At 33.6% G+C, this 134,450-nt stretch overlaps 25 protein-coding genes and 4 long non-coding RNA genes across 40 annotated transcripts in view; 16 read left to right on the top strand and 13 right to left on the bottom strand.

The window, feature by feature from the left end:
• LOC106447770 (cytochrome P450 76C2-like) overlaps nucleotides 1-2,609 on the bottom strand; it is an 8,560-nt gene extending 5,951 nt beyond the window's left edge. The window contains exon 1 of the mRNA XM_013889738.3: nucleotides 1,207-2,609. Within this exon, the coding sequence (XP_013745192.3) occupies nucleotides 1,207-1,658 (452 nt within the window). The 5' untranslated portion in view covers nucleotides 1,659-2,609. The remainder of the gene's footprint in view (nucleotides 1-1,206) is intronic.
• Nucleotides 2,610-3,173: 564 nt separating this feature from the next.
• On the top strand, nucleotides 3,174-6,234 carry LOC106445041 (calcium-dependent lipid-binding protein). Of its 2 annotated transcripts, none has more exons than XM_013886522.3 (12): nucleotides 3,174-3,386; nucleotides 3,467-3,575; nucleotides 3,708-3,809; nucleotides 3,925-3,975; nucleotides 4,158-4,278; nucleotides 4,373-4,491; nucleotides 4,592-4,690; nucleotides 4,764-4,844; nucleotides 4,918-5,003; nucleotides 5,155-5,380; nucleotides 5,465-5,629; nucleotides 5,701-6,234. In XM_013886522.3, exons 2-12 carry the CDS (start codon nucleotides 3,471-3,473, stop codon nucleotides 6,061-6,063), a joined length of 1,518 nt encoding a protein of 505 aa, XP_013741976.2. In that variant the 5' UTR covers nucleotides 3,174-3,386; nucleotides 3,467-3,470; the 3' UTR covers nucleotides 6,064-6,234. The 2 variants fall into 2 exon arrangements, with proteins under 2 accessions (XP_013741976.2, XP_022573573.2); XM_022717852.2 differs by having other exon boundaries at nucleotides 3,247-3,346.
• A 3,185-nt stretch (nucleotides 6,235-9,419) lies between these two features.
• Nucleotides 9,420-11,431, top strand: LOC106445039 (F-box protein PP2-A13). Its single transcript, XM_013886521.3, has 3 exons — nucleotides 9,420-10,018; nucleotides 10,138-10,256; nucleotides 10,825-11,431. Exons 1-3 carry the CDS (start codon nucleotides 9,704-9,706, stop codon nucleotides 11,249-11,251), a joined length of 861 nt encoding a protein of 286 aa, XP_013741975.1. The 5' UTR covers nucleotides 9,420-9,703; the 3' UTR covers nucleotides 11,252-11,431.
• On the bottom strand, nucleotides 11,297-13,132 carry LOC106449077 (peroxisomal membrane protein 11E-like). Of its 2 annotated transcripts, none has more exons than XM_022717850.2 (7): nucleotides 12,997-13,132; nucleotides 12,595-12,793; nucleotides 12,414-12,488; nucleotides 12,208-12,282; nucleotides 12,057-12,137; nucleotides 11,711-11,962; nucleotides 11,297-11,624 (listed from the first exon to the last, which is right to left on the bottom strand). In XM_022717850.2, exons 2-7 carry the CDS (start codon nucleotides 12,784-12,786, stop codon nucleotides 11,589-11,591), a joined length of 711 nt encoding a protein of 236 aa, XP_022573571.2. In that variant the 5' UTR covers nucleotides 12,787-12,793; nucleotides 12,997-13,132; the 3' UTR covers nucleotides 11,297-11,588. The 2 variants fall into 2 exon arrangements, with proteins under 2 accessions (XP_022573571.2, XP_013746340.2); XM_013890886.3 differs by having other exon boundaries at nucleotides 12,884-13,001.
• Nucleotides 13,133-13,838: 706 nt separating this feature from the next.
• On the bottom strand, nucleotides 13,839-16,235 carry LOC106449062 (agamous-like MADS-box protein AGL13). Its single transcript, XM_013890872.3, has 8 exons — nucleotides 15,882-16,235; nucleotides 15,213-15,291; nucleotides 15,018-15,079; nucleotides 14,809-14,908; nucleotides 14,638-14,679; nucleotides 14,462-14,497; nucleotides 14,207-14,349; nucleotides 13,839-14,123 (listed from the first exon to the last, which is right to left on the bottom strand). Exons 1-8 carry the CDS (start codon nucleotides 16,061-16,063, stop codon nucleotides 14,033-14,035), a joined length of 735 nt encoding a protein of 244 aa, XP_013746326.2. The 5' UTR covers nucleotides 16,064-16,235; the 3' UTR covers nucleotides 13,839-14,032.
• A 963-nt stretch (nucleotides 16,236-17,198) lies between these two features.
• Nucleotides 17,199-20,786, top strand: LOC106445013 (polygalacturonate 4-alpha-galacturonosyltransferase). 4 transcript variants are annotated; one of them, XM_048778300.1, is made up of 11 exons: nucleotides 17,199-17,390; nucleotides 17,466-17,627; nucleotides 17,726-17,751; nucleotides 17,821-17,880; nucleotides 17,966-18,091; nucleotides 18,196-18,232; nucleotides 18,315-18,361; nucleotides 18,450-18,787; nucleotides 18,865-19,222; nucleotides 19,693-20,271; nucleotides 20,347-20,786. In XM_048778300.1, the coding sequence occupies exons 2-11, from the start codon at nucleotides 17,468-17,470 to the stop codon at nucleotides 20,620-20,622; spliced, it is 2,007 nt and encodes a 668-aa protein (XP_048634257.1). In that variant the 5' UTR covers nucleotides 17,199-17,390; nucleotides 17,466-17,467; the 3' UTR covers nucleotides 20,623-20,786. The 4 variants fall into 4 exon arrangements, with proteins under 4 accessions (XP_048634257.1, XP_048634256.1, XP_022573557.2 ...); XM_048778299.1 differs by having other exon boundaries at nucleotides 18,193-18,232; XM_022717836.2 differs by having other exon boundaries at nucleotides 17,302-17,399; nucleotides 18,193-18,232.
• A 220-nt stretch (nucleotides 20,787-21,006) lies between these two features.
• LOC106449061 lies at nucleotides 21,007-22,575 on the bottom strand. Its single transcript, XR_001289053.3, has 2 exons — nucleotides 21,425-22,575; nucleotides 21,007-21,282 (listed from the first exon to the last, which is right to left on the bottom strand). It is a non-coding gene; the product is annotated as an uncharacterized LOC106449061 (long non-coding RNA).
• Nucleotides 22,576-26,350: 3,775 nt separating this feature from the next.
• Nucleotides 26,351-26,944, bottom strand: LOC111215307. The gene is made up of 2 exons (XR_002664306.2): nucleotides 26,820-26,944; nucleotides 26,351-26,587 (listed from the first exon to the last, which is right to left on the bottom strand). It is a non-coding gene; the product is annotated as an uncharacterized LOC111215307 (long non-coding RNA).
• Nucleotides 26,945-28,422: 1,478 nt separating this feature from the next.
• Nucleotides 28,423-29,456, top strand: LOC125608252. The gene is made up of 2 exons (XR_007339228.1): nucleotides 28,423-28,972; nucleotides 29,053-29,456. It is a non-coding gene; the product is annotated as an uncharacterized LOC125608252 (long non-coding RNA).
• Nucleotides 29,457-33,885: 4,429 nt separating this feature from the next.
• On the bottom strand, nucleotides 33,886-35,002 carry LOC106449060 (BON1-associated protein 1). The gene has a single exon (XM_013890871.3). The coding sequence runs from the start codon at nucleotides 34,871-34,873 to the stop codon at nucleotides 34,319-34,321; it is 555 nt and encodes a 184-aa protein (XP_013746325.1). The 5' UTR covers nucleotides 34,874-35,002; the 3' UTR covers nucleotides 33,886-34,318.
• Nucleotides 35,003-36,762: 1,760 nt separating this feature from the next.
• On the bottom strand, nucleotides 36,763-38,511 carry LOC125608406. Its single transcript, XM_048778881.1, has one exon. It carries the CDS (start codon nucleotides 38,509-38,511, stop codon nucleotides 36,763-36,765), a length of 1,749 nt encoding a protein of 582 aa, XP_048634838.1.
• A 459-nt stretch (nucleotides 38,512-38,970) lies between these two features.
• LOC106447757 lies at nucleotides 38,971-39,894 on the bottom strand. The gene has a single exon (XM_022718931.2). It carries the CDS (start codon nucleotides 39,892-39,894, stop codon nucleotides 38,971-38,973), a length of 924 nt encoding a protein of 307 aa, XP_022574652.2.
• Nucleotides 39,895-63,487: 23,593 nt separating this feature from the next.
• On the top strand, nucleotides 63,488-66,075 carry LOC106445012. Its single transcript, XR_001288376.3, has 3 exons — nucleotides 63,488-64,003; nucleotides 64,314-64,456; nucleotides 65,637-66,075. It is a non-coding gene; the product is annotated as an uncharacterized LOC106445012 (long non-coding RNA).
• LOC106445011 (acyl-coenzyme A thioesterase 13) lies at nucleotides 65,922-66,923 on the bottom strand. Its single transcript, XM_013886490.3, has 3 exons — nucleotides 66,579-66,923; nucleotides 66,321-66,467; nucleotides 65,922-66,236 (listed from the first exon to the last, which is right to left on the bottom strand). Exons 1-3 carry the CDS (start codon nucleotides 66,822-66,824, stop codon nucleotides 66,093-66,095), a joined length of 537 nt encoding a protein of 178 aa, XP_013741944.1. The 5' UTR covers nucleotides 66,825-66,923; the 3' UTR covers nucleotides 65,922-66,092.
• Nucleotides 66,924-67,463: 540 nt separating this feature from the next.
• Nucleotides 67,464-69,528, top strand: LOC106445008 ((+)-neomenthol dehydrogenase). Of its 2 annotated transcripts, none has more exons than XM_013886484.3 (5): nucleotides 67,464-67,953; nucleotides 68,029-68,281; nucleotides 68,617-68,682; nucleotides 68,762-68,935; nucleotides 69,023-69,528. In XM_013886484.3, the coding sequence occupies exons 1-5, from the start codon at nucleotides 67,934-67,936 to the stop codon at nucleotides 69,401-69,403; spliced, it is 894 nt and encodes a 297-aa protein (XP_013741938.1). In that variant the 5' UTR covers nucleotides 67,464-67,933; the 3' UTR covers nucleotides 69,404-69,528. The 2 variants fall into 2 exon arrangements, with proteins under 2 accessions (XP_013741938.1, XP_013741937.1); XM_013886483.3 differs by having other exon boundaries at nucleotides 67,662-67,953; nucleotides 68,759-68,935.
• LOC106445010 (LIM domain-containing protein PLIM2c) lies at nucleotides 69,461-70,637 on the bottom strand. The gene is made up of 4 exons (XM_048778297.1): nucleotides 70,339-70,637; nucleotides 70,149-70,248; nucleotides 70,042-70,070; nucleotides 69,461-69,957 (listed from the first exon to the last, which is right to left on the bottom strand). Exons 1-4 carry the CDS (start codon nucleotides 70,471-70,473, stop codon nucleotides 69,586-69,588), a joined length of 636 nt encoding a protein of 211 aa, XP_048634254.1. The 5' UTR covers nucleotides 70,474-70,637; the 3' UTR covers nucleotides 69,461-69,585.
• A 1,830-nt stretch (nucleotides 70,638-72,467) lies between these two features.
• On the top strand, nucleotides 72,468-73,992 carry LOC106445009 (transcription factor MYB17). 2 transcript variants are annotated; one of them, XM_013886486.3, is made up of 3 exons: nucleotides 72,468-72,974; nucleotides 73,039-73,186; nucleotides 73,255-73,992. In XM_013886486.3, exons 1-3 carry the CDS (start codon nucleotides 72,842-72,844, stop codon nucleotides 73,844-73,846), a joined length of 873 nt encoding a protein of 290 aa, XP_013741940.1. In that variant the 5' UTR covers nucleotides 72,468-72,841; the 3' UTR covers nucleotides 73,847-73,992. The 2 variants fall into 2 exon arrangements, with proteins under 2 accessions (XP_013741940.1, XP_013741941.1); XM_013886487.3 differs by having other exon boundaries at nucleotides 72,475-72,974; nucleotides 73,057-73,186.
• Nucleotides 73,993-74,495: 503 nt separating this feature from the next.
• On the top strand, nucleotides 74,496-77,445 carry LOC106445007 (O-glucosyltransferase rumi homolog). The gene is made up of 6 exons (XM_013886482.3): nucleotides 74,496-74,828; nucleotides 75,362-75,909; nucleotides 75,978-76,170; nucleotides 76,431-76,495; nucleotides 76,609-76,819; nucleotides 76,966-77,445. The coding sequence occupies exons 1-6, from the start codon at nucleotides 74,724-74,726 to the stop codon at nucleotides 77,350-77,352; spliced, it is 1,509 nt and encodes a 502-aa protein (XP_013741936.1). The 5' UTR covers nucleotides 74,496-74,723; the 3' UTR covers nucleotides 77,353-77,445.
• Nucleotides 77,446-79,701: 2,256 nt separating this feature from the next.
• On the top strand, nucleotides 79,702-83,052 carry LOC106445004 (FT-interacting protein 7-like). Its single transcript, XM_013886478.3, has one exon. It carries the CDS (start codon nucleotides 80,014-80,016, stop codon nucleotides 83,050-83,052), a length of 3,039 nt encoding a protein of 1,012 aa, XP_013741932.2. The 5' UTR covers nucleotides 79,702-80,013.
• On the bottom strand, nucleotides 83,045-85,166 carry LOC106445006 (AT-hook motif nuclear-localized protein 11-like). The gene is made up of 6 exons (XM_013886481.3): nucleotides 84,965-85,166; nucleotides 84,331-84,923; nucleotides 84,005-84,072; nucleotides 83,782-83,913; nucleotides 83,535-83,696; nucleotides 83,045-83,454 (listed from the first exon to the last, which is right to left on the bottom strand). Exons 2-6 carry the CDS (start codon nucleotides 84,743-84,745, stop codon nucleotides 83,224-83,226), a joined length of 1,008 nt encoding a protein of 335 aa, XP_013741935.2. The 5' UTR covers nucleotides 84,746-84,923; nucleotides 84,965-85,166; the 3' UTR covers nucleotides 83,045-83,223.
• A 1,573-nt stretch (nucleotides 85,167-86,739) lies between these two features.
• Nucleotides 86,740-88,880, top strand: LOC106445002 (UPF0187 protein At3g61320, chloroplastic). The gene is made up of 4 exons (XM_013886475.2): nucleotides 86,740-87,500; nucleotides 87,988-88,155; nucleotides 88,236-88,442; nucleotides 88,510-88,880. Exons 1-4 carry the CDS (start codon nucleotides 86,853-86,855, stop codon nucleotides 88,684-88,686), a joined length of 1,200 nt encoding a protein of 399 aa, XP_013741929.1. The 5' UTR covers nucleotides 86,740-86,852; the 3' UTR covers nucleotides 88,687-88,880.
• Nucleotides 88,881-89,814: 934 nt separating this feature from the next.
• BNAA04G00750D lies at nucleotides 89,815-91,280 on the top strand. 2 transcript variants are annotated; one of them, XM_013886476.3, is made up of 5 exons: nucleotides 89,815-89,918; nucleotides 90,035-90,134; nucleotides 90,595-90,706; nucleotides 90,794-90,858; nucleotides 90,933-91,280. In XM_013886476.3, the coding sequence occupies exons 1-5, from the start codon at nucleotides 89,912-89,914 to the stop codon at nucleotides 91,168-91,170; spliced, it is 522 nt and encodes a 173-aa protein (XP_013741930.1). In that variant the 5' UTR covers nucleotides 89,815-89,911; the 3' UTR covers nucleotides 91,171-91,280. The 2 variants fall into 2 exon arrangements, with proteins under 2 accessions (XP_013741930.1, XP_013741931.1); XM_013886477.3 differs by having other exon boundaries at nucleotides 89,815-90,134; nucleotides 90,587-90,706.
• On the bottom strand, nucleotides 91,225-94,959 carry LOC106445001. Of its 4 annotated transcripts, none has more exons than XM_022717833.2 (5): nucleotides 94,353-94,959; nucleotides 93,993-94,135; nucleotides 92,956-93,888; nucleotides 92,251-92,435; nucleotides 91,225-92,171 (listed from the first exon to the last, which is right to left on the bottom strand). In XM_022717833.2, exons 2-5 carry the CDS (start codon nucleotides 94,120-94,122, stop codon nucleotides 91,404-91,406), a joined length of 2,016 nt encoding a protein of 671 aa, XP_022573554.1. In that variant the 5' UTR covers nucleotides 94,123-94,135; nucleotides 94,353-94,959; the 3' UTR covers nucleotides 91,225-91,403. The 4 variants fall into 4 exon arrangements, with proteins under 4 accessions (XP_022573554.1, XP_022573555.1, XP_048634251.1 ...); XM_022717834.2 differs by having other exon boundaries at nucleotides 92,251-92,393; nucleotides 94,353-94,953; XM_048778294.1 differs by lacking the exon at nucleotides 94,353-94,959 and adding an exon at nucleotides 94,217-94,331.
• A 3,740-nt stretch (nucleotides 94,960-98,699) lies between these two features.
• On the top strand, nucleotides 98,700-103,779 carry LOC106449059 (U-box domain-containing protein 33-like). The gene is made up of 9 exons (XM_013890869.3): nucleotides 98,700-101,280; nucleotides 101,345-101,539; nucleotides 101,984-102,105; nucleotides 102,177-102,298; nucleotides 102,378-102,482; nucleotides 102,574-102,796; nucleotides 102,915-103,030; nucleotides 103,176-103,251; nucleotides 103,611-103,779. Exons 1-7 carry the CDS (start codon nucleotides 101,220-101,222, stop codon nucleotides 103,008-103,010), a joined length of 924 nt encoding a protein of 307 aa, XP_013746323.3. The 5' UTR covers nucleotides 98,700-101,219; the 3' UTR covers nucleotides 103,011-103,030; nucleotides 103,176-103,251; nucleotides 103,611-103,779.
• On the top strand, nucleotides 99,236-100,775 carry LOC106447756 (U-box domain-containing protein 36-like). Its single transcript, XM_048778880.1, has 5 exons — nucleotides 99,236-99,520; nucleotides 99,601-99,722; nucleotides 100,001-100,151; nucleotides 100,240-100,497; nucleotides 100,587-100,775. Exons 1-5 carry the CDS (start codon nucleotides 99,236-99,238, stop codon nucleotides 100,773-100,775), a joined length of 1,005 nt encoding a protein of 334 aa, XP_048634837.1.
• A 3,730-nt stretch (nucleotides 103,780-107,509) lies between the features above and the next one.
• LOC106445000 (aquaporin PIP1-1) lies at nucleotides 107,510-109,155 on the top strand. The gene is made up of 4 exons (XM_013886468.3): nucleotides 107,510-107,945; nucleotides 108,215-108,510; nucleotides 108,620-108,760; nucleotides 108,862-109,155. The coding sequence occupies exons 1-4, from the start codon at nucleotides 107,834-107,836 to the stop codon at nucleotides 108,955-108,957; spliced, it is 645 nt and encodes a 214-aa protein (XP_013741922.2). The 5' UTR covers nucleotides 107,510-107,833; the 3' UTR covers nucleotides 108,958-109,155.
• A 1,964-nt stretch (nucleotides 109,156-111,119) lies between these two features.
• Nucleotides 111,120-113,415, top strand: LOC106444997 (bifunctional L-3-cyanoalanine synthase/cysteine synthase C1, mitochondrial). Its single transcript, XM_013886467.3, has 10 exons — nucleotides 111,120-111,476; nucleotides 111,582-111,691; nucleotides 111,782-111,839; nucleotides 111,921-112,184; nucleotides 112,264-112,401; nucleotides 112,490-112,541; nucleotides 112,657-112,736; nucleotides 112,807-112,866; nucleotides 112,943-113,023; nucleotides 113,121-113,415. The coding sequence occupies exons 1-10, from the start codon at nucleotides 111,312-111,314 to the stop codon at nucleotides 113,217-113,219; spliced, it is 1,107 nt and encodes a 368-aa protein (XP_013741921.1). The 5' UTR covers nucleotides 111,120-111,311; the 3' UTR covers nucleotides 113,220-113,415.
• A 2,908-nt stretch (nucleotides 113,416-116,323) lies between these two features.
• On the top strand, nucleotides 116,324-117,116 carry LOC125608251 (bifunctional L-3-cyanoalanine synthase/cysteine synthase C1, mitochondrial-like). The gene is made up of 4 exons (XM_048778293.1): nucleotides 116,324-116,437; nucleotides 116,508-116,567; nucleotides 116,644-116,724; nucleotides 116,822-117,116. Exons 1-4 carry the CDS (start codon nucleotides 116,330-116,332, stop codon nucleotides 116,918-116,920), a joined length of 348 nt encoding a protein of 115 aa, XP_048634250.1. The 5' UTR covers nucleotides 116,324-116,329; the 3' UTR covers nucleotides 116,921-117,116.
• A 16,225-nt stretch (nucleotides 117,117-133,341) lies between these two features.
• LOC106444996 (brassinosteroid-responsive RING protein 1) lies at nucleotides 133,342-134,219 on the bottom strand. The gene has a single exon (XM_013886466.3). The coding sequence runs from the start codon at nucleotides 134,127-134,129 to the stop codon at nucleotides 133,605-133,607; it is 525 nt and encodes a 174-aa protein (XP_013741920.1). The 5' UTR covers nucleotides 134,130-134,219; the 3' UTR covers nucleotides 133,342-133,604.
• Between the last annotated feature and the right edge of the window lie 231 nt (nucleotides 134,220-134,450).

Raw genomic sequence — 134,450 nt, 5'->3', positions numbered from 1 at the left:
AAAGCATTTGTGTAGGTAGAGACATGTTCAAAGAGAGATCGGTCGACATACTTGCGTATTACGGCAACCGCTTTTCTATTAAGAATCTCCCATGCTTTATCATCCTTTCCTTCTGGCTTATCCTTCATGATGATGGGCTCATGCAAATCTTTGCAATAAAGATGATCTTCCATCATCGGTTTCCAATAAGAGAAGTTGTCTGTCGTGAGCTTGAACATATCACCTTCAAAGGTAACGGTGGCCTCCATCTTCACTTCTTCAAAGATAACCGGTAACTCGGCTCTGATACCAGTTGTTGAGAAAGTTAGCGGATAATATTTTCTTCGAGAGGTTAAGATGGAATGTAGACGGTTTATGTTCGAGATAACCTTCTTCTTTTTAGGAAAGGGATTTTCTAGTAAGGCTTGTGTTTGGAGATTTCTTAAAGACTTTTGGAACCTTTTATGAAATGTTTTCTTTCTATTGCTTTTCTTGATTCTGGATGATTACAAATGGTGCTAAGCACCCCTATTTATACAAGTGAAGGAGTACACTCTAACATGTTCTAGATTTCTCTAAATTATTATTTTATCTAACTCCATAACTTTCTCTCTTCTTCTCCATAATTCTAGATAGTTCTTCTTCTTGGGCCCTTGGATCATAACTTGATTAGTTATTATTCTTGGGCTAATGAGGGAAAACCCAACACACATTTTATTCAATGTGAGTGCGAATTTTAAAATAAACATACTTTCAAATAACATGAAATCAAGTTTTTATTTAAAACATAACACACATAAAGAGAAACATCCTCAAAATAACATTCATTCAAAGATAAAAATAAAATATTTATATATTTGGATTTTGGATTTAATATTTAGAAGATAAGATTAGAGTCAGTGTTTCGAATATAGAGTAATATAGTCTTTTATTAATTAATATAAGCTATTTTAAAGATTATTTTAATGTTATTTCTGATAAAAATTAAAAATATTACTTGTGAGATTTATCCATTATAAAATTGTATACTATCCTATTGTTATCATTATCTATGTGCTTTGAAACAAGATGCGACCTGGACAGTGAACCAGACTACATTCCTAGTGGATTATTGGGCTGGCCGTGGTTGAACTACATGTCAATAGATTAATAAATTCTAGTATATACAAGTCTACCATAGTCAAAACCAAACTATGTGAAATTTTAATTAACTAATTTATAGTTTACCTCCAATGGGGCGACATGGAAGGTAGCCGTGGAGTGGAGACATCTTCCTGGTGACCAATGGTTCTAACGGTCTCGCTGAAGGCTTGTGCAGAGAAGACATGGTCGAGTGTTCTCAAAACCTCTCGTGCTGCCTCTGGTGAAGAAATGACCACTGTGGTCAAACTTCCAAGTCTAAGACTCATGATTGGTCCATAAACTCTTGAGAGAGTGGCAAGTGAAAGGTGAGGAGCTTTTCCGATTATATGAAGAAGTCCGATGATCGGCCATCCCAGACATCTCGGCGGTCCGGGAGGTCTTGAAGGTACCAGACGCAGTGGGGCTGATGACCTCCGTCGTGATGTAACGGCGGCAAGGAGAAGATATGTTAAAAGGAAGCTAAACATCAAGAGCACAGCCGGAGCTATAGTGTTTTTCATCGTCAGTTCGTGGCGTTTTCTTCTAACCACAATCATATACTTATTTATAGAAATTATATTATGTAGTAACTATATTAGTACTATAATTATTATCATTATGGGCTTAGTATGAGGACTAGCTTCAATCTAAATAATGCATTGATGACAAAATGAAATTTATGCTTAGGACACAAAAGTCAAAGGTACACAATATGTCCATCGCTTTAAAAGTTAAAGAAACGAATATGTGGTATGTTTTGTGTTTTGTCAAACAACAGTACGTGATATGTTAAGTTTTCGATGATAAAAGAATAATTTATTAGATAGATTTTCTACCATATACGATTATATATCTTAATTTTTAATTTGTGAAAATTTGTGTAGATGATATATTTTTTTTTTTTCATTTTTGTGCTTTAAAACTACCTATATTATTTAACCGAAGGAGTTCAATTTTGTAGAAGATCGTAAAATCTTATTCCAGTTAACAAAGTAATAATTAAGATTACTTGATTTGTCAATGGTCAACGTCGCTTGAGTAGGGAGATGTGATTTTGTGGTAAAGCACGTCTTCACTCTGAGATGTTTATTTTACCAAGTCACATGGAACGTATCATCAAAACGCTCGTTGCCTCGTTATCGAGGCAGAATCTTTCGTTGCTCAAACTGGCCCATGTACTTCTCACGTTCTAGTTTCGACCACGTATTCTTCTGACGCTCTAATCATACCCTATTATCAATTTTAAAGACAACATCATCAAAAAATTCAGAAAATGGGACACATCCTCATGATTTGTATTGGATGTAGCAAGATACTGCACATATACGGAGAACTGAAAATTAAAAGATAAGACAAGTTTTTAGAGTTTGAAGAAACTCTAAGTGTTACAAGTTATACCATTAATCAAAATATTTAAGTAGATTTTGAATTCCTAATGTTTTTAACAAATTCATATGAGAATAAACTTGTTTTGAAAGTATTAAATATTCACGTCTCATTCCTATTATATAATCATCAATTTCGTAAAAATACTTATGTATTTCTATTAAAAATAAGATACAAAATACAGTAATTTAAATTTATTAATTAGTATGTTAACTATTTTACATTTTATCTTCAGAAAAAAATCTATAGTCCATTTTCTTTATTTTACTATTTTCTGTTCAATTTTGTTTCAACAGAAAAAACATTGATCAAAGTATTTAAACAAATTTTCGATTTTATACATACATAGATATATAGATATTTTAAATAAAAAGATATTAAAAGATATTATGATTAAAGTAGTTTAAAATTTTTATTTTTATTAGTATTATTAAAATACATTTAATAAAAATTTTAAGGGAAGTCCAACTAATCAGACATGAAATAAAGTTGCCGCTTCTATTTTAATAGAATAGATTATTTGATCACTGAAGTATAGTCCATGTAAGAGATTTTGAATACAACAATTCACTTGACTAAAGTAAATCATTGTAATCTGTCGAAAAAAAAAGAAGTAAATCATTGTAATCTTGATGGTATAAGAATAGTAAGGGAAAACTAAAGGGGCAGATTTGAGAAGATAGAAAAATATGAGGGAGCAATAGTGAGATGTTGGGGGAAGATATATATAAATAATTAATTAAATTCAGCATCAATTCGAAATGAACCGTTTCTATCTCACTCTCTCTCTCTCTCTCTCTGCCCTACCAAGATTACTTGAATGCGCTCTGATTCTCCACACTTGACCCATCCCGTGAAGGTAAACTACAAGCCGACGATTACGCAAACCGTTGCTCCTGGTGAGGATCCGATTGCGTTTTCAATCGTTTTGTGACTCCGTTTCTTGATCGATCGCCTGATATTTTGATTGTAATTGCAGGAAGATGGGGTTGATATCTGGGATTCTGTTCGGGATCATCTTCGGCGTAGCTCTGATGGCTGGCTGGAGTCGTATGATGTCGCACCGCTCATCCAAGCGAGTCGCCAAGGTTCGATTCGATTGAGGATCCTAATATTGAATCTGGAATTTTAGAATCGTTTGTGGTTGTTGTGCTAAAGGTAGATTAGGATTAGGTGATGATGTGTGTTCATGGTTTCTGATACACTGTGTAATCGAACAGGCAGTTGATATGAAACTTCTAGGATCTCTTAGCAGAGAAGATTTGATGAAAATTTGTGGTGATAACTTTCCTCAGTGGATATCCTTTCCAGCCTTTGAGCAGGTACTTCTCTTCATTTTTGCATAGTCAAGGTTCAACAAGTGTTGAATCCAAGAGTGCTTGAACACGTGGTGTACCGGTTTATTAGAAAACGAGCCAATATACCTTTACTTTTCAGGTAAAATGGCTGAATAAACTACTTGGCAAGATGTGGCCGTTTATTGCAGAGGTGAGATTCTTATTTTCTTTTTATACTTTACTAAATGCATTCTGTTCTACTGTAGATGGTTGGAAGTTGGCTATGAAATTACTATTACTAGCATGAATAATGGTAACTGAAGTTGTCATTGGGAAGAAGAGAGTCTTTGTTAAAGAATCTAAGTATCCGTTGTTCTGATGACTAATTTCCAGGCGGCAACTATGGTAATAAGAGATTCTGTTGAACCGCTGCTAGAAGATTACAGACCACCAGGAATTACTTCCCTCAAGTTCAGCAAACTGACTCTGGGTAACGTAGCACCAAAGATTGAAGGTAAATTATGGTGGACTACATTTTTCGTTTGTGATTGTTACCTCTCTTCCACTTGTTCAAGCCTTAGCACATGCATTATTATTTATTGCTGCAGGTATTCGTGTTCAAAGTTTCAAGGAAGGTCAAATCACAATGGACGTTGATCTTCGATGGGGTGGTGATCCAAATATCGTTTTAGGTGTTACAGCACTTGTCGCTTCCATACCCATCCAGGTTACTAGAGATATATTTTAGTACTTACGTCAGCACCTTGAGTATTGCTTCCCAACATGGATTGATTATCTCTACCATCACTTGTTTCTGGCTGGAACAGTTGAAGGATCTTCAAGTTTTCACAGTTGCACGTGTTATTTTTCAACTTGCGGATGAGATTCCTTGTATATCTGCTGTTGTTGTAGCTCTACTTGCTGAGGTACAGTTTCCCCCATTTTTATTTATCCTTTTCTTATCTGTCATTCACCAACTTGCTAAATGATCTCAACCAGCCAAAACCGAGAATCGATTACACTCTGAAGGCTGTTGGTGGAAGCTTGACGGCAATCCCTGGACTATCTGATATGATTGATGTAAGTTCTTCTCTTGGTATGTCAAGCAGTTTCCAGGTGTCCACGCAGATATTTATCCTTGTCTTTCTGTTAGGACACCGTTGATTCTATTGTCAAAGACATGCTTCAGTGGCCTCATAGAATAGTTGTTCCCATTGGTGGTATACCTGTTGATATCAGGTACTTTCCTCTGTTTCATTTTGGATCTTTTCTTCTTGCCACTGCCTATCTTTTGCCTTCTCTCCTCTGTATAGCCATATACTTGGTCATGATAGGTACTATGAAAGCATTTTACATTTAACAATTCTCTCTATTTTTAACTCTTTCACAGTGAATTGGAACTTAAGCCACAGGGAAAGCTTATAGTAACAGTAGTGAAAGCAACTAACCTGAAGAATAAGGAATTGATAGGAAAATCTGACCCTTATGCAACCATCCACATTCGTCCTGTCTTCAAGTATAAAACAAAGGCAATCGAGAACAACCTGAATCCTGTTTGGGACCAAACATTTGAACTGATCGCAGAGGACAAAGAAACACAGTCGCTCACTGTAGAGGTTTGCAATCTAAGACAGTTATGCTTCGTATTTGGTCAAGGCAAATTTTAATTATCCTTCTCGTCTTTGTTAAACTCTTGACAGGTATTTGACAAAGACGTTGGGCAAGACGAGCGTCTAGGACTTGTGAAACTTCCTTTAAGCAGTTTGGAAGCCGGGGTTACAAAAGAAATGGAGCTGAATCTGTTGTCTTCACTTGATACTCTGAAAGTAAAAGACAAGAAAGATAGAGGAAGTATAACACTTAAGGTAGATCTTCTTCCCTTAATTAACCGCAAAAAACTTTTTCCTTCTTCCTGAATTGACTTCTTTGTTTGAAGGTACATTATCATGAGTTCAACAAAGAGGAGCAAATGGCTGCGTTAGAAGAAGAGAAGAAAATAATGGAAGAGAGGAAGAGGTTGAAGGATGCAGGAATGATAGGTAGCACAATGGATGCAGTTGGAAGTGGGCTCGGTGCTGGTGTAGGAATGGTTGGGACAGGGATTGGTGCAGGAGTCGGCCTGGTTGGAACCGGTGTGAGCTCGGGTGTTGGGATGGTTGGTAGCGGTTTTGGAGCAGTGGGTAGTGGTTTGAGCAAAGCAGGGAGGTTCATGGGTAGAACTATTACAGGTCAGACCAGTAAACGTAGTGGCTCCTCCACACCTGTGAATAGCGAGACCGATGGTTCGAAACAACAGTAAGTAAAACTTTGGGGTTTAAACAAAGATTTGTGATATTTATAACTTCGTTTTATTCTCTAGTCTTGAGATGCTGTTTTTTTTTTCTTATTACCACTCAAATTGGTGTCTGGATTAATTTGTTTTAATTGTGAATTTCAACTTTAAATCTTGTACAAGAATCGTTTGGTTTAATCGTCCCATACGCATTAAGTTTCATATAAAAAGACATGGTAAACATGCTAACATCATCTGCTAAGAACAGGGAATTATTATCAAGAACATAGGCAACATTATAAACAGAAAAGAATTATCCATTGTATTATTAAAGCCACTTGATTAAATATCTTTATGAAAAGCTGGTTTGTATTTATAATGGTAAACTAGTACAAAAAGTGATGTGTCGACTGGGTATAGTTTAAACATGCCAACATCATCTGCTACGTTTACTAATTTTAAAACTCATGATTGATTGAAAGTAAATTACTCGGTTAAGAGTAGAAATAAATAATAGGCAGCGTCTTTCACTATCACTTCTTCAGATATAACGTCGTTCTCAAAACTCTCTTTGTCACATATTAATTTCAGTACTATAAATCATAATTGGAAGAAAAAACAGAAGCTCTGCTCAACAAACAAACACAGTCGAGATCTTTCTTATCCATTTTGGACCGGTTTTTCAAAGATCCATTATTGGTTTTATATAATGGTTAAAAATATGTTGCTTCCAATCGATTAGCCTATCATCCTCCACCTCTTATATTTTATTTTTGGTAAAATTCCACCCGTTTATATAGTAGTTGTAAACATAAAAATGCTAAAAAAACCTTCATGGAAACTTATTTTACAGGAAAGTGCTCTATTCATGAGTAGATATACAAAATATTTATATTGCGAAGCTTTGATTGATTTGATTATTATATAATGTATTAAAAACCGTAGATTTGTAGCCAAATATGTGTGGTTTTTTAAATCAGATTCAAAACTAAATAATTGAGATTGGATACGAGAAAATGTGGATGACATATTAACACGATCCTATGACTTGGATCCACGTCAGCCTAAACTGTGGGAAGTTTGTACTAACTGGTCCATACGTAAGCCAAGTGGATAATGTGTCCCGACCACAAAGATCGACACCATGATTTTACTTACTTTATTCCTAAATAATTGCATCAAGAAGGTGGCCACATTGTGAAAAATATTGTGAATATAAGAAAGATGATTATTTAAGGGAAAGTGCTTTTGTTGATTGGCAAACTTAGGTCAAAATAGGGACATGAAAAATAGATATAACAAAACTAATGCATCTCGAGAGTTTTCTTCTTTTAATATGACTCTCTAGTTACTTTTTCTTCCAACTAATCTTGTAATATGAAAGTATATCTCAAGGGTCCATCATCATGAAACAGACCTTCAGTTCACAACAATGACTTCAATAGTTTGATATGAATAGTGTATTCATTTCACCATGCATCTTTGCAGCACATAACACTGTATTTACATAATAAATTTATAATATTTGTAACGGCCAGGTCTCGCTTTGTTGCTCTAGACGTATGAATGTTTATTATTGACACGTACAACTGTTATCATATTCTGTTTATAACCATAAGAGTCGAGACATGATAATTATTTTCCACTACTCGACGACCGTCATGCTTATCCTGGCTAACTAATGCAATGGCCAAACGTCAATAAAACATTTTATTTATTTTGTATAATGCAAATCGTTTGTAGTACTAGATTAGTTATTGACTTCTAAAATGTATACTATCACTTTGCTAATTACAATAATTCATTTTTTGTAACACTTTTGATCCACTGATCATGTGTATCAGTTCTAGTATACCATTGTAACATGCTCGATCGTCGCAACCAAACGCACTATATCCATAACATTTTTTTTTAACAAGAAAAATGGATAAAGTGGGATCGCCGTTGTTTTGAATCAGAATCATTAAAATAAATATTTAATTCTATTCAACCTCAAACACAAAAAAAAAAAACTGAAATTATTATACATTAATTAAAAAAATTCCACCTCAAATTAGACCTTCGCCAGGTGTTTTACTTGTCGTTAAATATGCCCCTAACCCCACCAGAACGCGTAGGGGTGTCAAAATGGGTCAAATGGGTCAACCCAACCCAAAACCCAAATGGGTTTACTGTTAATGGGTCATGGATCAACCCAAACCATTTAATAAATGGGTTAGATTGATCCATGACCCATTAAATTAAATAGGTTAGATGGGTTAATGGTTGACCCATCAACCCAATATCTTTATAATGAATTATTTTTAAGTTAAGACCAAGTTGATCAAAATGACAAAATGTTTTTTGTGGTTTAGGCGGAAAATAGTATTTTTGCGGGAAAGTGAGTTTTTCCAGTTTTGGCGTGAAAAACGTGTTTTTGCGGTTTTGGCAGAAAACGCGTTTTTGCGGGAAAACGAGTTTTTGCGGTTTTGGTGGAAAACACGATTTTGCGGGAAAACTGATTTTTACAGTTTTGGCGGGAAATTACGTTTTTGCGGTTTTGGCGGAAAAATGTGTTTTTGCGGTTTTGGCGGGAAAACACGTTTTTTGCGGTTTGGCGGGAAAATGCGTTTTTGCGGTTTTGGCGGGAAAATGTGTTTTTTGCGGTTTTGGCGGGAAAATGCGTTTTTGTGGTTTTGGCGGGAAAATGTGTTTTTGCGGGTTTGGCGGGAAAACACGTTTTTTGCGGTTTGGCGGGAAAATGCGTTTTTGCGGTTTTGGCGGGAAAATATGTTTTTGCGGTTTTGGCGGGAAAATGCGTTTTGCGATTTTGGCGGGAAAATGGGTTTTTGCGGTTTTGGCGGGAAAATGCGTTTTTTGTGGTTTTGGCGGGAAAATGCGTTTTTGCGGTTTTGGCGGGAAAATGAGTTTTTGCGGTTTTGGCGGAAAAATACGTTTTTGCAGTTTTGGCGGAAAAATGATTTTCCAATTTTATCAAACCTTAGAATTGAGTTTACTCATGGTTTTTTTTAATTGAAAACAAAATGGGTCATGAGTTGACCCAACCCAATAAACCCATTAACTTGTTAACCCATTAACCTGTTAACCCATTAACCTGTTAACTCATTAACCTGTTAACCCATTAACCTGTTAACCCATTAACCTTTTAATCCATTAACCCATTGGATCCAAAATAAACAGTTCATTTGGGTTAAAGGGTCAAATTGGGTTGGGTCAACCCATGGGTCATGACCCATTTTGACACTCCTAAGAACGCGTGTAATGCACTTTTAACCCAAACTATTAGGCCAAGTGGCCGACTTCTAATCACCCCTTATCCGGATCCGACCCGACCCGGACCACAAAACGTATACATCCGCAGATAAAAAAGATACGTATAGTACACTTCTACGAAATTATATATGATATGAATTTGGCTCAGGAGAATTGACCTTTGAATCATTTCTTCTTCTTCTTCTATATAAACTTGCTTTGCGTATTTGTATTCTCTCTCATCTTCAAAACCGTATAAAGAAAAATAATAACAATAATAATTTGAAGAAAAAGAAAGAAAATAAAAAAAGCTTCCTTTCTTCAGTTTCTATCGATCGATTCTCCGCGGCCATGCTTCTTGGGTTCTTCGTTTGATACGTAAAGGCTCTCTCTTTTACATCTCTTGGTGTGATCCATGGGCGCGAATATCTCAGGCGTTACGCCGGAGTTTGACCGGAGCAGTGAACCCAGATTATCCGATTTGCCGGAGAACTGTGTAGCGCTGATCATGATGCGGCTTGACCCGCCGGAGATTTGTCGGCTCGCTCGTCTCAGCAGGGTCTTCCGTCGCGCGTCGTCAGCTGATTTCGTGTGGGAGTCGAAGCTGCCTCCGAGTTACCGAGCTATTGCGCGGAAGGTGTTCGACGAAATTACTCTGAGGAAGTTGTTGATAAAGAAGGATCTTTACGCGAAGCTCTGTAGGCCCAATCTCTTCGAGGGTGGCACAAAGGTTGATACTTTGTTCACTTTTTGAATCACTTTTATGGAAAAAGTTAGCAATTTTTTTTTTTTTTTTTTTTTTAAGTTAGCAACTTTCTTATTGTGAGAGGTGTGTTCTTTCTTGAGCAGGAGCTGTGGATTGATAAGAACACTGGTCGTCTCTGTGTATCGGTTTCTTCAAAGGCGTTAAGGATTACTGGAATTGATGATCGGAGATACTGGAGTCATATCCCAACCGATGAATCCAGGTAGGACTTGGATTTTGAACCGAACCGAACCAAATTTCGGTTTGATTCAGTAATTTCTTTTTTCAAAAGTTTGGTTTTTGGTTCATATGGCAACCGGTTACTTCGGTTTTCTTAAACTATACCAAAAACCCTAACCGAACTAACCAAATTTAACCAAACATATCCGAATTTTAAACAAAATTAAACCGAAATTAAAAACTTTGGTAGGATTTTTGAAAAACTGAACTAACCGAATTTTAGTCCGAGTTAATTTGGTAATATTTATGTTAAATCGAACTAACCACCAAATACCGAACCAACTTTATTTCGGGTTAATTCGGTATTATTTATGTTGAATCGAACTAACCGAACCGGAGCAGCAGGCCTAAATCCAGGTGTAGTAGTATCATAAGTTTGAATATCTTTTTTTTTTTTTTTTTTTTTTCAGTTTGACTATCTTCTTCTCTTGATTTAGTATTATGATGTTATGGTGGACTATTCAGTTTGGTATTGTATACTTTGTCTGCTAGATTCACTGAGCTTGTACCCTTTATCTTGATTAGTCTCTTTCAATATTTTGCATCTCCAGGTTCCACTCAGTTGCGTATGTTCAACAGATATGGTGGTTCGAAGTAGGAGGAGAGTTTGAGATCCAGTTTCCATCCGGAACATACAGTCTCTTCTTCCGCATCCAGCTCGGGAAAACATCAAAGAGACTTGGACGGAGAATCTGCAACTCCGACCACATCCACGGATGGGACATTAAACCTGTTAGGTTCCAGCTCGCAACTTCAGACAACCAACAAGCTGTTTCGCTGCGTTATCTGAACAACAACCCTGGACACTGGAGTCACTATCACGTCGGGGATTTCAAAGTGGTAAATCCAGATGTATCAACAGGAGTCAAGTTCTCGATGACTCAAATTGATTGCACTCACACGAAAGGTGGCTTGTGCATAGACTCTGTTCTTATAGTACCTAAAGAAAATGCAAGAAAGGTCGTTGAATCAGAATAGTTATTTTTTTGTGTAGATATAGAGTGAGATTGTTGTAAATGGTGAGAATAATCTTTTTTTTTTTCATATTGATCTGGAACTTGTACACATGGTTGGGTTGTCTCTGGTTTTGTCTGTAGTTACAGTGGTTGTAAGAGATTAAAGTTATTGAACTTGAACATAGAAGAATCCTTTTAGCTATGTAGAAACAGAGTCTTGTTCAGAGTATTAAGTATCATATAAGAGTTATCATTATTACTGCATAGGAGCAACATAGACTCATGAGACTACTTGAACACAACAGGTTCACTAATGAATATGAAACACAATTATTATGAAGGCCCAGCTTCTTCTTGCTTCAAGGTGTCTTTAACTTGGGGCGTCCCGGAAGCAACTGTGTAGTAACAGAAGTTTTATAAGAATTAGATGAAAGATGTGAATTTGGAAGTGGGTTTATGGGAAGGAAGACATTGTGTTTACCTGATAACAAGAGATAAGCGAGGTGACAAACCCGAAAGCGCCAGTGACACGAGTAGTAACTATAAATGGAACCAAATGAAGCAGACCAATGGCTACAACAGTGTCCATGCTTGATTTAATCAAAGCTAGAATTCTGTCTTTTGATTTCTGAAGCTTAGCAGCACGATCCATCTCCTTATCCTGCTCTTCATCATCTTTGAGTTCCTTTTCCATCTTCTTCATAGATGAAGAGTGCATTATAAGCTCACCAATCTGATACAAGTGTGAAGATCAAGAAGAGTGTATATATATGCCAAGAGACACATGCTAATCAAAATGTAGAGAAAGATGATGAGATATGAAAAACCTGGATTGCTATATTACAAAGAGATGATCCAAGCCAGCAGAAAATTGCGAAACTTCGAATCAAATCAGTTAGTAATTTGTTCTGTGATGCAAATGAACAAGAGTCTTTAGTCACTTCAATAGACCAATATGGATTGTTGGCTTAATGTCACCTTATATATGCCGGATCTACCAAGCCAGACGAATTGATCAAGAAAGTAGTAGGTGCACAAGAGTGCATTCTTGGACTGAAACAACCAAACCAACAAACAAACAAACAAAAAAACACAAAATATTAAAAATTGGTTTAAACATATGGACAGTTGACAGAAATAAAATAAAATCAAAACAAGATATGATGAACAAATGTTGTTGGCACCTTTCCGAGTAAGACAAGAGGAAGTGGAGTCCCTTTAGGAACAGGGCCAATAAGAAGGTGAAAATCATTGAGAAACTGCAGATTAAAAAAAAAAGCCCATTTCTCTTAATCAGAAATCAAAAATAAATTATTATCTTTTCAAATCAAATATTAAGAAGAAGAATGGCAAAGTGACAATGACCTTGAAAAGGCGGAACACTTTTCTAGCCAAACTGGTGTTTTTGTCTACAGTTTGAGCAGTACCAGGATGCCCACCGCTCAAGAATTTGGAACCGAACTGAATCGCTCTGCATATCTTGTCTCTAGCCTCAGCTTTGTTCAAGTATAGGATTATTAGAGCTAGCTCGTCTCTCCTCAAATATAATCTACCCATCTTCTCTCTACAAAAAAAAAAAAACAAACAAAACACACAAAAAAAAGATTTCATAAAAGGCAGAAAAGGCTAGGTTTAATTGATGAGAGATACATACATAATGATCTCTATGAAGATTATAAAAATGAGAACATTCCAGCTTTCAAAGATTATAGATAGAGAAAGTATACAGACTTTCAAGACGAGAGGATCTGAGATTCAGTGTCTTACTATTTCTGGAACATCGTTGAGCTCTTCTTCTTTGTGGTTGTGTCATAAAATGCGTGTCGAAGAGAACGCACCGTCTCGATCAAAAATCTTATGATCGCTTCAGTATAAACGTTTCCTGCGTGCACTTGATTCTATCCCACGTCATCTATAAAGAGTTTTAGATATACCCGCCCTCGTGTGAAATAAGTGGGCCAGGCCTTTAAAGTACTTTTCAAGACAGGAAGAAGATTAGCCTTGCGTCCAAAATTTCAGTTAGCTGTTTTGATTTCAATCAAGTTATATTGTCTCTAGTTACTTGGTTGGGTTTGTATATATAGTTCTTATAATCGATCAATAGCAGTGTTCACGTTGTTTGAACATCACTTGTATCACTAGCAGTGTTCACTAGAAAAAAAAGAACTCTTGAATGGATTCTTACACAAGGAATGTTTTAGAGACAAGACAAGACAAGACGCAACGTGGCATACAATAGTTTTTCTTCAGAATCGTTAGACATCTCAAAGATTGAGAATGTGTTCAAGGCTCAGGTTTAGTCCTCTATATTATTATCCTCTAATTGTATCATTTCCATAGATTAAGAATCCATTACAAAGACATGGAGGTAGGCTAGTAGGGCACAATGAAATATATTCTAGTCCTGCTATAGAGCCAGAGCCGTATGCTTCTTCTTTCTTATAGGTTACGGAATATTGTAATCCAACATGTATTACAGTTTTGATAGTTCATTCTGAAAATAAAATTATGTGTAATATATCATTCTACATGTCCAAGATTAAGTAGCCAAATGAGTGACTGAATGTTTTGATTTATTTAACGGCTCCAAGACATAACAAATCAAAAAGAAGAAGAAAAACCAATAAATTATACCCAAAAGAACATTCATTGTGAAACATAAGTTGTAATGTGAATGGTCGTTCTAAGCTGTATTTCATATTTTAAATTAGCTATTGTACCTACTAAACAGAAAACTTTGGTATATAACTTCGAAAAAGAGAAGAATATAAGCTTCTCATTTTTGTGTGACCATTCGATGAACTCATCCTTGGGTCAAGTTGGTTTCACAGTCACATCCCACATTACTCTCTAACACCAAAGATCCATCACCTTGCTCATATTGTTGTTGAAACCTGTATAAATATATGTATTCTCAACACCAGTTTGGTTATAAAGCCATAGTTTATTTTTTTCATAAAAAGAAAAGAATGATTACCCGATCTTCAAGAACTGTCCGACGTCGCAATCCACAGAGTTGTGGTGAGAGGACAGCAAGGAGAAATCAGTGGAACCAGCCCTGGCATCCGAATTTAGCAAAAGGTCTTGAAAGCCTTTGAATTCATGACCTTCTACCTCAAGCTGATTATGAAAAAAAACAGTCCATTAACACGAAATACTGAAGATATTAACTAAGAATTTACGAGAGGAATCATTTGCAATCTCCAAGTCTAGATATTAAAGGAATAATAGCCTTCATCTTCTTGTTTATATCTCCGAGCTGCCTCTCCTGTAATTTCAAACCCAAATCAACAACAACATAGTTATAATTTATACATACAAATATAAACATTAATTATATACTAGGCTATTAATGCAATGACTAAATATATGTTACGGTCAAAATGTAAGTGGATGTAATAGACTTGCCTTTCGACGAAGGTCTTCCATTTGTTCCATAGTAACCTGCATCTGCGTATATACGTAATGCATTTTAAACTTTCATTTTTGTCGTTCAAAAAAAACTTTCATTTTTATATATCTAAATTTAGAATTGATTACAACGAAATAAGATGTGTCCATCTAGACAAAATGTTGTACCTTGCGTTGCCTGGTCGCCGAGAGAGCTCCTTCAAGCTGTCTCTCCAGCGTCTCCAATTCTTTGACACTCATCTCTCCAAGATCTTCCCCAAGCAAATACCTTTTTATTTCAAAGACTCAATATATTTCTTAATTGCGGAAACTAGCTAGGAGACAATGTACAATTATATGTAAATAAATGATTTAATAAGGAACATGATTATTTAAACCTATGAGTGCGAAGAAGAGATTCGTATTTGGATCTGAGCTTTGTCACCTCTTGAGACCACTTCTGCACCAAAGAATTAATTAAAAAGATTAATTAAAATTTATCTGAGCTCATTATAATTGCTTTGTTTTAGTTGTTACTTATGTATGTATAACATTAACTTGGGATGTGAAGACTTGGAAAAAGAAAAATTGACCTGTGTAGACTCTTCCGGTCTATTATTGTCCAAAATGTTGATGTTACAGCGATTGTACCTTTCAATTGTTTTCTCCATTCTACAGATTATTAAATAAAAGAAAACACAAGAGATCATTAGTTGGTTAGTTGATCTAAATGTCTAAAGCAAACCCTAATTATACAAAACTTAATGGATCTGTAATTTCTTGCACATATTTGCGTAATGATTCTATGAGATCGATGTAACCATTTTAAAAGGCAAAACTTATGGTTTTCTTGAAATCTTAAGGAGACACACATATCAAATAAACGTTTTATCCTATAATCAATCAATAAAATTCTGATCTTGAAGCCCTTTTTTCAGAAAAAAAAATATACTGATCTTGAAGATTTGTAGGATAAAAAAAAAAAGATTTCAAGATCCGAGAGGTCGAACCGTGATGAAACTTAACTGGTTAGGATTTGAGAGAAAATACACATGCCTCTTAATGTACTTAAAAGGACAGAACTTTGGTTTCTTGAATCTTAAAAACGGAAACAAATCAAACCTAGCTTATCTTAGTTAACCATTGAATATGTTTTTTTGAAGTGAAGTTAGCCATTGAATATTTTGAAAGGAAAACATTTATTTTCTTATAAAACCTTAGTTAAGGATCTTGATGATCAAAATGGGTATATATATACGTACGCGTCACTGCTGAACTCATAGAGCTTGCCACTGCTGGAGAAGATGATAAGAGCAACCTCGACATCACATAGAACAGAGAGTTCGTACGCTTTCTTGAGCAAACCACCTTTTCTTTTGGAGAAGGTTACTTGTCTATTGACCTTGTTCTCTATTCTCTTCACTTCCACTCTCCCTCTTGCCATTTTCCCCTTCTCTCTCTTCTTTCTACGTTTCTTGACTTTAAATCCCTCTCAAGATTTGGACACTTACATGCATAAATCAAAAGGGATCCAATAAGTGGAGGGATACACAGCGTATTTGCTAACACTTTTGTTTTTTTGAAGCTATTTAAACCGCATACGTAGGGGGATACACGTAGCCTGTTGTTGATTTATTATTCTAATTTTATTTATATATATTACCATGCAAGATGAATTATGTCTTTCTTTTCTTTGTTTGGTATCGTATGTTAAATGGTAACTATCACATGATAACATTTAAAGTCCAACTAACTTATAATTGACCCAAATGAGGTTATTTGTTTATTTTATCAGCAAATGAAGTTATTTGTATTTAATCTACATGGAACAAAAAGAAAACTTTCTATTTGTAGTCATGGTTAAAGATACCTAGGAATGGAAATATGCAGGTAACAGAAGGACCACTGGAAAAACCATCATTGTTTCTTTTATGGTTAACCTTAGTATTAATTTCAAACCAACAGTTTTCAAAGTTCGAGTTGAATTTCTTTGTGTTAGTGGACTATGATTTCGTCAAGGTTTGTATGAATGGTAAATAACATTTGTGTGTTCCATGATAGGTCTGCTTAACCGGTGTGGAACCAATTATAACATGTACAAGAAGGTTTAATTGGTCAGAACATGCAGGAGCATTTTGAATTTGTTGTGCTAAATGTAAATTAGTAAATCGTGAAACTGTAATATACATATTAGTGGTTCTGACCATCTGGCGATAATATCTACCAAGGTTCTTAATGCAATCAATATTACAAGAAGAAGCTAAAAACCCCCATAAACACTTTCTTTTCCAAGAAACTCCACATTTCACATTTTTACAAAGGCTAAAATACAATCACTAGAGGCGCCACAATATACCAAAAAAAAAAATCATTTTATTAATTATGTAAAGGATTTTATATTCATCACATTCATGTAAATGAATTTATAAAAATCATTTCATACTAGATGAAAAGTGAATGAAAATGTAATATATGCCTGAATCCCATTTTGGGCTTAAATAAGTACAAAGACCAGTAAATGATTAATGGGCTGAAACATGAAAGCCCACATTAAGGTCAAATTGATTTTTTCGTCTGGTACGATTTCGGTTTAGATTAAACCGGAAAAGAGATCGATTAGATAGCACTGCAGCAAACATCATCCTCTTCGTCGCCGGTTGTGCTTTCAGATCTCCGCCTATGATTGGTTAATTGGCAATGGCGTGTTAGTGTATCACTCGTGCCGCTTGATTCTTCTCAAATCTCTCTCCTTCGTCTCCTGTAGATTCCGAGTATGATTCGTCTCTCTCTCACTCCTCCATTATTCGATTTGTTGCTTGATTTAGAGTTTTCGTAATTTTGGATAGGAATGGCGCTGAAGCGAGGGCTATCCGGAGTTAACCGGATCAGAGGCGGAGGTGGTGGATCTCGATCTGCCATTGTCGTCTCCGTCTTTCTCTGTGTGTTCGCGCCTCTCGTCTTCTTCTTCTTCGTTGGACGTGGAGTGTTATACATCGATTCCTCTAACGGTATCATTGCCGTTAAATCATTTGCTTGGAAGTGACACTGATGATGATCGTTTAATCTGTTTGTTTTTGCTGATGAGCACTTACTTTCATTGTTGCAGATTATGCAAATGCTTCTGTGAAGCAGGTGCGGCTTTAAAACTTTTTTTTCTTTTCTATGTGTTTGTTTCATTGGATTTGGTTGGTTGGATTGCAGAGTCTTGACTGGAGAGAACGCTTAGCTATGCAATCTCTTAGATCTCTCTTCTCTAAAGAGGCAAGTGTCTTAATCAGCTTAAAACTATGTTTGGTTTGTTCTTTCTTCCTTGGTTTTTCATTGATTTAGCTCGTTTCTTACTCAGGTACTAGATGTTATCACTGCTAGCACAGCTGATTTGGGTCCTTTTAGCCTTGATTCTTTCAAGAAAAACAATTTGTCACCATCATGGCGTGAAGTGGAAGTAGACACTTCCTTTAGAAACCCTCAGGTGTGTAGTTTAGTTTGTAACTTGATCATTGCCTCTTTTGTTAGTTTTTTGCGTGTTTCTTTCCTGGAGTATGTTTGCTCATGGTTTTGATACACTTGAAGCAGAATCAAACAACATCAAAACGTGACACTACTTCAAAAGGTAAGTGGCTTTTCTTTTGACAAGTTGCAAATTGCAATAGCTGATACCATCTCTGACTCTTCAAATATTATCACTCATGTAGGTGGTAGCCATCAGAAAGTTGAGACACCTGAAAAGTTATACAGAAGGGTAATCATCAGTTTATTTTTTACCTTAAATTCATACTGAGTATTTTGTTACCAATTTTTTTATTTATCCATTTTTTTGAAATATTCAGCAACTAAGAGAGAAAAGACGTGAGAGGCGAGCAAATGAGTTAGTCCAACACCACAACGACGACACCATTTTGAAACTCGAAAACGCGGCCATCGAGCGCTCCAAGTCTGTTGATTCCGCAGTCCTTGGTAAATACAGTATCTGGAGAAGAGAAAACGAGAACGACAACTCTGATTCGAACATCCGGTTGATGAGGGATCAAGTGATCATGGCTAGAGTCTACAGTGGTCTCGCAAAACTGAAGAACAAGACTGAGCTGTTACAAGAACTCCAGGCCCGGATTAAAGACAGCCAACGTGTTTTGGGTGAATCAACAACTGATTCAGATCTTCCTCGGAGGTAAAGAGCATCTTTTAACGTTTCTGTTATAATTACAATTATGTTTTTTTTTACTGATAAAAGTCATTAACGTGTAGTGCACATGATAAACTGAGAGACATGGGTCAAGTCTTGGCTAAGGCGAAGATGCAGTTGTATGACTGCAAGCTGGTTACTGGAAAGCTGAGAGCAATGCTTCAAACCGCTGATGAACAAGTCAGGAGCTTAAAGAAGCAGAGTACTTTCTTGGCTCAGTTAGCAGCGAAAACTATTCCAAATGCTATCCATTGTCTGTCGATGCGCTTGACCATCGATTACTATCTTCTTTCTCCGGAGAAAAGAAAGTTCCCTCGCAGTGAAAACCTAGAGAACCCTAATCTTTACCATTATGCCTTGTTTTCTGACAACGTGTTGGCTGCATCAGTGGTTGTGAACTCAGCCATCAGGAATGCCAAGGTAAAACAGTTATCCACTCTCTCTTGTATTCGTGCTTATACCTCTATGTGTAGCCCTGATGGGATTTTGAACGGAACCCATCGAACCGAAATGAAAATTTTGGTTAGTTTGGTTAGATTTGGTTGGTTTTTTTGTAGTTGGAAAGTTCGGTTTTCGGTTCGGTCCGGCAAATGGTTACTTTGATTTTCTTGAAAAAAACTATAACCAAACCATACCAAAAACCCGGACCGAACTAACCGAAATAGGCAAACTAACTGAATTTAATCAAACTTATATGAAATTTTAACAAAATTTATAACCCAAATCAAAAACTTAGGGTAGGATTTTCAAAACCGGAACCAAACTTTATTTTGGGTTAATTTGGTAAGTTTTATGTTGAACCGAACTAATCAAAAACCAAACTATCCGAACCCGCATGCCTACTGACATGAGTTGCAGAGTTGAATTAAAAGTTTTTCTTGTTTGGGCAGGATCCTTCGAAGCATGTGTTTCACCTTGTGACGGATAAACTCAACTTCGGAGCAATGAACATGTGGTTCCTCCTAAACCCACCTGGAAAGGCAACCATACATGTGGAAAACGTGGATGAGTTTAAGTGGCTCAACTCATCATACTGCCCTGTTCTTCGTCAGCTTGAATCTGCAGCAATGAAGGAATTCTATTTCAAAGCAGATCATCCAACTTCAGGCTCCTCTAATCTCAAATACAGAAACCCAAAGTACCTGTCCATGTTGAATCACTTGAGATTCTACCTCCCTGAGGTTTATCCCAAGCTGAACAAGATCCTGTTCCTGGACGACGACATCATCGTTCAGAAAGACCTGACTCCACTCTGGGAAGTCAACCTGAACGGCAAAGTCAACGGTGCCGTTGAAACCTGCGGGGAGAGTTTCCACAGGTTCGACAAGTATCTCAACTTCTCGAATCCTCATATAGCGAGGAACTTCAATCCAAACGCTTGTGGATGGGCTTATGGCATGAACATGTTCGACCTAAAGGAGTGGAAGAAGAGAGACATCACTGGTATCTACCACAAGTGGCAAAACATGGTAAACAACTCTTCACCCTTTGCATCAATAGTCACATGACTGTTTGCTCATTATGGTTATATTGTTGTTGTTTAGAATGAGAACAGGACACTGTGGAAGCTAGGGACACTACCACCAGGATTAATAACGTTTTACGGACTAACACATCCTTTGAACAAGGCGTGGCATGTGCTGGGACTTGGATATAACCCGAGTATAGCAAAGAAAGACATTGAGAATGCAGCAGTGGTTCATTACAATGGGAACATGAAACCGTGGTTGGAGTTAGCTATGTCCAAGTATCGACCGTATTGGACAAAGTATATCCAGTTTGATCACCCATATCTTCGTAGATGCAACCTTCATGAATAAATTAATCAAATTAAATCTTTGTTTAGATGATTTGAGGTAATTACTCCTAATCTTATGTTGTTCCCCCCATTGTTTTCCTCTTTAATTTGCACACATTGTTAATTGTTTATTCATATCTTTGTTTAGTAATTTCTTTTGGTCGGGTTAAAGAACACTTTTTTTTATTGAGTTTCTTTCGATAATATCTTAATAGAGATCCTGGTGTAAGGACCTGTGAAAGAATGAAGCATTGTTTAGCCAAGAGATTAACCAATGCAGAGATTCTGCAACTTTTCTAAACATTGCATTTTTTGTTGGTAATATTGATTATGATGGATACATCTGACTTAGGACAGAAATGCTAAGATTACCAGTTTATAGTTTAGATCAAAATTCACAGTCGCATTAAACTAAAAAAGATTTAAATATTCTTTTTTTTTTCAACCCATTATTTTATTACAATATAGCTGATGATAGTAACAAAAAAGAATCAAATTTGGCATTTAAAAGTGCAGAGGCAGGTATTGGCGGGTCCTGGCCCTCCTAGACATGTCCCTCTTCCCGCTCTCTCTCCCCACTTTGCAGTACATTGTTCGGCACACTGTGGAGGTACACATGGGGTTGCTCCTATAAAACGTTCATGACACAATTGTTGTCCTTGTGTCTCCTTCATCACCATCCCTAACAATACATATTTAAAACAGATATTAATATTATTTCAATTCCTGTCCTTATAAAAATGAAAAGATGTTGAACAAAAACTAATCAGATAATAAAGAAGAAGCATGAAAATATTTAACATATTTTAAGATGTAACACAAACCTAGAACAAGAACGATCATAAAGATAGCAAAAGTTGTGTTTTTAGCCATTTTGTGTGATACAAGAGAAATGAATAGATGTAATTGTATTGCACTTGTGAACATCGTATATATATATTTATGGTATCAAAAAATGTAATAAATGCATTTTAGCAATAATAAGTTGTAATAAATGTAAATAAAAGATCAACTAGTAATTAATTAGACTCTTTGAACAGAACAAGTCATATAAGATATCTACAAATTAATTAAATTAAAAACCGATATGGACATAATAAATCATCCATGAGTAAAATCTGGAAAAAAAATATCAAGTAATATTGAATAGATTCTTGAAAATCATTAAGATATAGTAATATATTATTTAGAAATTTAATGGAGTAAAGTGTTTCAACATATTGTATTGAATGAAAAGAGAGACCACCAAAACCATATTTATGTTGTTATTGACTATTATAACTTCGGGATCTTATAACACATTATAATTATTTAAGATAATTATTTATAGTAAATTAATTTATTTTTATATCCTTAATATATCAAATTAATCATTTTATACTCTATAAATAGATATTTTCATATGATTTCGACATAAGAAAATAAATAAAATACTAATATAGAATAAAGTAGTGGAATACTTTTAACTTAAATGTAAAATGAATTATTATACAGAAAAAAAAAAGGAAAAAGATAGGAAATGTTAGAAAAATGAAAGTATGGGACTGAAAGAAAAACAAAGGTCCACAGTCTAAGAAAAAACTTAAAAACGATACTGCTCCACAACTGCAAGAAAATATTTTCTGCTTGAGTTAAGGATGGGCAAGGAGCATATATACTAAATTTTGAAAGTATTTGTGATTCTTTCCGCTTTGTCCAGATCTACATTTTTATTATTTGATTTACTTCATCACTATGCCAGATAGGTCCGTATATTCAGCAAGATATTTATTTTAATAAGATATTCATTTAAATTCATAAATTCTTTTAAAAGTAAATTAAAATCTAAAAATTAAATAAAATATAGTGTAAAACAACAATATGTCAATAACTGGGAACTAAAGAATCAAATTTGTGAATAAAATTTTAAAATTTTTAGATATAACAATGGATCATATATGTTATATATATATATGTATATCATTCTATATATTCATATATCAGATCGAATATCCAGATATTTAAAATTTTAGTATTTGTGATTTACTTTATTGTTTTTTGGTACTGAATATTAATATTTTTTTGATATTTGTAATTTACTGAATATTAATATTTATTTTTATTCGTAAAAGGTAAAATTAAAAATATCAAAAAAATTGAGAGTGAATAGAAGTAGTATAAATAAATTCAGGATTCAAAGATATTTGTCGACTCTTTGCCCTTTGCTAGATTGAATAATACTCCTTGTTTCTTTTTTCTTTTTTTACAACTTCAACGCCACCTACTAACTATACACTGGGTCGGTCGGTCTCACCTATTAGACACACATATTGACAGACCCATTAAGGAAAGGGGTTATTTGTGAAATATTTTTAAAAAAAAAAAAGTTTTGTATAGAAAAACTAGAGAGAGATAGGAAGAAAAAAAGAAGAGAAACAGTGTGATTTTAGTTAGTGAAATATTTTTTTTTTTTATAGTTATCTCACCCAATCTCCCTTAAAGCAAATGGGTGCCACATAACACTAAATTTCTATAAAATAATGATTTGTGATTGAATTCTATTAAAAATCATTGCATCTCTTATATACTAATAGATTAACATTGTGAGAAAAGTAATTTTGTCACTGTTTGTTATTTACAAGAATAATAGTTGAAAATATGAATAAATTCATATAAACTAAAATATAATCATATTTGCTTTATTTTAAACAAAAAAAAATAAAATATATTTTCATTATATATGTATCATAAATATGATCTAATATTAAACTAAATAATAACATTCTCCTCACTAAGTTTGTAAAGAGGTTTAAAAAAATTAAGAACAATATAGTATACAATATTTATGTTCACCATAAATAAAAAAATAAAATTATATAGTATTAACTACGCAAAAACAATTAAAAAATATTCATTTTTCATAAATATATTCACAATTTTCTAAGAAAATAGAAAACACACAAAATAAATAAAAATATTTAAGCTTTAAAATAAGTTAAATTTAGTAAACTATATAATTCTATACTTAAAAAATTATCAACACATTTTTAATTATTAATAAAAATAACATTACCACTGAAAATAAAAAAAAAATTAAAATCAGTATCTATATTTTACGGAATTAAATTTTATATAAAAATAATAATGTGGTTTATAATTACGGATCTGAAGCTAGCTAAAATTAAAACAGATATTAACATCATAAATTATTATTATTAATGGTGTGATATCATACATGAGAAAAATCTTGAAACAACAAATATTAAATAGATGCTGAGGAAAAAAAATAAGATATACTATTTAGAAATTTAACGGATCGACTATCTATTTTCTTTGAAAATTATTATATAACATCAGATGTCTCTCCAACTATGACCACGTTCTATATATCCCGAATCAAAAGTTACAGATTTCAATCCCACTGAAATAAAGTTTCACACTTATATCTGCTTAAAAATAAAGTTAGAAATCTGAGGACCCCTAAATGTTGGTTATAATTGGTTTACTTTTTCTAAAGAAACACTTAAGCATATTTCCTGGTCATAAAACCAAATTAATACCTGGTTATGTTCAATAAACCACGAAAGTATTTTGAGTACGATCCAAACCTGGTTAAGTTGGGTTGGGTTTTTGTTCTTGGTTCATTCTAGTCTGGTTTATTTTGGGGAGTTTGATGGTTTGATTTATGGTTTACATCACAAACCATTAGAACCAACATTTGTGGGGAAATAATTCTGTAACTTTTAATTGGGGAAATATAATGTTCTCATAGTTCAGGAGATATTTGATGCTATATTTTACTTCTTGTGGATAAATAGTTTCTCAGCCTAAATTTTATTAATAGAGTTAAATTTTTCAACATGTTGAATGGAAAAGAATGAGACCGCCAAAACCATGTAGTGTGTTGTAGTTATTGACTATTGTAATTTATGGTTCTTATAAAACATCATTGTTATCCCCTATACATTATTTGAGAAGTGATTTTGCCACATATCCTCTCTACAATTATTTTCTTAAAAATAATATGATATCACATGGCTACTAAAATTGATAACATGGCTTATAACTTCATATGACATTGACAATTACATTTAATGTTAATTTATATTTTTAATATGCTTTTAAAAATATGATAAAAACTCATATATTACATTTAATGTCAATTTATATTTTTGGAATTTTTTTTAGAATATGGTAATAACACATAAATCATCATTAAAATAAATATATTCAAATATGGCATTAAAATTTTTGAAATATCATTTAATTATATATTTTTAAATTATACAATTTTATTACTAAAATTTTCAAAAATGTATACAATTTTTTTAGAAAATTATAAAATTTAATCGTAAAATCATCAGTTTCTTATAGCCTTTTTAGTGTGGACTATCTTTTGGTTAATAAGTACAGATATTCTAATACTGAATTAGAACAACAGACTTTTTGATTAATTTTGTTTTTTTAATTAGACTTTCTTAATTTTAAAAATCATTAAAAAGTCTTGAGAATTCATATTTCTTATCCGACCGAATCATTAATATTTTAGCCAGATTTTGGAGTCAACAAACTTTAGCTCTTCCTCTTCTTTTTTTGATCAAACACATGTTCATTCCATAATAAGATCAGTTTACACTCCATTGGAGGAGGTTGAGTTTAGCAATGAGAGAGCTGACTTTGCCACATAATCAGCCATCACATTACTCAAATGCGGTATATACTAAAACGAGATAACATCAAACCAGGAGCTAAAGTGATAGATGTCGAACAAAATTCCGAACAAAGCTGGAGCCGATCCTCCCTCCTTTAACAACTTCACTAAGGACAGGGAATCAGACAGTATCATTAGGGATTTGATGTTCAACGAAGCGGCATGCATAATCGCTGCCCAGATGGCGATGGTCTCAGCCATAATCGCCGATGAAACAAAGCTGCAAGAAATGCTAATAAGGTCAATCTTTCCAACCTGAAAAAACACCACCAACACCACAGTTCTTTGTACGCGCGTCCCATGCACCATCTACGTTACAGACAGTAGTGGAGGGAGAAGGACGGGTTGGACCATATCGAGAAGGGGTTAGGGGTGGTTGAGTAGGGTGTGTGCCAGGTTGGTCTTGAGCCTGCTGCCATTCACGAGCATCAGAGATGGATTTCGTTATAATTTCCATAGCGGAAAAGGTTCTATTCTCAGAACAGAGCTTGTTCCTTGCTTTCCAAAAGGTTCTATAGGAGCCATGGCCAGAAGGGGACATTTAGACTCACTGGAGGTAGTACCATGAAGGACGGGCCAAGTGATATCAAGGTTGCAATGGAAGGCGTTAACTGAGAGGGTTTAGCGATTATCGGGGCCAGTTCCCAGACTTGTGTGAGGCTACTCGACAATGAAAAAAAACATGTAGATCATCCTCTACTCCATCACATAGCTCTTCCTCTTCTATCATTATAGTTTGTTTTTACTGCGAGATCATGATACATTTGTGGTTCTTGCATGTTTTCTTCTGTTACCACTTCTATACATATGTTAAAACATCAATTTGCACTCTCTTATTTCTGAAAAAAAAAAAAAAAAAAACACATACAATTTTCGCATTCTCCCAATTCATCGCCACATGCAATTTTTAATTTTTAGTATTTATATTTTTTTCAAAATTTGCTAGTATTGATATTCATCAACAGATGATAGTGCACATGTGCCAAAATAGAAATTTACAGTTCAAGCCAATAACTAAAATCATAATTCACATTCGCATAAATATTAGAAAAGAGTGCAATTTCTTTTTAACCCATTATTTTATTAAAATATCGATGATAGTTTATAGATAACAAAAAAAAAAATCATTTGTTGCATTTAAAAGTGCATAGACACTGTGTGCTTGATGGCATACATCTGCCTACGCCTTTCCACTTCCGTTTACACTGAGCAGCACAATGTTTAGCTTCACACTTTTGCTTTCCTGTCATATAATCATGACACCATTCTTGTCCTTCTGTTACCTCCATTATCATTCCTAATAATGAATTTTTAAAGATATAGTTAACAAAAAAAACTATCAAATTAAAAATGAGTTATCTTTGTAATTTTCGTCTTTTAACTTATTTATCTAATCGTTGTCGGAAATTATGAATAGTACATTTAACATTCTAAGCCCTTTATAGAAAACAACATTTAACATTTTATCAAAAGACCATTAAATAACATAATTGTGAAAATATTTAATATAATTCAAATGTAAAACAAACCTAGAACAAGAACCACCATACAAAGAGCAAGAACGTTGGCTCTAGTCATTTTAATGATGCAACTAAAATGGAAATTTCAGAATGAATGGAATTGTACGTATTGTGTTAGTGACTATATATATATATATTGGATGTGAACATTTACATTTACAAAATATCACGAATTATAAAAGTAAAAGGACAAAAACAACTAGTAGTTAGTTGACCGCTCCAAATGAGAAAGTCATAAAACAACAAGAAAGATCTCTACAAAATTATTAAAGTGAAAACAAATAGAACCTAATAAATGTTATAATAAAAGAAAAATTATTCCAACCCATCTATATTTTTTCATCTAAAATAGATTGCTATTTCTTTCCTCTAAATATAAAGTTAATCTTTTTATTTACAAACTAGCCCTTTAATTTTAAAACTTTTATAATTGTAACCAAAGCAACTAGTTTTTTAGAAATTACAGCTTTTTAAATATAGAATACACTTTATATTTATATAATAGTCTTTTAAAGAAAATTTAATTTAAAACAAATCACAATTTTATGAAAACCTTGTAAAAATTAGAAATACATAGGTGTTAATTATTAACTTTCATAAATAAATAAAACTTGTTGTAAAATTTAAATAGAATCTTTGAGAATATTCATTTTTATAGATAAAAATAGAGGAATACATTGGAAATAAATACATCTCTATTTATAAGTAAAAATAGGAATACATTGGAAAGAAACACATCATATCTATAAATAAAACAAAATACTTAAATGAACTTTTGAAACAAAATTCGGTTAATTCGTCAACTTCTAATGTGTTAAGTGCACTATATAATGTATAGTTTATGTAATAAATGTATAAGTTATAATTGAATAACTAAAATAATCATATAAAGGACCAGATTGAACATGTGTTCTTAAAATTACATAAAATATAATAGCCATTTAATATATATATATTTGGATATATTTTTATAAAGACCATTGAACATATCTATTCTTAAAAATACTAGTATTTATTATTTGCTTTATTTTATTGAATATTTATTTACTTTACTTTCTAGAGTTAAGGATATTCAAAATTTCCGTTCAAATCAAAATGGATAATAAATCGAATCAAAATTTATAGATATTTTCCTAACATTAAATATAATCGCTAATTTATATTGGCACGTAAACACTGAGACGGAGTAAATTTCATGAAGATGTTATTTAAAATTTGCAGTTTCAGATAAGGCCATGATTTGAAACTTATAAACTTATATAATCCAATATATTTATAATTTCATTCCATACCATTCACAGCTTATTATTCAAATGTATATTTTTAATTGGTTTTATTTTTGATGTAACATTGAAAATATAGTAACATGGTCTTTACCTATAACATCAGAATTATAATTTATATTTCCAAAATATTTAAAATTGACAAATAAATCTGAGAGAAATAAGCATTATATTTTTTTTTCTTTTCAAAAAAAAGTGTAAATGACAATTTATCTGCTATCGCCCGGTTAATGCAAAGTAGTTTTAGACTTTAGTGAAATAAAAATAACGTTGACAAAGCGTGTTAGAATGTAACATCACTAAGTTCAAGAATCTGCAAAAATTAACGTCAACGGAGACATTCTCTTGTCGTTTTCACTTTCCATAGGTCATCAAAACCCAACAGTCGGCAGCTTTCCAGCGATATCAAACCCGACCCATCAAGATTCGGACCATTCCGGATCAACCCGGTTACCCAAAATCCAACCTTTACCTCTTTAATTCTCCGAAAGTTCGAAACTTTGAAAATGAATCCATCGCGACTCTTCTTCTCCGGCGATGGACGTTTCACACCGTTAGAGTTTCCATCTTTAAGATTGAAGACGATGATGATGATCATCGAGCTAGGTAAAGTTTCCCTCTTTAAGATTGTATACAAATGTTGAAGTGAATGTACTCTTTACTCTGTTTCATTGATGTTACTCTTGATGCATCCTAATTAGTTTTGTATGTCTTTATTGCTATTAATATTTTAGGAAGAGATAGAAAGGCTTTCTTTTTTTCTTTTTTTTTTTGAACACAGAGAGGCTTTCAAAATGCAAGTTTCTGACTGTAAAGAACTCTGAGAAAGTGAATGGCCAAGTCCTGGAAACTCAAGGAGGGATATCTAGCGATGATGCAGTAAGTAACCAGAATCAAAGCACGTTATTTCCCAGAGTTTTTGATATAGAGAGAGCATAACCGAAAATAACCTGTTGCAGGAGTGTAGCAGCATTCGTCTGTGGTAGAGCTTCCTTGTAGGCACCACTTCCACAGTTTTTGTGTAGACAAATGGCTAAGGATCAACATAGTTGGCAGTGAACAAGTGTGAGAGAAGGAAGAAGCTTGGTTTCTCACTTGCTCTCTTGAGTTCATGTATGCGAATGTCATGAGCTCATCATCATCACACACTGCTTTACACCTCGTTTATTTTTTGACCAATACAGAGGAAAGAACAAGAAGTTTTGTTTTGAAAACAAAGCCGAACTTCTTGTTTTTGTTTCTAATCGTTTTTATGTAGTTGTAAATGCAATAAGTAAATAGTTCGGCTGAACAAAATGTTTCTCGAGGTCATTGTGGTGAGGTGGATCAGAGAATGCGAATACAGTTTATTTTTATTTTCTTATATTAAATAATTTTATAACTAATAATTATTATAAAATAATTTTATAATTGATAAGTATATCTACCCTATGAAATTCACATTTGATGGTTATGTTTGCAATATTTGAATCGTATTTACATTGCATTTAATTGTTTAATAAAGATTTATATCTGATAGTATCATGTTAAAAAATGTTGTAAGCATTTTCTACTAATATGTCGAAATTTATTTCTAAAATATAGATCTCACTTTTGAAATATAGGTATTAATGAATCTTCAATAAGTTGACAAAAAAAATCTTCAATAAAAATAACTAGACATGTGATGTTATGGTTATGTTCTAAAGATAATTCGAGTTAAATTAAACGAGAGAGAAGAGTGTGGATCTGGTTCAGGCTTTGCCGCAATTCCAGAAATTTGGAACAATCGGCCCAGCGGCGCCCACAATCTTTTACTAAAACTAGTTGGAAAAGCAATACAAATCGTTACTAAATTCATCAAAAAAAAAAAAAGAGAGCAAAGTTCAAATAAAACGGAATGCTCAGATGCCCACCACATCATATGTCAGAACTGACAGTCAGACAGACGGTCGTGATGGACCCAATCACCACAGGTGCTTTTATCCTCCAAAGGGGCTCCACGTGCAGAGAATCGAGATATCCGTGTAAGTCTTATCTCTTCTCTAAGCGCGCAGTGGACTTGCAACAAAATTTAAATACTTTTTGGGTCATCTTTCTTACTATGGGTCAACTTTCCTTTTGTAGGTCAACTGTGATTCTTAATGCCTGGTTACCACCAAAACAATTTTTTAAAAATGACGACATGATTTAAAATTTGAGACTTAAACACCCAAACAGACGTACAAGTCATCCCCAAAAAACGCCAAACAAGATTGCCTACACTAAGCTTTCACTTTCACTCTTGATCGAGTTGTTGCAATTGGTTGGGAACTTTGGTTTCATATCTAATATAATCCACAGATGAAAAAAAAATATTTTAAATTTAAGAAAGATATCCATAATTAGTTGTTAATTCATTTATTCATGCGAGTAATTTTATGATAATATCATAAACTATGCACCATGCATATGGAATAAACATTCTTTGATGCTTTAAAATCTTAACATCAATACATCATTGTCAGTTTGTCACTCTTTAAATATTTAAACTCGTATTGTACTGTATACTAGTTTTTATTTCTATCAGTATCAACTATAAACTATACATATTTATACATTTAAAAACAATATAATATTAGTTACATCAATATATAGTTAGGATAACGATTTGTATTTGACTAATATATGTTATACAGTTATTACTATTATTATTCTTTTTTTATAACTGTAAATTAGACATCAGTAATTCAGTGATAAATTTGTGACCCAAATACAAAATATATAAAATAGTTTAATTGTTAGAACCAACTAGAGTAGATCGGTAAAACTAGAATTATTTCTTTTATTTGAAATAGATTAAATTCTAAGTATTACAATGTTGTATTCTTATGTTTGGTGTATTGTTTTGCCAATCAAACCATAATTTTATTAGTTAATATCAATGTTTTAAAAAGCGTTTTAGGCGATTGTCTAGTCATTAAGCTTTATAAAACTGTAACGACTAACTTTTAATCCGCCTAAACAATTATAATAATAATAATAATAATATTAGAAACCGGGTTTGTTTTCTAAATTAAATATTTTAAATGAGTTTATATATAAGATAGTCTATAAGTTTGAGAACATTTATCCGGAGCCGAAAACCAAACTGAAAACTCAAAATTAAAATTGAACTGAATTTCATAAATAACTGAACAGATCAAAATGTAACCGAACCAGAGATCAAATGAGTACCTAAATCTTTAAAATATAAATGATATACTTACATATATTAATTATATTTAATTTTTAAATAATCAAATATCCTAAAATACTATTCATAAACCCGGTGGTCTTATATAATCCGGACTGGCTTATGTTATTCATGTACCATTCTACATAGGTTCTACCAACTGACATGTTTCTGCAAATTATATTTAAATTTAATGAAAACCTATTAATCGAAAATATAATAAAACCCAAAAACCCATTATTAATCCGTAAACCGGCACCCGTTAACCCGAAAACCCTGAAAATACAAAAGTTAGTAATCTATTATTTTCCACGGAATTTAAAAAACATAGAATCTCAAATGAAAATAAGAAGAATAAATTTTGGTAGTAGTCGTAGTTTTTATTTTGTAAGGCAATGTGAGCTTTGGCTTATATTATAGTGAATGAAGAAATTAGGTATGCTATAAATATCGAAATTGACTGTAACACTTGAATCCATAATTTTCCTACAAGCTTGGTAACAAATTAAATGGTAATATCCGTTGATGTTGTCACCTTTTATTTAAAAATTAATGATAATGTATCCCGTGTATCTTTAAAATATTCTAATATTTCTGTAAATATGGAATGTTAAAAAAAGATGGAACGTAGACTTTTATGAATATATTGAAAAGAATATTGTTTAAATATTGAACATGTACAATTATCAATATTTAATAAAAACTTAGATTGTTGATTATATCGTTTAGATTTGGGATTAGAAAGTTTTGTAAAAAAATCAAACTGTATTCATTTTTACATATATTATAATATAATAAAGGTGTGGAAGTTTGACTTTTATTGATTTGATGGTAAATATATTAAAATTGAAGGTGTATAGTTATTGTGTTAATATATTAACTAGCTTAAGATCCGCACCTTGATGTATTATATTTCTTACATTAGATATAACTAAAAACCCAGTAACTATTACATATATAATTATTTGATGTATTATATTTCTTACATATTATGAAATAATAAATATGTATTGAATAACTAAAAACTCAGTAACTATTACATATATAATTAAATTGGTGCGGACATATAAATAAATTTTATAATCCAAACAATATGTTTTTCTATTTGATAGCATATATAATTAAAATAAAATGATATTAACATGTATAATATATTTTTAATATTTATATCTATTAAATGATGATTTCTACTCATATGAGTTTTTTAATCATTTGTATCTTTTATTGCAAAAAAAATTATATTACTGATAAAAAAAATTTCATTGTGGGACTAATAGTTTTAGTAATTTACATTTGTTTAAAAAAAAATAAGTTTTCAATGTTTTTTCAAAGCTTTTATTAAAACAAATTGTTCAAAGTAAATTTCTAAATTAAATATTTATGTAATTTATATGTTATATAGTTTAATTTAAAATGATATATATATATATATATATATATATATATATATATATATGTTTTTCTAATCATTTGTATTTTTCATAACAAAAAGTTTAAACCATGTATCACAAAATTTGAATGTGAGATTTTTAACAATTTTAGTAATTTATGGTAGTTTTTAAAAATTCAAAATATAGCATATACAGAAAAATCTAAATTTTATTATATGGTTAATGTAGTTTTTTAATTTATTTTAATAGTTTAAAATTAAAAAAATGATAGAAGATACATTAATTTTTATCAAATCTTTATTATTCAAAATTATTTATTTTCATATATACTTAAACCATAATAAGCAATTCCGTAATTTTTATTTAAGAAAGTAATAAAGGATATTAATAATGAATTTATAGCTAGTTTAATAAAAAACTTATTATATATTTAGATGAACCAACATATTTTTCTAAGGATTCTAAGAATCATTCTAGTGATGATACATGGCTATAAAAAATATTGTAATGCGTCTCAATTAATATATAAGAGATTGTATCATTAGGTGCTATAGTTAAAATAAAAATAGCTACGATAATATATCATATATTGTAAGACCAAAAATAATAATTAATGAAAGGATGCAAAAACTTTGTTTAAGTAGATTTTTGTGAATGATTCCATTTTAATAGTATAAATATAATTTATTATTCATAAAATATAATAACTAATATCTTATAATATAAAATCAAATAAATATAAAATAATAGAAATTTCACATTTGTGCATAATGATTTTTGATAAAAAAAGATTATATATATTTAGTATACGGTTATAATTTATAAACGTCTACACATCTTAACTAATAATATACGCATCTGGTTAATCGTTCTATGTGCTAGACGTTGGATCCCCGCTCTGTCAATGCGTATCATTTTCTTGAGCTTTGGTTAATATATTATTATACTTAAAAAAATATACTCTCTCTGTTTTTAAATAGATGATGTTTTAGAGAGTTTTTGATGTTTCAAAATAGATAATGTTTTCATATATCAATGTATTTTTTCACTTTATCAAAAACGGTGTAACCAATAATATTTTGTAGTTTATTTTATGATTGATTAAATAACTTTTAATTTATATTTTAATGATATTTTTAAGATAAAAAACAAGTTTTTAAATAGTTGTGCACAATCTTAAAATTTAATGTATTTTGAAATAGAGGGAGTATAATTTTGCAGTTGAAAACAAATTAATATTGTTTAGATGTGTGGTGAAGTGATTATTGGGTTATAAATAATGTAACTATGCAAGTGCCAATAACTTTTAGAACTCTTGTACGATGAACATGTCTTTTCCAGAACAAGTTCTTAAAATATCACAATTACAAGTTCGACTTTATTTTGAACTTTGTAATCAATTTCATTCAACAAAACTCATTTTTTTTCTTGTATTAAAAAAAAAGCCCCACTAATCACATCTTTCTTCCTCAATTCTGAATTGGAAAAATCCTTAGGACAGACGTGAAGCCAAACACCAGTTTATGTCGGCCGTTGAAACACACACCAAAAAAGTTACTCCTGTAATAATAAGTCTTTCTTCGTCGGACAAGAAGTATTACGGCGCGTGTTCATCGCAAATGGTGGAGACCAAACACGAGTTTATGTTGTCACACGCCAAACGGGAAGTCCAGTTACAATCCGACCACGATACCCATCAATCGACGGCGTCTCAGACGAAGAAGAAGAAGAAGAAGCCATGAACATCGTCGTCGTTTCTGTGGAATGGGGTTTAACCACAATCGAAACATTCACGATTCCACATTTATCACCATACTCATCTCTTAATCTATAGCTCAAGAAATTCAAATGACCTTCGTGTGAATACCTTCCCATGAAATCCGTCGCTGGAATCCGAGCTTCTCCGATCTTCTTATCACGCCCACAACGTGTTCGATAAAATACCTCAATGGAGATAAACTGTACACTCCCTTTCATTGGCATCTCCGACTTGAAGTTCCACGTTGGATTGCTTCCTCCCGAGTCATCCAGATCCGAAGATCGAGACTTCTCGCCGATCTTTACGACGGCGAAAGTCTTTTTCTTCTTGATCAGTCTCCGGTTTATCTTGAGCCCCTCTGCGGATCTTATGTCAATCTCAAGTGTTTTTGTCATTGTTGTATAAAACAGAGGATCTATTCTGCCTAAATATATCATAGGTTATATATATTTTGTGTGTGGTTAGTACTTAGTATGTACAAATGTGTATGTACGTATTAGTTCTAATCATCAACCAGAAGTACCGTGGGTGTTATTTATAGAGGAGACAACATCATATGTCTTAAATACAAACAAGGGTCGAATGAAGGTGACAGTGGAAGTTTGGGATGAAGACGCGACGATTCTTCTTCTCTATTTCCCATTACAGGAATAAAAGGGACGTGACATAAATACAAAAAATAAAAGACGTGACAAAAAAGAAGAAGACTTTTTAAATTTAGATATCTTTCTTTCATTAGTAAATTTCTTACTAGTTTAAAGTATTTATTCGATATGAGGAATATACATTTTAAAATTAAAGTAATCTTTAATATATATAATTAGTGCGTTAGTACTAATAGTGGCATAACAAAATTAAAATTGATTTTTTTGTGTAAATTATCTTTTGTTGTGATTGTTTAATTACGTTGTTTATTTAATTTTAGCCTAAAGTAATACAACACAAAATTAAGCGATGTTTTCACTATTCTAAATAAAAAATAAATATATTTTTGATATTAGTGATCAATTACATAATACTTTATTTTTTTATCGGTTGAATTAATTTTTTTAATGATATTTTTTTGTAAAATAAATTTTATAAAAATAAATATTTTTCTAATTAATTTTAAGCGTAAAATAAAATTGAGAGAATATCTGTTTAAAGTAAAATAATTCGTTTTTAATATGTCTGTGGATAGATTATCAGGGGCAAGGCCTATATAGTAGTAAACACACAATACTAAAATTATTTATAATGTATTTTGCTATTTTTTATCTTCAGAATAGAAGAATTATATAATAGAGGTGGAGTTCACTAATGTATTTTCTAAAATAAGAATTTTTAGTTATAGAATAAAAGTAGAGAATTGCTATTTTTTCTTATATTTGTAGAGAATTAAATAGAAATAGAATTGAGTTGAGGTAATTTACTTATAAATGCTATCATAGAAGTAAATATAAGAGTGGATCGAAGATGCTCTGATGAATTGTATTGCTTTGCTTTTGTTGGTTTGACTGACCGACCTAACCGGATTAGTTCAAAAGGGGAGATCTAGTCCTCACCAGGTCGGTAAGAAGTGACCACTCAATCACAAACATACTTTAAATATCTATATATGTGTCATGTATGTGAACGTATATTAAATCTACTTTCTTGATTACTGATTATGACTTCGAATCTTGCAATAACTTTATCACTATTTTCTTAACATGAATGGCAAGAGATAACTTAATTTGCATATACATATGATTTGAGTAGTGTTTTCTTAAGAGTATAACAACATAGACGAGAAATATCCGGCCGACTCCAGCGGCGTGATAAATGCGCAGGGCTGGTTCATTGTCAAATAAGGAGCGTTCAAACAGCTATGAAACAAGCGTAGCAAACGAAAGTACTCGTATGTTTCTTCCTTATTATTATTTGGTAATCTATGTGCTCGCATTTTCCATAAATATGCCTCTCTTTTCTCACACTACAGCACGAGATTTCTTAGCATATATGAACTTTTGACGTGTAAAATGAACTTTAAAGTATAGTGATGAATGTTAGAAAATTCGCATTCTATGAAAATTTCACTTTTGTTAAGATAGTCATGTTTTTCGATAAGTTATCGTTTTGTTTACTTTTTTTTTGCAAAAGGCATTCTTAAATTAAAAAGCATGAGACCAAAAAAGTTTTACAAGCTAAAAGCTATAGTTAAGAGCCCAGCCCAATTGAATCACATATAGAACCCAAGTAAAAATCCTAGTTGTTAAAGCCCAATAGATGGAGTTGCAGATCGGAAGGGAGGTGGGGAAGTTACGGGAGAGAAACGGAGAGCTGAAGCCCCAATCAAGTCTTCACATCACTGATGAGTAAACCACTGCTGAATCATCTGAGAGGATAGGATAGGGCTTGACTCTCTAAAGCTCTGAATCTTATTCCTTACTTGGCCATCAATCTGCTTAAACAGAGAATCAACTGGTCGAAAGAGGTTTGCATGGAACCGGGAGTTCCTTTCATTCCAGATCCAGTAGAGGGTCGCCTGCCAAGCAAGGAGAGTGAGTAGCCTGGAGGACGTCGGTTGAGTTAATGAGATCATCTGATCTAGTGTCTGCATCCAATTTGCCCGAGGAGCGATAGGAATCCTCCTTGCAACAAGGCTCCAAAGTTGTCGGTAGAAGTTGCAGTTCCCGAATATGTGATCACGCGTTTCAGGGTAGGAGTTGCAGAGGAGGCACTGGTGATCCACTTGGATACCCCATCTGATAAGTCTGTCACGCGTTGGAAGCCTATCTAACACCACAAGCCACGCGTGAAAGTTATGACGCGGGATCCCTCGCTTGGTCCAAACGGCACTGTGCCATTGAACATCCTGCCTGTCTTCAGCGAGGTAAGCGTATATCTCTCCAGTTCTGAATTTTGTTGAAGTCCTACCCTCTATTATCCAATCATAATAGTCTTCATTTGTTGTGAGCTGGACAGTTGTCAGGTAGCAGAGGAGTTCTAGTTGGCGATCAGTTCTGGCTGAGGGGAGGTGCCATGCTCCACCGTAGTAAAGGGAGGAGACAGTGGCATTTAGTGGAATCCCCAGACGAGTTTGAAAGGCGCGCAAGTGATCATAGAGGCAACCGAACGGTGTCCAGTTATCAAACCAAAACCTTGCTGTAATTCCATTTTCAAGCCGGAGCTTTATTAATGGAAAGACAGTATCTTTGAGCTTGAGGAGTTTGTTTGTGAACCAAGAATACGACTGTTTTGGAGTAGTGGTCCAGTAGTTGTTGATCGATCCTTTGAGGATAACTTCTTTGAACCATGAAGCCCAGACCGAGTCGTGACGGAAGAACAGCAACCAAATTAGTCGAAGACAACAAGCTTTATTCCAAGTGTTGAGGTCTTTTACTCCCAAGCCTCCTTGCCTTTTTGTGAGGACGACCGTTTCCCATGAGACCCTCGTCGAGTTATGACCTTCAAGGTTTCCTTTCCACAGGAAGATGCTGCAAAGAGAATTGATCCGCGCTATGCAAGCTTTGGGGAGGATGAAAGTGGAGCACCAGAAGTTTGTGATGCCAGAGATGACAGTCTTGATGAGTAGTAACCTCGCCGCAAAGGAGAGAGATTTGACAGACCAATTATTGAACCGAGCTTTCACTTGTTGGATCAAAGGTTCACAGTTTGCTAGAGTGATCTTCTTGGAGTCGAGAGGAACACCCAAGTATCGGAAGGGGAGGTGGCCAAGAGACATACCTGTAGAGGCCTGAATAGTCTCCACTTCTTCACTGGTAAGGCCTGATGCAAAAAAACTTGTTTTCTGCATACTAACTGCTAATCCCGATCTCATTTCAAATTCCTTTAGAACTTGCAGAACCTGTTGCACCGACTCAATTGAACCATCAATAAAGATTAATAGATCATCATCAAAGGAAAGATGAGTCAGTTTCATTGAGTGACAGTTGGAGTGAAGCTTTATCCTGCTTTGTGCCGCTGCTCTGTTCAACATGTGGGATAATACATTCATTGCAATCACAAACAGGTAAGGTGATAGAGGGTCACCTTGTCTAAGCCCACGCTTCCCTTTAAAGAACCCATTAACCGTTCCATTGTAGCCTAACATGAAGCTTGTTGTGCAGATACAAGCTCTGATCCTTGAGACAAATTGAGGTGGCAGTTGAAGGCCTTGAAGACAGGAGAATAAAAATTCCCAGGAGAGGGTGTCAAATGCTTTCGCAATGTCGACCTTGATGGTAATTTTCTTGGAGCCCTTGTTCTTGTGGTAGCCGTTTATCAGTTCTCCCGCTAGGATAGTGTTTTCCACAAGTAATCTGTCCTTTATGAAAGCAGTTTGACTAGGCAATATCAGAGTAGGCAGGATAGGCTTTAGTCTTTTTACTAGGAGTCGTGAGATGACTTTGTAGACAATATTGAGGCAGGCAATCGGTCTGAAGTCAGTAATCTTTGAAGCTCCTGGAAATTTGGGCACTAATGTCAGTATTGTGGCATTTGCAGTTGCAGGCAGGAAACATGAAGCAAAAAAATTCTTGGTCGATGTTGTCACTTCCACGCCAATAATGTCTCAAGTAGCCTTGAAGAATGCTGAGGTTAGTCCATCAGGGCCAGGTGCCTTGTTTGGATTAAGCTTGAAGTACAAATTCGCTATTTCTTCATTTGAAGGGATTGACACCATATTCTGCCTTTGTTCTTCAGGGAAAGAGTAGCCTAACAGGTCCTGAAACCAAGCCGGATGAGAGAGTAGAGCAGGAGGGCAGTAATGAGGCGGCCCAAGGACTGATTGAAAGTGTGTAACTGCTAGCGCACTCATCTCCAGTGGGTCTGTTATCAGGTCACCAGTTTGAGTCAGGAAAGCACGAATGGAGTTGTAGCTTGCCCGAACTTGGCAGATCCGAAAGAAGTATGTAGTGTTTAGGTCTCCTTCTCTCAGCCAGTTTATCCTTGACCTTTGCCTGAAATATATTTCCTCTATATGTCTCAGGAATGTCCAGTTCTGGTGCAAGTCTCTCTCTACTTGGAACGTGGTAGTAGTGGGATTCTGCAAAGCCTCAACCTGCGCACATTGAAGCAAACGGTTAGCTTCACTCACTCTCTCTTGAATTTGTGAAAAATTATCTTTGTTTAGTGCTCTCATATCACTCTTTATGACTTTTAGTTTCCAACACAGTTGAGCAAGCGTTTGGCACATGTTTCCGACTTGGAACCAGACATCATGGATCAGCTGATGAAACCCTGGGTGTTTGGTCAGGTAGTTAGGAAATTTGTAAGGTTGGGAGCCGGCTTTAGGGAGGGAGAAAGCTAGGTCAAGGATGCAGGGGGTGTGGTCAGAGGTAAGTGGAGGTAGGAAGGAAGCTAAGGCGTTTGGGAAGGTAGATAGGGTGGTAGAGTTGACAAGCAGTCTATCGAGTTTTTTAGAGATAGGATTATCAGGCTGGCTGTTAGTCCAGGTGTGATGGGGGCCAATATAGCGGAGGTCAAACATTCCCATTTGGAGAAAGCAGTCCTGAAGTTGGAACATTTGAGCATCTGGGGTAGTGATATGCGTTCCCGAGTGATCAGAAGGGTGGAGAGTCTGATTTAGATCACCACCAATGATCCAACAATGGTTGTCCAGTTCAAGGTCCTGATGGAGGGTAAGGAGCTCAGCCCAGAGGGCTTCACGATCCGAGCATACATTGAATGCATAGACCGCAGAGAAGATGATTGGAGCCTGATTGGGTAAAAAGATCCTAGTCGTGATGCACTGGCTGGATTGGGATATGATCTGAACATTTAAAGAGTCTCTCCAGATTAGGATAATCCTACCATCATGATCGGAGATATGGTTTGAGCTTAGTTTCCAGCCAGGGCATAGTTTAGAAAAAATGGGCAATAAAGAGGGTTCTTTGATATGTGATTCAAGGATAGCACCAAAAAGAGGCTGCTGAGTATTTAGCCAAGAAATAAAAGGTCTATGCTTGTCCGGTTCATTTAGTCCCCAAACATTCCAAAAAAAGAGTTTTACACTCATCAAAAAAGGTTAGTTGGATCTCCCGTAAGAATGGGAACATCCAGAATAGCAAAAGAGTTTGAGGTAGAAGTGGAGGCTTTTTTATGGTGATCATTTGTGGGAAGGAGGAGAGGGTGTGAAGAGGGGAGAGGATTGAAAGGGGCTTTTGGATGGGTGAAAGGATTCGAATTTGTGGTAAGAGGAGGAGAGAGGGTTGGTGAGGAGCGAGATCTTTTGAGGGAAGGTCTAAGGGGGGGGTTCAGGAGTGGAAAAGGGGTTAAAAGGTTTATGAGCAGGGAGAGGGGGGTCGGAAGTAGAGGTTTCCATGAGATCAGTATCAGCTCCTTGGTTCGAGATAGTTGGTGGGCCAGTATCAGTAGCGATGTGAGCAGGGAGCGCGGAGTTGCTAGAGCTAGAGGCGTTTAAGGTACCTTGACTTGCTTTAGCAACTGGTTGGTACTTTTTAGCACTTTTCACAGGGCCTTGGTTTCCCTTTTTTCCAGTGCCTGCAGGGGGATCTGTCTGAGGAGGGGAATAAAGGAGGCAGTTGCGTATTATGTGCCCCAGCTCGTGACAATGAGAACACGTCGGAGGGACCCACGGGTAATGAACCGCAACTTCGACCACTTCTCCATTCTCCCGCTCGAATTCAACAATGGAGGGCAGAGGCTTTGTTAAGTCTACTTCCACTTTGACATGGGACAAGGTAAGGCTTACTAAATTCCTTGTGAAGTCATCCGTCTCTTTCGGTTCTCCCACAAGCCCCGCAACAAGACTCAACCCTTTTGTGTGTCTTAGGTCGAGGGGGACACCTGATAGATGCGCCCATATCTTGATGGCTTTCAGCGGCGGGGTACTCTTTGAATGCTCCGAGGACCATTGAGCAGTATGGAACATAGAATCACCGACGTACCAAATATACTTCTCGAGGATTTTTTGCTTCAGGTAATCACTCTGTATCCTAACCAAAACAGATCTGTTCAGAGGGTTATTGTGAATTTCCAACCTTTTTCCTTTGCCCCAGAGATGGTTGAAACACTTTGAATCTGGCTAAATGGGGGGGCTTTCCCATTGAAGTAACAGATTATGAAATCTTTATGCAGCTCAGCCCCTTGCTGGAATACAGAATCGGGGATAAGCACTCTAGGTCTACCTGACGATGATATGGTGACAGGAGCTAATCTTAAGAGAGTCTTATCTTCAGAGCGACGGATTCTCTCCACAAGAGAAGGAGAGACAGGAGGAATGTTAGGTTGGAACGCAGTAGCGGGGGGGACTTTCAGCGGGTCTGTAGTAACAGGAGGTGTAACAGGAGGTGTTGATGGTGGGTCACTGGGGTTAACGGAAGGGGGTAGCTCGACATTAGTTGAGGGAGGGGGGTGTTGATTGGTCAAAGGCTGAGATGAGGCTTTGTTAGTTTTAAAGGGAGAGTTTTTGGATGGAATGGTTTTGTAGATCTCTTCAGGGTTTTGAAAGGAACCAAATATAGGAACAGTAGTTTTTCCAGATCCAGACATTGAATCAGTTTGGCCATCACATATATGTTCTGTAGTGGCAGTTTTGGTGGGTGGGGCTTGAGATCCAGCTGATACCGGAGGAGCAACAGCAGTTTTTGAGATCTTCTTTGACCCTTTACGAGGAGTAAGAGGGACAGTGGAGCGGGGGGAGTTGGTAGCAGAAGGAGGTAGAGGAGGGAAGAGATGGGGGGAAAGAGGTGAGTCGGGAGGGTCAGGCGGGATCAGGGGAGGAGAGGGGTCATCAGCATCACCGGACGGTGGTTTCAGGCCGGAAACGCGGCCAGGAACAAGCCATTGGTTCTGCATTGGAAACTGTGTCAGAGAGGTTTTGACTTTATTTATGGATTTCTAGAAACTATTCTTGAAATTTTTTTTTTTTTTTTTTTTTTTTTTTTTTTTTCGGTTTGTTTACTTCACACATATTATTATTTTAGAATACTGAACATATATTTAATTCATACTGTGAAATTTTCATATTGATATCATAGTAAAATATAAAGTTTGATCATGCTCGACAACCTCGACTTTTCATTGTTGTTGGAGTCATACGTTTAAGTAACTATTAGTTTATGACTAGTACACTCACGATTATTAACATCAAAATACTTTTCTTGTGTTGGAACAATTTTGGTATTCTAAAGAAATGATGATATTTGCCCAGACAAAAATAGAATCATCTCTTAGATCTTATTAAAACATCCGTAAGCAAAGTAGTTGTTAATTAATACTGGGGTTGATTGGAAGGAGCCGTAGCTTTATATTTTTGTTTTAGAAATAAAACTGTAGATATTTTTTTTGCTGTGGCTATAAATAATTTTGCTATAGAATATCAACTATAGGTTTAAAAGATTTAATAGCTTACATATATATTTTCTAAAGCAAAAAATAAGTGCTCTAGATTTATCGCTTTCCAGCTAAAAAAAAATAAAAAGAAAAGAAAATTTGTAGCTTTAAAAAATCTTTACAAAACATGATTGGCAAAAATTGGGGGTGTAGAAATAATTTAGGCTGTAAAAAGATCTTACAACATTTCTAAAGCACTTGCCAATCGACCCCATTATCTTATAAGATTCTTTGGGAGCTCAAACATTTCAATTACTATAAAATAAAATGATAATTTTTTTTTGGAAACATACTTTAATTTGGAAAAATGATGGAAACTAAGAGTTTCTCCAACTTATAGTTATTTTTGTTTCTATAATAGCAGATTGCTATATATTTTACATCTATTTATAAGGGAAGAAATAGTTATTTTTATTTTTTGCTCTATATATTGAATAGTGCTATTATAGAGAAATATATTAAAGCAAAATTATCTCTATTATAGAGATTTTCTATATTATAAAAAAAATCTATAATATTATTTGAAAAGTCACTTTCCAACATATCACATTCAAGTTAATTCTCATAACGGTTAATTACATAGAGATCCTTAATGAATTAAAAAAAGTTATTTTCGATTGCCATCAATAACAATTTTATGTTTCCTTTTTCTTAATGAAATTTTGATTTTTTTTTATTTTTAGTAAAATATTAAAAAGGCAAGATTTACAAAAACATAAACACAGATTTTTATAGGGGAAATTACATGCTTACCACTTTTATGGTAACACTTTTCATTTTTACCACCACTAAAGAGAAATTTTCAAAAATATCTTATTCATTATGTGGCAAAAGACTATTATGCTCTTGTTATTTATATATATAATAAATCATTATTTAAATAAAAAAAAATAATAATAATAAAAAAAAGAAAAAAAAGTAAAATTATTTTTTATGTTTTTGAATTATACTTTTTCAAATTTGATTTTTTTATAATTTTTTTTTTGAAATTTTTTTTATTTTATTTTCAAATTTCTTTTTGAAAAACGAAAATTATGTTTGACACTATTTTTAAAAAAAATTTATATATTTTTTAAGTATTTATTTATATATGTATTAGAATCCTAAATTTCACATTCCAAAAACCATATCCCACCCCTGAACTCTAAACCCTAAGTTTATATTAGTTAACCCTAAGGGTATAATTGTCTTTTATCTTTAATTAAAAGTGAGGGTAAAAGTGGTTAGTGTAAACATGAAAAGTGATACTATGAATGTGTTATTTGTGGCAATTTCCCATTTTTATACAAAACGAATTTAAGTTTTATTAATTTTCTGTTTCATACAACAAGAAAAAAAATCTATAATTTTTTAAATATATACTTACAAACATATATAAAACATAACTTCACAAAAAATCAAAATAAAATAATTTAGACCTTATTTTCTAAAAGGTAATAATATGTTTATTATAAATCTATATTTTTGATCAAATAAATAATAAGAAAATAATTTTAAACAACATAAATGATTATTTAATATCTTATTTTTAGAAAATAATAATATATCTTATGATTATTGTACCACCAAATAAATATTTTTAAAAATGTAAGGCTGCAACAAGATAAATAATATTTTTATGATCTATATATTTTTGATTTAATGATTTGAATTTTTATAACAAAAATTATCAGCATTTCAATTTCTTTTTAAAAAATCGAAAATAACATACATTATACTTAATATTACAAAATATTTATTCAGACTAAAATAAAAGTAGACAAAAACTAATTAACAAGAGGTTCTTATTTTAGTATAATTGTAAACAAAAAAATTGTGAAAGTTTCACGTTAGCTTAGTGGTTTGTGTTGTTCTTGATCATTTTGTGGAAGCACCGTAGCCTAGTGGTTATGGTTTAAAGGCTTCTACACCCAGGTCTGGGATTCAAATCCCAGACTATGCAATTTCTTGCAGATTACACAGAAAATCTAGGTTTCAATTCCCGGAGCAATCGATTTATTCAACAATTATGCGATTACGGAAGAAAGGCTTACAAGGATTTCTCAACATGGTGCAATTAAATCCGGGTAGGCGTTATCTTTATAGAACGGCTCAAATGATGCAGTTATGAGTATGATCCTCATAAGACAGGTAGTATTGTCGGTTATCGAATCGTCTTTGTAATCTTTCTCATAATTGTAATATCTAAATAAATCCCCGACAAAAAAAAATTGTGATTCATTTAAAAAAAAATCTGATATAATCCGAAATACTAAAATTTAATAACCAGCCCTTCTTAATAAACAATCAAATCAACCAATTATTATGATTTAGTGTGTATGAATTTTCAAAATATTACAAGTTATGTTTATTAATGCAACACTGATTTAATATTTCTGTTTCCTATTTTTTGTAGAACAATATATACGAATTTATACAAAAGTTTGCAAATATAAGAGGATAAATTGAACTACATGAATTTAAAAATAATAATCTTATTTTAACATAACAAAAAATTGTATTTAATTTCAAATAATAAAATATAATGTAACATATCAAAAATAAATATTTGAAATAATAACAATTTATTATCTGTAAAATGACATAATTAATTAATATCGGAAAATAATGATACATAATATTTTATTATATATATAAATTACAAAATAATTTAAATCTTATTAACAAACGAAAAAATAGCTATCTCTTTTATTGTTTAATTATTATGAAAATATTTGTACTCATGCATAGGCACGGGAAATCACTTAGTAGCAAAATATATGAGAGATTTGTCTAGGTTGGCTTTTCACCAATTTCACTAAGAATCATTCAACCCATTTGAATATTTATCGTTACTTTAAGGTAAAGGAAATTAAGGAACTTGCTTTTGACTAAAATTAGAATATACATAAGAAACTAAAATACGTACTTTCCTATTTTTAATTCACGAGAGGGACGACATAAACTCAAGGAAAATCGTATTTTTCAATGAAATGGAATCTGAAAAAGATGCAAATCAACGACGCATAATTAGATATTTTCCCTGCTGAGAGTGAGAGGAATCAAGATCTTCCAAGCGCAACGCAAGCCCGAACAATTTTAAACCAATAATTATTTCTATATCATAGAATCCTATTCTTAAATATACTTATGGGTTATATGAGTATCATTTTATGAGAAAGACAACCACATGTGTTTATGTTGTGGTACACATGTACTTACGTACTGTACTGGAATTAATTCACTTGGGCATAATCATGATAGCTATTTCCATTGCGCTTTTTGGCTTTACCAATGATGTGGAAAAATGCATTAAAATGATTTCCAATTTTAATTTATGCGTCAAGAATACGAATAGTCTTCTCACAACATGAAAGGCTAGAATTTTATGTCCAATTTGGAGGAAGAACAACTCAACGTCCTACAACAATATCGATATCCACACTTTCATCGTCATACCAGCATGTATTAAATCGGAAGTAAATTTGTATCTGAAATAGTTTTTGTTGTAATAATTAAATCGTATGTGTATTATATATACCCACAGCTCATTTGTATCAATTCGAGATAGATTTGCCAGGATATTTTCAAACCTTTGCTGTGATTGTGGTGCATATAGTGTGTTTTTTTTCTTGAACAGCCGGTAAATCGCCATATTATCAAAATCAAACTTGAAATCCTATTGGTTCTGTTGGATACATTCTGCATGCATGCATCACATTGTGGGACGTCATTTACGTGACGTTGCAGAACTTGTGGAAAAAACGCTCACTTAGTACTTCTCAACAACAAGAAACAATAAACTAATTTTAGCCTGGAAATATTTATAATATATTTTCTAAAAATTTCTTTGGCAAAACCGTGATGGTTGATAATTAATAATTATAATAATCATAGTTAGGTTAGTAATTTTATATATCTGTTTTCGCAACGTGCCTAGTCTCATTGCTATATTGTTTAATTACTAAGTATGCTATTAGATTTGGTCTTCCCAGCACCTTTGTGGGTCGCTTGGATCGCTTAGGTGGGCCGATCCTCGGTCTGTTTGTAGGAGGGATGACCGTCATCAGGATGTGGTCCTCACCACTCCCAGTTTTATGCTATGGCTCGCAACTACTTCCGAAGTCGAGTCCAATAAATGTGGACTTCAATTGTTGTTCGATATTCCTGAAGGCGCTCTAAAGGTTTGTTGGGGGCGGTCAGATGATCAAAGCTCTAGGAGCTCATGCTCTCTACTACCGGTGGTTGTTCGAGGCTCGAGCTGCAGCGACTAGGATGGCAAAGCTGCGTGTGGATAGAAACCAATCATTGGAGCAGCACTGCGGACAAGCCAAATTATACCAAAGCATGGTCTCATAGGTTATCAAAGGTTTCCTTCCCATGCAGCAATGCTTTCTGTGTCAAGTTTCGACTTTGTCCAAGCTAATAAACCTTTTGTTAAATATGGTAGTAACCGATGTTCGAGTTGGGTTTGCTTCAATTTCCTTTCTGGTGTTGCTTTAGATTTATATTTTTTTCATTTCGCTACTTATGTTCTACGTAACTTCTGTCACAAAAAAAATTGGTATAAAATTTAACATTTACAAAAAGAAAAAAAAAGTATGCTATATTAGATTAACTCAAAGGGTCTGATGCCTTCTCTCTAAAAAAAAAGGGTATATATTCTTTCTTTTCTCGCCTAGACTAGAGTGTGCAGTTGACTCCATATATAAGCTAAGTCAGCTTACGAAGTCATGTGTGTTCCGACAACGCATTTAATAATGCACGGATGGAAATCATCAGAGTACGGGGATATCGAATTTGTTTCGAAATCTTGTGGAAAAGAAGATACTGTAATTTTGTTTTGAAAAGTAGTGGTTGTAAACCAATTATTCAATAAAGACAGTAAATCCAGAAAAAAACATGTCTGGGCTTCTATTATAAATAAATTTATAATATTAACAATGAAGGTTGAGAAGAGTTAACACCTGTTTACCAAATATGAGTTTTTTATTCGTTATTATTTTATTGTGGATGTGAAGTAATTTTAAAATAGTATTTGATTTCAGTAATTATAAATAAAGGGTTTTTCTTTTTCGAATATGACTCAAAACTTAAAGTCAAACACAAACTAATCCATATTTTTTTTTGAAATTTTGACTTGTCTCTTTCACCCCAAAGTTCAGATTATTCACGAAAATACAATCATTTTTTTTTTTTGAAAATATATATTTTACTCTATCACCCTCATCTTTTTCAAGTATTCACAATATATTTATTGTCATCAATACACCAACCACCATGAAAAACCAATTTAAAGCTATTAATGCACCTAAAAATCAATTTACACTCATTTTTTCTCAATTCTTATGAACCAAAAACAACATTTCTTTAGTTTCTGGCTGTAGACGACTTACATGGAAGTCTTCTGGTCAGTGCAGAGGTTAATTTTGTAATTGACCTTTAAATGTGTCTTTCTAAACGACTTACATGGAAGTCGTCCATCTTTTTTTGTTAAAAAAAATCGAGACGACTTCCATGTAAGTCGTCTAAGGTAAACGGGTTAGTTTTGCATTTGACCGAATTGTGTCAGAATTTTGACTTTTTTTAGAAAAAAATATTTTTGTCTAGACGACTTAGCCACAGAAGTCGTATATCAGATGACTTCCACGAAAGTCGTCCATGATTTTATTCCGTGATTCTGGTCAAACTTCGCTTATCTTGGACGACTTCCATATAAGTCGTCGGACGGACAACTTCCGTGTAAGTTGTCTAGAAAAAAATAATTTTTTTTGTTTTATTTTTCAATTACAAAACTTACCTGAGACGACTTACATGGAAGTCGTCTAGGTATAACAAAATATTAATTTCTGACACAATCCGGTTAAATAAAAACCTATTTTCCCTAAACGACTTACATGGAAGTCATCTCGATTTTTTTTTTAATAAACAAAGATGAACGACTTCCATGTAAGTCGTCTAGGTTAAAAATCAATTGCAAAATTAACCTAAATGGACCACTTTCTAGAAGTCTACTAGACGACCTCAATGGAAGTCGTCTGCGTTAATGTTTAATAAACTTTCATTTTCTCTAAAACTATAAAGACTTTTTAGTTTTTTTTGTTAATTCATGTATATTAGTCAATATTGGGGTACTGAATGAAATTTATAACTTAATTGGTGATATTTATTAAGGTTACCAACATTCATGCTTAGTAAAGTTTTTAACTAAGAAGTCTTCTACGTTAGTTTTTGTGAATTTGTTAAGTAACTTTAAGATGTGTTTATTTAATTTTCAAAAGTGTCAAGTAACTTCAAGAATATCAAGTAACATGGTTTAATGTGTATTATCAGATTTTTTACATATGTATCTAATGAAAGTGTTCTAGCTTTGAACTTATCTAATGTTTTGTCTTTTGTGAATTTGACTAAGTTTTCTTGAGAATTCTTCTCCCTTAGTTGTAATAAATTTGATTAATTTTTGTGTTATTGTGTTTTGTTATTGAAGTTGTATCAATAACTTCAGTTATGTCAAGTAATTTTGACAAGATAATGTCGTGGAATATGAACATATTAACTAAACTTTTTAATTGATATCTCTTCAAATTTACAAAAAAATTCACAACTAAAGGAGTATACATGCAAATCACAAAACAAACCACAATCAAAACTATTGTAGATCATTTCTCTACAAAGACAAGCTTAGACTCCAATTGATATGAAAGAAGATATCGTCAGAAGACTTCATGGAACTCGTCTGGAAGACTTCCTGGAAGTCGTCTGGAAAACTTTCTGAAAGTCTTGTAGCGCATTATATTTTAGAAGACTTCCGAGAATACTTTCCATAGGTCTTCCATAGTCTGATCCAGATCTGAAAAACATGTATATCAAACTCAGATCTGTAAAACCTGCATATCATATAAAAAACGTTCAAATAGCTTAAAAACAGAGAAACTGAGTGGAAAATTAGATAGACATACTTTTATAGAATACACAAAGTACATATCCAAGTGGAAGATGAGAACCTTCTGATTAAAACCTGCAACAAAAAGATAGATTAATGAGAAAGACATGAAACAAAAATGAAAAATTCATATCAAATTTAGTGTTTTCAAGTCAAAGAGATTAGAGTGGGTTTGGAGAGTGTTAGTTTGGAAAAAAATATGAATTTTATGCAACATGAGGTTACCAAATGAAGAAAAATGAACTTACCAAAACGCTCATATCTATTATGATAGGGAGACATGGGAGAAGACTCCGTCATAAGACTTCTTGGAAGTCGTTTGGAAAACTTCCTGGAAGTCTTCTAGCCCAGAAGTCTTCCACATCTGAAAACCCTGCATATCCAAATCAAGATTTGAAAAACCTGCATCTTCAAAAACGTTCAAATAGCTTAAAAACAGAAAAAAATGAGTGGAATATTAGATAGATCTACCTTTATAGAACACAAAAAATACATATCTAAAATTAATAAATCTACCTTTAAATGAGTGGAAGATGAGAACCATGTGATGAAAAATCTGCAAAACAAGATAAACTAGTGAGAAAGACATGAGACAAAAACAATAAATTGATTTAAAGTTTTGTGTTTATAAGTTCAAAGAGATTTGAAAGAGGTTGAAGAGTTTTAGAATGAGGACAATACCATTTCTGTTGCTGCCATTTGAGAGGAAGAGAGAGAATGTGTAAAAAAAAATTATATATAGAAACAAAAATTCTAATAAGGTTAAATATTTTTGATTAGAAGATTTACTAGACGACTTACTTGTAAGTCGTCCAGAAGACTTCAATATTTTTAACGGGAAACTAAAATATTTTTAGCGGGAGTTAGAAGATTTCCCAGAAGACTTATATGTTAGTCGTCTAGACCCAAAACATAACTCCTAAACTAAATTAACTAACTAAACACTTCATCAAATCAAATTAAACTTAAAAAGAGTTTACTATACACAAAAATAATCACATGTAGATAAAAATTTAATTTTTCAAAAAAATATTTAAGCTTTCCAAAATATAACCCTAAGAATACATACAATACTATAACATATGTTGACAAACCCTAGATCAAAGAATATCATGATTCACTACTTTCACTCATCTATGTTGAAAACAATTCAATTTTATTATATCTTAATTTATATCACTTAAACCTTTTTATAATTACATGATTTTAATTTTTTCTTTATCAAAATATTTTTTACAAACTTTATAAATTATTTTTAAGATAAACTATACCAGACTACTTCTGTGGAAGTCGTTGAGAAGACTTAACATAATCTCAGTAGACTCATAAGACTTAGCGGAGATATATTCGTAAAACTGAGTTTTGTTTTTTTGTTTAGTCACAAGGGGCTGGCTGTAATTTCACAAGGCTTTTGGGTTACTTTTTCATTTGATTCAAGTTTGAATATACTTTTGTAATCAAAATCAAGTTTTGAGTCATATTTGGTAAATCCCCCATAAATAAAAATATGATTTAAGAATATAGAATCCGATCAAAGAAGAATAAGTAAAACAATTATCATCTAAAATTGTGTTAAGATATATATCTAATGTTCAAAATATATAATGTTTTAAATAAATTTTTAAAATAGAAAAAGATTTAAAATTTTCAAATTAATCTAAGTACTGGAAACTATGTAATTAACTGAATTGATTTTAATATTTTTAATAAAAAGTATGTCTTTGTTTTTAGCCATAATCTATATTATTAAAAGAGAAGTACCCATTAAAAAATATCCCTAAGTTTTCTAACTTATTTATACTTTCATGCCACTGAGAATTAAATTAAACGACCTATTTTAATGTTTGTCTTTTTCAATTAAATTATTGAGTTTTCCTTAATCAAATTTAAACTTAATGTCAATTAAATGAACCTACATATTTTAATGCTTGTATTTTTCAGTTAAATTAATGAATTTTTCTTAATCAAATTTAAACTTAATGTCATTAAATGAACCTAAAAATACATCATATTTAACGTAGCTTATTACGGACGAGTACGGCCCAATAATGAACTTGAATTTTATTTTTACGAAAACGTGAATCACTTGACGTATGTAATATTTAAAATATATTAACTACAATATAACAAATGCATATAACCTTCCTATACTTTAGTTTGAAATGATCATGCTCAAGTTTTATATAGTCAACTTACATCATGCATCGATCGTTGTATAATATTCAAAGCATCTATAGTTTTCGTTTTCTTTATAGGATGTATCAACCAACCAATCATCCTATTGATTTTTTAAGATTTATAAAAAAACAAATCAATAAATAAAACTCAAAATCCAATATCTTCTATTAATCAAAACATAATATCTTCAATGTTGTATCTTTAATGTACTTATTAAATATAGAAACTGTAACCATAATTACACTAATTATAAGAATATTTGATTACAACCCATTGATCTATTACTTCGGTAATTGATTTGCTTGCAGAAGAGGAAACAATAAATTTAAAATTTGTAAGAATACAAAGATATAGAGATTCCAACCAATTACCTATATTTGCGTATGATTTTCGCATAATAAGCTTCAAATTGAACATTAAAAAAAAAAAAGATTTTTTTAATCTTTTACCGACACAGAACTTAAACAAAATGAAGAGTTAATGTAATTTTTTTTGTTACACTTCCCGAAAAAAAGGGTTACAACATGGGCTTTCACAATATGGCATTTTAACATATTAATGTTATGGACATTTAATACTTATCTTGACGAAAAACAGAGACTGCAAATAATTTATTATTAATAAAATTATGAAATTATTTACAATTTGATGACTAATTCATCATCCTTTTTTATATGTTAAATTTTTCAAAAAAGTTTAAAAATTATTGTATTTTCTTTAAACATGTATAACTAATTTATAATCTTTGATGCCATAATAAGTCATAATATAATATTTCTTCATATTTTACATTAATAACCATTGTTTTTATATATCGTCTACAATTTTCTAATTACGTCTGTTTGTTCTATTTTTTATATGATATCGAATATTCGTCATAAATAGATAGTTTAAGATGCAAAAAAAATATTTATTTGGTGAATATAATACATCAAATATCAAATACATGATTTAGTTAAATAAATAACCAAAAACAAAAAATTTATACCCGCACGCTGTTATATTAAAAAGAGAGAAAAGCGAGTATACAAGTTTCCACCCAATATCAAGTAGATGCATTGATGTTTGGGTTCCTTTCCATATTGATGTATAATGTATTTCGGTGTTTGAGGAATTTTGTTTCCACCAACTTAACATATTCTTTATCTTCTTATGGAAGCCAAAACATTTCTCCACTACGTGATTCTATCAATATATTGAGAAACATTACAACATTGTTTTGTAGTCATAAGTCAACATGAAAATGAGATTTAAAATTCTTAGAGAAATAGGTTAGTTCATCTTAACTTATATTATATTTTTATTAAACTAAATATTAAATTGATAAATAGTGTACAAAAGAATATTTTCACACTTTTCTTAAATAAAATCTACGGAATTGCCTAATGTGATTAATGTATATATGACAATAAATGATTATGAATAATAAATATTTGATAATGATTTTTGTATATTAGTCCTTTTTGTTAAATTTTATATTATTAAAAGATATTAAAAATATTAATCATATAATAAAAAATTTTAAAAAATTATATGTTATATTTTGAATTTTTAAAACGACTATAAATTACTAAAAATATTAAATGTCTCAAACTAAAATTTTGTGATCAATGGTTTAACTTTTTTGGTAATAACAAGATACAAATGATCATAAATCATATAAATATGAAGTCTTCTTTACTATACATTCATAGTATATATTAATATAGTTTAAAATTAAACTATATAACATAGAAAAATACTTAAATATGATAATTTCTAAATTTGTATTGAAAAAATATTAAAACTTTAATATTTTAATTTTGAAATTTGCATCAAAAATCGCACATTAGAAATTTTATGTTTATCATATGAGTAGGAATTCTCAATAATAAATATTTATATTAAAATATATTATATATCTCTGTCCATGTCATTAAAATTTAGTTATAAACCATATAAAATAAATAAAATGATTGTTTTGATTTATTTACTAAAACAAATATCGTAAATAAACAAGATGTATTGGTTTGGTTTATGTATTTACTATAATTTAATTATATACATAATACGTAATTGAATACAAATAAATAATAATAGATAAAATTAGTTTTCTATATAACATTTATCCCACTCAATTGCGCGTATCTTAAGCTAGTTATATAGTATACTCAAAATATATCATTATTTTATGGGGTTTTAACCTTGATATAATTTTGGTTTACAAAAGTTTATGTATGTTTTGAGTCTTTATTGAGTCATTGCAAGTTCAAATACGTTTTGGACAGGAATGCAGATTTTGGAACATTTAAAAACATAAGAAAAACTAGAGCTGAAACATCAAGCTGGATTCAAACTTTAAAGCTAGTGTCGATTAACATCACCCTTGGTGTTGGTCGGCGCCCATCATGACTAAGAAAACCTGATGTATTTTTTATTAAGTTTCAAGAAATTGGAGATTGACCCTTCCACTATTTTGCAAACAAGTCCCTCAATAGTCATAATATATTTTTGAACTCTTTTATTTATTAATGCAGTTTATTTATAATATGATTTGCATTTATGCTATCATGTCAGAATAGTTCATTTGTAGATTTAGGATTTGTCTAGGGTTGATGAATTGCTAGATTGATTGAACTGTTAGAGTAATCTTATATTCGTCACCTAGATTGCTTTTAAAGTTAGTTTTAGTTTGACAACCTGAAAGTAGATCTAATTAGAATAATTGGTAAACATGAAAGTGTTATCAATTTTCTGAACTAAAATTAAATCAGCAAAATACATATGTGCAAATAGTTTTGATTTAGGGGTTTTGTGAACTTATCAAACTTGTTCTTGATATTTGTCTGAATCGTTTAAGTCACAAAGAAATTTAGAATGTTAAGATAGAGACATATACAATCTCTACAACAAAAGTTAGCTGATTTGAATTCTGTGACTTGAGTTCAAGAATTGTTTTTAATGAACTCTTAGCAATTGTTGACCTTCAATACAGATTTACATGCAAATCTTCATGAGTCTAGCGCATCTATGCTATTATTTGCGAAGTAAGTTTTTGCAACGGAGCTCTCACGTTAAAAGTTGGAGCGCTTAATATCTATAATACCCTTAATGAATTTTATATATAATTAATTATAGCATCAAAAACGAATTTTTATTAATAATATTAACTTTTTTTAAAATAAGATAATTCTTATATATTGTGTTGTTATCTTAAAACATATTTTTCAATTATAAAATTTAAAAATAAAATATAGAAAAATTATAATAAATTCAGTGGTTAAAGTCAATGTTATCTTTAATAAATTTTCATTAAACATATATATTTAATTAGATTTTTGTTATATATATATATGTTTGATTTAATTTTTTTGAAAACATAAATAATAAGTTATATATATATATATGCTTGATTTTTTTTTTGAAAACATAAATAATAAGTTTTTTTTTAAAACATAAATAATAAGTTATTATGCTGGTTTTTGAATTAAAAAAAAAATAAACTAATAAATATTTGTAAAACGATTAAGCCCGCATATGCGGGCAAGACACCTAGTTTCTCTAATAGTCTACAACTGTTTTACATTCTGTTATTCACTTGCATTACATCTATCAATATCTAGCTTAATTCTAATACTGATATTGGCCAATGATTTTAGCCTCTGTTAATTTGATCCCATAATTCTACACTACACCTTTTAATTTGTAGAGTAACTTATTAAAAAAATCAACATATCAGTCAAGTCTTTCAACTGGTACACACACACACACACACACATATATAATAAGTTATTATGCTGGTTTTTGAATTAAAAAAAAAAATAAACTAATAAATATTTGTAAAACGATTAAGCCCGCATATGCGGGCAAGACACCTAGTTTCTCTAATAGTCTACAACTGTTTTACATTCTGTTATTCACTTGCATTACATCTATCAATATCTAGCTTAATTCTAATACTGATATTGGCCAATGATTTTAGCCTCTGTTAATTTGATCCCATAATTCTACACTACACCTTTTAATTTGTAGAGTAACTTATTAAAAAAATCAACATATCAGTCAAGTCTTTCAACTGGTACACACACACACACACACACATATATATATATATATAAATACAAAATGACATATTTTTTCCTTAAATTCTAATTATAATCATATATATATATGTATATATATTTATGAAATTAAATGATATATGTCACCATCATTTTTTCATTTTAAGCTTATAATTTGGCATATTCCAGCAAGTGATTTTCACCCGTTACGCATATAAATTAATAGATCTTTAATTTGTTGCCTAGCTAGTGGTTACTTCATGATCTTCTCAAATTTATTTTTTGAAAAAGGTTAGGTGAATGGATTTATTAGTAATTTCTGGACGGAACTCAACTCGTGACCTTCTTTTTTGAAAATTATCAACTCGTGACTTTCGTCGCAGATATATCGAAAATGCTATCATTAAAAGAAGTTGACCTAGAAAAACCCAACGGTAAAGTCTTTGTAAATACTACAGTAATAAAATTTTCATAACTTCCGAATCTCCACTGGATCCTGTAATTTGTTTTTTTTTTTTTTTGCATCTCTGTCAGACGTTGCGCAGCCATGTATGTGTACGTTGGGTTACGCACCACTTCTGACGTCATAACACATCTTTCCTTATCTTTTATTAAATGAAGTATGATTATATACAACTCGCACACATATGAGAACTACGAACATTACTTACGACTTAATTTGTCTCAACCCCACAAATTTTGGAGTCGGAATTAAGATTAACTAGGGTTGTTGCGAGGCTGCGACATGATATAATTTATGTGAAACTCAACACATGAAGCAATATCAAGGTCTCTAGAGCCCACGATCAACATGTACATGTAATGTAATCTGTGTATGTACGTGGAAAGTTGTTTCATGAGGCTGTGATCTTTTATATCCAAGTCGTGGGATGTTGTAACAGTCTCACCGTAATAAATGGTTGACTTAACCGCACATGGATGGTCTAGTGGTAGAGTGATCTTGAGAAACTAAGTGATATGGATTCAAATCAATCTAACGACATTAAACTTGTGTGGTCACACATATATAAAACCATATTTTAAACTTTATTTAAATATTTATTCGTAGGTTACACATTTTTTTTGAAATTAGTCTAAATTTTTTTACAGATGGACCAAAAATATATGAAATTTCAAATATAAGGTTTTACTATTCAAAACTTTATAATTTGAAGTTTTAAAGCCGCTTTTAAAATACATAAAACCTTATATTATTTGAGATTATAATGATGTTCTTGGAGATGATGTTCTTAGTTTGCTCATATATATGGAGGTGCTGTGGTTAACTTTATCATAAGCAATCAGTTTAACACACTTTCACGATAATATTTGTATGTGAAAAATCGTAAGTAAATTTGTCTGAAATAGATTTGTGTTAATAATTAAATCGTATGTACGTATATATCCACAGCTCAAGTTAGAGATAGATTTCCATGGTACTATTTTCAAACCTTTTGCCGTGATTGTCAGGCCAGGTTTCGGTATTTGTGCATATAGTATTTTTTTTTTCTTCTTATTCTTGAACAAACGGTGAATCGCGCGTCGTATTATATACCAATGTCAAACTTAAATTGCTTAAATCTTATTGGCTCTGTTGGATGCATCATGCATGTATGTATCACACTGTTAGACGTCATTACGTGACGTTGTATTGTGGAAAATACCCCTCTTAAGACCTGACTGGCGTAACCCTGTTACGATTACGGAAGTTTGCGGATGTAGGTGATTGCAGCAGTTTTAAGAGATTTCTACGATTGGTACTGCGGTTAAAAATTGGTGCGTTTGTGAGATACTTATGACTGGTAAATCACCAAATACAACACTGATTAAATAATAAATTAACAACATTTATATTGTATATAATTATAAAAATATTAAACAACATAGTATTATAATACATATAAAAATTATATTTATTAATTTTAAAAATTATAGAAAATATTTTTATTTTTGAAAATTATAATATAAATTAAAATATAATAGATATATTTTTGTATTTCTATTATTTCAATTTAAAATTTTTATTTTTATTTTTGTATTTATATTGTTTTTTTTTATAAATAAGTTACCCTCCTGCAACCGTCCGCAAACGCTAGTTGGAATCAACTTTTGATTTTAAGAAGTTTAAAGCGGTTTGAAGTGGTTTAGAACGGTTTGAGTGATTGTTGCAAAACGCCAACAACCGCAAAAGCTGCACTTGCGGATGGTAGCGGAAAAACCAGTTGTGTCCTTAAATAATCAAATACTTTCTCAACAAACAAACAAAAAATTAATAAACTAAAGTATTTATCATAGGATCATGTATGTTATCAACTATAATATTTTTTTGTAACAGATTTTGGCCTGGAAATCTTTATAATTTGTTTTTCTAATTTTCTTTTTGGCAAACCGTGATGGCTAAGCTAATAATTGTAATCATAGTTGGGTTTTGAAATTTTATCTGGTTTTTGCAACGTGTTTAATTTCATTGCTATATTTTTTTGAAAAAAGCTGAATTTCATTGCTATATTGTTTAATTACTAAAGTATGATATGTGATTAAATCAATGAGTATTTTTTAACCGAGGTTTCTACCTCTGGTAGTAAAGGGTTCATGGCTATGAGTTTTGCCATCCAAATTTGAATTCTGGCAACTGAAGAATTTACATGTAGAATCCCAATACCTGAAACCAAAGACCATTCACGGTGATCCACATGGTGACCAGCATAAACTAAGTCCTTGGTCAATTCGGTCTTTAATTTGGACCATCTTAATGGAATTAGGACATTAGGTTATAAAAAAAAAGTATCTTTTCTCGTCTAAAGTCGAGTTGACTGGATAAAAAAGCTAAGTCACCTTGTCGAAGTCACGTGCTTCCGACAATGCATTTAAAACACTGTAAAGCTAAGTCACCTTGTCGAAGTCACGTGCTTCCGACAATGCATTTAACACTGTACGGATAGAAATTATAAATTTGATTGGAAAGCTTTATGGAAAGACTTATCAAAACAAAAACAAAAAATCTGATGGAATATCATTACGGCGACGGGCGAGGTGAAACAAGCAAGCTTTTCAACGCTTTAGAGCATCTCCAATGTATTATCCCAAATTTTACTTTAAAATGATGTAACTCCAAAATAGAGTTAGGTTTTACTCCAATGTATTACTTCATTTTTTACTTCAAACAAAATATTTATTTTTTCATTTAGTTAATAATTATTAGTAGTACCTTCAACTTATAAAAATTTAACAATTAACCCAATTATTTTATGTTTACAAAATTTCCATAATAATATATTTTATTTAAATTCAATATTTATCATTAAAATACAACTAGAGATTACCTTCCAATTTTAATTCGTGCAGATTTTATCATATGGAATTTTTCCAATTCCAAAATATTTATATGCATTAAAAGAACATAAAGAAAAAACAAAGTTTTGTTTTGTAACTTGAATCATGTATTGGGTCTTATTGTTTGTGCATATATCAAGTTCAACAAGTATAAATGTTATCAATCAAAATTTTAACCCACAAGATTAAAAAACTCATCTATTCCGTTTGAATAATACTTCACTGATTTTGGTAGTTTCAAAAATAATTTACCGAATTAATTATTAAATTACTTATTTATATTATATTATATTTATTTTATATTATTTACTCTTAGTTTTGACTTTTATGAGTTTATGCATATTTTGTGTAAACTATAAAGTAATCTTTTGCGGAGTATTATATTTTTTCATGTTATTATATTATTTGAAGTATGAAATAAAAATTTTAAAGATTAAAAGGATCCTTTCATAAATATAAAAAGTTCAACTCCAAAATAGAGTAATGGGTAAGATTACTCTATAAATGGAGTAACCCTAGCCATTACTCCATTTTGGAGTTGAATATAGAGTGGGGTTGGAGAAGATTTTACTCGATAATTGAGTTTAGAGTCAAAAATGGAGTAGGGTTGGAGATGCCCTTATGCCCCTTTGGATCAGATGAAAGGACTCTTTGTGATTCTTGTGGTTTAATTCAATTATTGCACTCTGTTTTCACTTAATTTTTCCGGACTGTAATATTTATAGGATTATGCATTTTGTAAAATCTTCGCATCATTAATATGATATTTATTACAGTTTAGAAAAAAAGTGTTGTAGAAAAAGAACATATTTTTTAAAAAATCAGTGGTTGGAAACCAGTTATTCAATGAAAACAGCAAAATCTAGACAAAATATAGTTGAGTTTCACCAACTAACTATACCAGTGTAATGGTAAAAGAGTGTCTATTAGGTATTCTAATACTCGGTAAAGAAAAAAAACATGGCTGGGTTTCTATTAAAATGTTAACAATGAAGGTGGAGATGAGTTAAACACAATTATATATAAAATATAAGTGTTTCTCGGTTTGTTACTTGTCTCCTTTCATGTTGTCTTCCTCGTTGTTGTCTTGCCGTTGATAGTTTATGCTCTTTTTGGTTTTCAAAATATGGTTTTTGGTGATCTCACTTATATGCTTTATTTCATAACTCAAGGATACCTCCACTGTTTGTTGATTACGTTTTGACTTTTTTTTTCTCTGTTCTCTCATTTTGTTGCACTTTTCATCGATGTTCGCGTCTCTGGCGACTTTCCCTTCAGCCGTTTTTTATACTCCAGGTTTTGATGATGTTTTCCTCTGTGTATGCTCTTTGGGCTTGAAAGGTTGTTCCTGGTCTAAAGCTTGAGCTCTGTTTGTCGGTTGTTGACTTCAATCATCTCTTCTTTAGGTTGTTTCTCTTCTTCCCCTGCTTCCCTTGGTATAAGTGTGCGGAGCCACTCTATTGGAGCTTTGGTCTCTTATATTCAGAGCTTTGTGGTTCTTCGCTGGGTGCCTTGTATGTGCTTGTTTAGTTTGTTAGATGTTTCTTACCTCTAGTGGTTTTGCTTTTGGTACTTTAAACATGTGCGTTCATGCTTTGTGGTGACTTTGGCCTTTCCGTGAGTTTTATTCTTCTGGCCCATTTTTTGGCTTTTTGCGTTGGTGCTTGATCGTGTTCCTTTGTGTTAAGGGGGATTATTTTGTTTCAGATTTTATCTTTTTACCTTTTTCCGACATATGCTTGTTCTAGCCAAAATATTATTTGGTGAGAAGAGGTAAGTTAGTCTTCTTTGTTGATTTCTTTTCAGTTCCGGACCTTTATTGAGCTTATATTACTGTGGTATTTTGCTTTTTTTCTGTAATTGTGGAGGTTTTAGGTTTGGATTATGTGTTATACTCTAGTTTATTCTTCTTAGTTTGATTATTTTATGATTTCTAATAATAAAATAAATATATAATTTGTAAATAAAATAACAGAAAACGGTAAAAAATAATAATTAGTAAATATTTATGATAATTTGTAGTTGTGAATAAACTAAATATTTATATATTTATATTATTTTACTTAATTCTTTCATCTTGAATTTTTGTGCCAATAAAATATATTATCAAACTTATAGTTAGTGCAAAAATGATTAGATAGTGCACAATCAGAAAGTATTGCGTCAAATTATTATAATCTAAAAAAAATATCTAAAATATAAAGAGAAAGAATACATGGGGGACATGTGTTGAAAAACCCTCATGCTACTTAGTAGAAGAGGGAATAAGCCAACTTTATATATATATACATATATATATATATATTATAGATTTTTAAAAAATATTTAAAATGATTTGATATTATTAAATTAATTTTAGATTAGTCTTACTATAAACTATGTAACAGATTATATTTTATATATTTTTATAATTACTTGATTTTATGTTAATTAAAAAATATTTGCACTATAAACTTTTTTAAAATAATATTCTTTTGTTTTATTTTTGTTTTTAGCTACATTATTATATTTTGAAACAAAAGAGACTATAAAAGTTTCCACTCAATGACAGGTAGATGTGAAGTACATACGTAAAGTTGCGAACTCAATTTTCCATCATAAAATGTTTGCCCTATTCAAGTGATTCAAATGGCAGAACACACACACATGTGTATATATATTATATTACAAAAATAAAAAATGTATATATATATATATATATATTACAAAATGAAAGAATAGACTGCCTGAAATGGTACTATATATATGAAATGATATATTTCAGCATCAATTTTCATTTTTTAGCTTATAACTTGGCATATTCCTCCAAGTGTTTTTCACCGGAATTACGCCTATAAATTAGCAGATCTTTATTTTGTTGCCTTAAGTCAGTGGGTCACTTCCATGATTTAATTTTCCTTTTAGAAATAAAGTTAGGCGAATGGATTAATTATATTAGTAATTTCTGGACGAATCTCGTCACTGATGTTGCATATATATCGATAGGGGTTGGCACTTTATCCGATATCCGAAGTAGCACCTAGATCCGATCCGAAAAATCCGAACCGAAATCTGAACCGAAGCAGCAAAATATCCGAACGGGTATTAAATTAGGAGAGATTGGATATCCGAACCCGAACGAATAATACCTGAACCCGAATGGATATCCGAAGATAACCGAATATATGTATAATTAACCTTATATTTCTAGTTTACATCTCTCATTTTATATAAAATATTTATATTGATACTACACATACTTTAAGTTCATATGATATACATATAATTACGGAAAATATGATTTGCTACTCACTTAAAATGCTTGTCAAGTTTTTATTTCAAAAATTAACAAAAAGTTACATCCAAAATTAAAAAAAAAGTAACTAAATTAATGTTTTTTTAGTTTTTAAATGTTGTGTCCAAATTTATTAACCATTCAATCTATTAAAAATAAATAATTAGTTAAGTGAAAGTTATATTTTAAATACAAGAAATTTGAGAAATAAAAATTTTAATTTTTTTATTCAAAATCTAAATATCCGAATCTGATCCGAAATAACCGAATCCGAACTAAAAATACCCGAACCCGACGTGAAGTATAAAAATATCCGAACGGATTCTACACCTCTATATCGAAATGCCCAAAAATCCGAAATACCCGATCCGAACCCGAACGGATACCCGAACACCCACCCCTATATATCGAAATGCTATCATTAAAAGAAGTTGACCTAAAAATTCGAACGGGAAAAGTCTTTGTAAACAGCTTAATAGTTTATTTTGTATGATTCGAATACGAGGAAAGAGGCCAATTTTTTAGCCCTTTTTACAAAAAAGAAAAGAAAAGTCTTTGTAATAATAATAAAATACTAAAAATTTTCCATGAACTTGCGAATCTCTACTCTATCCTGTCTTCTTTCGCATCTCTCAGCCACTGCAGTCACGTGTACGTTGCGTAACAATGTATCATGACGTCACGGAGAGAGCTTGGCCTTCATGAATCATGATAGGTCTTATCCTAATGAATGGAAATGATTATATACACTGATTGGCGGAGCCAGAAAATATTTATACCGAAGTCATAAAATTAATTAAATTAAAATTTAATCAAAATTTAATTTATTAATACTATTTTAAAAGTATTTGTAACATATACTATTAAACTGTTTGAATTTTTTAAAATTATATTTGGAAGAAGGTGTTTAAAAATTAATTGTTAAATAAAGTATTAAAAAGTGGAAAATAAACAAAATAAATTTCAAAACAAGTAAAGAGCTGGAAGAAAAAAATATGTTGCAAAAGAAATACATTCTCTATAATGGATGTTTTAAAGGTCTAATGAGAAGCACATGTATGGGAAGCTCTCATGAAAGGTGTTCTTAAAGATCAATACACGACCTCACAAAAGCTCAACCGAGGAATCTAAGCTGACGGACATCGCTTCAAGAAGATAAGACACCGTCTTCAATCAATCCAAAAGAACTTCGAACTTCATGAATGAACGAGAATCATTTTTATTGATAATGATTAGCTTGAAGATGAAACAACCTAACTGAAAGAATATCAATTTTTTCATTAACCACAGGAGAAAGAAGATTTCGAAGGATCATAACGAGAGTCAGTGGAGCAAGGAAGGATAGAAGCAACGATCGAACCGAGCCGGCGTAACGACGCTAACTAAACCGACGTTTCCCAGAGACGAAGCCGGTGAAGCAGTGCTATGGAAGCCAGCGCTTCCCAGAAGCAGAAGCCCGATACACGGGAGTCGAAGCCGGATGAAGACCGGTGAGCAAAAGGTCAGAATCTTTCTCTCTTCTCTTTGAAAGATTCTAGAGAGGGAACAGAGACGAGAGAGAAAGCTTCGGTTCTGTTTCTCTGAATATGTTCATTTTAAAATTAGGCTTTTAGATCTAAATTAGTTTTAAAAAAAAGTCAAAAAAAAAAGATAAGAGGGTGCAAAGACGTATGTGTGTATCGATCTTGGATAAGGAGGGTCAAAACAAAGTAGTTAGACCGACTGAACAGCTTTTATTCACTTGTCTAAGCTTCAAAATTTAGGTTTTCATATTTGACTGAGGTCAGCTGACCCCCCTCCTTACCATGTAGCTCCACCCCTGTATACACTGGCACACAGATGATCGTGTTTAACTGAAGTATTAGGCGCAGCGATCTGATCCCAAAACAGAGGAGAATTACGAACGTTGCTTACACTGTTGGAACTAGTGGTGTGGTGTTCAACTCGGGTTTAGGTTCGTTTTTTTTTTTAATTTTGGAATTTCAATTTATAAAAATTAGTTAGCATATTAAAATTATAGCTACTTTGGTTTAGTTAGGTACTAAAAAATCATAAATATATTTATTATTTAAAATATTTTATGAGTTTTAGTTTATATGGTTAAAAATCAAATTTATTAGAATACAAAGATATTTTCAATAAATAAAAGATATTTTCAGTGCTAGAGATTTTAAATAAATTTTTTATCGTACTTAGTTATTATAAAAATAATGTAGAAATATAAAGCTAATTATGATAATTTCATAAAAAAAGTTAGTAATATCATAATATTATTACATAACTAAAATTTGCCATAAATATCTGTCAACAAAATTATATTTTATTTAATTTGTAAAAATATACAATTTTTAACTTAACAAAAATATAAAATTATTAAAATCAACATTTTAAATATCAAAATCATGTCAATAAAATAAATATGTATATATATATATATATATATACATATGATCAATTGTATTATATAATTTACCTATAACTATACTACTGTATTTTATTTAACCACATCTATGTACTACAGTTTTAGTAATAACATCCATTCGATTTACTTGGCATTATCAATTTTGAACCACACTTTCTCTATTTTACTATTATTTGGAAGTTTTTTTTCTCTAAGAGTTATCATGTTAAAAATTAGATTGGTTAAAATTATTGTTACCATTAATGAATAATTATGTTTTTATTAGATTAGGTAACTAATTACAGATTAATATAATAAAAATTGGGAAGAAGTAAAAATATATTAAAAAGATAATTCCTGTATATATATTTTGTTGTTATTCGAAAAACATTCAATCATTAAATTTTAAAATAAAATAAAAAAACAAAAGATGCATAATTAAAAATAATCAAATAAAAATAATGTTTTATATAATTGAAAAGAGAATATTCCATGATTTCAAAATTTCATTTATTATTAATGAATATAGTGTATAAAGAGATTTTTCAAAATATTTATAATATGTGAGAGTTTCTAAGTAGTTTAATGCAATAACATAATCTGTATGTATCATCAGCAGAACCCAAAAACTTCTTATAAGAAAAAGAAAGCAACTCTAAACGTAAGAATATGTTAGCTGGTTTCCAAAATCGACATTCAAGGTCACAGCCTCACAGGTTCTTGATTTGTTCAGACTTCAGAACAAGAGAGCTGCATAGTAACTGTTGTGGCAGATCAGAGATCAATGCTCTCAAGTCATCGGTACGAAACTTAGGTCACACGAAATGAGGAAACGAGGAACGGTACAGTGTCACACTTCTATTTAACCGGTGGCAGCTCACACAAAACTAAAACCGATTCGTTTTGTTTTTGATGTCTTCAACCTAATTAGAGCTCTATCCCTTCCCTCGAGCACAAATGGCATTCAATCCAGATACATTTAAAACCACTGAACTTACTACTACTAAGAGAATTCAAAGATCTCAACATGTCATACTCTAGTCAATGTGGACAGAGAAAAAAATAGTAATGTTGATTACATATCACGCGAGTCCAAACTAATCTGTATACATAACAGAATCTTGTCTTATTGAAATAGAATAATAAAGAATCAACAAAAGATATGTTTCTTATTAATTGAGCCAAAAGCTTAAAGCTTGGAGATAATAGATTGGTAAAAAGTAGCACGAGCTAGGTAAGTGACTTTCATGGTGTCCTTCATCTTGAACTCAACATTCACCACCGTCAGGTTCCTCCCACTCCTCACCACCGATCCTTCCACCACCAATTCACTCTGCAAAATCTCACACATCAATAACCCTTTTTTTCTCTAAACATAGTCTACATAAGAGAGAGAGAGAGAGGGGTAAGCGCTTACCGTAACTGGAGCAGCAGAGAGATAAGACATACTCAATTCACCGAGGAACAGCTGTTTCTCTTCAGACACGAATGTTCTCGCGCAAGCCATTGATAATCTCTCTGAAATTGAGGCCACTGCTCCTCCATGTAACCCATTAAAGTAATTCTATCCACACAACAACGACAAAAAAAAAGACACTAGATTTGGATTAAAGATCGAAACTTTAGGAGACCCATTTGATGAGAACGGAGAAAGGAAGAAGCTTTTTTTTTTTACGGTAAGGCCAGGCGTGACGACGACGGAGCACGTGATGCGGCCACGTGCGACGGAGAGAGCTCGGATGTTGTTTTGGAGCAAGACGGAGAAAGAGTCGAAGGAGGCGAAATCGTCGAGGGAGGAGTCGGGGAAAGTGAACGATTTGAGGAAGTTTTCGGCGAGGGATACGTTGTTGGGATCGATTTCTTTGGATATTGTCGTCTCGGACGAGATCGGAGAAGGAGAAGAAGAAGAAGAAGAAGACATTGTTGTTTGTTGGTTTGGTTGGCTCTCTCTCTCTCTCTCTCTCTGCTCCAACTTTCGTGGAGTTTTCCCCTAATTCGATTTTAACCTAATTTTATTTCATATTGATTTGTTACACAGTGTTGACTTTTTCTTTTCTATTATTTTAAAATGTTTTTCTATTTATGGAAAGGTATGCAGTTATAGTTGAAAATTATACGGTGAAAGCTGGGCCTGGCGTGGGCTTTTTCTAAAATTAGAAAATTAATTTACTCATAATTTACTCATCATTGATATATTATTATATCATAATTTATAAAAAATAAATATTGATGATTATATAATCATAGTTATTTTCTGAATATTTATGTTTGGTGAACTTATTTTTATCAAATTTTTATAAATTATAAAAATTATTATATTGATGACTTTGCAAATAAAATTTCACCTGCTATTTTATGAAGATTTCTATCTTATGATTACCACATTATACCTGTTTATAAAAATCGAAAATAATATATAAATTATTTAAAGTTATACATATTTTCTGCATAAAATGTTAAATTTGATTTAAAAAAAAATGTCTTTGGTTATAGCATTGAGCTACTTTGGTTTATAACACTTTTACAAAAAGATATGAGACCAACTACGTTTGGACAGCTTCAATCCAGAGTTGTAAAGCATTGTCAAGTCTCTTGTCTAGAGACATACAGTTATATATTTTTATAACTAATAAGTAATAAATCTTTTTATACTCAATTCGCATATTTTTTCATATAGAAGCATTTATGAATTTTGGTTAAACTACTGAACTGAATTTCCGAGGAAATAAATCCGAATGTTGTTTAAGAGATCATTGTAACGCTCACCGCTCACGGTCTCACCGAGGAACGTGAATCACTCTTGGTTTCTTTGTCTAGTAAACTCATATGTTGGTTCGACTGCCAATTCTAACATACCGGGTTTGAGAATTTGTCGGGTTTTGTTTTGGACCACTCAGCTCTTATCTTCTTTAGGAACATCAACTTCTGAGTTACGTGACTTCATTGGATACGTTTTGTTGTTTGAAAAGAGGAATTCGAATAGTTGAAACTGCTTGTCCGAAATCCAGAAAGAAAGAAAAAGGTTCAACAATGACAGAGGAAACACCAAGGTAGTCTCAATCATCAACCCTTAGCTCTTGATCTAACCTGTAATCTTAGTGTGTTTTGTTTCTGTTGTTTTGCAGATATGCTGTAGTTACTGGAGCAAACAAGGGAATTGGCTTCGAGATTTGCAGACAATTAGCAAACAATGGAATTAGAGTTGTTTTGACCTCTAGAGATGAGAAGAGAGGACTTGAAGCTGTTGAGACTTTGAGACGAGAGACTGAAGTTTCTGAGCAAACCCTTGTCTTTCATCAGCTTGATGTCACCGATCCTGCTAGTATCACATCTCTCGCCCAGTTTGTTAAAGCCCAATTTGGAAAACTCGATATCTTGGTATGCTTATCAGTTTGATCTGCTCTTATTAGACTTGTGATTAACACTTGTAGTAACGTTTAATCTTGAATGGAAGATATAGTGTAGCCGGTTAGGTTTTTCTAGTCATTATGAACTGTACAATTTTTAGCAATGTTCTAAAATTTGGTATAAACAGCCTCTAGATGTCCGCATATAAATGAAAAACCTATTTTAATTATTAACACGATTTTATTAAAACGATTTTTCTAAAAATCGATTTAGTCTCTACACTAGCCTAGCGTCTAGCAATTTCTTAAACATTGCTTTTCAGTATAGTGTTGAGTGATCTTTTATTCTTTTGATTGCTTTTATAGATCAATAACGCAGGGGTGAGTGGTGTGATCATTGATATTGATGCTATGAGAGCTGGAAAAGAGAAAGTAAGTATATAGTTATGTTCAGGATGCAAATGTTTGTCAAGTCTATTGATACTTTCTTGTTGGTTCCACATGGAAGCAGGTAGATTTCAATTGGGAGGAAAATATCCCAGAGAATGATTATGACCTAGCTAAAGAATGCTTGAATATAAATTATTATGGACCAAAGAGAATGTGTGAGGCACTTATTCCCCTTTTGGAGTTATCTGATTCTCCTAGAATCATCAATGTATCATCCTTCATGGGTCAGCTAAAGGTACGTACAAAAAAAAAATCAAGAACGCTTGAGATATGTTGGTGGAGAAACTCTATATTAACCTTACAGTTGATTTATGTTTACTAGAATCTACTAAACGAATGGGCTAAAGGGATTTTGAGCGACGCGGAGAATCTAACAGAGGAAAGAATCGACGAAGTTATTGACAAACTTCTCAACGAATTCAAAGATGGTGTGATTAAGACAAAAGACTGGAGTAAAGTTATGGCAGCTTACGTGGTTTCCAAGGCAAGTTTAAATGGTTACACGAGGATACTAGCCAAGAAACATCCCGAGATTCGAGTGAACTCGGTTTGTCCTGGAGTTGTTAGGACGGATATGACTTTCAATATTGGAGATTTTTCTGTGGAAGAAGGAGCATCATGTCCCGTGAGGTTGGCTTTGCTTCCATATCAAGAAACTCCTTCTGGTTGTTTCTTCAACCGCAAGCAACTTTCAGAGTTCTGAATTTCTTGTATGATAACTGATAAGTTATTTATAAAGTCCAAAAAATAACTAATGTAATGGGAGATTATGATCAGATTGTTCGAGATGTTCGTGTTTTGAATAAATACTTTACAATTATAAAATTATATGCAGTATATGATTATACATTTCACAAATAAAGCTTTTCTTTTCCTCAAATTATTTTAGGACTCATGTTCTTCAGGGACTGCATCAGAAGTTTCTTCTTCTTCTTTAGGGCTTGCATCATTTACGTTGGGTTCAATTTTGTCTTCCTCAGATGTGCGTCGGTGGTTAGCAGCTTCGAGGACATGATTGTAGTTACCTTTCTCGAGGAAAAGCTGACTGAAATGAACCTTACAGTAAAGGATACCATTGAGAGCAGCGTATGAAGAGTGTGTTAATGGACAACCACCGTGTGCACATCTAAAGCAAGTCTTGTGGTAAGATTCTCCTTCCATCGCCATCTTCTCTAGAGGATAAACAGTTTTCTTGCAAGCTGCACATTTGTCTTGTGTTCCACTAAAGAAGGATGATAGCTTACTTGGAGCCCTCGTCTAGATTCACAACAGAAAATCAAATGTTTTAAAAGTTGATGAATCAACAAAAATATAGGAATGTTTGAACGTTTACGTGCTTACCACGTCATTCGATTTTTCGGTCTTTCCTGCTGATAATTGAGATAAAGTAGCCAAGGTTGTTAGCTTTTCCAACGTAAGTGAAATGAACAGAGCAAGAAGATATTAACCTGACTGAAAATTCTTGCTGAAGTTTCCAGATTCTTTGAAGAGCTGTTCAAAATGTGGTTTGCAATACAGAACTCCATCCATGGATGAGTAGTTGCTAATCTGAGAAACATAAGAAACATCCTCTTTTGTTTTTGTTTCCACAGAAACATAAGAACAATGGTGGAAGAATCAAAAGAGGAAGGTAGATACCACGAGAGTGCCATTGCAATGGCTGCACCTGAAGCATGACTTGTGGTAAGGCATTCCTTCCAATGTCATCAAATCCATAACGTAGACAGTCTTGTCACACGCCTTGCATTTGTCTAGTGTCCCTGTAAACGCCATTGTTCTCACTTTTTTTATCCTCTTCCTTTTGCTTTTAGATCACAAAAGAGTCACAAAAAGGAATCAATGTCTTTTTTGCTTTCTGCCTTTATTCAAGTTCTAGAATTGAGATGTTTTGGTATTGATGGTTGAGATTCGAATGAGGAGAACCCTTTAAATCATATCTATATTCTATAATCTAATTCCGGCTAATTCATTTTCATGAGTACACAAAGGACACTTGGTTTGGTATAATCTAATTGCCGTTTTTGAGATGTTATTATATGTGATTAAAACAAAAGGTGCTTCTATAAAAAAAAAAAAAAAAAAAAAAGGTGCTTCTATGAATTTTTGTCATAATCTTGTTATCCATTGTTAGTATTCAAAAAGAATTTACTTGGTTTTTAAATTTAACTCATTTGATATAGATTCATGTGGATATCTCTCTCTCGTTATTTGATGAATGAATGAATAGATAATATATGTCGCATTTAATTCTTTCATGAAAATAATTTTATACAGTATGAAGCATATGTAGCAGAGTAAGAAGCACATACTCCATATGAAATGGATCTCACCTCTTGTCTTTGACTTGTAGCTGACCACATTTATGGAGATATTAAATGGATCTCTTACCTATTGTCTACAAAGTCATAACCCAACAGTATCTTCTCTTTCTTTGACTCTATGTGATCCCTAAGCCTAGATGTATGACATGTCGACCTCCAATTAGCTTATTCTTTCAATCTGATAAATTCATATAAAGATAACTAGTGATAGTAAGGATTTGAGTCAAAAACTCAGCACACAACTTAGACAAAAATAACTCACAAACTACAGAAGAAAAGTATGTAGTATCTCATTACTTCTACTTCTGGTCCTTTCTTATTAACTAGTCTACAAGTCCATGTAGTATCTCATTACTTCTACTTCTGCTCCTTTCTTTATTAACTTCTTTCGTTTTTTTTTCTAAGGCAAATGACAATAAATGTTTCTCTCAGTTTTTGTTGCTCGTCTCAGCAAGGATGTCACATATTATCCGCCTTGAATGCTCTTTTATTTCTTGTTTCTAGCACTTCGAAAACATGCCTGAGAAGCCTAGCCTAAGCATCTTTACTTTGCCTTGGCTGTTTTTTTTTTGTAACTGCCTTAGTTGTGAGGGTAACATCAATCACATTCACACACCTCCAATATCGTATTATCACCCCATTTCACAAACAAAAATAGTTTTTGGCATTGCTATCAAATTATCAGTCACATTCTCAAAACTCTAAAACTTGCAGAATACTAGTATAGGATACCCTTCTTCTTTGCATATTTGCAATCATGATTTTTTGTTCTTAAACGACATGTTGTTGCTGTCACAAACATTAAATACAAAATATCATAAATGTTGTACAAATTTTGCGTGTAATAAAATGGCCAGGGCCGGCTCCAAGCTCGCTGATCGTCTCGTTTCACTCTATTCCCCACAGAATCATATTTATTTCATTTTCCTTATTCCTCTTTTTTTTTTTTTTATCTCCATATATACAGAATTAGGGGTGGCACTTTATCCGATATCCGAAGTGGCACCCGAACCCGATCCGACCCCCCCGAACCGAAATCCAAACCGAAGTAGCAAAATATCCGAACAGGTATTGAATAAGGAAAAATTAGATACCCGAACCCGAACGGATAATACCCGAACCCGAATGGATATCCGAACATAACCGAACATATGTATAATTAACCTTATATTTCTAGTTTGCATCTCTCATTTTATATAAAATATTTATATTGATACTACACATACTTTAAGTTCATATGATTTACATACAATTACGGAAAAATGATTTGCTACTCACTTAAAATGCATGTCAAGTTTTTTATTTCAAAAATTAACAAAAGTTACATCCAAATTTTTTTAAAAAATAACTAAATTAATGCCTTTTTAGTTTAAAAATGTTATGTCCAAATCTATTAACCACTCAATCTATTAAAAATAAAAAATTAGTTAACTGAAAGTTATATTTTTAAATACAAGAAACTTGAGAAATGAAAATTTTAATTTTTTTTTCAAAATCTAAATATCCGAACCCGATCCGAAATAACCGAATCCGAACTAAAAATACCCGAACCCGATCCGAAGTACAAAAATACCTGAACGGATTCTACACCTCTATACCGAAATACCCAAAAATCCGAAATACCCGATCCGAACCTGAACGGGTTAGCTTTTTTTTTCATGTTTATCACATTAAAACCAGACCAGACCAAAGATAGTTCTACCCATTTTTCAAAAATTCTGTTAATCCTATCTTCACTTTGAGGTTTAATTGTATGTGTTTCTTGTTCCAAGCTTAAGAACTTAAAAAGGTTTATCCCTTTTGCTATTAAGGTGATCAAAATGGGCAGAAAGCCTTGCTGTGATAAGGAAGGTTTGAAGAAAGGTCCATGGACTCCTGAAGAAGATGAAATTCTGGTTGAATATATCAAGCAAAACAGTCATGGAAGCTGGAGAACACTTCCAAAGAAAGCTGGTAAAAGTCATATTCTTTCCTCTTTTGAATTTTGGTTTTGTTCTTGATAGTTTTCGTGGACAAGATTTTTCATCTTTATTAGGTTTGCTTCGGTGTGGAAAGAGTTGTAGACTGAGATGGACTAACTATCTAAGACCAGACATAAAGAGGGGTTCTTTCACTCCCGAGGAGGAGAAACTCGTTGTCCAACTTCACGCCATTCTCGGCAACAGGTTGCTTCTACATTGTCTTATGAAGTTCTGTTTCTTGTCGTTTGAATCCTCCGTTTTTTTGTTGTCAGATGGGCTGCTATAGCAGCACAGCTTCCAGGGAGAACAGACAACGAGATCAAGAACTTATGGAACACTCACTTGAAGAAGCATCTGCTGAGTATGGGTCTTGATCCCAAAACCCATGAGGCATTAGCTTCATATGGGTTAGCCAAACATGCTCCAGCTTCACCAACAACTCGTCATATGGCTCAATGGGAAAGTGCTAGGGTTGAAGCTGAGGCAAGGCTTTCAAAAGAGTCAATGCTTTTTAGTTCTTGTGTTGAAGTGAAATATGACTGTGATCACTTCTTACGCATTTGGAACTCTAAGATTGGTGAATCATTCAGAAACATTGCTTCATGTGATGAATCAACTACTACTAGTCAAAGCCCTTGCTCGAGGAAAACATCCTCCTCATCTGCACTTGTAAAGAGCTCAACAAGTTCTTGTGTTGGGAAAGAGATTGTTATGGGGATTCATCATGGCTCTGATTCTTCTTCTCTATGTTGGAATAATCTTGAAGGTGTTTCATCAGACTCTTCTTTTCAACTTCTGCTTGATTTCCCAATAAGTGATGATGATATGAGCTTCTTGGAAGAGAACATTGGTAGCTACACATAATAGAATAGATTATCTATGTAAATCCGCATTAGTTAGTTTTGGAACTTGAACAGTGTCCTGTTTGATTCTTCTTAACAGTTAGCAATCCTCTATTTATGTTTTGATGATGCTACCAAGAGAAAGAACAATGAACACATTTTCCACTCTCATGTTCTTACACACAAAGTCAGATACACAAACCAAGATTACAAGCATTAAACAGAATAAGAGAAGAGATTGTTTACACTTTACAGTTGAAACTCTTTAAAATGATTGATATGCAAATTAAAGATAAGAAACATCCACAAGTTGCCTTTAGGACGATTCCAGTGACTCTGTACTTAGCAGCAGTTTCGTCAGTCTGGTTTAGTTTGTAGTTTACATTACTTTTTATTGGTATACACAGGATTTGAATTAAGAATATGATTCAACCGTGGCAAAAGAGCAAGATAGATGTATATGTGACTGTATTTTTATGTTAACTAGTGTGCGTTAAATCAAATCAATAATTGGTTACTAATAAAAATGGTATAATTTGCATGTATGGTGGAAAATCCTAATTAATGTGTTGGAAACAAATTAATTCCTACTAGTATGTTGAAAATCTATGTTTACTAAAAATATACACACATAACATACATGTATGGTAACTAATAATTGAAAAGATGTAAACAAAGTTATTTGGGCAATAAATCATATCAGATCCTCTATATATTTTCAGTATTTATGCCTATAAATTTATTTTCTACTTATTACTCTAAAATGCAATTGACTAGTTACATATTGTCTATCTTGGAAATTCATTTTTCATAGTATCGAAAAGAACAAAAATCTCATCTTTATTTTGGGTTTTGTTCATGAGAAACTAAACAGATCATAAGATCCAAGACCTGCAACTATGAAGATGAACAGCAAAGGATTTAAACAGAAACCACGTTCTAAAGTAGTCATCTCTTTCTTCACCGTTTTTTTCATTCTCATCCTCGGTGCTTGGATGCATATGGTACTAAAACTCTTTCTCATCTTCAAATCATTTTAATCATATATTTACATGGCCTCTGTACCAGTGGTGGAGCTAGCCTAATATTTAGGCTCAAATTCATAATTTGTATATATTACATGGGTCAACATGTGGATCAAATTATGAATGTTTGGAGACCAATATAAATTTCTTCCGACTATGTCCAGAGGAGTGGTGGAGGCAGCTAGTTAGGAGGGTGGTCAAATGATCCACATGAAAAATTTTAATTGATTTTTTTAGTTTTACTAAATTTAATTAAAAAAATTCATGTGGATCATTTGACCCCCCTCATAACTAGCTGCCTCTGCCACTCCTCTCGACATATATAGCCAGATGAAACATTCATATTGGTCTCCAAATTTAAAAAGTTATTATACTCGTATAACCTCTAAATTGCTGAACTTTATTTCTATAGATTAACTTATAAATATTCATGTCTCCCTAAATATAAGATTCAACCATGTATATCTTATACATGTGTGAGTGCATAAAATTAAATTTGAGTGTTCTTATAGTTTGTAATAGGTAAGAATAAAATCCAAATGATGGCGACATCAATAGTGGCAAGTACAAAGAAAACCATCAAGATTCCACTAAACTGCAAGGACACAACACAAACATGTCCTTTAAACTATCCAAGCAGATTCAAACCAGCCATCTCTTCCTCAGAAACTTGTCCTGACTACTTCAGGTGGATCCACCAAGACCTAAAGGTATGGCAAGAGACAGGTATCACAAGGGAAACACTCGAGAGAGCAAAACCTAATGCTCATTTCAGGCTTGTGATAAAGTCAGGGAGATTGTATATTCATCAGTATGATAAATGTTACCAGACAAGAGATGTGTTCACAATTTGGGGAATACTTCAACTTCTAAAAATGTATCCTGGTCAAGTCCCTGATCTTGAGCTTCTCTTCCTCTGCCATGATCAACCCGGCATTTGGAAAAAAGACTTTACTCAAGAAGGACCAAATGCCACATGGCCTCCTCCACCGTTGTTTCATTACTGTAGTCACTGTGATGCATACGACATCGTCTTCCCTGATTGGAGCTTTTGGGGTTGGTACGTACGTCGCAATATTAATGGACCGTAGCGTGTAACATAAGCTTTTAAATTAATTTGTTATATAGGCCGGAGGTCAATGTTAAGGAGTGGACAACATTACAAGTGGCGATTAGAGAAGCCAACGAAAGGGTTAGATGGAAAGATAGAGTTCAGTACGCTCACTGGAAAGGGAACTCATACGTTTCTCAGGAAAGAAGAGACCTTATGCAATGTAACTTCTCTGATAAGTATGATCCCATGGTTCATCTCTACGAACAGGTATATATATCTCAATTGTGGAGGTCTATATATCTCACAAATGTGATACTCAGCGCCGGTCCTAAGCATAGGAAAGTGATACTAGCATATGATCTCTAAATTGTTAGAACTAATTTATATAAACATAAGCTTACAAAGTTTTATTAAAAATCTTACTAAATTTTATGTAACTTCCAGAATCTCATGACCGGTTGTGGTGATAGCAGCTCACCATCTCTGTAGAATATAAATTTCATATGTACTTGTAATTGTGATTTCAGGACTGGGAGAAGGAAAGGGAGAATGGTTTCAAAAGTTCAAACTTAGAAGACCAGTGCACCCACAGGTACCTGATATAGTGATTTTATATATTCATGATGTTAATTTGAGCTTTTTTGGATTTGTTAAATTTTGTTGCCTATAGTTATTCATATTTTGGGGTTTGGATTGGACATTTAGGTACAAAATTTACATAGAAGGTCGTGCATGGTCAGTGAGCAAAAAATATATATTAGCATGTGACAGTATGGCTCTTCTAGTTAAACCGGAGTTCTTCGATTTCTTTGGAAGAAGTATGGTTCCAATGGAACATTACTGGCCCATTAGACCTCAAGAGTCTTGTCGTGACCTCAAGTTCGCCGTTGAATGGGGTAACAACAACACTGAGAAGGTTGGCTAATATTTCTAGTTTACTGAGATTGATTTTTGATTACCGGTTAAAATAACAATGAGCAATTATAAGCAACCATTATCTTGTTAATTATGTAATATTATCTATTAAACACATCATAATCATGTTCTTATAAATATAAACAGGCGCAAGAAATAGGTAGACGAGGAAGTGAGTACATGATGAAGCGCCTAGAGATGAAGTATGTATATGATTACATGTTGTATGTGTTGCAAGGATACGGGAAGCTGATGAGGTTAGACGTGACCGTGCCTGATAATGCGACCGAAGTGTGTTCTGAGACGATGGCTTGTCCGATCACTGATGGTGGACTGATTAGGCAATGCATGGACGACTCGTTGGTTACGTATCCAAGCGTCAAGGCGGCTTGTGACTTGCCGCAGCCTTATGGAGATGATGAGCTCAAAAGGTTTCTTAAAAATCAAGAAAGTGCGGAGAGACATGTTGAGAAGTTGACCAATGACTATTGGGAGGTCCAAAACAAGATTCTTCAAAAAGGAAAGAATGTATAATTTATCAGGATTGCTTTAATTGATATATTAGGGAATACTTAAAATTGATTTCTTTAAAATTTTGGAATGTCAGAGGCAACTAATGTTTTGCAACTAATGTTTTTACTAGGATAAGACCCGCGCCTTGCGCGGGATTAAGTTATTATTTTTGTTATATTTTGGAGAATAAAACAATAGTTTCGCTTCATTTAGATTACGTGTGTTCAATCCGGATATCGGGTTGGTTTCGGTTCGGTTCGTTTTTTTTTTGGTATTTGGTTAGTAAAATATAACTACTATTCTAAATCCATATTTACTTTGACTTTAGTCTTTCACATACTTTTGAAAGATTTCAACTGGACGACTAAATTGATCAGCCAATCTTGTTGCTTTAAATCATTAGTGTTTCTGTCAAAAAAAAAAAAAATCATTAGTGTTTATATATATATATATATATATATATATATATATTATTTAGTATGAATATTTATTAAATAAAAATTCATATGCGTTATATCTTATGATCATTTTTAACTTATTATAACAAAAAAATAATCTATTGATCACAAAATTTTCAGAGTGGGAATATTCAAATTTCTAATAATATATAGACGTTTTGAAAAATTCAAATATAACATATAAGAAAAAATATAAATGTTTTTATTATATATTTAATGTGATTTTTTAATATCTTTCAATAATATAAAATTAAAAAAAAAGAACTAAGATACCAAAATTGTTATCAAATATTTATTATTCACAATAATTAATTTTCATATATACGTTAATCATATTAGGTAATTTCGTAGCTTCTAATTAAGGAAAGTGCAAAAACAATTTTGGTAGATTATTTATCAATTCGATAGTTAGTTTAATAAAAAATATAATATAAGTCAAGATGGACCAACCTATTTTTCTAAGAATAGTATATTTTATATAGTCATTTATTAAATGAGAATTTATAATCATACAGTTCTATGATCATTCATATCATTTTATAACTGAATATTTAAATCATCGATAACAAAATTTTCAATGTGAAATCTTTATAAGTTTATAATTTATAAATGTTTTTGAAAATTCATTGAAAGTTTTAATATTAAAATATTTATGTAATCTTATGGTATATAGTATAATCTATATATATATATAAATATATGTTTTATTATTAAATGATATTTTTTACTCATATGGTTTTAAAATAATGTGTATCTTCTTATAATATTAAATAAAAGTTCATATTAATACAATTTTATGATCATTTGTAACTTATTATGACAAAAAAAATAATCTATTGATCACAAAATTTTCTGAGTGGGGATCTTCAAATTTCTAATAATTTATAGACGTTTTGAAAAATTCAAAATATAACATATAAGAAAAATTATAATTTTTTTTATTATATATTTAATGTGATTTTTAAATATATTTTAATAATATAAAATTAAAAAAAGAACTAAGATACAAAAATTGTTATCAAATATTTATTATTCATTATAATTAATTTTCACATATACGTTAATCATATTAGGTATCGTAGTTTTTATTTAAGGAAAGTGCAAAACAATTTTTGGTACGTTATTTATCAATTCGGTAGTTAGTTTAATAAAAAGTGTAATATAAGTTAAGATGGACCAACCTATTTTTCTAGGAATAGTATATTTTGTATAGTTATTTATTAAATAAGAATTTATAATCATACGGTTCTATGATCGTTCATATCGTTTTATAACAAAATATTTAAATCATCGATAACAAAATTTTCAATCTGAAATCTTTAATAAGTTTATAATTTATAAATGTTCTTGAAAATTCATTGAAAGTTTTAATATTAAAATATTTATGTAATCTTATGGTATATAGTGTATATTTATTTTATTATTAAATGATATTTTTTACTCATATGGTTTTAAAATCATGTGTATCTTCTTATAATAAAAATGTTAAACCATTGATCATTAATTTTTAACATAATAATTTTAATAGTTTTAGTCATTTATTGTCGTTTTTAAAAATTCAAAATATGACATATACGAAAAAATCTAAATTTTATTTTTATAGCTAATTTGATTGTTTAATTTATTTTAATAATATAAAATTAAACAAAAAATGATGGAGGAGATATACATTGTTATCAAATCTTTATTATTAAACTCATTAATTGTCATATATATATTAGTCATTTATGGTAATTCCGTAGGTTTTATTTAAGGAAAGAAAATATCATATCATATCATTATATCATATAGTTTGACCAACTTATGTATCTAACAACATATAAAAATCGAATGTGGACCTACTTATTTTTCAATTGAATGTAATTGACTACCTAATTGAGTGCCACCTATGCATTGGGGCCTCTTTTAATTAATACAAAATTGAGGTTACATCTTTTCAAATGTTCCTCGATTAATATATAAGGGATTTAAGACAAAGGTCATGATTGGAGGAGTCATGATTAATCAGTAATAACAGATAAGCGCGTTGCTTAGTCTTTAATTAAACACGGTCAACGTTTAATTAACACCAATAGTTTCCACCAGAAAAAAAAAAACATTAGCCTAGTTGCCTTGATATACAAGTCCCCACGACCTCACAAAGTCTTGAAGAAGCTTTCAACATCTCTGATCTGTCTCTCATGAGAAAAAAAAAACTAAATCTCTTTCTATTGTGTAAAATCAAATGAGTAACTTAAAACTTGGTGTTGAGGTCATAAGCGCAAGGCTCGGAGATGGTGTTAACTCCTTTGTGGAGCTACGATTCGACGATCAGAAAGTCAAAACCACGACAAAGCTCGACGACTCGAGTCCTGTTTGGAACGAGAGGTTCTCCTTCAACATCTCCGACACAGAGGATCTATCGAACCTGGTTCTTGAGGCTTACGTTTACAACAAAACCAGCAACGTAACGACATCTTGTCTTGGTAAGATACGAATCCTTGGAACTGCGTTTGTGCCCTACTCTGAAGCTGTCGGGCTGCATTACCCTCTTGAGAAAGAGAAATGGAGCGTCTTCTCTTTCGGATCCACCGTTAGAGGCGAGCTCACTCTCAAGGTGTTTGTAACTGATAACCCCTCGGTCAAGATACCGACTCCAAACCCTAGAAAGAAGCTTGCTTCTAACACAAGTCACAGTTTGCACAACATCCCCGCGTCAGAGAAGACTAAACCTAGGCTCCGAAAAACTCAGGAACCGCCTCAACCGCAAACACTATCTCCTCAACCGCCTCAACCGCAAACGCTATTTTCTCAACCGCAAACACTATCTCGTCAACAGCAAATGCTATCTCCTCAACCGCCTCAACTGCAAACACTATCTCCTCAACAGCAAATGCTATCTCCTCAACCGCTTCAACCGCATACGCTATCTACTCAACAGCAAATGCTATCTCCTCAACCGTCTAAACCGCAAACGCTATCTCCTCAACCGCAAACGCTTTTTCCTCAACAGCCACCGGTTATGGAAGCTGCTCCATTTCAACCGGTCAAATATGGTTCACCGGTTCTTGGAGGAGGCGTACGAGCACGAACTACCATCACCGCTCATGATCTTGTCGAGCCAATGGAGTATCTCTTCGTCAAGATCGTGAAAGCACGTAATCTTCCGACAATGGATCCAACCGGAAGTCTAGATCCTTACGTTGAAGTCAAACTAGGAAATTTCACGGCGACAACCACACAATTCGAGAAGAACAAGAACCCGGTTTGGAACGAAGTCTTTGCTTTCACCAAATCAGACCAACAAGCAAACTTTGTCGACGTCATCGTCATGGACAAAGCCGTCATGAAAGACAAATTCGTCGGTTCCATCCGGTTTGATCTCAACGAGATCCCGACACGTGTTGCAACAGACAGTCCTATAGCTCCACAATGGTACATAGTCAACCACGAGAGAGGAGGCGAGGTTATGTTATCTGTTTGGTTCGGTACACAAGCCGACGAAGCATTCTCAGACGCGACGTACTCGGACGCTTTAAACGCTGTAAACAAATCAAGTGTGTATTCTAAAGTCTATCATTCTCCAAGGCTATGGTACCTTCGCGTTAACGTTATTGAGGCACAAGATTTGGTTATCAAACCAGACCGGACTCGGTTTCCACCAAATCCGTACGTGAATATCAAGTTAGGTAGCCAGATGGTTCGTACCAAACCGGGTCAATCGCTTAACCCGAAGTGGAACGAAGAGTTTACATTTGTGGCGGCTGAACCGTTTGAAGATCTTGAAATCTCAATCCAAGACCGAGAGGAAACGCTGGGAACGGCTAAGATACGGTTTGATGAAATAGAAACACGGGTTGATGATAACCGGATAGTACCAAACCGTTGGTTTAGTCTTGCGTTGGAGAGACAGACGAGAGTTAGATTTGCAACGACTAGGATTCTTCTGAATGTTTGTTTAGAAGGAGGCTATCACGTTCTTGATGAGTCTACTTACAACAGCAGCGACTTTAGACCGTCGATGAAGGAGGTACGGAACCGACATGAGCAGTCGGTTGGTGTTCTTGAGTTAGGGATCTTAGGAGCTGAAGGTTTGAGTCTGAGCCGAGACGGGAAGAAAGAGACGGTCGATGCTTATTGTGTTGCCAAGTATGGTACCAAATGGGTCAGGACACGGACCGTTATGAACTCTTTAAACCCGCGGTTCAACGAGCAGTACACATGGGAGGTTTACGAGCCAGCAACTGTGATAACAATTGGTGTCTTTGATAACAATGGGACCAATGGTGGTAACATCAAAGATGGGAAGATAGGGAAAGTTAGAGTTAGAATCTCGACTCTCGAATCAGGAAGACTCTACACTAACTCGCACCCGCTTCTCGTACTTCGACCTTCTGGGGTCAAGAACATGGGTGAACTGCATTTGGCGATTCGGTTTACATGTACTTCTATGTTTCAGATGCTTCTCCATTACTGGAAACCACTTCTTCCCAAAATGCATTACGTAAGACCGTTGAAAGTCGTGCAGCAGGAGATTCTCAGGGAGCACGCGGTTAACCTAGTGGCGGCTCGGCTAAGCAGAGCCGAGCCACCACTTAGGAAAGAAGTGATAGAGTACATAACCGATTTGAACTCTCATTTCTGGAGCATTCGGAAAAGCAGAGCGAATCTCTACCGGTTGAGATCGGTTTTCTCCGGTTTACTCGGTACCGGAGAATGGTTTCAAGATATCTGCACATGGAAGAAACCGGTAGCGTCTACAGCGGTTCATGTACTCTACTTAGCGTTTGTGTGTTTGCCAGAGATGATTCTTCCGATAATATCTCTTTGGTTATTCATGCTCGGTGTATGGAACTACAGACTGCGTCCGAGACAGCCGCAACACATGGACACGAGCCTCTCATTTGCAGACAATGTTCACCCGGAAGAGCTTACCGAAGAGTTCGACACGTTTCCATTCTCTTCTCAAGACCCGGGGGTTGTTAAAATGCGGTACGAGCGGTTGAGGAGTATAGCTGGTAGAGCTCAGACGCTCGTGGGAGATATAGCTGGTCAAGGAGAGAGAGTTCAAGCTCTGTTAAGCTGGAGAGATCCAAGAGCAACGTCCATCTTCATGGTGGTATGTTTGGTTTCTTCTGTGATTTTGTATGTTGTCCCCTTTAAGGTTTTTGTTCTTCTCGCTGGGTTATACATCATGAGACATCCAAGACTCAGGCGAAAGACACCTCCCGGTCTGGTTAACTTCTTTAAAAGACTTCCTGCTAAAACAGACTGTATGTTGTAGAATGCAATAAACATATAATATGAAACCAAACACACATGAGTTCTGAAAAATCACTACAAGTCTTTTGTTTCCTAGGCATAAAACCAAAAGACAATTCTCTAAGAGAGGTTAGCTTAAAGTCTTCTTCTCCTAGATTTTCAATGGTTATTTATATACACACATGAATCATCATCATCCGCGCATTAGATCAATGTCCATATGAGCGTGATGCATATCCATCGATCTCGAACCGGTTGACCACATGCCTACAGGAGTCTGAACAAGGCTCTGAGGAACAGGAGGCGACGCTGGTGCTGCCGTGTTGTCATTGTTGTTCTCCAAAGCATCAGTGTCCTGGACATCTTCATCTCGTTTTTTAATCTTCCCTTTAGGAACTGCCCAAAGGAAGCTTCCAACGATAACCTATTAAGGAGGCACAACACACAAGTTTTATTTAAAAAAAAAAATGAATCTCTAAAGAAGCTTTACAAAGCAGCTTTTACCTGAACATGGCTTGCTGCTATTAGAGGCCCACCAATTCCACCACCAATGACACGACCATCAGAGCTAGCGAGTGAGACCGCTAGGTTTCCAGTGCGGTTTGAGTAGTCATTGTCATTTGAGTTCAGATAAGAAAGTGATAGAGATACGAGCTCGAAACGGCCCTATAGATCATAGGTTATACAACACCAGCATGAGTAATCTTCTAGAGCATTGAGGATACTAATAATAATAATAATAATAACAAACCTCGTAGGTTATAGCTCCATGGGACGGTGCTGGTTGAATAAGAGTTGCAGTAGAGACTGCACCAATAACGGATAATACACAGATAGCTCTTGGACCTTGCTGAGAAAAAGACAGTACTTTTGATGCTATGTCCTGAGAAACAACAAAAAAAAAAGACCATCTCAAGAAACATAAAAGAAGATGAGTAGTGTTGAAAGATTGAGACTAGAGGAAGAAGACATACTTCACCAACTGAAACTACGATTACGTGCGGCGTGAAGCTTATCCCTGACGATGAAGGCATCAAGTCACCTTACAGAACAAAAAAAAAAAATCACATCAGGACACAAACTTTAGTTAACATATAACTTAAGAGAGGGGTCTTGTAATAAAAGATTATAATATTGAATTCGAAAAAACCACACTTGACATTTAAAAAAAAATTAAAGCTTTAATTAATTAATAATAAGTCATTAAGCTATCCAGCAAAGTGCTCATAAACTATAAAGCTCAAAACTTTCTACAGTATACAGAGTCAATCTCCATAACTGAAGAGAGAGGGGTTATTACCGATGGAAGCAAGTCTAGGCTTCTTGCCGGAGCCAGGAGGTCTACCACGACCACGTTTGTTCGAGTTTGGAGACATGGAGGAGCCCACTGAAGGAGACAATGCCAAGGAAACAGAACCGTCTTGTCCGTATTTCCTTGGCCTCCCTCTCTTCCTCTTCAGAGACGTCTCACCGGAAGTAGGAGGAGGAGGAGGAGCCACCGCTGAAGAATCAACCGGAGAAGACTCCATTTGCAAAGGAGGAGACACGAACCCAGTGGAGCCGCCTCCTTGAGTCTGGTAATTGGGGTTGGAGAAATGGTGAAACCCTTGTGACCCCTGAAATGGCTGTTGAGTTTGCGAAGGAGGAGGAGGAGGGCCAGGACCAGGCATGCCTCTCTGGATGTAGTAAGAGCCCATTGCTTCTCTTCGATCCATAGCTTCTCAAAGGTTCCAACTTTGTGGAAAAGCAGAAGGAAAGATCTGATTTTTTTTTCTATTCTTTATGTGAAAGGATAAGAACAAAAGAGAGAATCTAAAGGGTTGATAAAAGATGTAGACTTGAAGGGTAAGTTAACATGCAACCTACAAATTCATTTGACCTTATTGGGTTGTGTAGCTTTAGTATCAAGAAGAAAGAAAAAAAATCATTCTTTGAAGAGAAACAAGAAATGAGATGGGAAGGAGGTTTCTCACTCCATCAACAATGGTGAAGAAATGGTTTTCTTTTTTCTCATTCTAAGTTTTTTTTTTTAATATGTAATGTGATGTCGCTTTTCTTTTTTTTTTTGCTATAGTGGAGTGACAGAGGGGGAAACAGAAGAAAACAAAAAACTATCAATCAGATCCCTTCCTGCTAAATTGAAAGCATTTACTGTACATAATGAGATTATTTTTCTTTGGAAATTCAAATTCGAAATTTCAAAGATTTTGATGTCAGACTTTGACTGTAAGCGCTCTCTATCTCTCTCTCTTATAGACTTCTTTCTAGCATCTAGCAATTCATAGGCGTATGTGTGGCTTATTTCAAAGCTATTGATAGGGGCGCGTGTGTCAAACTAAGCATGAGAGACTGAAGCTCACGCTCAAGAGATGGAGAGTGAGAGTAAGTGATGTGATGTAGTCAATTCTTGTTCCTCTCTGGCTTCCACTTCATAGCTACTGAGTACTGATGAATGATGATGATGATCTAAACTGGCAAAGCTTTCAAATTTATCAAACCATTAGATTTGAACTATATAGTTGACCATAAGTACTTGAGACTGTTACTATACATTCATTAAGAGAACTGTGAATAACATGAATTAAAAGTTTAAAACTGCCTTTGTGTGATATACCAAGTAGTTAATGTTCTTGTCCCACCAAAATTTTAAAAATTTCTTTGACCCAAGAATTTATCAGACAATATATAATCTGAACTTGATAGCTCATGTGAATATCAAACAAAACAGATTCCATAAGCTTAAACCTATAAAGATTAAGGTAGAAGAGCCATACATTCAAGCCATCAAACGTTAATGGAACAACAAATTAATGGTGTGGTGTGGTTTTTGAGCAATTATGTGTTTCATGTGTGACAAAGATATATGCTTTACCATTTGTCAAGCTCCATTGTTTGAGCAGGTGGAGCTGCTGAAAGTTAACTTTTACTTTTACTCTAATTACTACGACTTAACATTGTAGGTCCTGAGATTTTAGAGGTTATATGCAATATAATTTTATAAACATTTAATAAAAATTTGTAGACTTGTGTTTATATTAATTATTTCTTAAGTGTGGCAGCAGAGGCGTAAAAGAGGATTTTATCAACTTGTTCCGACCTAGGATAATAAGCTCATGGACTTTGGGTTTGAAGCTAAGTCAAACCTAAATATCCAGAAAGCATTAGCTCTCTCTGAAAAAGAGATGATCCAACCGGATCTTCCGGATCTTCCAGTACGGTTACCTTGTTATGACTTCACTCCAGTCACTAGTCCACTTGAAAAAGTCTTTTTCTGATTCTCGAAAAATGAAGGGTGAAGAAATTGATCGAAAAATATCTTTTATTCTTATTATAAGATCGTATGATTGTACCGCAGATGTTTGGTAAAAAGAATAATCTTATCTTTTTATTTTTCCGTACTCCATATCGAGTAATTTTTTTTCTTCAAATTTTATTATATGAATTTAGAGTTGATATGAAAATGTTTCACTTTTCCTAGGTACATAACCAAAACAAATCTAGAGAAATTAAACAGACCCTGGTATCAAAAACTATTCAGTCTTCATATACTCTTGGATTAATTATAGTCGCATATTCATTCTCTCTAAACGACACCATCTCCTAGAAACCTCGTGGACTAGAACAGGCCTGCGTTATGACACTAAGGCCCAATAAGCTTCAAAACGCCGTCGTTTAACGGGGAACGTAAACAATCCTTGATCAACAGTTTCAACTACTTTTGTTTCCTATCACTAGTTCACCTCTCTCCTCACGCACCTCACGTCTCCTTTTCATCACTCTTCCTCTGTATCATCCCAATCTCCACCAAACCCTAAACCCCTAATGTACCAAGCCATGAATCTATCCCTTTCTTGCGAGTCACGGTTCCCTATATTCTCCACCTGTCCCCGCAAAACCCTCCATCTCAAGCCTCCACGCGTCTCCTCCGGCCCCGAACCAGGCGCCAAAACACTAACCGAGAACCTCATCTCCCTCCTCAGAGCGGTCCCTGACTGGGCAGACGAGATCAAAGAGCGCGGGATGCAGCAGAAACGAACTCTCTACACACACGAGAAATGGGTCGAACACAGAAGCTCTCTCCGCCACGTGCGTCACTTGGTCTCCTCCTTCTCTTCCCGCGTCATACTCTCTCTCATCCCTCCCGTCTTCTTCTTCACATCGGTGGCCGTCGTCATAGCAAGCTACAACTCCGCCGTGGCCTTGGAGTGGCTCCCTGGGATCTTCCCCATTCTGAGATCCTCCTCTCTGCCGTATCAGCTCACGGCTCCTGCTTTGGCGCTGCTTCTCGTGTTCCGCACGGAAGCTTCGTATTCTAGGTACGAGGAAGGGAGGAAAGCTTGGGTGAGGATCATTGCTGGAACTGATGATTTGGCTAGGCAAGTGATTTGTTCTGTTGATGGGTCTGGTGATGAGTTGGTTATTAAGGACTTGCTTCTTCGTTACATTGCAGCTTTCCCTGTGGCTCTTAAGGTGATTATCAGTTGTGTCTTAACCAATATTCAAAAATTGCTAGATGGTAACTAGACGTTTTGTAGAAGATTAGGGACTATATAGATAAGTCGGGGGCTTTAACAAATTGTTGACTAATTATGTATATATAATTATATATTACAATTATATATATTTTAGGTTTTGGATTTAATTATAAATTTATTCAGATGAATTATCAAAATTATATCTACAAAATAAAAAAAGTTAGACAAACTTGTGAATTTGTTCTAATATCATTGCTTAATTTAATAGATTTCTAGTCTAGATCGATTTTAACCGATTTATAAAATTTAAACCAATTGAGTCGTATAAATCAAACTTTAAGAAAATCGTTTCCACTATAAAGTTATCATCTAGGCCGATTTTTAAAACCATGGTCCTGATGACAAAAAAAAAAAAATTAAAAACCATGGTCTTAATATTGGCTTTGGTTTGTGTGCTGGTGTAATAAAAGTTTCTGCTGCAGTGTCATGTGATTTATGGTTCAGATATTGCAAGAGATCTCCGGAACTTGATAGAAGCAGATGACTTGTCTCTGATTCTTGAGTCTAAGCATCGTCCACGTTGTGTAATAGAGTTCATTTCTCAGAGCCTTCAGCTGCTGAAACTAGACGATACAAAGAGAGATTTGCTGGTAGCTTTCTTGAAACCATTTTTGCTATGATTCTTGAAACCATTTTGGCACCAAACATATGTTTCGTTGTGTCGCTGCAGGAATCAAAGATGTTGCATTTACATGAAGGTATTGGAGTGTGTGAACAGCTAATGGGCATTCCGATTCCTCTCTCTTACACACGCTTGACCTCGAGGTTTTTAGTCTTTTGGCATCTGACTCTCCCAATCATTCTCTGGGATGAGTGTCATTGGATTGTTGTTCCTGCTACTTTCATCAGTGCTGCTTCTCTCTTCTGCATAGAAGAAGTAGGTTTCTCTATTTCATCCTCTTTTGCTTGAAATCTTCTTAACTAACCAAATCAAAACTGTGCAGGTGGGTGTACTTATAGAAGAGCCCTTTCCTATGTTGGCCTTAGACGAGCTTTGTGATCTTGTGCATAGTAACATCCAAGAAGCTGTTAAATCTGAGACAATCATACGTAACCGGATCATGGCAAAGATAAAGCTCCATGAGTTCAAGCACTCACCAAATGGTCGGCATAGATCTTGATTTTCCAAATGGTTGGCATAGATTTTGTCTTCCTTAAAGAGGAGTTTGGAATATGTGATGGCTTAGGTTAGCTTTGATAATATACATATTGTATAGAAACACGTTATACGAGTTGCTAGGGACCTCTTTTCCTTAATGTTTGTATATATTATGCATACAGATTCTACATATAATAAGTTAATAGTTTGGTTTCAGATTGTTCAATATAGTTAATATTCTGTTGTATATTTGTATACAACTTGGACATACTAATTAGCTTGCAAACATGAATCGATTACAACTATTGAAGTTACCTTTTAAATTAGCTGTGTTCCAGGAGGCGGCAAAAAGCTATGCAGTTTCTGTGTCTTCCTTTTAAGTTCCTCTAGTTTCTCCAATTCGCCATTGCTTGATAAGGAGATCTCTAACATTCTAAAGACTAGTGCACTCACACACACAGCTCTTCTTCTTGCACACAATGCAGTTGTAAGAAGGTCCAACACGTGGCCACGAGGGCAATACCCTTTCTCCACCATATACCTCCACAGGTCTAGTCCTAAATTAACTTCACCCTTCTGACAGAACAGCTTCATTTTGCAGTAAAGCTCACAAACCCTATCAAACCCAAACTCTCTACATTTCATCATTCCAATAAACATGGAGTGGAAAGTCACACTATCAGCCTCAATCCCTTTCTCTTCCATCTCCTCCTCCATCACCTGGATCGCACCACTCACGTCTAACTCATGAAAGCGTTATAAGCTCCGCAATCAAGTGCCAATTCTCTCTCAGGAATTTCGTCGAACAGCTGGCGTGCTTTCAACTTACTCCTAGCTCCATGGATCAAAGTAGTGAGTTATCTGTAATCATCTCTTCAAAGCTTCCCCAAAGTTACGTTTTTTACAAAACCCATCGATTCTAATTCCGTAACTAACATAGTTTGGTTTAACTCCTCGTTTTACCATCTCGTGGTAAAAAAGCTCTAACATCATCAAGAAACGGCAAAGCTTCTGAACCAGTTAGAGTGTTTCCTTCGCTCAATTTCTTTGTCCACGTCAGCTTACCCACTTGCCACGTCAGTAGATTGAATTGTTTGGGAAGGGGTGATCATTGATGATCGTAGTTAGTGATACGTTCGATCTCTTTTATGTTTCTTGATGATAAGATTGGAGTAAGGAGACCATACGAATCGTAGGAAGTCTTCTTCAGCATTTTCAGAAATCCGAAGGAAAAATTCGAAACTTTAATGTCCGGTACAGTTGAATCGATTCGAACCGAAACAAAATCAAATCAAATCGGGAAATAACGTTATTTGAAAATTTGGTTATTATTAGTATAAATAACCTTGTTGGGCGACGGCTCGAATCAGCTACTATTACAGATAACCAGGAGCTGCGCCGTGGGTATCAGTGGGAAAAGGACGATCCTTTGACGGAAGCTTCTGTAACGGCTTCCAATATATTATTACCGTGAGTCTTGTTCGTGTATCAACTTTTTACTCGCTGTTCTTTAGTTAAAGTTCTGTTATTTAAGGGTATGCACGGAAGGTGTTTGATGATATGCGTGCGAGAGTTTATAGATTCTTCTTTGATTGAAAGTTTTTGAATATAGTTTGTGTGGGGAGAGTCTTAGTGGATTTAACATAGAAAAATCTTACCTTTGTTACTATTCTCTCATGAGGGATGATAGGTTCAGCAGGGAACATTGAAAGGTTTGGTGAGAGAGGAGGAAGGAGAACGTTTTGTCTTTGAAACTTGTGAAGAAGAAAGTAGAACTTTCTAGTTTTTTACTTGTTGTAAATGACCAGTGGTTAGTTAGTCAATGTGACTAAGATATAACACGAGTTTTACTGAAAAACAAGCTCTGCACTTTGAACTTCTTTCTTGTTGCTGTGTGCGTAATGTAAGCATATCACTTATAGGACTGCAGGAAGTTTAGTGGTGGTTGTGGTACTCTAGTTGCAATGACAACGGAAACGGGAAGGAAGAAGAGAACTCCACAGATTCTCAAGACAGATACGAGCCATACGGCACTAAAACTTGTAAGATTCTCCTCCTTGAAGCAACCAGATTTTGGATTGAACAAGCTGTGTAAGATTCTCATTGCTTTGTGTTTGTTCGTTCTCCAGGCTGAGAAGTGGGTTGCCAATATGACAACGTCTGCAGAGGATCCTATTGAGCCTGAACCAGACAGGTAAAGGAATGTTTCTTTTTTTTTTACATGCTAATTTGTATTTTATTAGCTGAATATAAGTGACCCTTGCTTAGGCTTGGACTTGGTGCTAAAGTTTCACGGCAAATGAAGCGTAGACCTTCAGACGACCCTCTTGATCAAAAACTACAAGCCAAGTTTGATGCAGGGAGAAGAAAATATGCAAGATCTGAGGCAGAGCGCGCTGGTACTAGTAAGCACACTGCTGATGATGACAGTGAGGATGATGACGAATCAGAAAGCAAAAGCCAGGTGTTCGGAAAGAAAAGACAAAACACAAGTACGCGTCGTTAGTACTATAGTTAGAATCATGGGCTTTTTATTTGGTTCATTGTTGGAACATGATTGTTAACAAAAAGCATAATCTTTTGTCTTATTTAAAGTTCTCATGTTATTACCACACTCTCATACAAAACTCTCTTGGCTGAGTAAGCTACATAAGCCACTGGAAAGCACAAACAGAGTATTGAAAGTGAAACTGTACAAGAAAGACTAACTAAACAAAAGAGACTCATCATAGATTGTTGTTACTGCTGAACCATGTCTCTGATGATCTCTTCTACTAAATCATCAAGGATTATTTCACTTGCGCCGGAACCAATCCAACCAACATCAAACCTGAGATCCATCCAGCTTCCTGTTCTAGCCATGTCTTTCTTCACCATCTGGTCCAAAGTGTGAGGTGAAGGCAAAGGTAGGAGATGCCAGTAAACCCCTTCTTGTGCCACTTTAGCTGCGATCTCCATGTCTGAAGTTAGCTGGAGTTCATGTTTCAAGAACGAGATCCAAGGACCTGGATTCAGTTCGCTCCCACAGAAGTCCATGAGAACTTCATTGATACAGTCTTGAAGGAGACTCTTATTGTCGCAGAGCTGTGTAGGAGAGAAAGCTATGTCATCTGCTAACTCTGGCTCAAGAAGCTGTTCTGAGTAAAAGGGCTTCGTCAAAAGCTCTTCCCAGTTCAAGCCTGACGAATTCACAACGGCTTCAATGTATGTAAGTATCAAGTTCTTGTCATCCATTCTTGTTTTGAGATTGTTGGATCCGTCTAGTTTTGGAGAATCATCAGCTTCATCGAATCTTATACAGAGTGGTTGTATCCTCACTTGACCTGAATTGAACCTTGTGCTTGTTGTTGTTGGGCTACTCTCATCATCTGTAAGCAGAGGTTCGAGCACAGAGACGGGGCTTAACTTTCCCTGAACATCAGTGGCCGGTTCTTTGCATTCAGTCATCCTAGCTGAAGAACTTGGTGGAGACTCTGGAGGAGAAGAGTGCATTTGGTTGAACATTTCCTGGAGAACAAAAAAATATGAAACCTCATTCAAGAAAATGGAGAATGTGTTCATTTATCACATACAGGAGCTGTCTAACCTTATTTGATGATTGTTTATCTCCGTCTTCTTCACGACATTCATACACATCTTCATCAAGATATTCGACTTGTCCGAAAACGGAAGAGCTGCTAGTTTCAGATAATGGTTCTATCTCTATCTTCAAAGCTTCCTTCGCATGGTCTACATGCATTGAATTTGAACCAATATTCAAGGAACTGGCGACTGTTTAAGATCTAGGCGTTAACAATTATTGATTTATTTTATATATATCGTACATTCTAAATTAGATAATTTATTTTTTCAATTTAATTATAAATTTATTTTGATAAACTAAAAAATGTATATATATACATAAGAATTTAGACAATTTTTTGGATTTATACTAATATTATTGATTAATTTAACAAATTTAGACAAAACTTAGATCGATTTTAACCGATTTAAAATAGTTTAAACTGATCTTAGACAGATTTTTGGATTTATACTAATATTATTGATTAATTTAACAAATTTAGATCGATTTTAACCGATTTAATATAGTTTAAACTGATTTAAGTGCATAAATCGAATATTAAAATGATTTAAGTGCATAAATCGAATATTAAAAAAGTTGTTTAGGTTATGACCGATTGCTACTTAGATTGCTACTTATAGACGCTGTCGGGACCAATTTTTAAAACATTGTTCAGAACAAAAAAAAATTGATTAAAACGAGAAGAAGAAGAAGAAACAAAAGAATTACCTTTGGGGACAGAGACATCGATGGTAAACAATGTTTCATCATCTTTGTCTGAATCTTCATCAGTCAGACCATCTGTACATGAACCGCACTGCAGAATCTTTGGCTTCTCGGTTGTTTGGTTAACCAAATCATGCGGAGGGATCAGTCTAGGGCTATCTACTGGTGATGAAAACTCAGGGAGAGATAGAATCTTTCCCAGGATTATTGGCACTTCCTTATCTGGTAAACTCACATCTATATCTCCATTTGCAAGCATTTCAGACAAGTGTTTCCTCGCTGCAACATACAGTCCGGACATAGTCTTCTTTGAATCTTCGCTTGTCTGGACAATGTCCTCTTCTTCATTACCCTGTGTCTCTTCTTGCACGCAGCGGTTTTGGCTCCTGTCAACAAGAACATCACATGACTTCTTTCCAACGGCAGAGTGTAGTCTTCTTTTGATTAAACCAATAAGAAACCGAGAAAAGGTTCTTCCTGTTTTGGACTTGTTGTCTCTAGAATCAACATCCAAACTATTTGGAGCAGGTTTCAAGACAACAATTTGAGATGTTTTGTTTCTTCTCTCCTCTGATCTCCATTTCCTGCTGAAGAATGTATATTTCCTCTTTGGTACCACCACCACAGCCTCTTGTTTTGAGACTGCTTCAGGTCTTTCTTCTTCTATTACAACTCTCTTGGAATCTCCTCCCAAGCTTTGAGCATCTTCATGTGATACCTTCTTGAGGAGAGATTCTTCTTCAGAACTCAAAACTTGAAAAGCCTCCAACAAGTCCTTGCAGGTTTGGATCTCTCCTTCTTTCTGAGCTATCAAACGCTTGATCATCTCACTGAACTTTTCTTCACAAGCCTTAGTGTCTACATGTTCATCACCAGCAATAGAGACATCCTGAGAGCTCTCAGAAGAACAGGTAAGCTGCATCTTCTCATCATTACCTGGATCAGTTAGTTAAATAAACCCTAGATTATTAGTTATATTACATAACAGAAAGTGGGTAAGAATCTGTAAGACTATAGTTTCTATGAGAAAATAAAAGAACCTGCAAGTCTTTTGCTACCATGTTTCATATCCATGAAGAAACGCTTCTGGTTAGATCCAAAGATGCTGATGAACACCCACATACATCCTATTTGATTTATACTTTCTCTTCTCCCACAGTTCTTCTCCATAAAACAGTTCACACTAAAATACAAAAAGTAAAGAAACTGTTAATACAAGCAAAGAATAAAATCCTTTCTGAATAATAATAATAAATAATAATACTTGTTTTATATTGATTCATGATCATGCAGTGATCTGTTAAAACTGTGTTTTCAACTTTTCATGATTTTCGATCATCAGTCGCACAAATGCAATGTGATTATTACTGTATTGAGTGATCTTGAAAAGAACTAGATACCTTTCCTTTGGAAGCAAGTGAACTTTCTTTTTAAAGAAAGCAAGAAAAGAAGGCACAAAGATTGAAGATTATAACTTTTAGAATCTGATCCGATACTTGCAAGAAACGGAAAATAGTAGCTGCAGCTGCAATAATATCTTAGTAAAAGTTCATTTTACAGCTTTTTAGCTGTTTTCTACAAACAGAAGAAAAAAAAAACAGTTTGTTGGGAAATTAATAAATTATGATGAAAATTTCAAGTAACTAAAGCTCGAAACACGAGGGGAGATGTTGAACACAGTGTTCTCAAATTTAGCAGAAGACCCTGCTGCTTTCTCTCGCCAGAAAAAAAATGGAACCACTCATCAAGATTAAGAGAGAAAAAAGTTATAACTATTTATTATAAAAATAGGAGAATTGGGCATAAAGTTACAATGGTTGTAAATTTGTAATATATAGTAGAAAAAAGAACATAAAACTAGATTTTAAGAAAGTGAGGAAACTGCTAGTAGTATTGCTTTTGTTCACTTCAAGGTGCAGCTAGCAGCCATTGAAAATCTCACCAATATTGATATTTTTTTTGACATTGTATGTGTTTTGTGTGTTTAGTGCCTTCACGAGACTGTAATGAATGTGTTTATATACGTATATGTATACTATTATATACAAAAAGAAGGTTTGGTGAAGCTGAAGCAGGTATGTTAATGGTCCTCACCGTCTTCTCTAGAAGGAGCCGCAACCAATACCGTGTACATGACGAACGTGTCGGGATGGGTACAGCGGTAATTTCGTCTTAATGGAAATTGCAAAGTCAACATGGTAATAAAACAGGAAAAATAGTAAGAGAGAGATATTTGCTCAAAAAAAGAGATACTAAATGAGGTAAAAGACTAAAATGACTTGTAGTCTCTTACACTATGAACACATTTTGCTAAAAAGTTGTAATATGCAAATCATATTCTGTGACATAATATAAGTTTTGTGCCTACTGTGAAATACATTGATTGGCTGAAGTTGGTAGTTCAAATGACTAGTTCTCCTATGTCACAAAACCTTGTTTATCTAGATTATAGTTATCACTTCTCATGCAGGAGATGAAAATTATGGATTAGTAAGCTGAGGTTGATAATCACCTACTCACATAGTTTAAGTTATTATATATTTATTCTAAAATGTATACAAATATTTTATTTATAGTTTTATTTCGTACTTATACACAATAGTAGTTATAATGTCCATTTATCATTTGTAATCAATTACAAATTTGAAATTAATATATGTTGACAGTTTCAAATGTGAATGCTTATATTTTGTATTAACCAAAAAGGGTTTCTGAAGATTAGGGAATGTGTTGCGATTGATAAACGACGACGTTATCTGTTTACAGTACGTACCCAACATATTAGAAAACAAAGCTGTAAAAATGGGCATACCAATCATTTTTTCCATTGGATTCCCCCCAACTACAATACCTTTTAAATTTGTCTTTTAGACATCTTTTAAATAAGTCTAAAAGGTGCATTATAACGTTATATCTATTGAAGATTTATAACTTTAATAAAATGTTAAGTGGATTTACTTCAAAATAATTTAGCTTCTTAGTATATCATTTTGAATCTTTACCAAAAAAAGAATAAAATAGGGTGAAGATAATCGTCATATTTGACTAACACTTTCGTTAAGCAATTGTAATTTCATCACAAAAAAATTAGTCACCAGCATGCAATTGATCCAACCGACGTGTTTGAGTAAATTTCCTGAAAATGATGAAAAATGCGTGAATATTATTCTGTTGAAACTAAAACATCACTAGTGGATGGTTTCATATGATTTGCAGTAATCAACTATCAAATTATATAATTTTGTATATAAACATCCTTGGCTGTTTGCCAAGCATACCACCAATAAATTAACGCCATCTAGTTATCTATTGTTTTTTGAACAAAAAAAAAAGTTATATATTGTTTGAAATATGCACTTAACAACTAACTCAACCCAATTTATCGACAAACTAAAAAATAATATTTGCTTATTTTCAATATTGTGTTGATAATATAGCTTTATACTATATTCTCTTTTGTACATAACAAGCTTCAAAGATTTTGAAAAGTCTGTGAATGATTGAGGTAGGTTTGTGCGATGTATATGCTTCTTGCTAAAACACGTATATTAAATGTCTAACTTGTATATTATACTGTACCACAAAACATTGTTAGTTATAGTGTCATGAATAAATTAAAACAGATGGATTCATATTCAATTAACAATACAATAGAATATATGCATATATGTGTCGAACTAATTTAAAGAATTTATGATATTTTAAAAGCACATGGCCGGCGCGTGAGCGTGCGTGCCATCGCCGGAGCCCTTCCTCTTTTTTTTATAAGTTGCCCCTTCCGCTCCCTCTTCGCAGTTCCGTCATCGACCGCCTTGTCGGAGCTCTGGTACCGCAACCATCCTCAACGGTGGCTCAGCTTCTGGAGTAACGACGCGAGCGATTGGAGGTTCCCGACGGAGATGGAGTGGCTGGCATGTTCAGGTAGTGTGTTCCGGGAGATGGAGGCTTCCCTAGTTCCATCGATGCCGGTCTTTTGCGGGAGGTGAAAGCTTTCTCAGATTCACCGTCGCCGCTCTAGCTTCCGGGAAGGAGAGGCTCATTCAGATCTGTCTTCGCCGGCTTTTGGTCACGGAGAGTGGAGGCTTATAAAGCTCCGCGCTGCCGTCTTGAAACCCGAGGTCCTTTGGGTTGTGGTGTCTAGATTGAGGTGTGAGAAGTACGGTTTGCTTCTGGTAGCGGTTCTCGGCTCGCCTGTCTAGGGTTTGTGGTGGTTCATAGTCGGAGGAGATCTCGTTAGATCGATGGATCTCTCCGGCGAGAAGACAGAGCGGAGTAGAATGGTTATGGTTACGCCGGAGGCTCTTCAGGTTCTGAGCTCCGGTGAAACGAGGTTGTCGGTGGCAAGTTCCGGCGGCTGTGCGAAGGGGGTGAGATCAAGTTGAGGCGGGTGACGCGTGTCATGCTGATGGCCCAGATTCTTACACGTGTGCAATTCCCAGCCTCCTTGTCGCGACCCGAAGGCAAGCTGTTCGGGTTAAATGTTTGGGCTTTTGGGCCGTTTACTTTTCTTGGGCTTCGGCCGTTATTGCTGTAGCCCATTATGTTAGTGGGTCGTTTGTTTTTTAGCACTTTGTGTTCTTGGGCTTCGGCCGTCTGGGCTTGGCCCGTTGGATTAATATAAACAACACCTTGGCGGAAAAAAAAAAAAAAAAAAGCACAAACAAGACAAAAAAAAAGAATTAAAAATTGGATTGGACGACGATGGTCATCATAGTCTTACCAACTATGTTCCAACTGTATAACGTTAAACTTTATCCTTAGTCTTTTTATTGGTTAACATTAAAAATAAGAAGAAAATATGTGTACCCTTTTGTATTATATTTGCTTGGACGAAATTATCACAATTGAGGTATGGTAAAATTCGAGACTCTTCAATAGAATTCCAACAATTTCTCAAAAAGAACAATGAAAAATTGATTGTACATATTAGAAATTATTTATGATGTAAACATACTTATGAAACTGATAGCTAGTCCTAAAATTCATAGAATTCGAAATAATTACCAGTTAACCACTAAATGATCCAACTGATGTTTATCTCTTTAGCAATTCCATCACTCGTGAAGGTTAATGCTACTAAAACTCTATAGCACATCTTTATTTGATCTGATCCGCTCCAAAACTAGCAGGATATATATTTAGTGTTTGGATATCCGATTTTTTATTTAAAACTAGATATCCGATTTGATTCGTATAAATAAAATAAGTTAAAAAAAAAAAAAAAAAAAAACTAAAACTAATATAAAATAATAATATTTGTTACAAAAATAAATTTTAAATTTAATTTTAAAATCCCTAAAACTAAAATAATCAATTTAATAAATAAATTATTATAAAACTTAACATAAGATATAATAATATAATTATTTAATGTATGTATATATGCATATAACGGATTAAGTCAAATATTTGTTCTTAAAAATTTAGTAATTATGATTTGATTGTTTTTTTGTATATTGTATATTTGTATATGAGTCTGTAATTGATATAAAAAATAATTTAGTATTTGTTTTGCTTCATTGAGTTACAGATATTCAGATTTTTTTGTTGGAATCAAAATATGTAACGAGTCAAAATTCTTTTTATGTTTCCCAGCCCGTATGGATACGTCAGAAGTGTATTATTGGTGTTTAAAACTTTCTATTGATTCTATCCTAATATGAAAAACCTGTTCTGCAGATTGGTGGTGTAACCCATTCAACTATGAATTGGTGATCTCACTTATGATGTATTTGTTTGAACAATTGAATAATTGAAACTATCCTTCTCACATGCAATCGAACAATTATTTCCTTTGACTATTAAAGAACTGCGGACGTGAGCTTGTTTGCTTAATGGTCTTGAATTAAAACATGTAAAGCCCACAAGCCTAATCACTACGCGGCTAATGAGACCAGGTCGTTAAAAACGGTTGACTATCAGGGGTATAATAGTCAAAACACATGAAAATTGGCGGTGAAGTAAGCAAACCATACGTTAGATTTTGAGTTTTGACGACATCAAACCTGAAGAATGTCTAAGTTTTATTTTTTACGTATAGCAGAAATTACGATCTCACTTTCCTTAACGTTCAGACATTTATCTTGACGAAGACACGAACCATCACTTCAAATTCTTTGGTCGGCTCATTGAAAATCAGAACCTTATCCATTATTTTAAGTTTCCTATATATATCTTTATGTGATAAGGCTATGAATCAAGTACTATTGATAGATCACATCTTGTTTCTGCAAAATACTCAGCTTCTTTATATAGACCGGAGTGACGCGTGAGGATAACTTTAATGATTGCGATCCAAGAAACGGTGAAAACAGTTGGCTCTTTAAGATTTTGTGGCAGTGAATCAGTGGAGACTAGCAAGAGAGATATGGTGATGGATGATAAGATCTATGTAGCGGTGACAGGGAGAGACCTGGAAAGCAAGTCTAGTCTCGTTTGGGCGATACAGAACAGTGGAGGCAGAGAGTTTTGCATCGTCTATGTCCAGAAACTGCGGCTTTGTAGAAAAGAGAAGGAGAGAGCACATAAGAGTATAGACAAGTACCTTAATATATGCAGGCAAATGCAGGTACTATTACCAATTATCCATATGTTTTTGATTGTACAAGAGATGTTTGATTCCTAAAGTTCAAGTTACTTGTGAATTAGGTCAGTGCAGAGAAGATATGTATTGAAATGGGTTCAGTAGAGGAAGGGATCCTCCACTTGATTTCTAACCGCGAAGTTAAGAAACTTGTCATGGGAGCAGCAGCTGATAGACACTATTCAATGTAAGTTGGTTTAACAACTTTTTACTATCTTAAGTATGGATGTATAGATCAAGTAAAGACTTCAAATGTTTACAGGAGAATGAGAGACTTGCAGTCCAAGAAATCTATTTACATTCATAGAGAAGCACCTGCTACTTGTCATATATGGTTTACATGCAAGGGATACTTAATATGTTCAAGGTTTGGCTAAATTTGAGTCACTGTTTGGTCTCTGTATCATTGAGATTTTCTTGTGGTTATCTTGTTTCACAAATTATTTTTGAATGATATCAATGCAGAGAAGCTAGGAGAAGAGATCACTTATATCTAGAATGGGCATCTTTAGATTCTTCAAGCCAATCCGAGACGACTAAAGGAACTCAAAGTGTTCCAAGCTCGAGTATGGTCAAAGATGATGATAGGATTCAAGTATCTGATGCAATCAAAATGGTACATATATAAGTTCCTCCAACATGTTTTTTTGCTTGGACTGGAAACATCAAACTTTTTCTAACTATATCTCTTAACCAAAATGTAGGCCAAACAGTCAGAAAATGTGTATATCAATGAGTTGAAATGTAAGAAAGAAACAGAGAAGGCACTGAGTAAAACTAAAGAAGAACTTGAGAAGATGATAAGAAAGCTTCAATACAAATACAGCTTATCAATGGAAGCAGTGAGAAGACTTAGACAAGAACAAGAAGAGTTGAAGATAGAGCTTAGAGAAGTATCAAAGCTGAAGAGTAACCGCAAGAACCATGGACCACCTCAGTACTTCATATGCCCCATTACACAAGTAAGAGCCATTAATGCAAAGGTCAATGAAAATGGAATAATCAAACTGTTATAATCTAAGATAAGTCATAACCAGAAATTTGTTTGTAGGATGTGATGGAGGATCCACATGTAGCAGCAGATGGTTTTACATATGAAGGGGAAGCCATAAGTAGTTGGTTTGAGAGAGGACATGAGACTTCTCCAATGACTAACAAGAGCCTTCCTCACACCAGCTTGGTTCCAAATCTTGCTCTTCGATCTGCAATCCAAGAATGGCTTCAAGCATCAAGCTCCTGAAACATTAGCATCTCATGACAACCATTCACTCATCTCTAATGACAAACATTTTGTAATATATTAGCCGGTGTTGGTTGGTATGAGTACAAGTCTTTTGTAATATTCTTTTATTATTATGATATTTGTAATATTCTTTTATTATTATGATATTGTTTTGTAAATCATAGTTTTTTTATTACTACTATATATTTATTTAAACGTAAAATATATTAACAGATGAATATATATGACCTCGACATATTCCTTGATGAAAAATCTGATTGAGTCCTATATAACATGGTGCAATTTTTCAAAGTTCAACTCAAATATTTTTATATATTATATGTATAAACGATCATTGACTAATCTCCTTGAGTTTGATAAGTCACAAGAAATAATAATAGATATACAAACTCCAGATGGAATATTCGAAAGAACAAGAGTAACACAAGAAAGGGTAGACACATGCTTCCATCGGATCTTTTCTTTCTTGATTCCCAAATATATCTGAACATTTGGGAAGAAGGTAAAAACATAAGTCTCTTGTCTTAAACGAACCAGTCTTAAGATTTTCCAACACTTCTCCCCAGAAAGTATGGAGTTTCAGGGAGCAAGAGAGAACAACATGGAGGAGGAGGAAGAAGCAGCAGAGGAGAGAATATACGTTGCTGTAGGGAGCGAAACTGCCAAGAACAAGTCAAATCTCACATGGGCTATAGATAACTCTGAAGGAAGAAAGATCTGTATCGTTCTTGTTCACCAGCCTGCTCAAATGATTCCTGTTTGTAAGTTCTTTCTCTCTCCCTCGCTCCAACAACTCCTAAGTTCCAAAGATTCAATGGCTGTGATTAGGGATGTTAAAATGGACTCAACCTAACAAGGTTACTTTAGTCATGTATCAAAATCTTTAATTACAAACTATGACTTTTGAAACAGAGCTAAAAAGGGGTAAAACATATAATTAGCCCTTGAGTTTTACAAGGCTAAGTTTTAGCCAATTTATTTTGCTTCACATCATTTATACAAAATTTAAAGATAAACCACAAAATTAATTTTCTCATCAAAAAGTTTTCCACCAAAACCGCAAAATTAAATTTTCTTCTCAAAATATCAAAATAGAGTTTTCAGCCAAAACTGCAATATTTTTCTCACTAAAAACGTAAACAATCTGTGATATTAAAAATATCTTAAAGATTTTGACTTCTAACTGTTCTTTTTTTTTCTTCCAGTGGGTACCAAATTTCATGCTGCAACGGTAGATGAAGAGTTAGTGAGAGCATACAGAGAAAAAGAAAAGGCGAAAGCAGACAAGATTCTTGATGAGTACCTTAGAATTTGCCTGCAGAAAAGGGTATGTATGCATGCAAATACGAATATGAGATATGAAGTTTTTGCCATTCCTAAAGGGGATCGGTTTTGCAGGTCCACGCAGAGAAGCTGTGCGTTGAGATGGACTCGATAGAGAAGGGAATAGTGCAGATGATTTCTCAGAACAGAGTCAAGAAGTTTGTAATGGGAGCAGCTGCAGACAAACACTATTCAACGTATTCTTGTCTTAGGCTTCAGCCTCTTTCTTTTTACACATCTCTTGAGTTTTGACATTTGTGGGTTATCAATTTGCAGGAAAATGGTGGATTTGAGATCGAGGAAAGCCATCTTTGTCTGCCAACAAGCATCCGTGACTTGTCACATTCGGTTTGTCTGCAAAGGACATCTCATCCATACAAGGTTCAAGCCAGTGTCACTCTTTTTCCATATAGATATATATAGAGACAGCAGTTGATGTTTTATAACTTAGACTTGTGTGCAACCAATGTAGGGAACCTATAATAAATGAAGGAGAAGAAGAAGAGGAGAGAATATCAAGAACCAGTTCATGTCGGTCTGCTAGTACATCGTCATACTATGGAGGATCTGAAGCTTCATCAAGTATAGATGAAGCTTCATCAAGCATAGATGAAGCTTCATCAAGTATAGATGAAGTTTCATCAATTATAACGGAAGAGACAATATCAAACCACTCACCTCCTCCCTCTTTACCTGTAAGCCTTATGCAACTTTGAACAAGAGATAATCCTTTTAGTTTGTATGTTACTTTTCTTTCTTTCCTTTGCATTTTGCTGTGACTCATGAGTTGCTTGTGCTGCTGTAATCCACCAGTGCAGCGGGATGGGACTAGGCATGATAACCTTCCTGATCAACTCCACCAAACTCTTGCATAGGCTTGCCATCCAAAACCAAAAGCAGCCTGAGTGACCCCACCCTTACCTGAAAAGGTGCAAAGATCTTGATCATATGTGTACATACGACGTATGTAGTATTTGTACAACCCATTCGCGTTAGATGAAGCTGAAGATCATGTTGTGGGAGACTTGTGATAGCAATATACAATGTTATATACTGATAATCGAATTTGCTTAGGTGATGAAGTGGATTTTAAACCCTTGGAGGAAGTTGGAGAAGCAGTTAATGAAACAGGTCAAGTCTGAGTTTATGTGTAAGTTCTCATTGATCTACTTGCTTTGTGCATATTTGATTTCCGGTTAGGCAGTTGTGGAGCTTATCTTTGACTAGTATGCATCTTGAGTTTCCTGATTTTTTTAATCAATTATAGCTTGCATTAATCGTGTTGTTGTAGAGATTCTTGATTCTGGAATTGAGCTTGTAAGATGTATTGTTTCATGTGAATGTGATGGATAGCTGATGGATCATTTCAGTGAACTAGCTAGCTGACGATGTTAAGATGCATATGATTTCTATACTCAATTTGGTTCGATTCCGATAGCATCTTGAATGTGTTTGTTTTTGGTTCATATTTGCTATTGCATTTTGATGTTAACTGATGGACCTTTGTAGGGGTTATGGACTTGGAGGAAGATGAACTTATGGAGCTTAGAGTTATGAACTTATGGAGTTATAGTTTGTAATTTGTATGCACGTATGAAGTTATGCTATGTATGAACTTATGGAGTTATGGTTTGTATAATTACACTTATGGAGTTATGCTATGTATGAACTTATGGAATTATGGTTTGTATGCACTTATGGAGTAGACTATTTCAATCTTATGAAGTTGTACTTGTATTTATAGGTTTATAGATTGAAATTCAAAATTTTCTTAAATTGTCTTTATTGGACTCATGGCAGCCCATGTAAATATGGGTTTTTGTGGGTCTGGTTCTTAATGGACATGGTCACTTTCTGTCCACAAACTATAAATTGGTAAATGGATATGGGCTAATGGACATGAGCTCGCTCATCTGACAGCTCTACTAAAAGACGTTTCTTCATATTTATAACATGCAGTTCACCTTTATTTATTTAATTTACTAAGTGGCTGCTGCGCAACTTGATGAAGGTCTCTAGCTAGATATATATGTTAGAAGTTGTTGACCAAACAATGAATAGCTTAAAATAACAAGTGATAGTTACCTATCAAGCATTTCCTTCAAAGCTGGTTCAATTTCATCGTCTAAATATAAATATCTTCAAACTCAGTTTTAGGTGAAAAAACTATCATCTTCCATACTAAGTAAGTTAGATATCCCTCCCAAGTTGGAGGCAGTCTCATCAACATTTTGAGCATTTCGTTGCTTGGAATGCAAACTATATGGACTTGAGAAAATATATAACACTCTCTAACAGTCATACTCGCTGCCCTCACCAAATAATAGTTTAGTCATGACATAACTAGCAAGATAACGAAACATCCAAGTGCAGAGTAAATGATCAGACAACAAAGTCCAATCCAGTTAAGCTTACATCTTGTTTAATGATGTCCATATAACTTTCTGGTATAATTTCCTTGTCACTATTTGTTTCCAACTGAAACACCTCATGTAAACTTTATTTGAATGTCCAGACACTTGATGAAATCTGCAGTAATAAGAAAACAAGCTGAACATTGGCTAATAAGTTTTCTCTCAAAGAAAAAACATTGGTTAATGAGTGATTTTCACTTTAAGAAAATGGGACGGTGACGCAAAGGAGGGGGTGGCGGGTAGGGGGTACAATGCAATCATGAATATCAACCAGAACAATAGAAAAACCATTTCTCTAAATTATATATACTGACTGAAGGGACAAATGGCATTAGGTGAATGGACGCTTTAGATATGTACTGCAATGTGTCACGTCGAGGATGGACTGGACGGTTATGAATACTTGAATTTATACTCTCCAAGAGAAAGTCCAAAACCATTTTACACATACTTTTTTCTCTATGCACCATGGGGCTTCATGGTCGGCCTTCTTTTAGTGGTCAGAGATTTTAGGTAATGTTTCAACATTTTTGGTTTAGAGTTGGCTCTACTATACTATTGTGGATTTTAACTCCAGGCTGGCCTTTTAAAAAATACTATTCAATTATTTTTTTGAAAAAACACTTTGCAAGTAATCCTCATCTAATAAAAACATTAGTTGGAAAAAAGTTTGTATGATTTTAACTCATGAACTTTCTAAGTGTGGTTGCTAACACTTTAAACATGTCATGGTGATAAGTTGAAGAAATAATACGGTGATCAAGAATAATCCAGAGGATGCTGGTAAGAGTGTCTGGCCCACTTTAAAGATAATATAGCAATTAGCAACCACTGAGCTTTTTGTTTTCTTCAACCTTGTCTTTCCTATTTGGCAAATACAGAACACTACAACTCTATTTTTTCTAAACAAATAATAATTTATATTCTCACATCTTAATATATGCAGAATGGTAGAAGTAGAGTATGAATTATAAATGAGGATTATGTTTTGGAGAAGAATAAAGGGTTTTTAGTGATTTAAACCCCCAACTGTTTTTAAATCGGATGGAAAATCTCCAACTAAAATTTTATGTTTTTATATCCTCAACTATTAAACCGTTAATGCCGTTAACCCTCCGTCAATAAATTCGTCTTTTCTAAACGGAAACCCGTTAAATTGAAACGTAGTGTTTCATATAATCACTTAAATGACACCAAATGCTTATAATCAACGGATATTTTAGTGATTTAAACCTCCAACTATTTTTTAATCGGATAGAATTTCTCCAACTAAAACTTTATACTTTTAAACCCTCAACTATTAAACCGTTAGTTACTTTAATCCTCCGTAAACAAATGCATCTTTTCTAAACAGGTACCCATTAAATTGAAACACAACGTTTATTTAATCACATAAGCACGAGATGCTTTAAACTACTTTTATCAATGGGCATGGATAATCACGATTCATCCCCACATAAAAAATCGGGTTGTTTTTCCTTTCAAGAACCATCGAAAGTGAGATAAGTCGTTTCTGTGATTAAATGAAACGCTGCGTTTCAATTTAACGGTCACTATTCAGAAAAGATGACTTTATTTACGGCGGGTTAAAAGAATTGAAAATTTAAAGGGTTTAAAAGCATAAACTTTAGTTGAGGATTTTCCATCTGATTTAAAAATAGTTGGGGATTTAAATCACATAAATATATGTTGATTATAAGAATCTTGTGTCGTTTATGTGATTATATGAAATTATGCGTTTCAATTTTACGGGTTTTCGTTTTGAAAAGATGATTTTATTGACGGACGGTTAACTAACAACATTAACGGTTTAATAGTTAAGGGTTTAAAACCATAAAATTTTAACTAGAAGTTTTTCATCCGATCTAAAAATAGTTGGGGGTTTAAATTACTAAAAACCCAAGAATAAAATGCAGTCGTAGGAGAGAACCAACCCTTTTCTTTAATTGTGATGGTATACGTGTTTTTTATCCACTTGTTCGATAGCAATTTTCAATTTTGATAACAATTTTCAGTTTTGATAACAATTATTAGACGATATTGAAATGATAATAACACACATATAAACCCTATTTATGAATAAAGATTACAAAATTATTACCATCTGAGTTGGGAATGATGCATAATGTACGTATGTGCATCTTATCCTTGCAAGCGCCAGATCATCTCAACTGGAGTTTTGTTCGTAGGCTCGTAGCAGTTAGTAATTAGGCAAATAAATTAGTGACAATCATGAGGAATTTTTAAAACAATCGACATTGATCCATTTTAATTTTTATTAATTAAACTACAACACAATAGCTGGAGTTGAGCACTCAAAACTCTGTCCAAACGTTTAATTTATCACTGACCCCAACCCCAATAGTTAATTTTAATTACTCCCTCCGTTTTTTATTATAAGTCGTTTTAGAGAAACTTTTTTGTGCCAAATTATATGTCGTTTTCGGTTTTCTATGTAAAATTTGTTAATAATTAATGTTGTATGACTAATGGTAATATATCTTATATTTTTCTATTGGTTGAATTGTGGTTAGGTAAATAATTAATGATGTTTTTGTTTAGAAAATATAAGAAATTAATAGTTTTCTTAATCTACGTGCATAGCTGTAAAACGACTTATACTCCCTCCGTTTTTTTATATAAGTCGTTTTAGAGAAATTTTTATGTTCCAAATTATATGACGTTTTCAGTTTTCTATGTAAAATTTATTAGCACTTAATGTTATATGACCAATGATAATATACCTTCTATTTTGTTATTGGTTGATTTGTGGTTAGGTAAATAATTAATGATGTTTTTGTTTAGGAAATAGAAAAAAATTAATGATTTCTTAATCTATGTGCACAATTCTAAAACGACTTATATTAAAAAACGGAGGGAGTATTAAAAAACGGAGGGAGTATTAGAATGATGATTGATTACTATTGAAGATAACATTAACAATTTTAATGTTATTGTCAATATATTGTCACAAGTCTTTATTTTATTTATTTTCTGACACTTCTTTGCATTATCTTCCAAGTATAAGAGTCACCACTCCACTTGTTCACAACACCACAAACAGAGAAAGAAAACCAAAACCAAAGCTAGTTCGAATCCAAGATGGAAGGCAAGGAAGAAGACGTTAGAGTTGGAGCTAACAAGTTCCCGGAGAGACAACCAATAGGAACTTCGGCTCAGAGCGACAAGGACTATAACGAGCCACCACCGGCTCCGCTTTTCGAGCCCGGTGAGCTTTCCTCATGGTCCTTCTGGCGAGCTGGTATCGCTGAGTTTATAGCTACTTTCCTCTTCCTCTACATCACTGTCTAGACCGTCATGGGAGTGAAAAGGTCACCAAACATGTGTGCTTCTGTCGGAATCCAAGGTATCGCCTGGGCTTTTGGTGGTATGATCTTTGCCCTTGTCTACTGCACCGCCGGTATCTCCGGTACGCGTCACTCAACTTAACTTCGGTTTGATTTACATTAGTATTATCTCCTATATGTGTGAACCAAGGCAGGTCATGAGATTAATGGGCTTGAAACAATTATTAATTTGATTAATACATACATTTTTTTCTTAGTCAAATTAATATATATATTTTTAGTAAATTTGGGACCAAATTATAACCGCTAATATTTTAGTTATCGGCGAATGTTCCTTCTAGGACATGCTCTGGGTGGAACTCACTCTATTTGCGCGTTGTTATAATCTCAGGTGGACACATCAACCCAGCGGTAACTTTTGGTCTGTTCTTAGCCCGGAAGTTGTCGCTCACCAGAGCTTTGTACTACATAGTGATGCAGTGCTTGGGAGCCATATGTGGAGCTGGTGTGGTTAAAGGGTTCCAGCCTAAGCAATACCAGGCTCTAGGAGGAGGAGCCAACACTGTGGCTCCAGGATACACTAAAGGAAGTGGTCTTGGAGCTGAGATCATCGGCACATTCGTCCTTGTGTACACTGTTTTCTCAGCGACTGACGCCAAGAGAAATGCCCGTGACTCCCATGTTCCCGTAAGTAACTAGTCCATGGAACATAGGTTCGAGTGAAAATATTAGAGTGCAATAACGACTGATTCTCATGGTTGCTTATCGGGTTATGTTGTTGTGACAATTTGTGCAGATTCTTGCACCACTCCCAATAGGTTTTGCAGTTTTCTTGGTTCACTTAGCAACCATCCCAATCACTGGCACAGGCATCAACCCAGCAAGAAGTCTTGGAGCTGCAATCATCTACAACAAAGATCATTCCTGGGACGACCACGTGAGTTTCCGTACAAATTATATATAATAATTATAAACCTAATCACTTTCCAAACTAGGTTTAGATCATTTTCTCTGACACTTTGTTTTTTGCCATTTTAGTGGGTGTTTTGGGTTGGACCATTCATTGGTGCTGCACTTGCTGCTCTTTACCATGTGATTGTCATTAGAGCCATCCCCTTCAAGTCCAGAAGCTAAGTTAAAACAAGACATCAAGTCCTCTGGTGTTTCGTCTTGTGTTCTTAATTAGTTGCTTCTTTTGTTATTACGTGTGTGAGATGTGTGTATGTATTAAGGTATGTGCCCTCTTGCTTCCTTAATGCAATCTTTGTAACTTGTAAACAAGGCAGAGTTTCTCAAATGCTCAACATAAATGATAAATCTTTCGTGTCTAAATAACAACCACAAACGGGATTTTGGTTTGAAAATTATGAAATTTTATTTACTATACTCAAAAAGATTTAATCTGGATTTTGTACAGAGGTAATACTATTCGGATAGCCGGTTCAATTTAAAAATATTTTTGGATTAAAATTTTACTTCTTTGATTTCATATTAAGTTTCATTTTAGTTCTTAAAATTTATTTATATCATTTTTAATACACATATTAAATATTTGTTTTTAATTTTTATCGTTATTTTTAATTTTTTTAATCAAAAATATCAAATCAATTAAATAATGACAAAACAAAATAAAATACTCCTTCCGTTCCTAAAAGATAGACTTTTTAGTATTTTCACACATATTAAAAAAACGCATTAAATCACTATAGTAAATTTATCGTTTTCTGTAATTTTCAACAACTTTTAGCCAATAGTAATCTAATTAAACTAATTGAATTTTTTAAAGTTTGTAATTTTCTCATAGAATACATAAAATATACTCCATCCGTTCCTAAAAGATCCATGTTTTAGAAAAAAAAAATTGTTTCAAAAAGCTACATTTTTTACATTTTTAATACATTAATTAATAAAAAATTGTACTTTTCAAAAAATACAATTGTGTTTAATAAAATATTATTGGTTAAAAGTTATTGGGAATAGTTAATTAAAAATAATAATGTATTGGAAAATACAATTTTATATGTTTTCTTAATAAGTATGAAAAAACTATAACATGAATCTTTTAGGAACAGAGGAAATACATTTTTTTGAAACAAAATATTTTTCTAAAACATAGATCTGTTAGGAACATAAAGAGTATTAGTTTTTGTAATATGTCTACAAAATAGTCTGAAAACTACATTTATTGTGAAATGGAAAGAGTGTTTTAAAACGTGGTAGTGCACCTAACTTCACCTTGGAAAATGCTCCCAATTGTCACATGCTTTTCAACAAAGCACGAAGATTCTTTAATAATAAATTAATTTAAGAAAAGAAGTTAAAATTTGCAAGAAAGAGACGTAAACAATTGACTGTTAAACAACTGAAAGGAGTAGCATCGTTCCACTCAGTGAAAGATGACGACTTTGATTAGAACTCTTCTGACAAGAACCATTCACTTACTTGGATTATTAAATTATTACTTTTTACATTTACTTGGCATCGTCGGTTATGTTTTATTTTGTGTAAAAATATCATTGCTTATGTTAAAAATAGCAAGTGTCATAAAAGGTTGGTAAGAGTTAGATAAAGCGGTAAAAACATGATAGCATTCAACAGATGAGATCTCCTTTTCTGTGAAAGTGGAGTAGTGGACCAGAACAAAGTTCTAAATACAGAGGATCAATATTATAACAGTCTACGTCGTGAATGATATTAAAAACTAGAGAATCTGTTGACTAAAGTTAATCGTGGTTCAACGGATTATTTCTTTAATATCATCTCTTTACTATCATATCTTTACTACCTTTAAAAAAATATATATCATCTCTTTACTAAGATCATATCTTATATATAGATCATATCTTATATATATAGGTGTGTAAAAGTTATAGAGCAATAACAATGATATATAACCTTTTACGAATGATGAGTGCGATTGTTTGGCACTTCCAGCGAGAACTTTTCAGCTGAAAACATAATTACTCTCATTTTCACTAAAAACTATCCCAATCAGGTGAAAAAATATTTTATTGATTTTACTCTAATTACTGTACATTCAAAGGTAAAATCATTTATTTTGTTCCTTACAGTTTTGGTGAGGGAAAAGTGTTGCGCTGGTTTCCATTATTTAATTGTACTTTTATTACTTTTTTACTCTACAACTTTTACTCTCATTTTTTCTACTTTTTGTTACTCTAAGTTCAGCTATAATTACCGATGTATATTTATAATTACACCAAAAAGAATGATATATATATATATATAATTACCTACCATTTATACACTCTTCTTTTTTTGATAATTACAAGCACTATACACTTAACCACTAAAGTGTTGACGAAAAAAAAAAAAAACCACTAAGTAAGATAATACAATGCATTTGTCTTTTCCATCGGGCTCAGAGCCATTTATATGACTGTTTGCTCTCCAACTCTGCTCTCTCTCAGTTCTTTGTGCTTTCTCTCTCTCTCTCTTCGAACTTCGGTTTTTGCTCTGTTTAATCACCAATGGCTACTGTCTGGAGGAGGTTGCTGAAGACAGAGACGATCCCCCGCATCAGCCAAAGCACGAGGAAGCTCTTCTCCACCGATGCACCTTCTTCTTTCGCTGACAGACTCAGAAACCTTCCCAAAGATTTCCCCTCCACTCAAGCCAAACGCGATGCCTCTCTCGTAAAATAAAATAATTTTTTTAGTTATTTAATTTTTAAAGAAGATCTTGAAAATCTGATCATCTTCTTTCGATGTTGTCTGAACAAATCTTTTAATGTGTTGTAGCTCATTGGAAGAACTCCTCTCGTGTTTCTCAACAGAGTCACTGAAGGATGTGAAGCTTATATTGCAGCCAAACAAGAACATTTCCAGCCTACTTGCAGCGTCAAAGACAGGTGAGTAGGTGACTGTGAACTCATAATCTTAGGACCTCATAAGTACTAAAGCGTTGACTTTGTTTAGTTTTGTACCTTTGTTGTCTATAGACCAGCTTTAGCCATGGTTGCAGATGCAGAGAAGAAAAACCTTATCACTCCTGGAAAAGTAATCAACTTATTGTTTACATACTTAATCTCAAATTTAATGGTGAATTAACTCATCGAGGTGATGTTTATGTTTTATCAGACAACATTGATTGAGCCAACTTCAGGAAATATGGGAATAAGTATGGCTTTCATAGCGGCTTTGAAAGGGTACAAGATTATAATGACAATGCCTTCTTACACCAGCTTGGAGAGGAGAGTAACTATGAGATCCTTTGGTGCTGAGCTTGTCCTCACTGATCCAGCCAAAGGCATGGGTGGAACCGTTAAGAAAGCTTATGACCTCCTTGAGAGTACTCCTGATGCTCATATGTTGCAACAGTTTGCTAATCCAGCAAACACTCAGGTACTTAAAAAGTTTTGATATATTTTTTTTTTGCATTTTCACATTTCATCTGAAGTTAATGTTAGGAATATTGGTGTAGATTCATTTTGATACAACTGGTCCTGAGATTTGGGAAGATACACTTGGGAATGTTGATATCTTTGTGATGGGAATTGGTAGTGGAGGCACAGTGTCTGGTGTTGGTCAATATCTCAAGTCTAAAAACCCAAATGTCAAGGTGATTAATTTAATTTCTGAAGATATCTTGTAAATAAATAAGAAAAAAAATAGATTGCATTTGATCACTAATGACTTGCTAATGGTAGATATATGGAGTGGAGCCTGCTGAAAGCAACATACTCAACGGTGGCAAGCCAGGTGAATATACAAATATTTAATCTTTACTTCTTTACTTGTTCTTAGTGGTGTAAATCAGTGGAAGATCCTAGTTTTTAAAATTGCTGATGGTTAGAGTTTTGAACTTGGGGGTTAGGTCCACATGCTATCACAGGCAATGGGGTTGGATTTAAACCGGATATCTTGGATATGGATGTTATGGAGAGCGTTCTTGAGGTAATGTACTTCCTTTTTTTTTTTGCATTCTATCAACTTGTAAAAGCTTATCTTTTGAGTATACATGCAGGTTAGTAGTGAGGATGCTATCAAGATGGCTAGAGAATTGGCATTGAAAGAAGGTCTCATGGTGAGTTTTTTTCTTCTTTTTTGGGAGAATAATTAGATAATTCTTTTTTATTTATTAAACAAGCCATAACTTGTAGGTTGGGATATCCTCTGGGGCTAACACTGTGGCAGCCATTAGACTGGCGAAAATGCCAGAGAACAAAGGCAAACTCATTGTGGTAAGACAGAGAAACAAAACCTCACTTGAGTTTTTTTATTATCGGTGCTATGGTTTAACCGGACGTTGGAAACTTGCATTCTGTTTATGTTGAACAGACGATTCATGCGAGCTTTGGAGAAAGATATCTGTCGTCTGTTCTGTTTGATGAGCTGAGGAAAGAAGCAGAAGCGATGAAGCCAGTTTCAGTGGATTGATTTGGTTTTGGTTTGAGTTGATGAAGAAAGATTCTTTACTAAAAGATCTTCATCTTGGGAGCAAAAGATTGTGACACCGCCCAGCAAAATAAAAATGTCATAAATAAATGGTTGTTTTATGTTAATGTTAGATATTGGAAGAATAATTTTATTAATGTTTCATATTGGAAATAATAAAAGCATTTTGTGGCTCAAATAGAGATTTTTATGCTGATAAAATCTAGTCAATTGAGATTTTGCTGGTAAAGTTTGATTTTACATTTAAATACGAAATAATTAAGAAAATATTGATTTATTTTCAAATGATAATTTGTTTTATGTTTTTATAAAAATATATTTTGTAATCAAATTAGATATGATAATTTGTTTTATGTTTTTATAAAAATATATTTTTGTAATCGAATTAGAACAAACTTTTTTTAAAAAAAATCAATTTGATCAAACTGAACAAACACAAACAAAACCAAATTGAACTTAGACAAACAAATTGAACTGAAGAAAAACAAAAATACTAAAATAGAACTAAAGCCAAACTTAACTGAACACGAACTAATTTTGGTTAACTGGTTAAAGATTTTTAAGCTCTACACCAAGCCGAATTGAACTCAAACCAAACCTGAATTTAAACCAAAATGCCTATTCCTATTAAAAATAAAAGCATTTTCTGGCTCTTTTATGAATTTAAATTTTGCTGGTAATCCATATAAATAGAATAGTTTTGGGAGACCAAAACGAAACAAATGGATCAAGGATTTGTACACACAGCAATGAACTTCACCTTTCTCTGTTGTTGGGTTTCACTTCCCTCTATAAATTGATCACATCGTAGTGATTCTCTTACTGCTACATACATTACAGGAACTAGATAGATATAAAGGTTAATTAACATTTTTCTTGATTTAACTTTTCTTTTAAAATACCATGTATTCTCGACATGTACTAGATTTCTTCTCATTAATTTAGTATATCATTCAGATTGTCAAGGCAGCTACTGACTTGAAAAGCACCAATGTGAGGGAGAGGCTCAAGGACACGGCAACAGATAACTAAAAGGGAAAATCCTTTGCATAACAAGCCGATCAGCACCGAACTAAACTTCAACGCAAGTCTATAGCTATAGCAGACTTTAATGATATGTGTGTGTGGGGGGAGGGGGTAAGCTAGATAGAGTGCATGTGCTTGTTCTCGTGTAGCCTAATTGAATAAGAGAAGAAATTACAAAATCCCAGTGCATGAGCTTCAAGAAAAAGAATACAACTCGGTGCCAGCAATACATTTTATTACGACTTCTTCAAACAAAACATTTTAATAAGACTTCGAGGTGGAGCCAACCACTATGCTCCGGGTTCTAACTGTGCAGTCAATGTTTTCGGAGGTTCCTGTACAACCATGTTTATACTCGAGTCCAAAGATGTTGTCAACATCTTATAAATTTATAAATAAAATTTTAAGCCAATACATTTGCCATATCACTAGTTTCTTGTGCATGTATATTCGGATATTCCATATGTGGGCTGAGTCTACGACCATCTAAGCTAACTCAAATTGCTTTGTTGTTACTGATTGATAGGTCTCGTAGAAAAACTAGCTAGATTCTCTGGTAAATCAAATCTAGAACAGACATGATACAAGATGATGATGACGATTTGTAATAGTCATGTTTTCAATCATTACCCAAATAGTAAATGCCACTTGACCCATTTTAACCTATCCTCTTCAATTATCTATCGCTACATTGAATTGAATGTCTCCTCTATCTTCCAAATACTATAAAATACATGCACAGTAAAATGTTATACTTCTTTCTTTTCACTTTAAGCGATGTTTTAGAATAAAAAAATCACTTTTAAGTAATATTTTAGATATATTTAATTTTTTTGATTAAGTGATATCACTTAGTTATAGTTAATGTTGTTTTTATACAAACCGAGATAAACTAAAAATTAATAATTCATTAATGGTTGTGCAAAAACCTCAAACATTACTTATTTTGAAATAGAAGAAGTAAATAAATGTTGATTATCAATTATAAGGACTGGAATAAGATTCAGTTTTTATTGTTTTCGTTTTTTTAAGTTAATATAAAGCTTAATGTCATTAGTCCTTTTGATACGTTTTCGAGCTAGTCTCTCCCTTTAATACTTATATCTTCTGTTTTATTGTTTTCATGTTATTGTTGTTCATTTTATCGTCGAGCACATCTCCGGATGAAATCGTCGTAGCACCTTAAATTTGAATTAATGAAATTTGTGAGAAAAAAAAGACGGTTTCGAGATTCAGAATATTGTAATGCTTTTGTAATTTGTCCAAAGTTGTTGATAGGAAAATCGCGACGTTCTTGAAGATCAATAATTTATTTATAGTTTGGAATTCTATCATGCATGTGGCGGAATGTTATTTTATCAATAAATGCGAAGTGTGTATTTTTTTGGAACCAGACAGATAGTATATGTATTATTTCAAAACGTAAACGGAATAAGTAATAGCTAGGCGAACAAATATAAGAACGGGAATACTGGATGAGTGGGCTTCATATGAAAATAAATAAATTCATTTGCTTATAGTAGTAGCTTTGTTCATATCTATTCTTATGTTGTTGGGATGGCATGTTATTATCGCTTCTATTGTAGTGAGCGTTGTTAGGTAACACAGTAGTTAAAATACACGTGCAATTAATTTTTGGTGTGTTTTCAACATTGATCTCATGTGGTTTTTGTTTCTTCCAATCCAAGTTTGTCCAAGTATGTATTTCCGATAGCCATTTCACCATTGCATAACATGATAATGCAATATAGGTAAATATCACTGATATCCAAACCTTCTGGGACTGTTTGGAGTCTGGAGATGATGAGCCCCTAAGTCGTGTTGTTTTTATTGAAATACTTTATAATGCTCTTGACATAGTGAGCTTTGGTATTACCGGCATGAAATCGATCTTTTCATTAGGTCGTTGTAGCTGTTTAGTGATCCAAATGGATTGTCAAAAAATCAATTTTGTACACTCGGTTGTCTTGAGCAGCCTTGGCTAGAACTGGTGATAATTCCATGAAATTACGGACGTCGGTCATCAATGTTTGTCCAACAAGAAGTGAGATTTTTTTTTTTTTTTTATGGTTAGAGTTTTGAAATTGGGGTTAGGTCCACATGCAATCACAGGTAATGGGGTTGGATTTAAACCGGATATCTTGGATATGGATGTTATGGAGAGCGTTCTTGAGGTAATGTACTTCCTTTTTTTTTTTGCATTCTATCAACTTGTAAAAGCTTATCTTTTGAGTATACATGCAGGTTAGTAGTGAGGATGCTATCAAGATGGCTAGAGAATTGGCATTGAAAGAAGGTCTCATGGTGAGTTTTTTTCTTCTTTTTTGGGAGAATAATTAGATAATTCTTTTTTCTTTATTAAACAAGCCATAACTTGTAGGTTGGGATATCCTCTGGGGCTAACACTGTGGCAGCCATTAGACTGGCGAAAATGCCAGAGAACAAAGGCAAACTCATTGTGGTAAGACAGAGAAACAAAACCTCACTTGAGTTTTTTTATTATCGGTGCTATGGTTTAACCGGACGTTGGAAACTTGCATTCTGTTTATGTTGAACAGACGATTCATGCGAGCTTTGGAGAAAGATATCTGTCGTCTGTTCTGTTTGATGAGCTGAGGAAAGAAGCAGAAGCGATGAAGCCAGTTTCAGTGGATTGATTTGGTTTTGGTTTGAGTTGATGAAGAAAGATTCTTTACTAAAAGATCTTCATCTTGGGAGCAAAAGATTGTGACACCGCCCAGCAAAATAAAAATGTCATAAATAAATGGTTGTTTTATGTTAATGTTAGATATTGGAAGAATAATTTTATTAATGTTTCATATTGGAAATAATAAAAGCATTTTGTGGCTCAAATAGAGATTTTTATGCTGATAAAATCTAGTCAATTGAGATTTTGCTGGTAAAGTTTGATTTTACATTTAAATACGAAATAATTAAGAAAATATTGATTTATTTTCAAATGATAATTTGTTTTATGTTTTTATAAAAATATATTTTGTAATCAAATTAGATATGATAATTTGTTTTATGTTTTTATAAAAATATATTTTTGTAATCGAATTAGAACAAACTTTTTTAAAAAAAAATCAATTTGATCAAACTGAACAAACACAAACAAAACCAAATTGAACTTAGACAAACAAATTGAACTGAAGAAAAACAAAAATACTAAAATAGAACTAAAGCCAAACTTAACTGAACACGAACTAATTTTGGTTAACTGGTTAAAGATTTTTAAGCTCTACACCAAGCCGAATTGAACTCAAACCAAACCTGAATTTAAACCAAAATGCCTATTCCTATTAAAAATAAAAGCATTTTCTGGCTCTTTTATGAATTTAAATTTTGCTGGTAATCCATATAAATAGAATAGTTTTGGGAGACCAAAACGAAACAAATGGATCAAGGATTTGTACACACAGCAATGAACTTCACCTTTCTCTGTTGTTGGGTTTCACTTCCCTCTATAAATTGATCACATCGTAGTGATTCTCTTACTGCTACATACATTACAGGAACTAGATAGATATAAAGGTTAATTAACATTTTTCTTGATTTAACTTTTCTTTTAAAATACCATGTATTCTCGACATGTACTAGATTTCTTCTCATTAATTTAGTATATCATTCAGATTGTCAAGGCAGCTACTGACTTGAAAAGCACCAATGTGAGGGAGAGGCTCAAGGACACGGCAACAGATAACTAAAAGGGAAAATCCTTTGCATAACAAGCCGATCAGCACCGAACTAAACTTCAACGCAAGTCTATAGCTATAGCAGACTTTAATGATATGTGTGTGTGGGGGGAGGGGGTAAGCTAGATAGAGTGCATGTGCTTGTTCTCGTGTAGCCTAATTGAATAAGAGAAGAAATTACAAAATCCCAGTGCATGAGCTTCACGAAAAAGAATACAACTCGGTGCCAGCAATACATTTTATTACGACTTCTTCAAACAAAACATTTTAATAAGACTTCGAGGTGGAGCCAACCACTATGCTCCGGGTTCTAACTGTGCAGTCAATGTTTTCGGAGGTTCCTGTACAACCATGTTTATACTCGAGTCCAAAGATGTTGTCAACATCTTATAAATTTATAAATAAAATTTTAAGCCAATACATTTGCCATATCACTAGTTTCTTGTGCATGTATATTCGGATATTCCATATGTGGGCTGAGTCTACGACCATCTAAGCTAACTCAAATTGCTTTGTTGTTACTGATTGATAGGTCTCGTAGAAAAACTAGCTAGATTCTCTGGTAAATCAAATCTAGAACAGACATGATACAAGATGATGATGACGATTTGTAATAGTCATGTTTTCAATCATTACCCAAATAGTAAATGCCACTTGACCCATTTTAACCTATCCTCTTCAATTATCTATCGCTACATTGAATTGAATGTCTCCTCTATCTTCCAAATACTATAAAATACATGCACAGTAAAATGTTATACTTCTTTCTTTTCACTTTAAGGGATGTTTTAGAATAAAAAAATCACTTTTAAGTAATATTTTAGATATATTTAATTTTTTTGATTAAGTGATATCACTTAGTTATAGTTAATGTTGTTTTTATACAAACCGAGATAAACTAAAAATTAATAATTCATTAATGGTTGTGCAAAAACCTCAAACATTACTTATTTTAAAATAGAAGAAGTAAATAAATGTTGATTATCAATTATAAGGACTGGAATAAGATTCAGTTTTTATTGTTTTCGTTTTTTTAAGTTAATATAAAGCTTAATGTCATTAGTCCTTTTGATACGTTTTCGAGCTAGTCTCTCCCTTTAATACTTATATCTTCTGTTTTATTGTTTTCATGTTATTGTTGTTCATTTTATCGTCGAGCACATCTCCGGATGAAATCGTCGTAGCACCTTAAATTTGAATTAATGAAATTTGTGAGAAAAAAAAGACGGTTTCGAGATTCAGAATATTGTAATGCTTTTGTAATTTGTCCAAAGTTGTTGATAGGAAAATCGCGACGTTCTTGAAGATCAATAATTTATTTATAGTTTGGAATTCTATCATGCATGTGGCGGAATGTTATTTTATCAATAAATGCGAAGTGTGTATTTTTTTGGAACCAGACAGATAGTATATGTATTATTTCAAAACGTAAACGGAATAAGTAATAGCTAGGCGAACAAATATAAGAACGGGAATACTGGATGAGTGGGCTTCATATGAAAATAAATAAATTCATTTGCTTATAGTAGTAGCTTTGTTCATATCTATTCTTATGTTGTTGGGATGGCATGTTATTATCGCTTCTATTGTAGTGAGCGTTGTTAGGTAACACAGTAGTTAAAATACACGTGCAATTAATTTTTGGTGTGTTTTCAACATTGATCTCATGTGGTTTTTGTTTCTTCCAATCCAAGTTTGTCCAAGTATGTATTTCCGATAGCCATTTCACCATTGCATAACATGATAATGCAATATAGGTAAATATCACTGATATCCAAACCTTCTGGGACTGTTTGGAGTCTGGAGATGATGAGCCCCTAAGTCGTGTTGTTTTTATTGAAATACTTTATAATGCTCTTGACATAGTGAGCTTTGGTATTACCGGCATGAAATCGATCTTTTCATTAGGTCGTTGTAGCTGTTTAGTGATCCAAATGGATTGTCAAAAAATCAATTTTGTACACTCGGTTGTCTTGAGCAGCCTTGGCTAGAACTGGTGATAATTCCATGAAATTACGGACGTCGGTCATCAATGTTTGTCCAACAAGAAGTGAGATTTTTTTTTTTTTTATGGTTAGAGTTTTGAAATTGGGGTTAGGTCCACATGCAATCACAGGTAATGGGGTTGGATTTAAACCAGATATCTTGAATATGGATGTCATGGAAAGTGTTCTTGAGGTAATGTACAATGCTTAGAGCTTCCATCATTTTCGTATTCTATCAACTTATTTTCTTGAAGGAAAAGTAAAATATATTCAAATCAAAAACCTTCTTTACAAAAATTAATCATATAAAATTAGTGTAAGTCATCTAGATCATATAGAGTAAGATATAAAAACTGATGAGGGGTTACAACGTTGTATACGCCTATGTTTTGAGTATACTTGCAGGTTAGTAGTGAGTGGCTAGAGAATTGGCATTGAAAGAAGGTCTCATGGTGAGTTTTTTTTTTTTTTGAATTAAAATGTAAAAATTTAAATTCAAAAAGAAAGACCTTTTACATCTTTTGTGTCTTCAGACCAACTCGTTTCTATCTACTTATCCAATTACAGTTTCAAGTATGTAATAGCAACTTGCTTCATATCCTTACCTATCTAGTTTCAAACCAGTAGGCCATTCCTATACCAATCTTCCTATCTCCTTTCCTTTGCACAAGAGTAAGTTTGTTTCTCATATTCTTATCGATCAGTTTTATCAGCAAATCAATTAGGGAAGCATCTTCTCCATGCCTTCTTCTGTTCCTTTCTCTCCATATCATATAAACCGCAGTTTGAAACACATACCTAATAATGAACAGCTTCATTTTCCCCATCGAAGTGTCTCTCAATATTCTCATAATCCCTTCCTAGCTGACAGTATATTTGTTTAGCAATATACCTTTCATCAATGACTCCCAAATCTGAGATGAATAGGCGCATTTTCTTTGAAAGATTAATGAGATAAATGATTAAATGGTTTGTTTGTTTATTTCTGGTGCTGAACCCTAACCTGTAGGTTGGGATATCATCTGGTGCTAACACTGTGGCAGCAATTAGACTGGCGAAAATGCCAGAGAACAAAGGGAAACTCATTGTGGTAAGAGAGGAGACATAAAAACTACTGTTCTTGAGTTTGGTTATGATCTGTGTTATGGTTTAATCGAACGTGTGAACTTGTATTGTGTTAATGTGGTATAGACTAGGCCTGAGACGGATCGGGTATCCGGGCAATTTTAAGGTATCCGAATTGGATCTTTATCCGGCGGATCCATAATTTTACTATCCTTATCCGGATCCGGGATTCTCGGATATCCGGGTGTCGGTTATCCTTCTAAAAATTGTAATATCCGGCGGACATCCGGATTCGGATCTAGATCCTTAAAATAAATAAATATAATAATATTAATATATATAAAATATTAACAATAATTTAAAATAAAAATATATATAATGTTTTTAATTATTTCTATGTATAATATTACAATATTTACATAAAATTTATATATACTATTATAAAAATGAAAATATATTAAATAAAATTAGTTTATATATATATATATATATATTACTATTTTTGAAATAGTTATTAATAAAACTTACGTATTCGGATATCCGGACCAAAAAGTCAATATATCCGAATCCGGATCCGGCTTTGACGGATCCAACATTTTACTATCCGGATCCGGATTTGATTCCTCCGGATTTTCAGATCGGATCCAGATCGAATCCAGATATCGGATAAAAGTCCCAGGCCTAGTGAAGAACCCTAAGGAACGAACACTCAACCGGATTGGAAAGATATGAACTCGATCCGTAAGGAAAGAGAACTGATGGTATGAACGGTGACACAAAGAGTTGCGGATGACCCAATGATACTACCAGACTTCGATCGTTGCCGGATGTGACGCACCGGTCCAACAAAAGAAGGATCGAAACTTGGAGATAACCTCACCAAGAAACTAAGAAATGTTCTAACAAAGAACAAAGAGAGTAAAAACTCAAAAGAATGAAAGCAAAACGAAAATTATCTTATTCAGATCTGATGGTTACATTATATAGAAGTTCTAGTCAAAAGACTTAAAGAAAAATGTGGGAAATCTAAACATAGAAAATGATAAAATTGACCAGATCTGGTCAAGGCACGAAAATTAACATTGACTGCAAGTGAACCCTTCAAATTCTATTGTCCAGATTCACTGAACCTTCAGCATGTCCCGCGGACAGGGCCAGTACGCGATCAGGACAGTCCAAACTAGCCGGAAATGAAGTTGCACGGCCTAACTTGAAATTCATTCGATCAAATTGAAATCTGCCACGACCATTCTTCTTAGAATGCAAAACAGGTCAGGAAAGCCGAGATTCAGTACGAGGGATTCGATCGTCAGGTCGTGAGTTTTGAAGAAGTTCCAATCCGGTCGTGCGGGCAGTACGTACGGTACAGTCCAGAATTGAGTAGCGATGACCTATCTCAGGATTGGTGCGTCCGAATGCGATTCCGTCTCGACTGTTCTTCATCAAATGGAAAACAGGACGGTGAAGACAAAGTCTAGTACAGTGAAATCGATCATCTGGCCATGGTTCCAGCCAAAGCTCCCATCCAGATGCATTTGGGACAGTCCGGTCAGTCTGGCCAGTATGGTGAAAATCATGAACCTCGGTTGAAAACTTCAGAACGTCCTGATCTTCATGCTGGTTCGGCTCCATGTACTGATCCGTGGACCGCGGTCTATCATTCCCTCCTTCTTCAAAAGGATTTGTCCTCAAATCCAAAGTACATATATCAAAAAGAGATGAATCAGATACAAAGGAATTAAAATTCATGGAAAATTCAGGGAATGAAAAATATGGACAGAAACTTCCTTGGAGTTTTGAAGTCATTTTTATCAAGGAATTCCAAGTACTTTGGCGTCCATTGGTGCTTGCTCTCCTTAGAAACTGATCATGCTTATCCTGTTTATTCAAAGCAACTAGAGAAACCACATCAAATCTGGTAAAGGAATAATCAAAGGGTTTCTCTATCCTTAAGACACCAAAAACATGATCCAAGCACTTAGGATAATCATCAAGGACGTGGGCAAGCATTACGCAAGTAAGCTGGTTGCCAAAAATTGATTTATCAATCTCAAAATCAGGCCAAGGTGAGAAACTGTTATGGAAAGAAAGAGACAATGCCAAATTTGAAAAATTATCATCATGAACGAAATCAAAAGAATGCTTTGGCCTAAGAAATTTTAGTTCATACTTTTTCCTACACCAAATCTCTTTCAAAGCACAGCTCAATGAAATCAATTCATGAAAAGGTTTGAGCAAAACGTTTTTCAACCAAGTAAGAATACATTTTCTTTTTGAAATTCTCGGTTTCAAAACATTTTCATGAAGAGTAGAGGCAATCAACTCATGATCCTTACAGTGCTTTTGGTTTAGACAGGAGAATGACTGAGGAAACACCTTTGGTTCATGGAGGATCGGTTTTGGCTCAGGCCGATTCTTTCTGGGGCATGAATCTCCTTTAGAAATCTAGTACTCGCAGATAGATGGACTGAAGAACCTCCGGTTTGGAAAATTCATAACTTCTTCATCCGTGAAGCTTTTCATGCGATTCCAAGCCTCAGTGAATCCTTGATGAGTTGGCTTTCTTGTAAAATTGGATTCAAGACAAAAGACCTTCGGGCTCTTGAGATATCCTTCTTGGACTGAACCTCTGTCGCTGGCACCAAGGTAGCCGGTTTGAACAACAAAGCTTTTCCAAATCTGAGGTTGTTGGGCACGGCCAATGCTTTCATTCAGAGGTTGAACCTGTCTTTCCTGGATACTCAACTCAAACACTAAAAGACCAGGATCAAATGTGCAAGATAAATATTTGTTCAAATCACAAATCAAGATATCTTTTCCAAGAACAAATTGCACATTTTTCAGCCTTTCAAGGTGCTCATCAAAGTAACTATTACAGACAAGAATTTTATCAAGATACGCAACAACAGTATTCATTTTCAAAATGGGTATATCCTTCCCAACATCTGAACACACAAGCTTAAGTTCAGTTTGAGAATCATTTATCAAAAGTTCAAGGCATTTCTCAAAGAATGTGTTGTAAACCAAAATATCATCAGAACTCAAGACAACACCATTATCACGAAATGATCTCAGAAAATGCCAAGTATTATCAGTTTCAAAACTCAAGAGATCAGGCTGCAAAACAGAACCACAAAATTCAAGATCACGAAAATCATTTTCAGTTTCAAGTGATTTCTGTTCCAGCAACTTCTGAATCAAAATTTCGTCCAAGGCATAAGAGGATGCAAACAATTCATCAGTGATCAGTACATGTCTAGAAGAACTCAGATCAAAGCTATTTCCTTTGCAAACTAACGAATCAAGAGATTTTTCAGCACAAAAATCAGTTTGTTGCAAATCAAGATCAAATGGCCTTCCAAGAAGATGAAAACCTTTGTTATGTTCCAAGAACTGATCAGAGCTCAAAATAATTCCAGAAGTAATGCCATTGACATTTTGAAAACGTGATTGATCAAGACATTTATCAGGTTCAAAGATTTTTAAAGAATTAATCATGTTATCAAAAACAGATTTTGAAACACAAAAAATTTTCATCTTGTCAAGACCAAAACGAATTACATCATCAGTACTGACTTTCACAACCATGTCAGGCAGAGAATTAAGAGAAGAAGGTTCCTCACAGTGCTCTTGAAGATCATGAAGCAAAAGGGCAGGAGATGAAGGAGCAGTAGTTGTGCCGGAATCAAAGCAAAGATGGCTCTTCATGAAGGTGGACATGATGCTTGTTTCTTCATCATCAAATACTGGACCAGATTCGTCCTCCTCATCAAACATAGGATCTGGACCATCATCCAAAGATATCCAAGTGTCAAGACACGGGCACTGATGTGGAAAATTCAGTGGCTCTTCCTCAAAAACCTGATGAGACAAAACAAGGCTACTCGGATGCTCCGGTTGCAAAACAGTTAGTTCTACATTAGCCTGTTCATTATCATTTATAAACTCAGATTCAAGATAAGTAAGATCACAACTCTCTTCACAAGACATCAAATTTCCAATTGGTTCTTCATCAGTTTCATCAAATATAGGTGAAGAATCTGAAAAATCATTAAATTCTTCAAAACAGTTTTCAGATTCACCTTGGGTTTTCTTACTGATGGAAAAGGATGGCTCAGCTACTGGGGCACGTGTGGATGTGCTCTTCTTTTGGCTCTTGCTGACGTCCTTGAGGGCTTTGTCCACACCCTTCACAAAGTTATCACAAAATTGTTGGACATCAAACTGAAGCAATCGCCTTCTTGGATCAGATTCACCTTTGGATGTATTGACATGCTCTTTGCTCCACCTGTTTGGTTTTTCCTGCACACTAACACACTCATCAAAATAATTCAAAGAAGATTTAAAGGAGGTTTGAGAGACAGAAAGTCGTGGGTGCTTCTCCTTGTTACTTTTCCTTTGGAGACCAAACATCGTAAACCTGAAAAATCTCAACACAAAAGTTAGTAGATAAAAACCTCACACTCTCAAGTGTTTGATCCTCACCCACACAAGTGTTTCTCTCAGATTTAGGTGACACACACAAGTTTCTACTCAATGTTCTGAGAGAACAAATCAAAGAATCCCAATGGGCAAATCCAAGCTAACAAGGGAATTTTCTCAAGATAGATAGATAAGAGATTTTTGTTTTTTTTGAAATCCGTTTTAACCACCTCAAAGGCTGGGTTTCTCCTCAGCCAGCAGGCTTTCTCTTCCACCACCAATCCCCAAATGAAACTTTCGATTTCTATTTTTTTTTTTATGTGGATCTTTCTTTCTTTTCTTTTTTTTGATATGGTGGATGGTAATGAGGGGCCCGGATTTAAGAAAGATAGAAGAAGAAGTTTTTATAAGAAAATGGAAGATGAGAAAGATGAATGAAATAGACAATACCGGAAGAGTGGCTCTGATACCACTTGAAGAACCCTAAGGAACGAACACTCAACCGGATTGGAAAGATATGAACTCGATCCGTAAGGAAAGAGAACTGATGGTATGAACGGTGACACAAAGGGTTGCGGATGACCCAATGATACTACCAGACTTCGATCGTTGCCGGATGTGACGCACCGGTCCAACAAAAGAAGGATCGAAACTTGGAGATAACCTCACCAAAAAACTAAGAAATGTTCTAACAAAGAACAAAGAGAGTAAAAACTCAAAAGAATGAAAGCAAAACGAAATTATCTTATTCAGATCTGATGGTTACATTATATAGAAGTTCTAGTCAAAAGACTTAAAGAAAAATGTGGGAAATCTAAACATAGAAAATGATAAAATTGACCAGATCTGGTCAAGGCACGAAAATTAACATTGACTGCAAGTGAACCCTTCAAATTCTATTGTCCAGATTCACTGAACCTTCAGCATGTCCCGCGGACAGGGCCAGTACGCGATCAGGACAGTCCAAACTAGCCGGAAATGAAGTTGCACGGCCTAACTTGAAATCCATTCGATCAAATTGAAATCTGCCACGACCATTCTTCTTAGAATGCAAAACAGGTCGGGAAAGCCGAGATTCAGTACGAGGGATTCGATCGTCTGGTCGTGAGTTTTGAAGAAGTTCCAATCCGGTCGTGCGGGCAGTACGTACGGTACAGTCCAGAATTGAGTAGCGATGACCTATCTCAGGATTGGTGCGTCCGAATGCGATTCCGTCTCGACTGTTCTTCATCAAATGGAAAACAGGACTGTGAAGACAAAGTCTAGTACAGTGAAATCGATCATCTGGCCATGGTTCCAGCCAAAGCTCCCATCCGGATGCATTTGGGACAGTCCGGTCAGTCTGGCCAGTATGGTGAAAATCATGAACCTCGGTTGAAAACTTCAGAACGTCCTGATCTTCATGCTGGTTCGGCTCCATGTACTGATCCGTGGACCGCGGTCTATCACCTAGTACAGACGGTTCATGCGAGCTTTGGAGAGATATATATGTCGTCTATTCTGTTTGATGAGCTAAGGAAAGAAGTAGAAACAATGAAGCGAGTTTCAGTGGACTGATATGGTTTTGGTTTGAGTTGATGAAGAAAGTCTTTTTACTATAAGATCTTCATCTTGGGAGCAAAAGATTGTGACACGGCCCACCAAAATAAAAATGTCATAAATAAATGGTTGTTTAAAATTGAGGTTCGATATTGGAAGAATAATTATGTTACCTAGATTTTGACCCGTTTGGAAAGCGCAGATTTTTGAATCATATTATAATACAAAGTCTAAGGTTTCGAATGGTAAAAGCAGTTCAAACACGACAGATCAAACAGATCATCCAGATCAAGCAGGACAAGTGCAGGTCAAGCGGGACAAGTGCTGATCAAGCGGATCATGTAGGAGAGAACCAGATCAAATAATTTATTATAATTTATGAATGACAAAATCAGTTCAAAACTATAGATCATATATTAGAACAATAAAAATGACACTTAAATATCTAAACAAATATCTTAGATGTTATAGCATCGGCTGAAATGCATGTAAATGTTTAATAAGATACTTATACTTCTTTTATTTTTTTATTTATAAAAATTAAAAATTATATGACAAAAATAATAAGTAGAGAATGATAATTTTAAATTGTTAAAGTAGTAAATAAAATAAAATAAAAATATTGTATTCATAAAACTAGATAAATATATTTTTAAAGTTATGTGTTGTAACAAAGTTATTTATTGACCCAAAAAAAAAGTATATCAACACCACCAAATGTTGGCCGGTGAGATCTGCATGCAGATCTCCTCCTTTTTCTATTTTTTCCATAAAAAGACAAAAAATATTGAATTGCATGCAGATCTCCCGCTTGAACTGCTTTTGCAAACAGAAAAGGGTGAATGGTGAATGCAGTGCGGGAGAACTGCATGTGCATGAGATCTGCACTTGTCCCGCTCCTCCATTCGGACACTTAGTTTATTTGAGATTTTCTATGTACACTTTTACGTAAGTTTCTTTTAGGCATGAGAATTATATATGGATTTAAAAAAAACAAACCGAACCGACCCGAAAATATAGGTTTAGTTCAGGTCGAGAGAAGAGAACTTATTGGGTTTTTTTGGACCTGCAGATCTTTGTTTGAGTCCGGATCCTACCCTATACCCGATCATAAATATGTTGTGTTTATTAGGTATATTTGGATATTTCGAATATGTTTCTGGTATTATAGATATTTTTTTTGAGTTTTTGGTTTACGATTATAGTTTTTGATTTCAGGTAAATTTTCAAATTAAAAAAAAAGTGGGTTTCTTCAGTTCATCGTGTCAGATTTTGAATAAGATTTTGAATTTTTAGATATTTGAATTTTTGGGTATTTGTTTGGAGTTTCGAATATTTTTCAGATTTTTTAGATATTTTGATTTTTTTTTAGGATCATAAATACCCAAACATATGTGGACCCATTACGTTTATATCAGGTCCAACAACTTTTATAGGTATATTTTTTAAGATTTATTCCCATTTAATAGTATTGATATTTCGCAATAAAAGCATTTTCTGGCTCAAATAGAGATTTTATGCTGGTAAAATCTAGTCAATTGAGATTTTGCTGGTAATATATAATAATTATATTTATAACATTGTTGGGAGAAAATGAGTGTCCAATCTGCACTAAACCGAACAAATGGAAAAATAGAACCAAAACCAAACAAATGGATCAACGATTGGATACACTCAAGAACATGGCTCCGGACATCAATGAGGTTCACCTTTCTCTATTGTTAATTTTTTGGTTTCCTTTATATATTGATCATATCTTACTGCTACATAACATTACAGGAACCTTGATAGATACAAAGGTTAATTAACAATTATTCTTGATTTAACTTTTTTTTACAATACCATATGTTTCATCTGTTGTATTCTCAACACCTAACTAAATTCCTTTTCATTGATTTGGTATGTTATTCGGATTGAGAAGGAAGTTACTGACTTGAAAGCACCAGCGTGAGTCTCAAAGATACAGCAACAAATAACTAAAAGGGGAAATCTTATTTTTTTATAGCAAGCCGATCAGTAGCTTGTTTATATTAGAGGATCCAAATGAAACCCATTTTGTATCTTGTGAAAAGCCCATTAGCCTATATAGTTAGGGTTTACCTCATGAGTTTCCATATAAATATTCATGCTATGCTATGTAATCAAAACCTGAACTTTGGAAAATCAATATTGTTTCACCAATCTTTCTTTTCTTGGTGACAAACTCAATCTCTTCCGCTTCTTCACTTTCATTTTCATAATAAAGCTCATTTGAGCTATTTATCTTTTGTGTTAATAAGCTCTTATGAGCAAAACTACTATGGGTTTGAATATGCTCACAGTTTAGAACTTGAATGAATACTGCTTGAAGAAACACCGAACTAAACTTCAACGCAAGTCTATAGTTATTGTTGTCTTTAATGATGTACATGGATAAGCTAGAGTGCATGAACTTGTTCAACTATAATATTTTGTTCTATATAGGCCTGGGCAAAAACAAGAACTGAAGAATCGAACCGGAACCAAACCAAAATATCTGAAACCGGAACCGGATCGAAACCCACAAATACCTCAATGGTTCCTATATTTTTATATCCAAAATAACCAAACCGAACCGAGAACCGAACGGGTACCCAAATATTAACTATGTATACATATAACATAATAAAATATATATTTATAATTTAAAAATCTATTAAAAGTACTAAATTTTTTTTTGAAGAAAACTAATTATTATAAAGTTTCCAAAAGTATCTTAATAGTATTATCCAAAATAATTTCAAATGTCCAAATTTTTTATTTGAATCATCATAATTATTCGATATTTTACCCCAGGTAACCGATATTTTATCCGAATTATCCAAACTACCCGAAACAACTGAACTGGAACCAAATGAAAACCAAATTTTTTTTTCCGGTTCCTAGTTTGACTATCTGGACCAAACCAAACCCGAATTATTTGAACCGAACCAAACCGAAAGAACCAAAACGAGAATAGGTCAGGTAGTAAATAGGTTCTCTAGCCTCCTACCCTAACTACCTGATACCCAAAATACCCGGACCGAACCGATCCGATATTTGAAATGCCCATGCCTAGTTCTATAGAATAAAATTTTGATTAATTTTTTTATTTGCGTTTACTTTGATTTAATCTAATATTTGTAAATATATTTTAGTAAGATTATGTATAATTTAGTATATATTATTTTATGAAATCACATTATATATATATATATATAAATTTTTTAAAATTTATAAATGTTATCTTTATTATATATTCTATTTGGGGAATTATAAAATAGTAAAATTAAATAAATAAAAAAAGAAAAAGAAAACATTATCTTTTAATGGAAGATATTTTCTTTACTTTAAAATCAAGATTATTTTGTGAAATTTTTTATGAATCACACTATTTTGTTTTAAAATTTTATAAATTTTCCTTATTAGATAAGTTATTTGACAAATAAAAAGAAAAAATAACCTAAATAATAATTTGAAAAGTAAAATAATGACAAAAAGATACATAATAATCATTAAGAGTATCATTTTAATCAACCCTTTTGAGAATTAACGTAAACGCGATACATAATAAAATGACTATAATATTATATAGATTAGTCCAACTATTTTTTTTTAAATGTAAATTTCTAATATTAATATCTTTAACTTTATGGGAGACACATTCAATTTCTTGTAATGAGGAACTCCTAACTGTGCAGTCAATGTTATGGGAGGTTTTTGTGTAACCATGTTTGTAATAGATTCTAGTGATGCTGTCAACATTTTATAAATAAAATTTTAAGCCTATACATTTGACATATTACTAGTGTGTTGTGCACGTATATTCCATGTGGGCTGAGTCTACGACATCTAAGCTAACTCAAATTGCTTTGTTGTTACTGATTGACTGGTCTATTAGAAAAGTAGCTAGATTTCCTAGTAAATCAAATCTAGAGGAGACATGATACAAGAAGATGATGTTTTGTAATAGTCATGTTTTCAATCATTACCCAAATAATAAATGCCACTTGACCCATTTTAACCTACCGTCTTCAATTGTCTATCTCGACACTGATTTTTATTTTTTTTTGAGAAAATACCTTCTAATCTCTACACTGAATTGAAAGCATAAATACTATCAATGTTATTATTATTTTTTACAAATCTAATCTATTAAAACTAAAGTAAGATTCTACCTTTAATTATTTGAATTATTTAAAATAACATGCCATTATTCATTTAATTGAGAAAATTGTGTAATTTTCTCATTTAACCAGACCACGATTCCCTCTCCCTTTTATCCTACTATTCACAACTATCTTCCAAACCTACAGGTTGACAAAAAAAAAACTTCCTAACCTACAATTATATCAAGCTTGCATTTACAATATAAATATTTCTATGACATAATAAAGACGTAGTTCAACAGATGCATATTTCAGTGTGTATTTTGTATAACTATATTATTTTAATCTCATCATTCTCATCTGTATTTTTATGAATATATATATATATATATATATATATATGTATATGAAGTTTTGTGGGTGCCAATATTTTACTAATTAATGATCTAGCACATATCGATAATATTCATATGTAGTTACAGATTTTCTTGTGTCTATCATATACTAATATCCGGTTAAAGTTTTGCGGTTGCCAATATCACCAATTTAGCAAATTAAGGAATAAAGTATATAAACATTTAAGTTGGTGTAAATCTTATAACTATTAAGTAACACATCTTTGAGCTGGAAATCATTCAAACCTTTCAGTTATGTTTTTCGAACTTCAAAATCAGCTATTTACCAAGGACGCAAAATAAGATTGCAGATTTGTTAACTAAGAATTCACGTTCTTTTCATAAATCTCTATATTTTATTGGTTGTCTATTTCGGTCTGGCTACCCAGACCACCTCAAACTTGAGTAATATAATAACCGTTTGCTGCAAAAAAAAAAATTTAAGTAACACATCTAATTCTATTAACAGAAGACAAAACAATTCTTACCTATTTTTAAGTCATTTCTTACATTTTCTTCATTTCTTTTTAACTAATTTAAATCACTTTATTTATTGTCTTTTTCAAATAATTCAACTTCATTTATTATAGAATACAAAATATAATTTACATGTTTTTATTACATTTTTAGATTTATTTTTACATTTTTAATTACTTTATTAATTATATTTACCATAATAATTTAACAACATTTATTTTACGTAATGACCAAAATAATTTCTCAAGTTTGAATGAAACTGATTCATTCATGACAAGAATTTAATTGGTCAATATTTTTTATTTTCTTACAAAATCACATGGATATCTAGGTACCGGTTCGGGTACGGATCAGTTTTTTAGGTATCGAATTATTGAGTTTAAAATTAAAATTTTTTTGGATATTATAAATTTTCGGACGGGGTTCTGACTCGGATCTTTCCGGATCCGGATAGATTTGTTAATATCTAAAAGATATCTAAATAATTTATGTGTTCAAAAATTTCATTAATTTTTTTATAAAAATGTGAAAATGAACACCCGTACGTACGTGCGGATCAAGTTCTACTGTTATATTAAAACAAACATATACTGATTCTCGGTTATAAGGACTCCAGAACATTAGGGGACTAGAATTCAATATCATTTTAGTTTATTTTCAGGGTTTTACTTATTAATGTATAAGCTAAACAGCATTGGTCTATCTGAGACGGTTTCTTGATTCAGATTATATATTTAAACTTTAAGCAAACAATTGAAATTTAAACCTTACTAATATATATGAATAAATCAGTAATGGTCAAACTTAGGGATTTTTTGGTTTTTTTTTTTTTTTTTTTTGTCAAACTTAGGGATTTTTTTGGTTTTTCTTTATATATATTTTGAATTAAATCATATTCAATTAACTATTACGTTTGAAATTGACTGATGGATCTGCAGACCAAGCATGTTACCAGATTCTGACTTCACGCATTACCACGATCCACTGAATTTAGATCCGTTTGGTTAAATCTAAAGATAAGTTTTTAAATATTTATTACCATAATTTACAGATGTGGTCACTGGTCAGAGAGACAAGTACTGACAAGATCTTAACTACTCCCGGTTAAAAAGTTATTAATGTGTTGATAACTCTCAGAATTAATTAAAACAGCATGAGTTACTATAAATAGAAATTTAAGGTCATAACTTTCAATCTGCAAATACATGCTGGGTTAACACAAAATAGAGAGTCGATGGACTAAAATCTAGAGTTCAAATCAGTTTTTCAGCTCCAACTTGTTTAGTTTGGATTTAATTTCTTTTTTGTATTTTTAGCATTTTAGTCCAGTTTGAGTTTGGTTCGCATATGTTTATCTCTAAATGGATAACTCAACACATATTTTCAATTTTAAATTTCAAGAAAAAAAGTACTTTGTTGCATTGAGATTGGTGACAAATCATCTCTACCCAAACTTTTTATTTAGAAAGCAAACAATCTACTACTATACTCTGTTTTGTTTATTGCTCATCTCATTCATATGTATATACCCACACGCATAAAAGCGTGGCAAATCTAATGTTAGCAAGGGTGAAAAACGCAAAATCAAAAGTACAGTGGTGAAAAGTTAAAAACAAAAAGACACAAAGAGGAAGAAGAGACACAAAAGAATCTATCTCTATAGTTCCGTAACGGGACAGAACTCACTGTGGAAGTCATGAACACCAGAAGCAGCCCATAGCCGTTGATTAAACTCTTCTTGCATCTCATCTGGAACAAACGGTGTTCTGCAAAGAGGACACGTCTTCTGGTCGTGATCCATCCAACGGTCGAGACAGCTCCGGTGGAATATATGTCGACAGTTTCTCAGCCGTCGGATCTCTTGGTCCCCTTCGAACTCGTAGAGACAGACGGCGCAGCTCTCCGGCAGATCTTCGCCGGAGGAGCTCGTTACGGCCTCTTCGAACTTGATAACGGGTAAGATCTCGCGGATGAGTAAGGCGGAGAAGGGGGAGGGGAGCTCGGGTATTCGGGTCGGGTAAGATGTGTAGTCGGGCCAGGTTTGATCCGTTTCGAGGAAGTCGGAGAGGCCCAAGAAGCGGAAGAGGGAGAAGACGACGGTTCTGATGAAGCTGAGTATGGAAAGTGTTTGTACGAAGAGCTTCGGGAGAAACACCTCTGTGTAGCCTACGGGAAAGCCCATTGGAGCTAGGGTTTGTAGAGAGAGAGAGTGTGTGTGTGAGCTGTGATTTATAAAAGTTGGGTTTTTTTTCAGTAATATAAGAAGAGTTCATTTATAGGGCAGGTGAGAGGAAGAAAAAGATGTAAGAAGGTACAAGATTTGTTCAAACGACACCGTGTCGTGTAAGATCCGATTTTGATAGAATTAACTGGCTGTGACGTTATTACGTGAACTTCCCCATTAAGATGGGAACCCACTGGTCTATGACTATGGTTCAAAGCTGAGATCTATGGATTTTAAAATAATTATTATAACTAAATCTTTAATATTATATATATATAT

This window comes from Brassica napus, chromosome A4 (assembly GCF_020379485.1).
Source record: "Brassica napus cultivar Da-Ae chromosome A4, Da-Ae, whole genome shotgun sequence".
In the NCBI taxonomy this organism is placed as follows: domain Eukaryota; kingdom Viridiplantae; phylum Streptophyta; class Magnoliopsida; order Brassicales; family Brassicaceae; genus Brassica; species Brassica napus.
This window is presented reverse-complemented; position numbering and strand designations above follow the sequence as displayed.

What these genes read in the sequence shown, in the direction of transcription:
- LOC125608251 (XM_048778293.1), top strand. Translation starts at nt 116,330, where the DNA reads ATGGTTAGAGTTTTGAAATTGGGGTTAGGTCCACATGCAATCACAGGT. An exon ending in CATTGAAAGAAGGTCTCATG is followed by an intron (nt 116,568 to 116,643) that starts GTGAGTTTTTTT and finishes CATAACTTGTAG; the next exon opens with GTTGGGATATCCTCTGGGGC. An exon ending in ACAAAGGCAAACTCATTGTG is followed by an intron (nt 116,725 to 116,821) that starts GTAAGACAGAGA and finishes TATGTTGAACAG; the next exon opens with ACGATTCATGCGAGCTTTGG.
- LOC106445007 (XM_013886482.3), top strand. Translation starts at nt 74,724, where the DNA reads ATGAAGATGAACAGCAAAGGATTTAAACAGAAACCACGTTCTAAAGTA. An exon ending in TGGTTCATCTCTACGAACAG is followed by an intron (nt 76,171 to 76,430) that starts GTATATATATCT and finishes TTGTGATTTCAG; the next exon opens with GACTGGGAGAAGGAAAGGGA. An exon ending in GTAACAACAACACTGAGAAG is followed by an intron (nt 76,820 to 76,965) that starts GTTGGCTAATAT and finishes AAATATAAACAG; the next exon opens with GCGCAAGAAATAGGTAGACG.
- LOC106447757 (XM_022718931.2), bottom strand. Translation starts at nt 39,894, where the DNA reads ATGGGAATGTTTGACCTCCGCTATATTGGCCCCCATCACACCTGGACT.
- LOC106445008 (XM_013886483.3), top strand. Translation starts at nt 67,934, where the DNA reads ATGACAGAGGAAACACCAAG. An exon ending in TGAGAGCTGGAAAAGAGAAA is followed by an intron (nt 68,683 to 68,758) that starts GTAAGTATATAG and finishes TCCACATGGAAG; the next exon opens with CAGGTAGATTTCAATTGGGA. An exon ending in CCTTCATGGGTCAGCTAAAG is followed by an intron (nt 68,936 to 69,022) that starts GTACGTACAAAA and finishes TATGTTTACTAG; the next exon opens with AATCTACTAAACGAATGGGC.
- LOC125608406 (XM_048778881.1), bottom strand. Translation starts at nt 38,511, where the DNA reads ATGTTAGGCTACAATGGAACGGTTAATGGGTTCTTTAAAGGGAAGCGT.
- LOC106449077 (XM_022717850.2), bottom strand. Translation starts at nt 12,786, where the DNA reads ATGGGTAGATTATATTTGAGGAGAGACGAGCTAGCTCTAATAATCCTA. An exon ending in CTCTTGTCTTACTCGGAAAG is followed by an intron (nt 12,283 to 12,413) that starts GTGCCAACAACA and finishes TGGTTGTTTCAG; the next exon opens with TCCAAGAATGCACTCTTGTG. An exon ending in TTTGTAATATAGCAATCCAG is followed by an intron (nt 11,963 to 12,056) that starts GTTTTTCATATC and finishes CACTTGTATCAG; the next exon opens with ATTGGTGAGCTTATAATGCA.
- LOC106449062 (XM_013890872.3), bottom strand. Translation starts at nt 16,063, where the DNA reads ATGGCAAGAGGGAGAGTGGAAGTGAAGAGAATAGAGAACAAGGTCAAT. An exon ending in TATGAGTTCAGCAGTGACGC is followed by an intron (nt 15,292 to 15,881) that starts GTACGTATATAT and finishes AATAATCTGTAG; the next exon opens with AATGGAGAAAACAATTGAAA. An exon ending in GGACAGTTCTTGAAGATCGG is followed by an intron (nt 14,124 to 14,206) that starts GTAATCATTCTT and finishes ATATTTATACAG; the next exon opens with GTTTCAACAACAATATGAGC.
- LOC106445041 (XM_013886522.3), top strand. Translation starts at nt 3,471, where the DNA reads ATGGGGTTGATATCTGGGATTCTGTTCGGGATCATCTTCGGCGTAGCT. An exon ending in CGTAGCACCAAAGATTGAAG is followed by an intron (nt 4,279 to 4,372) that starts GTAAATTATGGT and finishes TTATTGCTGCAG; the next exon opens with GTATTCGTGTTCAAAGTTTC. An exon ending in TCGCTTCCATACCCATCCAG is followed by an intron (nt 4,492 to 4,591) that starts GTTACTAGAGAT and finishes TGGCTGGAACAG; the next exon opens with TTGAAGGATCTTCAAGTTTT.
- BNAA04G00750D (XM_013886476.3), top strand. An exon ending in GCCATACGGCACTAAAACTT is followed by an intron (nt 90,707 to 90,793) that starts GTAAGATTCTCC and finishes TTCGTTCTCCAG; the next exon opens with GCTGAGAAGTGGGTTGCCAA. An exon ending in ATTGAGCCTGAACCAGACAG is followed by an intron (nt 90,859 to 90,932) that starts GTAAAGGAATGT and finishes ACCCTTGCTTAG; the next exon opens with GCTTGGACTTGGTGCTAAAG.
- LOC106445006 (XM_013886481.3), bottom strand. Translation starts at nt 84,745, where the DNA reads ATGGATCGAAGAGAAGCAATGGGCTCTTACTACATCCAGAGAGGCATG. An exon ending in ATGGAGCTATAACCTACGAG is followed by an intron (nt 83,697 to 83,781) that starts GTTTGTTATTAT and finishes TATGATCTATAG; the next exon opens with GGCCGTTTCGAGCTCGTATC. An exon ending in TAGCAGCAAGCCATGTTCAG is followed by an intron (nt 83,455 to 83,534) that starts GTAAAAGCTGCT and finishes CCTCCTTAATAG; the next exon opens with GTTATCGTTGGAAGCTTCCT.
- LOC106445009 (XM_013886486.3), top strand. Translation starts at nt 72,842, where the DNA reads ATGGGCAGAAAGCCTTGCTGTGATAAGGAAGGTTTGAAGAAAGGTCCA. An exon ending in AACACTTCCAAAGAAAGCTG is followed by an intron (nt 72,975 to 73,038) that starts GTAAAAGTCATA and finishes TTCGTGGACAAG; the next exon opens with ATTTTTCATCTTTATTAGGT. An exon ending in CACGCCATTCTCGGCAACAG is followed by an intron (nt 73,187 to 73,254) that starts GTTGCTTCTACA and finishes TTTTGTTGTCAG; the next exon opens with ATGGGCTGCTATAGCAGCAC.
- LOC106445010 (XM_048778297.1), bottom strand. Translation starts at nt 70,473, where the DNA reads ATGGCGTTTACAGGGACACTAGACAAATGCAAGGCGTGTGACAAGACT. An exon ending in ATTGCAATGGCACTCTCGTG is followed by an intron (nt 70,249 to 70,338) that starts GTATCTACCTTC and finishes TATGTTTCTCAG; the next exon opens with ATTAGCAACTACTCATCCAT. An exon ending in CCGAAAAATCGAATGACGTG is followed by an intron (nt 69,958 to 70,041) that starts GTAAGCACGTAA and finishes TTGTGAATCTAG; the next exon opens with ACGAGGGCTCCAAGTAAGCT.
- LOC106447756 (XM_048778880.1), top strand. Translation starts at nt 99,236, where the DNA reads ATGATTGCGATCCAAGAAACGGTGAAAACAGTTGGCTCTTTAAGATTT. An exon ending in GCTGATAGACACTATTCAAT is followed by an intron (nt 99,723 to 100,000) that starts GTAAGTTGGTTT and finishes ATATCAATGCAG; the next exon opens with AGAAGCTAGGAGAAGAGATC. An exon ending in TCATATGCCCCATTACACAA is followed by an intron (nt 100,498 to 100,586) that starts GTAAGAGCCATT and finishes ATTTGTTTGTAG; the next exon opens with GATGTGATGGAGGATCCACA.
- LOC106445004 (XM_013886478.3), top strand. Translation starts at nt 80,014, where the DNA reads ATGAGTAACTTAAAACTTGGTGTTGAGGTCATAAGCGCAAGGCTCGGA.
- LOC106445000 (XM_013886468.3), top strand. Translation starts at nt 107,834, where the DNA reads ATGGGAGTGAAAAGGTCACCAAACATGTGTGCTTCTGTCGGAATCCAA. An exon ending in CTGCACCGCCGGTATCTCCG is followed by an intron (nt 107,946 to 108,214) that starts GTACGCGTCACT and finishes TTATAATCTCAG; the next exon opens with GTGGACACATCAACCCAGCG. An exon ending in CCCGTGACTCCCATGTTCCC is followed by an intron (nt 108,511 to 108,619) that starts GTAAGTAACTAG and finishes CAATTTGTGCAG; the next exon opens with ATTCTTGCACCACTCCCAAT.
- LOC106444996 (XM_013886466.3), bottom strand. Translation starts at nt 134,129, where the DNA reads ATGGGCTTTCCCGTAGGCTACACAGAGGTGTTTCTCCCGAAGCTCTTC.
- LOC106449060 (XM_013890871.3), bottom strand. Translation starts at nt 34,873, where the DNA reads ATGATATATTTAGGCAGAATAGATCCTCTGTTTTATACAACAATGACA.
- LOC106444997 (XM_013886467.3), top strand. Translation starts at nt 111,312, where the DNA reads ATGGCTACTGTCTGGAGGAGGTTGCTGAAGACAGAGACGATCCCCCGC. An exon ending in ACCTTATCACTCCTGGAAAA is followed by an intron (nt 111,840 to 111,920) that starts GTAATCAACTTA and finishes ATGTTTTATCAG; the next exon opens with ACAACATTGATTGAGCCAAC. An exon ending in CATTGAAAGAAGGTCTCATG is followed by an intron (nt 112,867 to 112,942) that starts GTGAGTTTTTTT and finishes CATAACTTGTAG; the next exon opens with GTTGGGATATCCTCTGGGGC.
- LOC106445002 (XM_013886475.2), top strand. Translation starts at nt 86,853, where the DNA reads ATGTACCAAGCCATGAATCTATCCCTTTCTTGCGAGTCACGGTTCCCT. An exon ending in CTTTCCCTGTGGCTCTTAAG is followed by an intron (nt 87,501 to 87,987) that starts GTGATTATCAGT and finishes TTTCTGCTGCAG; the next exon opens with TGTCATGTGATTTATGGTTC. An exon ending in ATACAAAGAGAGATTTGCTG is followed by an intron (nt 88,156 to 88,235) that starts GTAGCTTTCTTG and finishes GTGTCGCTGCAG; the next exon opens with GAATCAAAGATGTTGCATTT.
- LOC106445001 (XM_022717833.2), bottom strand. Translation starts at nt 94,122, where the DNA reads ATGGAGAAGAACTGTGGGAGAAGAGAAAGTATAAATCAAATAGGATGT. An exon ending in CGATGTCTCTGTCCCCAAAG is followed by an intron (nt 92,436 to 92,955) that starts GTAATTCTTTTG and finishes GATCTTAAACAG; the next exon opens with TCGCCAGTTCCTTGAATATT. An exon ending in ATAAACAATCATCAAATAAG is followed by an intron (nt 92,172 to 92,250) that starts GTTAGACAGCTC and finishes TTTGTTCTCCAG; the next exon opens with GAAATGTTCAACCAAATGCA.
- LOC106445013 (XM_022717836.2), top strand. An exon ending in GATCTCTCTTCTCTAAAGAG is followed by an intron (nt 17,881 to 17,965) that starts GCAAGTGTCTTA and finishes TTTCTTACTCAG; the next exon opens with GTACTAGATGTTATCACTGC. An exon ending in GATTCAGATCTTCCTCGGAG is followed by an intron (nt 18,788 to 18,864) that starts GTAAAGAGCATC and finishes ATTAACGTGTAG; the next exon opens with TGCACATGATAAACTGAGAG.
- LOC106445011 (XM_013886490.3), bottom strand. Translation starts at nt 66,824, where the DNA reads ATGTCTTCTTCTTCTTCTTCTTCTCCTTCTCCGATCTCGTCCGAGACG. An exon ending in TCGTCACGCCTGGCCTTACC is followed by an intron (nt 66,468 to 66,578) that starts GTAAAAAAAAAA and finishes TTGTGTGGATAG; the next exon opens with AATTACTTTAATGGGTTACA. An exon ending in TCTCTGCTGCTCCAGTTACG is followed by an intron (nt 66,237 to 66,320) that starts GTAAGCGCTTAC and finishes GAGATTTTGCAG; the next exon opens with AGTGAATTGGTGGTGGAAGG.
- LOC106449059 (XM_013890869.3), top strand. Translation starts at nt 101,220, where the DNA reads ATGCTTCCATCGGATCTTTTCTTTCTTGATTCCCAAATATATCTGAAC. An exon ending in TGCTCAAATGATTCCTGTTT is followed by an intron (nt 101,540 to 101,983) that starts GTAAGTTCTTTC and finishes TTTTTCTTCCAG; the next exon opens with TGGGTACCAAATTTCATGCT. An exon ending in GAATTTGCCTGCAGAAAAGG is followed by an intron (nt 102,106 to 102,176) that starts GTATGTATGCAT and finishes TCGGTTTTGCAG; the next exon opens with GTCCACGCAGAGAAGCTGTG.
- LOC106445039 (XM_013886521.3), top strand. Translation starts at nt 9,704, where the DNA reads ATGGGCGCGAATATCTCAGGCGTTACGCCGGAGTTTGACCGGAGCAGT. An exon ending in TCTTCGAGGGTGGCACAAAG is followed by an intron (nt 10,019 to 10,137) that starts GTTGATACTTTG and finishes TTTCTTGAGCAG; the next exon opens with GAGCTGTGGATTGATAAGAA. An exon ending in ATCCCAACCGATGAATCCAG is followed by an intron (nt 10,257 to 10,824) that starts GTAGGACTTGGA and finishes TTGCATCTCCAG; the next exon opens with GTTCCACTCAGTTGCGTATG.